Below are 141608 nucleotides of genomic sequence, written 5' to 3' on the forward strand. Positions count from 1 at the left end.
GGGCTGGAAGATAGGAAAAGGCAGAGATCCCAATGAGGGTGTAGGATAGGGCCTAAAAGTGGGGTGAAGGGGAAGTGACTGTGGTCAAAAAGCAGGGTGCCTGCATTGGGAATTTGTGGGGTGGTGCGGACTCGGGAGGATAAACCCAAGGTGAGAATCAGGCCGTGAGTGGTGAGGTGGGCACAGGAAAAGCCTCCAGCGTGGTGCCCCTAGAAGAACCAGACTTCCCAAGTCACAGTCCAATGTACTTCCCTGCTCCACCAGATGTCACCAACCCTGCAACGTCGTGACAGCATGCTGATCACTGAAAGCACAGAGCCAAACACATCCAGTGCCCTCTGCATCCGGTTCCCCTGCCTGAGGGAGTATATTTTGCACCCAAAGGTGATGATCCTAGGACTTGACACTGGAATAGTATCAGTCAGGGCTGGAGTAAACATTTAAAGCAAGCAAAGTGATACCCCTCTAATTTTAAACACAGAAAAAGAGATGGAGAAAGAGATGTTCTTTCCAGGGAGCCAAGACTACTAAGATTGGTTTTAGACCCTCCCACTCTGCCTCACCTCATCTCACTGGTGTTGGTCTCTTTAGAGCAGTCGCTCTCAAACTTAGCAGCATGTGGGGATCACCTAGGGAGCTTTGAAAATCATGCAGCCTGGGTCCCACCTCTAGCGATTCTGGTTGAGTTGGTCTGGGGTGCAGCCAGGGCATCAAGAGCTCTAAAAGCTCTCCAGGTGTTGCGTTTGTGCAAGCCAGGGCTGAGAACCACTATTTCAGGGCCGTTTCTGAGCAGGAGCAGCTGCTTCCCCCAACATTCAGTCTACACCCACTTCCCAAGGCCAAAAGGCAGTTTCAGGGGTCTCTGGGCCATTTCGGAGGAGAACAACAAAGTTCCCCTCTCCTTACAGAACTGCAAGTCTCTAGCCCAGGGCAGAAAGAAAGCCATCAAAAGCTGAGGTGGGTTAACACCTCTCGGGCCTGGGTGCTTTGGCCGTTTAGCTGGGTTTGCACACTTTGAGCAATCACGCCGCACAACATTCCCAGAAGCACTGATCAGGTGGAAGAGGGCAGGGAAGAAAGGCCAGATGACTTCAGGTGTGGTGTGAAATTGGGCATGAGGGACAGTCAATCCTATGAGGAGAAGCAACCCAGACGGCAAACAAACAGGGCAGGGTGGACTGAGACCAAGTTATGCGGACAGCTCAGCGGTCACTGAACTCCAACAGAGCCCACAGAGCTGCCGCCTCTGTACCTCCAGACACCAAAACTTTCCACTAGGGACAGGGCATCTGAAGGCAGTGTGACGTGGCTGTCCCAAGACAAAGCCAGTAAGTTCCCAACAGTAGAGACTTAACATGCAATCCTAACCTCATGCTCACAGTCCAACCAGCATGGGAGGGTAGCCAGGTCTCATGGGGATGTTTGTAGGACAAAGAGAGGCCCCCTTAGATCTACAAACTGCATCAGCCATAATGACAGCTAGGACCACAAAATTTACCCACTCTGCCCCCAAGGCTCTCCCAGCCCGCATCTGCACCCCACACCTGGGGCTGCAATGGCCGATTGTGGTATCAGCCTGTGGTATCTCAGAGCCCAACAGAAGAGTCTGTCATTATGTGTCTAATGAACACATGAATGAAAATAGGAGATGTATCCACTGTTCTTAAGCAAAGAATCACCAGCTCTTAGTCTCCTAGGAAGTTTTGTTTTTTCAAAATATACAAGTTTGCGGGCTTAGTTGGGATACTTTAAGTCAGGTGCTTTGGAGGTGGGGCCCTTGCATTGGGGTATTATTAATCATATTCTCATTAAGAGCCACAGCTCTGCAATCAGAAGTTCTCATAATTTAGCAGGCATAAAAATCACCAGAGGTACTTAGTAAAAATGCAGATCTAAGCAACAAATCATTTGGAAAAAGATTTTGGAAAAAGAAATCTCAAAAGTAATACTATCCAATAGCATAAAAAAATATGATCCTGTGAGAGATTAGACATAATTCAAAATGTGGTGAGTACATACCATGGAATATTATTAAGGAAAAAGATTCTGACACATGCTACAATACAGATGAACATGAAGTAGCTAGAGAGTCAGATTCACAGACAAAAGGTAGAATGGTGGTTGCCAGAGGCTGGAAGAATGGAGAGTTACTGTTTAATGAATACAGAGTTTCAGTTTTGCAAGAAAAAGTTCTGGAGATGGATGGTAGTGATGGTTTCACAACAATGTGAATGTACTTCCTGCCACTGGGCTGTACATTTAAAAATGCCAAAATGATAAACTTTATGTTATGTGTATTTTACCAAAATGTTTTAAAATAAATATTTTTAGGGATATATTTAACAAAAGACAGATAAGACCTGTTGTTCTGACCACCTCCTATTTACGCTGTTGGTGAGAGAAGGATCCCTTGCCCTAAAGAGTATGAGATCATTAAACACGCAACAGCCAATACTGAACAGATGAGATGACAGCAATTTTTTAGTCCTATAGACTCAGCCCAGGAGAGAAGGACACCACATGCCATGCAGGGGCATGCAGGGGTGACGCTTGGAAACAGACAGAACCAACAGGGGCTGTGGGAGGCAGGCTTTATAGCAAAGAAGATGAGATACCCACTGGTCCCCATAGGAGGATGTGATTGATTTGTTTGACTAATTCCACAGGCCGCTAGGAACTGAAGCCTGTTAGGTTGAGGATCTGGTGGGGTGCAGCTGGTCTGGCTGATCTAGCAGGGGGAGCTGGCCAGATAGGGAGTCTTTCCTACTGGGTGGGGTGGGAAGCATAGCTGGTAGAGCAAGGGAACTCATGGTTAGGACTTTGAGGCCCTGTGAGGCTCAAAGATGTCAAGGCAACATTTGAAATTTTAGGTCATACAATATGTCTACACTCTGAAAACTTCAAAACACTACTAAGAAATTGTTTTAAAAAATACCTAAACAAATAGAGAAATATACCATATTTGTTAAAATGTCCATTTTCCCAAATGTATTCGACTGAATCCCAATCAAAATCTCAGAAGGCATTTTGTAAAAATGTTAAGCTAATTTAAAAATTTATATACAAATATATGTCCGAAACAATTTTTGAAAAAGAACTTACCCTACTTATTTTGAGACAAACTATAAAATACAAAGCTACAACAGTCAAGACAGAGTGTTATTGGTGTAAGGATAGACATTAATAGAACAGAGTAGAGAGTCCAGAAATAGACCTATATCTTGATTTTCTTTTCCTTTTTTTTTTTTTTTTTTTTTTTTTTTTGAGACAGAGTCTCGCTCTGTCGCCCAGGCTAGAGCGCAGTGGCACGATCTTGGCTTACTGCAAGCTCCTCCTGGGTTCACACCATTCTCCCACCTCAGCCTCCTGAGTAGTTGGGACTACAGGCACCCGTCACTACGCCCATCTAATTTTGTTTTTTGGGTTTTTTGTTTGTTTGTTTTTCTGTGTGTGTATTTTTAGTAGAGACAGGGTTTCACCATGTTAGCCAGGATGGTCTCGATCTCCTGACCTCATAATCTGCCCACCTTGGCCTCCCAAAGTGCTGGGATTACAGGTGTGAGCCACCGCACCCAGCCTATATCTTGATTTTCAACAATGATGCCAAGGCAATTCAATGGGGGAAAGCTAAGTTTTTCCACAAATGTTGCTAGAAAATTGAATATCTGTAAGAAAAAAAAGAACCTTAACTCTTACCTCACACCAAACACACAAAGTGACTCAAAATGGGTCATAGACCTAAACACAAAGTTAAAACTATAAAACTTCTCAAAGAAAACAGAAAAAAATATTTGTGACCTTGATGTCACAAAAATAAATCTTTATGGCCTTGATTTTCAAGGTAGGAAATCAACAACCAAAAAAAACACTAATTATAAAGGGAAATAAATGAAAGTCTGAATATTATCAGAATTAAAGACTTCTCTTTAAATTTCACTATTAAGAAAATAAAAAAGGAAAACCACAGACTGAGAGAAAGTATTTGCAACACTCATAGTCAATAAAGAACTTGTATCCAAAATATATGAAGAGTTCTTCAAGATCAACAAGATAAGCAGCATACCCCTCTCCCCAACAGACACACAGCAAGCAAAAGATTTTAGCAAATATTTTACTAAGAAGATATACAAATGGCCAATAAGCACATCAAAAGATGTTCGACACCATTAGTCATTAGGAAAAGAAATTGAAACCACATAAGGGCACTTATGGTGGCATTTAGGGCCTACCTGGATAGTCTAGAATTATCTCCTCATCTCAAAATCCTGAATACATTCAGGATTGAATGTACTGAATCCTCAATACATTCAAGTAACCAAAATTTAAAAGACTGACAAAATCAAGTATCGCTGAGAATGTGAAGTAAATGCAAAATGGTACAATCACTTTGGAAAACTATTTGGTAGTTTCTTACTAAAATATTAAATTAAACATATACTTATCATATAAACCAACAATCACCCAAGATAAATACACACACACACACACACACACACTTTTTCATAACAGCTTTATTCATAATAGCCTGAATCTGAACATAATTCAAATATCCATCAACAGGTGAAATCAGTAAGTGAATTGTGATATCCATACAATGAAATAGTACCCAGTAATTTAAAAATGAACTATAGATACATATAATATGGAAGAATATTAAAATCCAGCTGAGCAAAAGAAATTAGATTCAGGAAATATAGTACATGCATACTGTATGTATTAGCTTCCTAGGGCTGCTGTAACAAATAACATACTCTTGTTGGCTCAAAACGACAGGAAATTATTCTCTCCATTCTGGAGGCCAGAAGTCCAAAATCAAAGTGTCAGCTGGGACACATTCATTCTGGAGGCTGTGGAGGAGAACCTGTTCTTTGACTCTTCCAACTTCTGGTGGCCACAGCATTCCTTGGCATTCCTTGGCTTGTGGCTGCATCACTCCAATCTCCACCTCCATCTTTACAAAGCCTATCCTTTTTCTGTATGTGGTATTGACCCTCCCTCTACCTCTCTCTTATAAGGGCACTTATGCTGGCATTTAGGGCCTACCTGGATAGTCTAGAATTATATCTCCTCATCTTAAAATCCTGAATTTAATTTCATGTGCAAAGACACTTTTTCAAAGAAGGTGGCATTTACAGATTCCAGGAATAGGACATGATATCTTTGGGGCCACCATTCAACTCACTACATTGCATAATTTCCTTTACATGAAATTCTAGAAGGAATAAGACTAATCTGCTGTAACAAAAGGCAGTGGTTGCCTGGGGCCAAGGAGGTGGAGGTGACTGACTGCAAAATGGCATGAGGGAACTTTCTGGTGGGATGGAAGTCCTCTATGTTATGATGGTGGTGATGGTTCCATGACTATGTAAGTTTATCAACACTCATCAAACCGTACCCTTACAATGGGTGTATTTTATTATACACAAATAGAATTCATTTTAAAAGAAAGCAAAAAAATGTAGATTTGGGGGACCAACCTTGGAAAGTCCCATTTGGCAAGTCTAGGGTGCATTTTAAATAAACAGTCCAGGTGTGAGAGGTGGTCCTGGAACCTCACTAGAGAAAGAGTGCTCTGGAAGTTGGAGAAAGGGCCGATCACACCCTGTTGCCTTCCCTTTGGTTCCACAAATACCCAAGTGCCAGGTGCAGAGCTGGGGATGTCCTGCAATGAAGTCCTGCTCACTGTAAGTTCAGGATGTTGAAAGACACATGCCCATAAGTCACACCAGCCCAAGGCAGCTATGACAAGAACTGACAGGTATAGAATCACAGAGGAAGGTGAATTTTGACCCAGAGACTGGCAACAGCTCTCTGGATGGGACAGCATTTGAGCTGGACCCTGATGATGGAGCAGGATTTTGACACGTGGAAAGGTCAATACCAGCTGCCTCCTGTTCACGTCCCCTTGGTCCTCCCCGAGTCCTCTGTCCTCCCCTTGTTCCTCCCCATCTGAGTCAAGCTCGTTTAGGATGGCCTCTCTCCAGGCATTCTTCCCCGCCTCCTGTCTTTCTGTCTTTTGCCCAAGCTGGGCCATGTGCCAGCCATGCCAGTCCCTTCCCTAGATTCTTCATCAGCAAAGCCCCAACAGCAAGACTTGGCCTTCAATAAGGCATCCTGGGGAGGCTCCTCCTGCAGATAACCAGCCTGGTTGTCCCCTTCTCTTGACTATTCCATCCCCGGATCCCAATCCACAGCTCCAGACAGACATACAAATTCCAAGGCTCAACCTCTTTGACCTGACTCCTTGGTCTCTCCTGTGTCTTTTCTGACTCTGGTTTCTCTTAAACTTCTATGGGCTTTCCAGGTAGTCCCTGCCCTGCACAGTAGAGGCACACTGTTGGTGGTTAGGCCTTCTACCTATGACCTGGCTCCTCAGCCCCACCTCCATTCCCCATCCCTGGCTCTTCCTAGGCCATTGCTACTCAACTCCTGTACACTCACAAGGATGGACCCAGGTCAAGGCCCCAGGGCCTCTCTGGACCAAAAATGAAGCAATTTAAACCTTCTCAGACTCTGGTCCCAGCACAAGTCCCTGGATTTAGTCCTATGTGCCTTGCATAAGACAGACAACTTAGAATCTCATAGTTTTTTTCTTCCCCAACTCCCAATAAGTAGCCCTACCCCTCCCTCCTTTGCTGAGTGAGGAAGTGCAGATTTCCCAGAGCTATTTACAAGCCATGACCATGATGCTGAGCCCTGTGTACTCCAGGAATGCCTCTGGGTTTCTTTGTTCTCACAATGAGATTCTCCATTCTTTGCCTATATCCATCCTCATGGAGTGAAGAGAGCTCCACATTGGTTAGATGGGCAGTTATGCCTGTACAGGGTCCCAAGATGTGAAGTTTGCAGCCTGCAGGCCCACAACCACCTCTTCGTGATGCCTCCGCCTTTTGGAGAGCTTGGTAGTCTCCAATATCTGGTCCCAGGAGACAAGGAATAAAGCTGGGAAGAGGAATGGGGCCTTCTGAGGAGCTAACAATCCTAGGACTGGGAGGAAACCTCACCCTGGCAAGCTCCCTGAACCCACCACCTTCACTGAAAGATTTTGAACTAGAATATGTCTTAAGCCCTGGTGTGGAACAGTCACAGGAAGGAGGCTGCCCTTCTCTCTTTGCCTAGACTGGGCACTAAATGGGGTTCCACCAAAGGTCCAGGACCCCCATCATGGTGTGGGTCAGCCAGGCCTCACAGTACACCATTGTGACCCTCACATACACTGGGAACATTCGGACCCCTAAAAAAGGGAACCCAGTGACTGAAATAGCCAAGTGGACCCCAAACCTTATTCCACCACTGGGAAACTGACTAGAGATAGTAATTGAGGCTGTTCACAATATTTCAGCTTTTCACTCACATGACACATAGGATTGCACTTTTCCTTCCACATTAGTTGGATGGAGTCATATGGCTTGTTCTAGCCAATGAGTTCTAACTGGAAGTGTCATGTGGCATCTCTGGGCTGGAGCATTTAATTGCTGATGCATGAGCATCCAGAGTTCTCTTTCCCTCTGCCATGGAAACCAGCAGTGTTCCAGATAGTGGCTGCCCCAGTCAGCCTGTGCTGGAGTGAAGATGCTGTTGACCTGGTGCAAAGCTCCCAGACTCTTCTCTTGGCCATGAGTGTGGGAAAGAATGACATCTTTGTTATTTCAAGTCACTGAGATTTGGGGGCTGTTATTACTGCAGCATAACCCAGCCTGTCCTCACTGGAATATGAGTCAAAGGCCAACCAGAGCTGCACGCATTCAGTATCACCCGATTCCAGGGACCCCCTCTAACCTTATTTCCCTATCATCTACTTCTAACTTTGGGTCCAAGCCACTGCCTCAGTCCTAACACAACAAAAGAGAAAGGTGCCTCAGAAGCTGACCCAGCATGGACTCCACATGGATGATGTTCTCTGAGCCTAAGATGCCAGCTCTTCGGGATTCAGTGGATTCCAGCGGCGGTCAGGGTGAGGGTTAGACTGCTATAGGAGGCAAAGCCCAGCTTGTCCATGGAGTCGCAGGAGTTGAGCTGTGACACAGGAACTGGTGCCTGACATCAGACTCCAAAGTACTAGTGTGTCCAGAATTGGTGGGTTCTTGGTCTCACTGACTTCAAGAATTAAGCCGTGGACCCTCGTGGTGAGTGTTACAGTTCTTAAAGATAGTATGTCCGGAGTTTGTTCCTTCAGACTTTCAGATGCGTCTGGAGCTTCTTCCTTCTGGTGGGTTCGTGGTCTCGCTGGCTTCAGAAGTGAAGCTGCAGACCTTCGCAGTGAGTGTTAGAGATCTTAAAGACAGCATGGACCCAAAGAGTGAGCAGCAGCAAGACTTATTGTAAAGAGCGAAAGAATAAAGCTTTCACAGAGTGGAACTGGGAAATAAAGCTTCCACAGTGTGGAATAAAGCTTCCACTGTGTGGAACTGGACTCTACGGGGTTGCCAGTGGCTGGCTCCGGCAGCCTGCTTTTATTCCCTTATCTGACCCTTCCCACATCCTGCTGATTGGTCCATTTTACAGAGAGTTGATTGGTCCATTTTGACAGGGTGCTGAATGGTACGTCTGCAATCCTTTAGCTAGACACAGAGTGCTAGACCTCAAAGTTCTCCAAGTCCGCACTAGGTTAGCTAGACACAGAGTGTATTTACAAACCCTGAGCTAGACACAGAGTGCTGATTGGTGTGTTTACAATCCCTTAGCTAGACATAAAAGTTCTCCAAGTCCCCACTAGACTCAGGAGCCTAGCTGGCTTCACCTAGTGGATCCCGCACTGGGGCCGCGGGCGGAGCTGCCTGCCAGTCTCGCTCCGTCCACCCATACTCCTCAGCCCCTGGGCGGCTGATGGGACCAAGCGCCGCAGAGCAGGGGGCGGTGCTCATAAGGGAGGCTCAGGCGGCGCGGGAGCGCACCAATCGGGGGTTTGGGCATGGCAGGCTGCAGGTCCGGAGCTCTGCCCCGCGGGGAGGCAGCTGAGGCCCGGCGGCCAGAACTCGAGCACAGCGCCGGCGGGCCGGCACTGCTGGGCGACCCGGCGCACCCTCCGCAGCTGCTGGCCCAGGTGCTAAGCCCCTCACTGCCCTGGGCCGGCGGCGCCGGCTGGCAGCTCCGTGTGCTGGGCCCGCCGAGCCCGCCGGAACTCGCGCTGGCCCGCGAGCGCCGCACGCAGCCCGGTTCACGCCCGCGCCTCTCCCTCCACACCTCCCCGCAAGCAGAGGGAGGCGGCTCCCGCCTCGGCCAGCCCAGAGAGGGGCTCCCACAGTGCCGTGGCGGGCTGAAGGGCTCCTCAAGTGCAGCCAGAGTGGACGCCGAGGCCGAGGAGGCGCTGAGAGCGAGGGCTGCTAGCACGCTGCCACCTCTCACTAGCACTTCTTGCCTGCTTCGACTAAAGACAGACCAACTTTGCCTCTTCTGTGGTTTCTCTTTGGCCGTGGAGAGCTCCTGCCTGTGGGTCTTCATCTGAAGTCTCCCTTGGGACACTGTCTTCAGCTTCATGTCCCAGTGAGTCCTAGTGTGACTCTAGTTCTCCCATCAGCTCTCTGACTTGCTATGTCATGAAGAATGTGGCTTCTAGCCTTCTTCATTTCTCTCAACCCTTGTGAGCTTACACCTCAGGTCATGGCCTTTGCCTATAGAATCATCCTTCTCTCCTGTCATTGAAACAGCTCCCAACCCCACCATCCCCTAATGGATAGAGGCTGCCTTATCATTACTAAGACCTCATTCATCCACCCCTGGAGTTCCCATGCATTCCCTACCCATTCCCATTTCTGATTATATACTTTACCTCATCTTTACTACATCTCAGAAAGACCAAACTTGATCTTTTCAATCAAGTGGGTAGGGAGGGGAGAAGAAATAAATGAACGTTTATGAGACCTGCAATGAGCTAGTCATTCTCCTTCACTGACTCCATGACTCATGCAGGATGGTGAGGGGTTAAAGGCACAGGCTCGAGAACCAAATTGCCTGGTGTTGAGTCTCAGCTCTGCCCCTCACTAGCAGTGTGATCTTAAGCAAGCTGCTTCACCTTTCTGAACCTCTGTTTTCTTTTGTATAAAACAGGAATGAGGCCGGGCACAGTGGCTCGCACCTGTAATCCCAGCACTTTGGGAGGCTGAGGCGGGTGGATCATGAGGTCAGGAGTTCGAGACCCAGCCTGGCCAACATGGTGAAACCTCGTCTCTACTAAAAATACAAAAATTAGCTGGGCATGGTGGCGGGCACCTGTAATCCCAGCTACTCAGGAGGCTGAGGCAGAGAATTGCTTGAACCCAGGAGGCAGAGGTTGCAGTGAGCCGAGATTGCGCCACTGCACTCCAGCCTGGGCGACAGAGGGAGACTCCTTCTCAAAACAAAACAAAACAAAACAAAACAAAAAGGAGTGATTTGTGATGGGTATTAACAAACCATCATGTTGCTATGGTTACTGAATGAGTTGCTAGACATAAAGTGAACGCTAGAACAACGACTAGCATGGTGCCCAGTGCATATGAGTTATTATGATTCACCCACAGAGTATCTAAATGTGCCAGACACAGGGCACACAAAGAGAACAAAATAGACCTATTCATTCATTCAACAAATATTCATTGAGGTACTGCATGTGTCACACACTGTGATGGCAGCTGGGCACATGTGTCTCTGCCCTCATGAAGCTCACAATCTGGTGAAGGAGGGAGGACAGTAAACCAGTGAATGGCAAACTGATCTGGGCTAGGAGGGAAGGAGGCACTGTAACAGAAGTTGACAGAGGCAGAGGAGAGGTGGGGGTGGGTCAGGGAAGGCTTCTGATATTTAAAGGACAATGTGAAGATGAGGTGGTGCTATCATGAAATGAGCAAGGGGAAGTGCAATGGAAATGGGTAGGGAGATGAAGGAGATGAGGGGAGGGAGGCAGGCAGGGCCAGATCACTCAGGCCTCATGGTGTCCTGAATGCAATCCCAACCCACAAGGTGGTTACAAGCAGAGAAGTGACAGGATCTCATCTCACATCTTTCAATGGGCATACTGCAATTTTCACTGAAGAGGAAACTGAGGCCCAAGCTCATATCCCTGGTAAATGATGTGGTTGGGACTACAACAGCTCTCAGCCCCAGCTCAGCAAACTTGCCCATTTGCTACTTCTCACTCATCCTCTCCTGTACAGCAGGAACCAACTCTCCAAAAGCCCTTCACTTGCTCATGGGGTCGTGGTGCCTGTCTTGACTTAAACTCACACCACCATGCATAATTGAGGGTCCAGCAAAGGTTTCCATGCCAATGGCTTGTGCAAACAACACTCCCCTGAGCTCCTTCCCCACCGTTTCCATCCCCCACAACTACTGGAGTTGACACCCAAGCCAATAACCACAGGTAAACGTGTTTCTCCCTGGGACACAGAGTTAAACACACAACCACAGAGATGTGTCTCGGGTCCAGAATGGAAGGGCCAAGGTGCCAGGGATGACAAATCCTCCGGGAATCCAGCTCAAAGCTCCCCCCGGAGACACCCCTCCTCAAAATAGGCAAAGAGGGTCAGGAACACTCATGCAAACAGCTGATCCACAAAACCCCCACTGTGCCCACGGCTTTCCCCACCTCAGTCCTTTCTATTTTTATCAGGAGAGTGAGAGGGGGTTGCCAGGCGGGGCCACACTGCTGTTTATGTCTGAAATTTGAAAAGATGCACAGAGTACTTGAGAGAAGGCGTTGCCGTTAAAGGAATTTCGGAGGAGAATTTCAAACCCGGCAGGGTGAATAGGTGCCTTGTGTTCTGACTTTTGACTCTGGAAAAGCCGCGTTTCCAACCTTGGCATGCAGAGGGGCCAGGGATAGGGAGAAAATGCATGCGTGTGAGATTCAGACAGGGAGTGAGACCCAGCTCACCTGGGCACAGGGAAAAACTGATTTTCAGACTGGGGTGCTTTGGGAGGAAGCCCTTCTGCCCCTCCAATGTCTTTTCTACTTATTTATCCCCCAAGTAATTCATGGACTTTTCTTGCTCCCTTAGCCTTACCTGGTTAGCCCCACTCCAATTTAACTATTCTCTACTCCATATCTGCCATCTATCTGTCTCCTCTCGATCAGTGGGTTTTGCTGGGTATTAATTTTCTTACATAGTTGATCGTTAAGGCTTTAAGAGGCAGAAAAGGTGAAGAAAAGGAGGCTATTCCACAAAAATGTCCAATATCTGTCCAGAATCTCACTCTGGACACCCAGGCCGGAGTGCAGACGCATGATCTCTGTTTACTGCAGCCTTAACCTCCTAAGTTCAAATAATTCTCCCACCTCAGCACCCTTGAATAGCTGGGACTACAGGTATGCGCCACCACGCCTGACTAATTTCTGTGTTTTTTGTAGAGATGGGGTTTTAAGAGGCTTTAAGTCACTCTGATTTGTCAATTTTTTGCTCCCTAATTACATTGTATGTGTCCCTTTGATAGCTGTATGCCTACTGTTTCTTTAACACACACACAACTTCAACCTGTGGAGGGTTTTACGCTGTAGGCAATACAGCAAGACAAATTGGTGCTCTCTCTCCAACTGTGTAAGACAGGAGGCAAGAAGGGGTAACAAGAAAGTATTTCCCTGCTGAGGGAATTTCAACACATATCTCCTCTCTTTGCCTTCATCCTTCAAAGGTTAAACTGGCTCTAACGGCCCTGTACATTCCAGACCAGACTACACAAGACGCTTATTAAGCTGGGGATCCTCAGGAAGGTTGGCATCACTTTTAGGAGGTTGGGCTTTGACTTGATATGGGACGTCAGGGTGGACCTGATCCCCAAGTTTGTAGTTGTTGATCTCATTTCCTTGTGTCTGGGAGTAAGCATCAAGGAGCTCCAGCCTCACTGATGTACAGAACTGCAAAAATGCAACTGTTTACGAAGTGCATTGGCCACAAAGTCCTAGAAGCCACAGGATGCAGTTGTCATGCAATTAAACTCTAGCTCTCTGCCCAATGAAAGTTCATGGCTTGACAACGTCTCTATTTCTTTTCCTCTAGAACCTCCTCACATGCAGAACCTTTTCTTGGGTGTGTGAGGGTCTCTGGCATTCCCTCCCTACGTTTCTAGATCTCTCTGTTTCTCTCAGCATCCTTACATTTTTGTCCAATAGCCTCCTTTTCTTCACCTTTTCTGCCGCTTCCATTTTCTCCAATTGTATGCAATTAAGATACATTTTAGCATTTGTTGAATGCAATTTAAGGCTCCTTTTTTTTTTTTTTTTTTTTTTGGCAGAATCTGACCCTGTCATCCAGGCTGGAGTGCAGCAGCATGATCTCTGCTTACTGCAGCCTTGACCTCCCAGGCTCAAGTAATTCTCCCACCTCGGCACCCTCGAATAACTGGGACTACAGGCACACACCAACATGCCTGGCTAATTTTTGTATTTTTTGTAGAGATGGGGTTTTGCCCTGTTGCCCAGGCTGGTCTCAAACTCCTGGGCTCAAGCAATCCACCCACCTCGGCCTCCCAAAGTGCTGGGATTACAGGCGAGAGCCACCACACCAGGCTTAATGCTCCATTCTTACCTCAGGTTAATAATTTCCCTGAACTCCAGACCCACGTTTATCTGCCTTTTGGCTTTTCAGACTGGGGGTGCTTTGGGAGGAAGCCCTTCTGCCCCTCCAGTGTCATTTCTACTTATATATCCCCCAAGTAATTCATGGACTTTTCTTGCTCTCTTAGCTTTACCTAGTTAGCCCCTCCTGGATGTCCCTCTACCTCTAAAAACCCAACTTGTTTACAACTAAACTCTCCGAGGTCTTTTCTCCCCAAGCCAGCCACTTCCCGCTCCGTCTTTCCTCCCCAAGCCAGCTGCTTCCCAGTTCCCCACTTCTCTGTTGCTGTTGCAGCAACTCCACCTCTCTCAATCACTCAGGTTCAGAAGTTTGAGGCCATCCTTGATTCCTGTCCCTTCCTGTCCACTCTCACTGACGTCACCATAGAATTATCTCACCATCTGCAGATGCAGTCATTGCACGTACCCTTCAATGTGTTGGCACATGCCATATTTTAAATTTTTAAATTAATCATCTGATTTTACATAAAAATCCAGATGTTTGGTTTCCCAAAGAAAAAATAATAACTACTGCTACTGCAGAAACAACATGATGTAGCAGCAGTTAGCCTGAGTTCCTGATGCCAACATTCAGTGGGAGCTGGGTAGTTAGTGCTGCCCTATGAATGGGACTTACAACCTCCAGTTCGAGTGAAAGGCAGACCCAAAGGAGTACACCTGGGAAAACAACATCCATATCAAGTTCAAAAATAGACAGAATTGATCTATCAGGTCAGAATATTGGTCTCCCTGGGGTGGTGGGATCTTCAAAGGAGCTAGAAAAGTTCTTCATATTGACCTGGGTTGTGACTACAATGTTGTTCACTGAGTTGTACACATAAGATGTACTTTATGTATATTACATATTATAAAAGAAAGGAAGACAGGAAGGGGAATGTGTGGGCAAAGTGCCTAGCTTAGTCCCTGATATGTAGTAAGTGCTCAATAAATGGTTGTTACTTAAAAAAAATTTTTTTTGAGATAGAGTCTTGCTCTTGTTGCCCAGGCTGGAGTGCAATGGCACAATCTTGGCTCACCGCAACCTCTGCCCCCAGAGGCTCAAGCGATTCTCCTGCCTCAGCCTCCCAAGTAGCTGGGATTATAGGCATGTGGCACCACACCTGGCTAATTTTGTATTTTTAGAGATGAGGTTTCTCCACGTTGGTGAGGCTGGTCTTGAACTCCCAACCTCAGGTGAACTGCCCACCTCGGCCTCCCAAAGTGCTGGGATTATAGGCTTGGGCCACCGCACCTGGCCTAAAAGTTTTAAAGTATGAAGGCTCTAGAACCAGGTGGTCTGGGTTAGATCCCTGCTCCTACTAGTTAGCAACCATTGCTAACTAGTAGGGCACTATATTAGTCCGTTTTCACACTGCTATCAAGAACTACCTGAGGCTGGGTAACTTATGAAGAAAAGAGGTTTAATTCACTCACGGTTCTGCAGGCTGTACAGGTAGCATGGCTGGGAGGCCTCAGGAAACTTACAGTCATAGTGGAAGGTGACAGGGCCGCAAGCATGGCTTACCATTGCAGAGCAGGAGACAGAGCGTGTAGGGGGAGGTGCTACCCGCTTTTAAACCATCAGATCTTCTGAGAACTCACTATCACAAGAACAGCAAGGGGGAAATCCACCCCCATGATCTAATCACATTCCACCAGGTCCCTCCCCCAACATTGGGAATTACAATTCTACATGAGTTTTGGATGGGAACACAGAGTTAAACCATATCAGGCAGCTTTCTAAACGTTCCTGTCTTCAGTTTCTTCATCTGTGAAATGGAGTTAGTGAGAGCCCCTACCTCATAGGGTGATTGTGAGGTATGTTGAAGGGCATAGCGCAAGTCCTGGTATGCAGTAGGAGCTCAATAAGTGTTACCCTAAAAGGAAGAAAATCCTGACATATGCCACAATATGGCTGAGCCTGGAAGACATGATGCTAAGTGAATAAGCCAATCACAAAAAGACAAATTTGGTGAGATTCCACTTACATGAGGTACTGACAGTAGCTAAATTCATAGAGACAGAAAGTAGATTGGTGGTGGCTAGGGGAAGAGGGTAGGGGTAATTAGGAATTATTATTAAATGGGTACATAGTTTTCACTGGGGAAGATGAAAAAAGTTTTGAAGATGAATAGTAGTGATGATTATAAAACAATGTGAATGTACTTAATGGCACTGAACTGTACTCTTAAAATGGTTTAAATGATGAATTTTATGTTACATATATTTTACTACAATAAATAAGTAAAGAAATATGGCTATAATGATGAGGCTGTGTCAGCCCAGAGAGGAACTGACATTCCATTTTTTTGAACTTGAGAATTTGAGACTAAACAGAGTACTCTCAGCATTTTGGAAATGCCTGTTGTTAATGTATTTAGTAAATGACTATTTTAAGACTGTAATGCTAACAAGTAAATGTCCTAAGCATAAAAGGTAACCCAGCTAAATGCTCATTTTTTTTCCTTACATATTCTTCATTTTCTCTCCTTAAAAGAATGCCCAGTAAAAAAAAAAAAAAAAAATACAGCAATAACAACCACTAAAAATTCAGGAAGACTATTCCCCGGCACTCTAATATCAAATGAGTGCCAAGTTTTGTGGGGAAAAGTCATGCCCATGTCTTAGCAGATGATTTTTAAGCTATGGAATTGCTGCCTATACCTCTTCTATTTCAATTCTAGCAAATGTTCATGGGATATCATTTTTGCTTATTTTATAAGTTTATATTCTGTATCTATACCATCATGTGTGGAAATCTGGGACCACAATTTTTCTGAATAATCTAATATTTACCACTGAAAGAAACTAAAAATATCAAGCCCAATGCGACAAAGATTGAGATGCCAGTCCCAAAAGACTCTGATGACTGGAATAAGGAAAAGAATAGAGAAGAGCCAGCTACGATCTGGAGTGCGGGAGCCCCTTAGGGTTCCGGTTCAGGGAGAGAAGGTGGGCAGGATCGCATAAGCCTCAGGGGCTGGAGCTGCCGGGAAGTACAAAGCCTAAATCCTCGTACCTCTCTTCTTATTCCAGACTTGCTTGGAAAAAGTTGTTGACGATGATGATGATGATGATGATGATGATGGTGGTGGTGGGACGGATGCTGATGATGATGGTGATACGTAACATTCCACTCAGCGTCACTCACTGAGTATTCTCAATGATTTAAAAAAAAAAAAAACACTAGTGAGTAAAATGCCATCATTTCCTCTTTCATAGATGGCAGGGTTTTACTAAAAATAAGAATCTGCTATGAATTCAGAAAAAAAAAAAATGAAACTGAAGCTTTAAGAGAGTTTCCTTAAACGTGCCCTTCAATTTCTATGTCTTTGGTGACACAGCACTTTCCTGTTACTGTACGTCATTATTCCACACAGACCCGTGGGGCTTGTGAGTGTTTCATTAACTTTCTCCATGTTCTTTATTATAACGTTTCCCTCCTACTTTGCCACTTGTACAGTGTTAAAGTAATAAAACAGCACTTTTCAAGTGTTCTACTAGTTCTCACTAGACTCCACTCCCTGTCCCAGTTCTGCTGTAAGAAGGCTTTTCTATATCATGTTTCTATGGCCCTTTGCTTCCAAAAAGGGTCACAATGTTCTCTACACATATTACATATAGTATTCATCATTGCCACACTTGTATGAGGTGGGTATTTTTAGCTTCTTTTACAAACACAGAAAACAGCACACAGGAGAGAATGCACTTACTCAGGCACACCAAATTGCGGGGGCTAGGAGGAGGGAAGAAAATTAACCATCCTTGCACCTTGAGCCAGATCAGGTTGCTAGGTGCTGACATTCCATATCTTATTTTAATTCTCACAACAATTCCATGAGATCGCTCCATTTTACAGATGTGAAACCAAAATCCAGAGAGGTTAAGAAACTCGCCTGAGGTTCCCATGCCGGACCTGGGATTCACATCCAATGCTCCTGATTACACAGGGAATCTCCTCATTCCACAACTCTCTTTGTTGCTTGAGGTACACAGGAATCCCTTTCATGGGGGCCAGCATGGATACAGTCTTAGTTTTAATTGCCTGCAAAATTAAATATCAAGCAAAAGTGGGTTGTAGTTCTGAAACTCAACCATCTTTGGCCACACCGGTAGGAGCAGAATGTCCAAATGGTTAGAGAAAAGAGTTATCCTGGCTCCCCTCTGATCAGTCCACACACCTGGGCTTGTGCATCTAATGCTGGGCACTGCATTTTTGAGGGGCATCCACAAAGGTTTGCAGAGAGTGAGGAATCCAGAAGCAAACGCTGGAAGAACACTCCCTTGGGAAACAGTCAAAGACCCTGTGAGGAAAGACATGAAGGGTGATGTAAGAGCCCTCCTGCACTAACTGGAGGCTGTCCTGTTGAAATGGGGGCAGACTGTGTTGCTTTAGAGAGCAGAATTGGGCCACTCGCTAGTAAAAGAGTTTGGAATGAATGCTTCAGAGGAATTCTGCAAACACCTTATATTGGGACTTAGCAAGGTACCTTCATGGCATCCCCATGTACAGGGCAGAAATAAGCACTCCGTGGTAATACAGTCAGATGGATGGGGAGACTGGCCATGCTCTACGAGTTAGTTTAATGGAGTATAGAAGCCAGCCTTCAAGATGTCCCCAGTGATCCCCATCCCCTGGTATTCACACCCTGTATGACCCTCCCACAGTAGTTCAGAACCTCCCACTGTAGTAATTGGACCCTGTGTGACCAATAGAATACAGAAGCGTATGACATCCAAAGCTATGACACAGAAGCACTACACTCACTGTCTCACTCACTGTGGTGAAAGCCAGCTGCCATGTCATGAGGACACTCAAGCAGCTCCATCGGGAGGCCCTATGGAGATGAAATGAGGCCACTGGCCAGCAACCAGCACCAACTTGCCAATCATGTGAGTGACCCACCTTGGACATGGATCCTCAAGCCCCAGTCAAGCCTTCAGTTGACTGCAGCTGTAGCTGACATCTGACTACAACTTTGTGAGCTAGTCCAAGCCAGAACTGCCTGGCGAGTTTCTCCCAAATTCCTGATCCATAGAAACCATGAGAGATATTAAATGACTATTGTTTTAAGCCACTCAGTTTTGGGGTGATCTGCTACACAGCCATTATAATTGGAATATGGAACTATGTCATTCATTCCAGGAGGCCTGTCTCTAGTGCTCTGCTCTAGAACTCAGCCCTAATCTCCATCCCAGGCAATATTTTTATGAACAGCCTGAGTGAAAACATAGAAGTGGCACACTAGTTAGCTTTGCAGAATGTCTGCTGCTAAGAGGAATGGCAAACACATAGAATAATAGAGTCAGACTCCAAGATGATCTGTAAACTGAAGAGTAAACTGAATTAGTTAATGTAATGTTTAATAGAAGCAAAAATGAAGCCCCACACTTGGATTAAAAAAACCCATCGTACCAGGATAAGCCAAAGGAGATGCTAGGTGGCAGCAGCACATGTGGAGAGGAGGTCTGAACTGACTGCAGGCTCCACATGAGTCATGATGAGGCTGTCATAAAAGCACATAAATGTTGACTGCATTACCAGAAGCATAGGACCCAGGTTATGGAGGTGAGCTCTGCTCTGGACTGAGCACTCCAACAGGGGGAGTGAGTTTGAACTCTTTATATGAGACACAGGCAGTCCAGACCTGCTTAAAGAAGATTGATGGGGCAGGGTAGAGGTCTGCTGATGGAGACAGATGAGGAAGGATAGAAGGAGAGAGGATGCCCCAATCCAAAAGGAGAAGAGCGAGAAGGGAGAGACTTGAGATCACTGATTCCAAACACAGAAAGGTTTATCACGTGGCAGGAGGTCCTGGGACAGGAATGGGGGCAGCGGTGGAAATAGGCCTGTCTTGTTTACTGCTGAATCCATAGTATTGGGCATGAGCTTCTATGAAAGCTGAAAGCTACCTAAATACTAGAACCACGTGAAAAAATTGGATGTGGCCTCAGAAGGGAGTCAAACTCATGGCCACATCCAAGCAGAGTCTGATGTCCTACTTGAGGGAAACATCATGGACAGCACTAGCATACTCTATGGAGGGTTGTCCTTAAAGTTCTCCAAGAGCTCTTCCCAGCTCTGAGATTCTCTCATTATGTGATTTTGTGATTGAATGAGTAGAATCTGCTGAATGATGTCAGCACAGTGCTTCTCAAACTTCAGCAGGCATATACAACATGGAAGGGATCTTGTTAAAATGCAGATTGTGAGTCAGTAGGTCTGGGGAACCTGGCATTCTTCATTTTTAATAAGCTCCCAGGTGACACTGCCAGTCTATAGACCATACTCTGAGCAGCAAGAGGTTAGAAACCGCCAGTTACAGCAGATTGCATCGGGCGGCCTGGAAAAGGCATTAGGCAGCTGTAAAGTATTCTAGCAGAGGAGGGATGACCAGCTTCAGAAATATTACACCAGAACAGAGCTCCTGAGTTGGACAGGAGGAGCCTGTCTATGCCACCAAGGGCCTTCTGACACTCATGTCCTTTGATTCTCTGAATACTGTCTTTAAAGTGTCCAAATGTGTTGCCATCATCCTGGGTTTTCTATATCCTTTAGGGGTAGGGAGTGTGGAGTCATACCAGCCTGCACTCCAATCCCATTCACTACCTAGGTGGCCTCTGAGTCTTGGTTTCTCAGTATGTAAATGGGAATGGCATCCATCTGAGAGGCTGCTGTACCAAGCAGCATCTGACACATAATGGGTGCCCAATATATGTTTCTTAGACTCATTACAAAACCAGATGATCAATAAACATTTGTTCCCTTCAATACAAAGATAAATCGCCTAATTAATATTTGCCTCTGACTTGTTCTTCATTAACCCTGCCTGCCCTAGGATGAACGGCGACATGACCCCATTTTATAAATGAGAGTAATTTGTTCTCCCCCAAGGCATCAGGTAAATACAGGCATGAGAATCCATGACCTCGTTGGAATTTCAGGGGTTGTTTTTTTCCCAGAAGGGTCATTTCTCCCTGGTCCAGGCATTGAGGCCAGTAACTACTAAGATTTCATCTCATTTCTTTATCTGTGAGAGAAGCCACTATCACCCCTTAAAGGGACTTCGGTCACCAGCATTTTGTCTGTGTCCTAAATGCTTGAAGACTTACAGACCTGACTCAATAGGCTCAGGTAGAAAAGGGTGAAATCAAGAATGGCCAACCACTGGAACACTTTAGTCATTGCTCTGAGCGGCGGGTGGGTAGAGTGGGCACTGCGCCCCCTTTGACGGGACTTCACTGCCCTGGACAGGGGAGAGGCAGGGGGCTCACAGAGCATGTGCCGGGCCAGGGCCAGACCCGCCCCCAAGCAGAGATGGCTAGTAAAATAACCACACAATTCCAGTGGAGTCGCCCTGGGGAAACTGAGGCACTTCAGTTCTTTTTCATCAAGGAACTGATTAAAGTGTGGTCTATTATCTCTGTAGTGGGAGCCCCCAAAGATTCCACTTCTTCCTCTTCTTGCCCAATGAGAGGGTCAGGAAGCTTCCACCACCATCCTGACTGTGGCCACCACATCCTGGTGTGAAGCACCACCAGCTTCCTCCATAAGAACTCTGAAGGTCACCAGCCAGCTTGAGTCCTCTGAAAGTGCTGTGGCTCAACCAGCAGCCTGTATAGCAGAGAGCACAAGACTCTGGACTTGAGCTCAGACCCACCTTAAAGAAGGAACTCCACCACTTTGTAAGCCTTGATTTTCACATCTTTGGTAGGGGCAGGTGGGAAGTTGCCATATTTACCTTGTTGGGCTCTTTGGAAAAATTAAATGAAATGTTAATGTATGTTACACAAGGGGCTCATAGGAGGGATTCAAAAGCTGCTAGTTCTTTTACTCCTTTTTCCCGGAAACAGTATTAAAGAGTACCGTAGAGGCACTGGAGAATTCCTGCTCCATATGACATGTCCTTGGTCTCTCCTGGGGACTTTGAAGACCCACAGGCTCGCAGCTCCCCGTGCGCCTCCCCGCTGCCGCCTCACCTCCCCTCTCCACCATCCCCTGCCATCCCGGTGTACGCCACCCCCAAAAAAACTTTCAGCCAGCTCCTCGGTGAGGGTCTTTCCAAATCGTGGCCGACAGTAGGGGGCTGCACCCTCCTTTGATCGCGTCGTGCCCAGCCTCAGCTGCAGACCCCCGCCGGGCGCCCAGGAGCCCTGTCGGGCCGCGGCAGCCTCCGAGTCCGGGCACTCGGGGATGCTCTGAGGGTGCAGCCCTCCCGGGCCCCTCCGACTGCGGAGCTGCCGACCGCAATGCAGACGCGGGCCCTCCAGCCCTTCTCGCGCCTCCTTCCTCCCGCCGGCCCCGGAGCTGCCGGGTCCGCGCTGCCGCGGGGAGCGCTCCTCTCGCGCCCTGAGCGCAGGGCGGCTTCCCAGTCCGCGCGCCGGTCGGGAGCCAGGGTCCAGCGCCCTCCAGATGCCTCCGCCTTCCCCTCCCCCTGTCGGCAGCCCCTCTGTCCCCGGGGGTGGGGTTTCCCTTTGAGCTCGCCCCCTCCCACCCCCCACCCCTCGCGGGCCCTCCCCTCCCCCGCCCGTCCCTATGTATGTGTCACAGCGCGCCATGCCCGCCCGCCCGCCCACCTACCTCCCCGCCGCTCCAGAGGGGGCTAGCAGAGCTGAGGACGCGCGCAGCGCTGCTCAAGGTCTCTCTCTCTCCGCGCCCTCGCCGGCCGGCATCTGACGCGGGTGCCAGGGTCTCCGGGCACCTTTCAGTGTCCATTCCCTCAGCCAGCCAGGACTCCGCAACCCAGCAGTTGCCGCTGCGGCCACAGCCCGAGGGGACCTGCGGACAGGACGCCGGCAGGAGGAGGGGTGCGCAGCGCCCGCGCAGAGCGTCTCCCTCGCTGCGCAGCGAGACCCGGGCCTCCCGGCCCCAGGAGCCCCCAGCTGCCTCGCCAGGTGTGTGGGACTGAAGTTCTTGGAGAAGGGAGTCCAACTCTTCAAGGTAACTGTCTCCTTCCCTCCAGAGCGAGGCTGTCTCCTAGGGCGCCCGGCGAGCCAGGAACCTGGCTGAGGCTGCACGCCCCGGGGCTGGGGGCTGCACTGCCTCGGTGTCCGCCCTGGAGCTATGTGTGCCGGGGGCTCTGGACATCCACCGGCTGCGTCCGCGGTGGAGTTGAGCAAACTTTTTGGCTGTTGCAGACTCAGTGAATGGGGCAAAGGAACACGTGAGGAGGGGCACTTGTCTCCTAGTCCGCCAGGATGAAGGAACAAGGGATCCTTTACTCCAAACCCCCATGTGATTTTAAATGGTAGGGTCTGGAAGGACCCATGGTTGACAGAGTAGCAGCTTCACAGTCAAGGGAATGTGGGTTCAAATCCCCGAGGTGCTACTTTTGAGCTGGAAGGTGTGTTTCACCTTCCTGAGCCTTGGCCTGCCCTCTGTCAGCTGAGAAGGAGAAGGCCTTCGCGAGGTCTGGAGGAATAAATGAAATCATATGGACAGTATGTCAGGGACACGGCGGGTCCTAAGCGGAGGCTAGATAGCCCATCCTTGGCCACTTGGCTTACTCCAAGGACCAGAGTGCCTGAAGTGTCTGCCCAGGGGAGAGTGGCAGAACCTGGGACAGAGCTACTGAACTGCCAGCAGGGGAGAGGAGAGCAGTGCCCTGAACACACGGGTGTCCAACCAAGAAGGGGCATTTCTCAAGGAAGAAAGGGGAGGGGAGTTGAGGACACACGCCCACGAGCGGTTTTTCCGTCTGTGGGTGCGGTTTTTCCGTCTGTGGGTTCCCCTGCAAAGGAAGTCAGTGCTGGTGGAGCAGGAGCTCTTTCCAACCCTGGGGTTGGGTTGGAGGCTGTCAGTATGTCAACTGAACCACACTCTAGGCAGAGCAAGCTGCGGGGGTGGGGGCTTGTCTCTGGTTGTGAGACAGGATCCAACCCAAACTTTTCCATCATTATCCTCCTTTCAGTCATGAGCTGGGTTCTGACAGGATCCTGCTAGGGTTTCACCATGAAGAAGCTGGAGGTCCAGCATGTTGACTGATGTGTAAATTCCGGTTGTGTGGGGGTGGCAGCCAGGAGGAAAATACAAAGCTGAATTGGGTTAGCATGGTGTTTTGGGGTCCTGGGTGCTGCAGTGGATGGGTGTCTGAGGGGACTCTGGACCTTGAAAATGCACCCACCTTGTCTGACGAGGAGGGCAAGTGGACCCAGAAAGGTGCAATGAATTTCTGAAGGTTGCACTATGATTTAGGGGCAGGGGCAGAACTAGAATCCAGGTTTTCTGAGGCCGTAGTCAGTCCCTTGTCCTGATTTAAGAGTCCAGAAGTCTTGGGTTCTAATCCTTATCTCTTTCTTGTCCTGGGTTGCCATGGACAAGGAGCAATCAGGTTGCCCATGCACCCTGGGCAAGGTGGGTTTGGAGGCTCTATGAAGATACGGTGTAGGAGTGCTGGCTTGTCAATCTCAGGATCCAGGGAGAAACTGCGGGAAATGGAACCGCAATGGGGAAGAAAACCCTGAAGCTTGTTGGGAGAGGAAGCATTGAGTGGGAGTGGGAAAGGGAGGTTCTAACCTGAAAGAAAGATTGCAGAAGAGTAGATCTCCCCAGTTTAAAAAGTTTCAGAAGAAGGAATTGTCAGAAGGAAGAAAATATCTCTTAGAGAGATACTGGAATTCCGCAGGTTACCTTGAACTGTGTTTCATTTAGATATACTTATGTGTAGTTTCTAGTGCTGTGCCTGGTATTTTCATTCATTCTCCACTATCTGCTGAGCGCCACCTAGGTGCCAGGCTTTGTGTTCAATGCTGGCCCACAGCAGATACTCAATAAATAGCAGATATGAGATGACCCAAGCAAAGGGCTTAGCATAGTGCCTGGCACTGGGCAAGGACTCAGTAACTGTTTGATATTATTAATATTACTATTATCATTCTTAATTCTAGCAGAAATTTGAATGTTTTTCTTTTCCTAGAATATTCCATGAAAATCATACTTAAATGGGAATGTTTTGTTTAATGTTTGGAAGCCCTCCTCATACCCAGGCACACCTCTTGCCCCTGTTCCCCATCACTAACACACACACACACACACACACAATCCCAGGCAGCCACTCACCCCTGTATGCTGAGGCAGAGCATTCTCCTCATCTTATGCCCCCTCCCCAATTAGAGAGGGAGCTCCACGAGAGAGTTCACTCCTGAGACGGTGGGCAAGAGCCAGGAGGGTGGACAGCCTGGCATGCAAGGAAAACTGGGGTTCAAATCCCAGCCCAGCCACTCACTGGCTACATGGCTTTGATGAGGGTACTGAGCCTCCCAGAGGCTTCATTTCATCTTCTCCAAAAAGGGGAGAAAATCCTCCAAGAAGAGATTTTTGTGAAGATTAAAAGACATAAAGTGGGTGCCTTGTCCAGCTCTCAGCAAGCACCACAAACCTTAATTCCTCTCCTCTAACAGCTCCTAAACCCCCTCGGGGGTCACAAACCCCAAGTTATGGATAGCAAAAATTTCAAATACTTTATCTTTGTAAGAGACTGTGTGTCCTAACTTTTGGTGTGATTTTTTTTTTTTTTTTTTTAAGATGGGATTCTCGCTCTGTCATCCAGGCTGGAGTGCAGTGGCCCAATCTTGGCTCACTGCAACCTCCGCCTCCCAGATTCAAGTGATTCTTGTGCCTCAGTCTCCCGAGTAGCTGGGGTTACAGGTGTGCACCCCCATGCCCAGCTAATTTTTGTATTTTTAGTGGAGACGGGGTTTCATCATGTTGGCCAGGCTGGTCTCAAACTTCTGACCTCAGGTGATCGCCTGCCTTGGCCTCCCAAAGTGCTGGGATTACAGGCGTGAGCCACCGAGCCTGGCCACTGAATTTCTTTTTAATGATGCCTTCTAGTACTGGGTTCCTCCCAAGGCCCTTCTTATCGGGCCCTTAGGAGGACCTCAGCTGAGCCAAAGGAAGCCCATGACACCCTGCCTAGAGTTCCATTTTGAGTCTGTCTTTGCTGCTGCAGGGATGTCTAGCACCAGATTTGTCCAACTGCAGGTCGTGAAATCAATTTAGCAGGGTTCTTAATAAAATAGGAAATACGAGATAATCTCATAGTGCCTCCTGTGTAGCAAAGGTAAGTATTGTTTCTGGAAACTTTTGTTTCTGTTATATATTTTGAAGCCCTCTATAAGGGTATGTGTGTTTATAAAATAAATGTATATATGCAAATATATACACTTTTGATATTTGCATATATGTATATATATGTATATTTTTTACTATATTGTTCCCAATGATGTTTCTGTCTCAGAAATTCCAGCATTGTGGCCCTAGGTGGCAGGTGCTGGGGTGTCCTTGCTGCCACTGCATCAAGTGTTGAGGAGTCAAGGCAGCTGAGGTGAAAGCTGGAGTTGGGGAAAGGCAAGTTCAAGGAAGAGGACCCAAAGTCAGAAAGGAAGCAAGGCATGGAGGACAGGTCTGCTTACAAGTAGAGGAAGGAGGGGACAGGCCAGCAGCTGCCCTGGGAAAGGGGATCTGGAGCACTTCTTGGGAACGGGAGCCTTCCTCTCCTGCTGTCAGGGCCTGGCCTCATGGCCATGCTTCGTGTCCCAATGGTAGCTACGCTGCAGCCCTGATAACTTAAAGGAAGCCCCTTCAATGAGATGAAGGGCCTGTTTCAGTGACAGCTGCTTTGGGAGCGGCTGCTCCCCTTCCGCCAGATCCAACAGGACACAGCCATCCCTGCAAGGGAGTCTGGGCCCCTGGGCACAGCTGAAGAAGGGCCACTGGGAGGCCGGCAGAACAAGGGGAGGGCTGGAGAAGGAGCAAGAGTGCAGGCGAGAGGAGAACCAGAGAGGGGGAATTTGTAGAGAAAACGGTAAAACGGTTCCTTTTTTCAAAAGTTGAATCCAGGGCAAGAACGGAAACGGCAGAGTTTACTTTTAAAAACTCAGAGCCTTCTTGTAAGCGGTGGAGTGTGTGTGTGTGTGTGTGTGTGTGTGTGTGTGTGTGCATGCGCGCTGGGAGGGCGGGCCCTGTGGGCTGGCCAGGCCTATGAGAGGTGACTTCTCTCCCTTTCAATGGCCTTACAGTGTATCCTAAAGAAGCTTTTTGTTAAGCTCATGAATAGGTGGATTTGGGGTGTGTGATGCTGGGCATCACGATTTGGATATTTGGTTACCTTTGAGGTTACATGTTTTTCCTTTTAAGATACACACTCAAAAAAGGAGCCACCTCTTCTGTGTAGGTCGCTATTTTGGTGTATGTGGGGGCAGGGGTGCCTGTCTCTCTGTAATTGATTTGACTTGAAGGGTGAGAGTAAGAAGGAGAAACACAGGACACAGCAGGTCTGCAATGCCTGACCTAGGAGACAGTCCCCCTCGGCTCCCTGGTCTCTGGCAGTCCCCAGATCACAGATGCCCAGGGCCTTCCAGGCCTGTGATGGTCCTCGTTTAAGAGATGGCAAAAGGGACCCAGGCCCAAAGAGGGAAAGGTTGCTACCCCAGAGCAGGTTGGTAAGAATCTGGACAGGGATCTAGACCTTCAGGCTCTCATCGCAGAACATGTCGTATTCCCAGAGACCATTCATTCATTCATTCATCATTCATTCTCCTTTCAGCAGCACTTGCTACATGCCAGGCACTGTGCTAGGCATGGATAACACAGCAGTGAATAAATCAACTCACTTGTTCTGCCCTCCACCTGCTTACAGTCTAATGGGGAAGACTGGGTATAACCAACCTGAACCTGACCCCTCATTTCTATACAGCAATGGCTCTCACCTGGGGGCTATTTTGCCCCCCTTCCCCAGGGAACATTTGGCCATGTCTGGAGACATGTTTTGTTGTCACCACTGGAGAGTGAGGTGCTTGCTGCTAGCGTCTCATGGATAGAGCCAGGGGTGTTGTGAAACATCTTACAGTGTATAGCACAGCCCCCGCCCACATACATGCACAATAGAGAATTATCTGGCCCACAATGTCAATAGTCCCAAGGTTGAGAAACCCTGCTGCAGACCTTCATTTAGTTCATGGGCCAGGCCATGCCCAACGGTGCACAGCAGCTGGAAGAGAGGGGATAGGACAAGAAGGAGAGTTAGGTAGGCAGTGCAGAGGAGACAACAAATGAAAAGGAAAAGAAAAGTCCGAGCCCCCGTGATAAATTAGAAAAAATGTGGGCTTTGGTAGCCCAGACTGAGGTTGGAATCCTAGCTGTATCCCCTTGGGTAAGTCAGTTATCCTCTCTGAGCCTCACTGCATTTCTACATCCATGAGATGGACTTGTGGGACAGTTGTGAAGGTTCAAGAGAAAGCAAATAAAGGACCTGGCACAAATTAGACATACAATAAAATGGCAACCGTTATTAGTATCTTTGAGGCTATTAAAGGCCCCACTGTGGAAAATTACAGAGTCAACACGTGTGATCAGGAAGCCAAAGAAGGTTGCTGTTTGGGGGCAGGGTTGCCATAGTATTCCCTCTGCTTGGGGGAGGGGCAGTGGGTGGTGTGAGCATCTCCCTCCAGTATGTGTGGTGGGAGGAGCGCTGCACCTGGAGTCACATGGACTGGGCACTGACGGCGTATGACCAAGGGGAGACTGCTTCACCCCTCAGCCTCAGATTCTTTATTTATAACACGGAGATGCTAAGCCTGCCCTCATGGGCCAAGATCCTGTGAGGACCTCCTGTCTGTGAAGGAGGCTTGTGGGGTGCCTTGAAGCCGATGCAGGCATCTTTGGTGTCTGGTGTGCCCTGTCCCTAACCCAGGGCCAGGCACATACAACAGACTAGTTGAACGAACCATAGTACTATAAATTCCTTTCAGTTCTTGACAAAGAGAGCACTAACAATACGCAGATGAGTAATCCTTCACTTTGTCACTCCTCCATCCTTTGCAAGATGCAGGGACCTCTGGTTCCAGAATGTGTTGCATCAGGTTGCGGCACCGGGCAGCTGTGTCCTCCAGAGAGCATGGCAGATACAGCAGCTGTACTGTGACAGCCCCAAAGGGGGATCCCCATGGGGAGTGGGAGGTAGAGGGGTGGGGGTCCTCCAGAGCTGAGGTGAGCCCAGCTACTGAAAAGAGGACCAAATGAGGATCAGGACCTTGGAGATTTATCTCAATTCAGGCACGTCATTGAATACCTCCACTTTCCTATCTGTAAAATGGAGTTGAAGTCATGATAAAGTAAGGCCTAAAAGCCACTAGCCGAAGGGGTGGATTTGGGTAAACTGTCAAGCTTTCCTGAGTCTCTATTTTACAGAGTCATAAAACGCTGGAGCAGAAAGGGATTTATGGGTCACCACACCATCTTCTTCATTATGCAGAGGGGGAGGCTGAGTCCCAGAGAGGGGAGGGCACTTGGATGGGGGTCACAGGCTGCTCTTGCACCCAGGCTTCTGAGTCTCCTCCCTTCACACCATGCTAGTCCCATTCAAGCCAGTAAAGGGAAGCGTCGGATCACAGCAATGCTGTGACATCCAATCAGAACCCAACTCTAAACAGACTTGGTCTTGGGTCACCCATTGTCCACCCTTGGGACACCTTCTGACTCTGTCTCTCCAAATCCTCGCTGTTTCCAGGGCTACTTTTGGGAGAAACAAACAAACAAAAAAAAAACCCTCTAGAAGAGAAATGTGTAAGGCAAGTCAGAGCTCAGCCTCCCATCTCCCTCAGAAAACCTGGCCTCACCTCAGCTGCCGTCTTGGGTCCTGTGTAGGGGATTTTTCCCAGCAACGTCTGGACCCTTGGCCTGACCCTCCCCTCACTCCTTCCCTCCACAAGCAGATGCTCCCTGTCTCCCCTCCAGCCCATCTCACTTTGACCTGCATATCCAGATGGCTCAGGGAAAGCCTGGATTCTAGGATGACTCAGGCAAGAATGTAGTAAATGTTTTTCAACGTCACAAGACACTGAAAAGGAGACCTGGAGGCTGTCATTAGAGTTAGCCTTCAGTCCCTAAAATTAGCTGCATCTGAGGAGCTTTTCAAAAATACGGGTGCCTGAAGCCCTAATGTGACCCAGGAGATTCTGCTTCAGTGGGATGGGGGTTTGGGGGCGGGGAATCTGTGGGTTTCAAAATTGCCCCAGGTGATTCCAATGTGGTCTAGTTCGTCAACTCCTAGTTTAAAGCCCAAAACAGTTCCTCAGAGTGTACTGGGCTCTAAGCTCTTCTCTCTACCCCTGCCTCTTGGGCCACGTGCTCTCTTTCTTCCCTAATGGCAGAATTACAGCCACTGCCCCCAGTTTGTCTTTTAGGAGAGTGAGAAGGTCATGGCCAGCTTCTCCTGCCTCCACTTCCCTGCCTGAGACAAGGGCTTTTCCTCCCTTGGTTCTCCAAGGTGGTTTCTACAGAACACACCTTCCAAGGCCAGCAACAGGCTTTGTAGGTGAAAAGGATCTCATTCCTCAGAGAAAGTCAAGGATGAACAAAATTAACTCTAGTTAATTTTGGGTCCCTTCCCTGCAGGGCTTCTCAATATGCTGATGGACCTTGGAAATCTCCACCAAGTTTTTCAAATTGAATTTGACCACAAAGCTTTTTTTTCCTACAGCAGATGGAGGGACTTGAGCCTAAAGAGATGCTAATCTAGGCACTGGCCCAGGTTGAGCCTGCAGCAGGAATACAGCAGCTGCACCCGGGCCAAGGGGCAACCCAGGGAAAGGGGAGACCCTACCAGGTAGGGCTTAAAATCCTAAATCTCAAATGAAGTCACTGACCCAGCAAGCGCTCTCACATCTGTAACCTTCCCTCTAATGCTGGGTACTCATTTTCTTCCCTTTTTCTCTGGATTAGAAGAAAACAATGAGGTGGAGCATTCAATGGAGTTCACTGTGGGATGGGGTGGGGCTCTGACCCCTCAGCAGATTCCTGCCTCTCCACTTGTTCTCTATCCAAACCTGGCCACCTGCCTCCCCTATGTGAGCTGAGGACCTAACCCTCTGTTGTTCCCTGACCTGTTGGGTGACTCCAGTGGGTGCCAGTTCCCTGGAAGACTTGGACTAGCACCGATGAGGGTGAACAGCGGCCCCGGGACTGAGTAAAGAGGTTTCCTGCTTGCATGCTTGTCTCTGTCTCCTGACTCCACTGCCCCATCCGTGGGCATCACCCCCACCCCAGACTCACGTGACCCAGCCAGGGGCTTTGTTTTCCCCCATCCCCAGGCTATCTATTCCCCCTAAAGCAGCCTTGTTCTGTTATTCCTACTTGTTTCCTAAATACAACCCATGTGGGTCTCTGTTGTGACTTGTTAATGTTTTGACAGAGGGTCACCTGGTGTGGGAGACCTGATTGCTTAGATTGCCTTCACACCCACTCCTGAGCAGGAGGAAGGTTAGGAGTGGGGGTGGCTTCATTGGCGAAGGAGGAGCCTCACACTGGGGTTAGTGCCTTGGCCTCCTGCAGCCCCATCTAGGCCCTCCCCATCTGCCCTTCTTTCTGGATCTGCCTTCTCAGTGACCCAGGGACTCCCGGGGTTTGCGCACAGCAGGGTCAGCAAGACTTGTACACACCAGATAAGGCTCTGATGCTTCAGTGGCTGGAAAACAGGACTCCCACCCCCTCCTAAGTCACTGCAAGTACTATGTAGAATGGCTCGCCCTTAGATGCACACAGCAATTGATCAAGGTTATTTGCATATCCCTTCTCAGCACCCTGGGGATTGCAGAGGCATTTAGAAGACCTTAGAGATGGTCCTGTCTCACTTAAAATCAAGCCCAATCCCCAGCTTTGGCCCACAGGCCCCCAAGCTGGCTGGTATCCCCTCCTCCTCCCATCACTGTCCCCTCCCCAACTGCCCTGCAGCCCCTGGCCTCCCACTTCCTTAAGGACTTTTGCCCTCTCTGTCCCCCTGCCCAGGTGCTCTTCCCACAGGGCTTTGCATGGCTGGTTTATTCTGGTCATGCAAGTTCAAATGTCACCTCCTCTTGGGGAACTTTTTTTTTTTTGGCCCACCCAATTTAAAGAAAGCAAACACCAAACACCCCCACTCCCATCCCCTGCATTTTCCTTTAACTTATTTCTAGAAATTTTAGCTGGTCAGTTTCCTCGGTGATTCTCTGCCCTCTCCTGAGCTCCACCAAGAGCACCCCTTCTCACTGCCCTTGGTGAAGTGAGAAGATCACGGCCAGCTTCTCCTGTCTCCACTTCCCTGCCTGAGACAGGGTCCCTTCCTCCCTTGGTTCTCCAAGGTGGTTTCTGTAGAACACGCCTTCCAAGGCCAGCAACAGGCTTTGTAGGTGAAAAGGATCTCATCCCTCAGAGGAAGTCAAGGATGAACAAAATTCACCCTAGTTAATGTTGGGTCCCTTCTCAATATGCTGATGGGCCTTGGAAATCTCCAGGCAGCAAAAGCTGCATGGGACATGAGCCCCATCTGTCTTGGTCACTCTGTGTCTCCAGCACCTAGGAAACGCCTGGCACACAGTAGGTGCTCAGAAAATTTTGTTGGCTGGACAAATAACTTCAGAGCTTTTCCAACCATGCTTCAGAGTCCGTGGGGGTCAGTCCATGATACCCCATGGGGGCTAGAGTGGTGGGTCAAGAAGGGCACAGCCAGATTCTATTAGAACATCTCCAGTTTTCTGTCTTTTGGAAGCCACTGATATGTTGCACTCTGCTCTTGTCATAGACAAGAAATCTGGGACTTAGAAAAGAATATGTCTTTACTCTGGCCATGGCTCAGGGACTCTGCACAGTCAGAATGGCCACCACCTGGGTCAGCTCATGTTCTGCCACCAGTGACCCAACTGAGGAGAGGAATGGCCACTTCCATATGCCAACCCCTCATCTGCCCAGCTTCTCTCAGTAGTTCATGATGACTTGAACATCATCAGGGAGGAGCTTCTTTTAGGAATAAATGTGTATTTTTAGGTGCTACCACCTTTGGGGCTTTATCACTACTGGGCTACCCAACATGTGCCAGAGCTGTCTTTCACCTCATTTCCTTTATATCTTTTGAGCCGCAGGGTCCTAGTGCCTCTGTGCCACAGTAGGAAGCAGGCCAGGCACTGGAACTAGGATGGAGAATAAGGTGTGGTCTCCCTGACTACTCAGGCTTCATGACTGTGTAGATCTCAGTGGGCACATCTTCTCAGCCATTGGGGTCCACACTGAATGTCTGTCGCCTCACCTCTGGACTTATCTGCATCTGTCCTCTCTGGCTCCATACCCCGGGGCCCTCCCCTAATCCTCCAGCTCCCTCTGGTCTTTCCTCAGTTGTGATGGTGACTCTGGCACATTGGCACCTACATTTTTATTCCCAGTTCCCTTCCTGATGACATCTAGTGCTTAGACTCACAAAAGAATCCATTCAGCCATTTTCTTCCAGGAGTGGATGGGATAGAAGGGCTCCAAGCTCACCAAAGTGACTTCATCAGTAGCCACCTCATCAGCAGTGTGACCTTGACAGAGTTGATTAGTCTTGCTGTGCCTCGTTTGCCTCATCTGTGAATTGGGTATAATGACTCCTTCCCGATAGATTTGTTGGGAGGGTAAAATGAGATAATATAGCTAAACCACAGTACCTCCCACAGAGCAAGGGCTCTCAAAACAGTAACTGCTGTAAATCATGAATATTCCCAGACCCATTCCCGGTATTTCTGAACCTGAATTTTTGTTGGATGATCATGTCTTAGCTGTGACTGCCTCCTCTTGCCCAAACTGAAGTTTCTCAGCTGCTTTTCTGCCCCCTTATGCTCTTAAGATAGTCTTACCATCCTGGAGCAGAAAGGGGCCTCAGGAATGCAATAAGAGCCACATGCTGTCTGCCACCCTGAAGCTAGCTGAGCGACAGGGCAGATGGCGAAAGCCAGGGCTGGCTCCTGATAGGCCTGCAGCAGGTTCTGTTGTACACAGAGCTCCCACAATGCATCACTCCAAAGGGCGCCATTCCATCGTGGTCCATGGGAATAGCGACTCCTCGAGTTGTGCAGTGTTCAGCCTTTGCGATTGATCATACCGGCTCCTTCAACCATTCTCTGGGACTGCACTACAGATTTCGCACTACAAAGGCTTGATCAACAAGAATTGCTCTTCAGGTGTCTAGCTGCTAACCAGCATGTCCATGCTATCAGGGGGCTTGTGGGGCAGGAGGTACTGGTGTGAGACTGGGGGCTGCCTCTGGCCCTACTGAATTCTGCCTCCATCTCCTGTCCTCCTCTCCTGGGACTAGGGAGTGGGGAACCCTAAATGTACCAGAAGAACCTTTGGTGGTTCTGAGCCAGTTAAGGTGGCTGAAGAGACTCCGTTCTATCTCCAGCTGAAACTTTGTTTTTTCTTGTCCTGTGTGGACCACAGGAAAAAAAAAAAAAAGATGCACTGAGTCCAGACAGGACAGAAATATGGAAGAAACATTCACTTCTGGGTTTTTGCTTAATAAAAGGAAGGATCTGGAATCTGGAATATGGTTCTCCCCTCTCCTGGTTCCGCTAGAAATAGAGAGCCCATGTTGTGTATCAGTGGGAATGGAAGGGGAGGTCATGTGGTAGCTTGAGGGTCAGGAAGCCAGGCCAAGAAAGCCACAAAGATTGGATTCCAAGTAGAAGGGCAAGACCAGGCGTGGTGGTTCACGTCTGTAATCCCAGCACTTTGGGAGGCCGAGGCGGGAGGATCGCTTCAGGTCAGGAGTTTGAGACCAGCTTGGGCAACATGGTGAAACCCCGTCTCTACTAAAAATATAAAAATTAGCCAGGTGAGGCAGCAGGCGCCTGTATCCCAGCTACTTGGGAGACTGAGGTACGAGAATTGCTTGAACCCAGGAGGCGGAGGTTGCAATGAACTGAGATCACACCACTGCACTCCAGCCTGGGTGACAGAGTGAGACTCCATCTCAAAAAAAATAAAAAAGTAGAAGTGCAGAAGAGAAACATCTAAAAAAAAAGAAATCAAGAACAATTTCAAGACATGTTCTGTCTCCACTGATTAAAAAAAAGAGAGAGAGATTGAGATCAGACGTAGGAAATAGTTTTCCTGAGAAATCTAAATGACCCTGAGGTTGATTACCAACTAAAACTGGGGACTCTTGTTTATAAAGAAGTTTTTAGATTAGTAGTAGTAGTATAATAAAAAGTTACCCTTTGTATTCGCTTCCTAGGCCTGCCATAACAAAGTACCACAAACTGAGTGGCTTCAAAAAACAGACATTTATTGGCTCACAGTCTTGGAGGCCAGAAGTCTGAAATCAAGGCGTTGGCAGGGCCATGCTCCCTCTGAAACCTGTGGGAAATCCCTCCTTGCACCTTCCTGGCTTCTGGTGGCGGCTGTCAATCTTTGGTGTTCCTTGGCTTGCAGCTGCATCACTCCCATCTCTGCCTCCGCTGTCACTTGGTGATCTCCCTGTGTGTCTGTGTTTCCACAAGGACATCTTCCCCTCCAGTAAGGACACCAGCTATATTGGACTAAGGGCCCAGCCTAACAACCTCATCTTAACTTGATTACATGCGCAAAGACCCTGTTTCCAAATAAGGTCACATTCACAGGCACTGGGGGTTCGGGCTTAGACATAACGTATCTTTTTTTGGTGGGAGGGACTCAGTTCAACATATAACACCCTTCATTGACTTGCTGTCAATATATTTATACCTGTGCTTCATCAAAGGGATTTAAGGGAAGTCATTCTCTTGGGGGAGATGGATTAAACAAATGATGTACTCTCCCATCGGTCAGTGCTTTTATGCTAACTAGAGACTGGGCATGTTGAGGAGAAAGGGTATAAAGGCCATTGTATGATCTGAGCTGAACTCTGGTGTGCACATACTTCACACTGAAGCAGCAGAAAGCTCTATGAAGTAGGTCTAATTATTCCCATTTTCTAGATAACAACACTGAGACATAGCTGGTAAGTGGTAGGGCCAGGACTTGAACTCATGATTATCTGATTCCAAAGTTCATGGTTGCCTGGCTATCCCATGCACTATGCTTAGAGAAAAGGCAAATTTCTCAGTCTTTACTCACATACCCTGACATCTACCATAAGAAAAAGAAGCAAAGAGGCCTGTTACCCAGAATGGGTCCCATGGATCAAGGTATGTGTGTAAGGTACTGTTTATTTCAACACACCATGCCCAAGAACTTCATATGGATTCCTTCAGCTCAGAGTCAGAGCCACCTTCAGGAGACAGAGGCCGTGAGCTAGAAAAACTTTGAGCCCCAAATCTGTTGAACACAGTAACAGAAGAAAATTCTGTTTCCCACCATCAGATTCTCAAGAGTTTTAACACACCAGGAGCCTACTTCCTCCCCAACTGAGACTTTCCTTCCCCTTCTATCCCCAGTTGGCTGCCATCTTGGTCACTGGGGAGCCCTTTGGCTTTGACATAAAACTCCTATTCTCCTAATGACCTTCCAGGGCTGGAATCTATTTTCTTCTGTGATTGTCTTGAATGTAGTTTTGTTATTGTTTTTGTTTTTGTCTTTGAGACAGAGCCTTGATTTGTCACCCAGGCTAGAGTGCAGTGGCACGATCTTGGCTCACTGCAACCTCTGCCTCCCCGGGTCAAGCAATTCTCCTGCCCCAGCCTCCCAAGTAGCTGTGACTACAGGCGTGTGCCACCACGCCAGGCTAATTTGTTGTATTTTTAGTAGAGGTAGGGTTTCACTGTGTTAGCCATGTTGGTCTCGCTCTCCTGACCTCGAGATCTGCCCACCTCAGCCTCCCAAAGTGCTGGGATTATAGGCATGAGCCACTGTGCCCAGCCAAGTGTAGATTTTTTTTAAGGATATAAAATTTCACCTTATTTTTAGAGACCATTTTCCTTTAAAAATGATAAAGGACATCATAGAAAGTTTAGGAAATATAAAGGTTCAAGATAGAAGAAAAAAATTGGCCAGGTACGGTGGCTCACACCTGTAATCCCAGCACTTTGGGAAGCCAAAGCAGGCAGATCACTCGAGCTCAGGAGTTCAAGACCAGCCTGAGCAACATGGTGAAACCCTGTCTCTACAAAAAAATAACAAAAATTAGCCGGGCATAGTGGTGCATGCTTATAGTCCCAGCTATTCAGGAGGCTGAGGTGGGAGGATTGCTTGAGCCTGGGAGGTGGAGGTTGCAGTGAGCCCAGATCATGCCACTGCACTCCAGCCTGGGCAACAGAGTGAGACTCTGTCTGAAAAAAATGAAAGGAAAGGAAAAGAGAGGGGAGGGGAGGAAAGGAAAAGAAAAGAAAAGAAAACATAAAAATCTGCTATAGACTTATCACCCAAAGATAACTAGAATTAAATTTCCATCTGTCTTTCCCATTGAATAGGTATACAGAAAAATAGAATAGAATTGTATTCTATGTGTTATTTTGCAGTTTACTTTTTGTGCTTAATGATATAGCATGAACATGTTTCCAAGTCAGTAAACAGTTTTCCTTACTTGAGTACTCTCTGTGCCAGGCTCTCTACCAGACACAGGAAGGGATAGAAGAGGAGGGATAGGCCGGGCGCGATGGCTCAAGCCTGTAATCCCAGCACTTTGGGAGGCCGAGACGGGCGGATCACGAGGTCAGGAGATCGAGACCATCCTGGCTGACACTGTGAAACCCCGTCTCTACTAAAAACTACAAAAAACTAGCCGGGCGAGGTGGCAGGCGCCTGTAGTCCCAGCTACTCGGGAGGCTGAGGCAGGAGAATGGCGTGAACCCGGGAGGCGGAGCTTGCAGTGAGCTGAGATCCGGCCACTGCACTCCAGCCTGGGCGGCAGAGCGAGACTCCGTCTCAAAAAAAAAAAAAAAAAAAAAGAAAAGGAGGGATAGAAGTTTTCTCTGCTATCAGGGAGCCCACAGTCTAGGTAGGAGAGAGGCATGTCTGCAACAAAAAGTACTTGTCAGTAGAATGCAAAGAGCCCTAATTCTTTGCCCTAGCACTGCATCTGATAACACAACTGTGAGTGCATTCTTCCATCAGGGAAAATCTGCACAGTTGCTCCCACCAAGTTTGAATGGATTTGAGGTTCAGCTGCAATGCAGTGGTGTGCCACTGAGGGAGAGAATACTTTAGTGAGAAATTCTGCAGGTTCCTCTCCTGGTAGGTATGTGTCCTCAGTGAGCCAGAGACAGGAGACACAAATTTGCCATTCCCAGATTTGGCCCCAGTTCCCTTGTTTCTCTTATGGTGGGAGCATCTTGAGGCACCAAGCATGTGTCTGGTGTTTGATGATATTTATTTCTCATATGATATGGCCCTCATAGCAAGCCAATTAATTTATTTGCCACTCGAATACATAATAGTCTGACCCAGCAGTGGAAGGCAGATGGTTGTATTGGATTCATTGGAAGATAACATGGGGGTCTCCAATATGGTGCCTTACTCCAAGATTTTCAGGGGAATTTTGATTGTACCTGGTTTCTGACTTGTGTGGAGCTTTAGGGGCCAACCCCATAAAGAGGTAGTTCCTCTGTAGAGTATGTGAATGCCTCCTAGGCTGCTGAAGGTGATGTGTACCTGGGAGGACCCAGTGCATGTGAAGGCTTTCTTGGATATAGAAAGCACTCAAGAGTAAAAAGTGGAACTTGTCCAATTGGAATAGCATCTAAAGATATCTAGATACTATATTGGATAAGACTATTGATTTCTCTCCTCAAAAGGAAAGACAGTAGTCAGATTCATAGAGGCAGAAAGTAGAATGGTGGTTGCCAGAGACTGGAAGGAGGGAGAAATGGGGAGTTACTATTTCATGTGTGCAGAGTTTCAGTTTGGCACGGTGAAAAGCATTCTGGAGATGGATGGTGATAATGGTTGCATAACAATGTAAATACGTAATGCCACTAAACTGTGCATTTTTAGAAGATTAAGATGGTAAATTTTATGTTATGTGTATTTTACCACAATTTAGGAGAAAACATAATCAATTTTTTTAAAGTAAGGAAAGGTAGCTTCCTAGGGAGGACAATATCATTGGAGAAACCCTGACTGGAAGGAACTGAGAGGCAGCAGACAGCATGAGTCCCTAGAAGGCACTTTTGTGAGAGCAGCTGCTCTGGCATCCTGTTGGGAGGCTATTAAGCACTATAATCCTGACAGCCTTGCAGAGGACAGTCACACAGCCGGTACAGGCTGGCAGAGAACTGGGGACATGCCGGAGACAGCTGGAAAGGAAGGAAACAAAGGGTCGGGGGGCAACATCATGTCAAGGTTTTGTAGCTCTTCAGTGACTGCTCTGGGACAGGTAGGCTGTTAGAGGGAGGTCTGTGAGGGGCTCAGAGAGCAAGTCTCTCCTCTTCTGGGGTTGGAGGCCTTATTCTGCAGCCCTGAGGTACCTTGGTTCTTTGAGTCAAATTTGATGCTGAACTCACTCCACGTAGAGAACCCTTCTGTAGCAGGCACTGAGCAAATATCTGTTAATTGAATCCATGATTTAAATAAATCTGGAGTTGGCTGGGTTCATTGACTCATGCCTGTAATCCCAACACTTTGGAAGGCTGAGGTGGGGGCATTGCTTGAAGCCAGAAGTTTGAGAGCAGCCTGGGCAACATAATGAGATTCTCATCTCTACCAAAAAAAAAAAAAAATAGCTTGGCATGGTGGCTCACACCTGTAGTTCCAGCTACTCAGGAGGCTGAGGCAGGACGATCACTTGAACCCAGGAATTGGCGGCTGCAATGAGCTATGATCTCGCCACTGCACTCCAGCCTGGGTGACAGAGCAAGACTCTGTCTCTTAAAAAATTTTTTTTCGTTAAAAAAAATTAATCTGGGGGCACAGTTGTCAAAGGCCCTTTGAGGACTAGAACAAACCTCCAAGGGGTACTATCTTCAGCCCCTAGCATCATTCCTGGCACACACATGGGAAGCAGGGAACTAGTTGAGAGCCCAGCTTTTGGAGTCAGACCAATCTGGGTTTGAATTCTGGCTCTACCACTCACTGGCTGAGGGAGATGAGATAAGTTATTTACCCGCTCTGAGCCTCTGTCCCCTTGCTTCTAAAATAGGACTAACCACAGTGTGCCCCTCCCAGGACTATTGTGAGCATTAAACGAGATAAGGCTTATGTTCAACATGCTGCTGGTCACCATGCCTGGCATGGACTCAAGCCTGGATACATGCAATGTTTAGAGGAAGTAGTTGTGATAGGTGCTCACAGATGAGGTATAGATCCAAGGATGAATAAAACCCAGCGCATGCTCCTCCCAGTCGGTCTCCTTGCAGAGGCAGACAGGTGCTACAGGCAGCACCTGCTCCTGCTGTGATCGAGGAGGGCAAAATGGATCATAATGGGAACATGATGGGGGACTTTGTGGAGGAGGGGCCTACCACCAAAGATCGTGAGGACTGTAGTTTCTCCCTGATACATACCTGAGTCATTCCTGGAAACCCTGAGAGCCTCTCCATCACCTACAGAATAAAGTCAATTTCTATAGCCCAATCATGGAGGCCTCTTCAGAATCTGGCCCCACTTTGTTTCTAACTTTATTTGATGCTACACCACTTGGACCTGCTCCTTTCTTCCTGCCTTGTGTGTGCAGTCTCTTACTCTTAGAAGGCCCTTTCCCCACCTCTACATATCCATATCATACCTGTCCATCAAGGCTCAACTCAAATCCTACCTCTTCTTTGAAGCTCTCCCAGATCTCCCAAATAGGATCATGCAGATTCTACATTCTGCATCCTCTCAATTCCCAGAGCCCTCTCTCTCTGCCTCTCATCGAGAGGAGCTCTCTTTGTGTCGTAGGATTTTTTTTTTTTTTTTTTTTTGAGATAAGGTTTTTCTCCATTGCCCAGGCTGGAGTGAAGTGGTTGCATTAGTTCATTCTCATGCTGCTAATAAAGACATACCCAAGACTGGGTAATTTATAAAGGAAAGAGGTTTAATTGACTCACAGCTCAGCATGGCTGGAAAGGCCTCAGGAAGCATACAATCATGGTGGAAGGGGAAGCAAACACATCCTTCTTCACATGATGGTAGGAAGGAGAAATGCCGAGCAAAGGGGGAAAAGCCCCTTATAAAACTATCAGACCTCATGAGAACTCACTCACTATCAAGAGAGCAACATGAGGGTAATCACCCCCATGATTCGATTACCTCCCACGGGGTCCCTCCCACGATATATGGGAATTATAGGAACTACAGTAGAAAATGAGATTTGGGTGGGGACACAGCCAAACTATATCAGTGGCACAACCAGGGTTCACTGCAGCCTTGACCTCCCAGGCTCATGCGATCCTCCTACCTCAGCCTCCCGAGTAGCTGGAACCACAGTTGCATACCACCATGGCTGGCTAAGGTTGTAGAGACGGAGGGGTTGGGGGATGGGGGGTGGTCTCCCTATGTTGTCGGGGATGGTCTCCAACTCTGGGGCTCAAGCAGTCCTCTGGCTTTGGCCTCCCAATATTGTAGGATTTATTCCCACATTGCATCCCTGCCTCACACAGGGAGCCCCTAGGGGTAGATTCACAGCTGGTCCATCTGTAGATCCTGTCAGCACCTGCTACAGAGTCTTCCATATGGTGGGTGTTTGACAGAGAAAAGGAAAAAAGAGGAAAGCCAAGAAGTGCTTGGAGCTTTTCTGGATGAAAGGCAATTATTCCTGCCATGTGAGGGCCAGAAAGAAGGCTATCCCAAGGAGGAAAAGCAGTGTCACTGGAGGATGCCCATGGGTTGAAGAGGTCTTGTTCACTGTCCAATCAGCCAACATTGAACCATCCTGGGCAGGATGTACTGACCTGATGGATCAGGATGGGAGGTGTCCAAGACCACCCTCTGGTTCAGTAACTTGCTAGAACAGCTCACAGAACTCAGCAAAACTGTTACACTCACAGTTACAGTTTATTACAGCAAAAGGATACAGATGAAAATCAGCAAAGAGAAGAGGCACCAAGGGCAGGGGCCAGGAGAGACCAGGCATGAGCTTCCAGTTGTCCTCTCCTAGAGGAGTCGTGCAGACAGCATTGCCTTCTCCCAGAAATAATATGTGCAACATCCACAGAGTCTTGCTAACCACAGAAGCTCACCTGAGCCTTGGTGTTCAGGGGTTTTAGGGGGTGTGGTCATATAGACATGGCTGACCTTGGTCTCCAGTCCCTCCAGAGGTCAGGTTGATACTTCATGCCCCAATGTCCCCACCATCCATCACACCATTAGCTTAGGCCATCCAGCATGGCCCAAGACTCCCACATAAACAGATTCTTATTAGACAGGACCTTCCAAGGGCTTAGAGGTTACCTCCTGGCAGCCAGGGTCAAGGCCCAACCTTTGTTTGGGCAAGGTTAATCCTTTGCTGCACAGAAGGACTGCTCTGTGAATGCCCTGAAATCACACACAAAATCCCATGAATGTGGGCAACATTTCCTAAGAACTGTGTCCATGACTTCCATCAGCTCTCAAAGAGAACCATGATCCAAGGAGCTAACTACATGTTTTCTATGAGGTGAGGTCCTTCCCAGACCCTAGAATCAGGGGACACAATTAGGGTCAAAATAATGAGGTTGGTCTACAGATAACTAATCACCTTTCTTACCTTTGACTAGATCCAAGGACTGAACTCCAAGAACCTGAGGATCTGTCCCCAAAACTGAAAGGATTGGACTGGTCACCCCTTGTTTCCCTCCAGCCACACCCCAGGCACCTGGCCCTTGCTTTGTCCAGAAATTCAGCTATAGCCCCACACATCTGATGGCCCTTTCTGGCCAACAGGCATTTCCATCAGGACCCTCAGCTACCAGGCATATTTACTGGAGCTCGCTTTTTAAACCTGGTTCAATTTCCACGCAGGGAGGCTACCAAAGCATCACACTGGGTCCCCCAGCCCCTTCTCACAGAGGAAAGATCTCTCTGTCCTGCGGGGTTGGCAGTCAGCACCAAGTAAAGGGAATTTAGCTCTTGGCCCAAGATCCCTGCTCAGGAAAGGTGCTTGCGCCTGATGGAAACTTTGGGCTGAAGTATACTCCTTTCCAAAAACTCAGGTCTGATATTTACACAAAGTCTGAAATTAATGCAGAGAAAACTTCCAAGTACTTGGGCTGAGGCAGAAGGCTGAGAACAGGAAGGGGCTGGTCCCTGGTACTAGTTTTGGTTTTTTGGTGGGTTTTTTTTTTTGTGGTTCCCCCCCCCCGCCTCCACAGAACAGGGCAAAGCTGAGTGTCCCTGGGTGAGTGAAGCAGGAGCGTTAATCATGCCCAGTGCTTCTCCACTTTAAACTGGGGAATTTGCAATTGAGAGTGGGGAGGGGTAAGAATCCGGAAAAGGCTGATGGTGTTCAGCCAAATTCATCCTTCGCATGACCACCCTTCTCCAGGCACATGCTTTGGGCCATCCACGGCTGCAGCCACCCCATCCTTAGGAAGCGCCACTAGGCTTCCTTTCTGGTGCCTGGCCTCAGCATCACTCCCAGCCCCTTGGAGATGCAGCCTTCATTCAGCACACAGCTTAGCTCTGGTTTCTATTTTGTCCCTGGATGCTATCTCTGGGGTCACCTATTACTCCCTGCTTGGTGACCCAGGCCCATCCTTCTCCACTCTTGCACCTCTTTTAGCAGAAAAGGAGTGAGAATGGATACTTCCATGGGTCATGTGCATGCTCCCAGCTACCCCTGACAGCTCTACTCAGAGCTACCCTCCCTCCTGGGGCTTCTTATGTGTTCCAAGGCTGAGGCAGGAAGGCTGTGAGATCAGGTGACACTCAACAGTTATGATCGGTCTTAAGATTAACACTCCTTCTACTTCCAAATCTAATACAAAGGGACATTGCCTAGTGATTAAGAGGCATTCATTCATTCAACAAATACTTGTTGAGCAGCTACTATGTGCCAAGCACTGTTCTAGGCACTGGGAATATAGCAGTGAGAAAAACAGATAAAACTCCCTGCCCTCATGGGGTGTATATTCGAGTAGCTGAAATAGACAATGAACAAACAAACATAAAAGGACAATAATTTCAAATAATAGTAATGCTATAGGACAAGTGTGGTGGCTCATGCCTATAATCCTAGCGTTTTAGGAAGCCAAGTCAAGTGAATCACCTGAGGTCAGGAGTTCAAGAACAGCCTGGCCAGCATGGTGAAACCATGTCTCTACTAAAAATACAAAAATTAGCTGGACGTGGTGGCACACACCTGTAATCCCAGCTACTTGGGAGGCTGATGCAGGAGAGTTGCTTGAGCCCGGGAGGTGGAGGTTGCAGTGAGCCAAGATCTGACATGCCTTCAGCACCACTGCACTCCAGCCTGGCTGACAGAGCAAGACTCTGTCTTAAAAAAAAAAAAAAAAAAAAAAAAAAGCTATAAATAGACTATAACAGGGTAACACGATAGGGAGGGAGGGATAGGGGAGCAGGGTAGTCAAGGAAAGGACATTTAAACAGGCTAGAATGACAATGGCCAACGAGGGCAAGATCCAGAAGTGTGTGCCAGAAGAAGAAAGAGCAAGCACAAAACCCTTAGGACAAAATCAGCTAGTGTGGTCAAGGCACAGCTAGAATGTGGCAGGGTTGAGGGTTTGGGGAATAGACGTATGAGACGTGGTCTGGGAAGGAGTAGGAGCGGATCATATGGGGCCTCACAGGCCCTGGGAAGGAGCTGGATTTTTCTCCAAGAACATTCATCCTTTTCTGCCATGAAATCCATCTAGGCCCATCCTTCTCCACTGTTGCACCTCTTTTAGCAGAAATGGAGTGAGAATGGATATTTCCATGGGCCATGTGCATGCTCCCGGCTACCCCTGACAGCTCTACTCAGAGCTACTCCCTCCAGCAGGATCAGACTACCCAGGGAACACGAGAACTTCTGGTGGGTGATTTGGAGGGAATAAGAGGAAGTTCCAAGTAAGTTGCCACAAGGAGTCATCACTCTATCTCTTCTCCTAACTGGAAATCAGTAATTTCCAGAGGCCTCACCCATGAAAATTCTGGCCAAAGATGCCAAGAAACTTGCCCAAATTCACCCAGATAGCACATTATAAGTCAAAGGTATGAATTCAGGTTGTGTTCTTAAGATACTCACCTTCTAGTATACCACGTTATCTCCCAAGAGGCTTGAGAAGAGGCTATTCAGGAAACTGCATAGAGACTGGGTCCAAAGTAGACCTCAGAGAGAAGATGAAGAATAGCGTATCTCTTGTCCCAACAGGTCCAAGTCAAAGAGGTATTACTAGCATGGACATATATCAGTGAGTGAAGGGAATCACAACAGAGACGCCAGAGAGGGGAGAAACCGATATCATCTTTTCAAGTATTTCTGTGCTACAAGTCCTAAACCCCAGCCCGCTCCTTCTACTTCCGATGTGCCCACCCCCACCTCCAGAAGCAGGCAGAGCCTTCACCTAAAAGCTCTCACAGGCCTTCAGCAAACCAAGGCCAGCTCTGTTTTTATTGTTTGACCAGCGTCCGCCTGGCTCCTGGTCAGGACAATGAGGTTGGCCTCGGACTGGCACTGGCAGAAACAGCTCCTTGGGCTGATTTCAGAAGCTGAAGTTTCGAAGAGGCTTCAAAACAGCCCTCTCCCTGCCCCTCTGTGATCAGCAACACAGGAAGCAGCAGGAGTTGGTCAGCTCTTCCAACTGCCAGAGGTACGCGGTCTCCGTGGTAGGGTGGGACTTTAGAAAAGGTTAGAGACTCAGCTCACGTTGGGGGCTCTGCTGACTACCCATAGGTTGACTAGTAGGAATCCAGATATTTTTGAGCAGATGATGATCACGCTTTTGTAGGTGCTGGCTGAGACATGGCCCATGTAATCAGAAATGACTTGATTAGAGCTCTAGAAAAAGCTCATCCTGAAAACCTCTGGAGGAAGTTAATAGGACTGTCTGCAGCCCTGCCATGCAGCAGGGCATGTGTATAGTGGCCTTTTTTTTTTTTTTTTTTTTTTTTTTTTTGAGCCCCTGGAAAATTTGCCTGAAGGACGCTGTGGAAGAGCCACCACGCTGGGCTGTGGAAGCCAGCTTTGCAGGGGACCTCTGGAGACATAGGGAAAGCCAGGACTCAGAGCCCCAGCAGGGCCCTGCCCTGTGGATGGAAGGTTCAAGAGTGGGTCAGGACTCCCACTTGGGAGCCCCCTCCTCCAAACTGGACCCTGTGTTACTCATTGGCAAGATCCCACCAACCCTGCCCATGTTCCAGGCACTCTGCCCATATTCCCGGGCAGAACTGGAAGAGATTTGGGTTTCCCTCTCTCATGAACTAATTAGTGATGCATTTTCCCATCTACCAACCCCTAAAACTTTCTGGATCTGAAATTCCATGAGAACATTCCCCATGTCCCCCTTGATTTATATTTGTTACCTAGTATGTTGTCTTCCCCTTAAAATGTGTTTGTTGACTGAATAATGGAATGAATGGGTAAAGCTAATGAATGTAAAGGGACTGGAAATGCTGAGAAAACCATAGCGTTGTAGCCACAGGACCTGGATTCCAAACCAAACTCAGCCACTCACTATCTGTGTGACTTTGGGCATGTTGTCTAACCTCTCTGAGCCGTTGTCTTACTACCTATGAAGATTGTTCTAAGGATAAGGAATGGTTGGCCGGGCGCGGTGGCTCAAGCCTGTAATCCCAGCACTTTGGGAGGCCGAGACGGGCGGATCACGAGGTCAGGAGATCGAGACCATCCTGGCTAACACGGTGAAACCCCGTCTCTACTAAAAAATACAAAAAAAAAAAAACTAGCCGGGCGAGGTGGCGGGCGCCTGTAGTCCCAGCTACTCGGGAGGCTGAGGCAGGAGAATGGCGTAAACCCGGGAGGCGGAGCTTGCAGTGAGCCGAGATGGCGCCACTGCACTCCAGCCTGGGTGACAGAGCCAGACTCCGTCTCAAAAAAAAAAAAAAAAAAGAAATGGCATATGTACAACTCAGAGAACAGTTCCTGACATACAGCAGGCCCTTCCTAAAGATGGCCCCTAGATTGTTCCTGAAGCCATGGCATAAGTGGATTCTGGCTATAAAATGCCCACTGTTGCCTGAAGATAGAGAGGGGATGACTGCCCTCCCTGACCACAGAGAAGCTCCGAGAGCTCTGTGGCAAGCCGTGGAGATGGCAGTGGCAGATTAGGTTCTTACTTTACAGTCCACAGTTTTATTTGAACTCACATCCTAGTCCTGGGGTGAATAGAGGAATGATCCCTAGGCTAAAATAGTTGGCGGGGTGGGGAGTCCCATTGTTTGCTATCATTGCAGAACAAATGACCATTCACCTACAGCATCATTTAAATTAGATATAGATGCAAATTGTATGTGGGTGGCACTTCTTATCAGGCTAGCACCCATTAGTTGGGCAGCTACTTTGTGCAGAGACTGACCTCAGTGCCCCATTCACTTGGACCATCATTTAAATTAGATATAGATGCAAATTGTATGTGAGTGGCACTCCTTATCAGGCTAGTACCCATTAGTTGGGTGGCTACTGTGTGCTAAGACTGGCCTCGGTGCCCATAGTAGGTGCTTAGTGTATCCATATTAGATGAAATGCAGTGAGGGGCATACACGATGCAGGTGTTCTCGCTCCTCAGTGAGGGAGGAACCAGCCAGACAAGCCTTGAGAAAGGAGGCCAACTCAGCATCTCTCATTTAAGTCCTACAGCGTCCTATGCTATGTGATAGATCCTATCTTATCAGCACTTTAGAGGTAAGGAAATTGAGCCTCTGAGAGGTTAAATAATTGAGCCAAGGTCATATGCTTACAGGAAAGTGTCAGAGCTGCGATTCAGCCACATCTGTCTGACTCAGAGTCATGCTCTTTCTGTTGCACCAGCCCTGCTCCCACCCTGGCCATTACACCCACCCATGCACACATCCCTTAAGTGGTTGGCCTGGTAGTTTAAAACAACAGTGGAAAAGAAGCCACAAGCCAGGATGAGTCTGCTAATAAGTTGGTTGTAACAACAAGAAATGACAAAGGACATAGGCAGAGAGGAGAGAGTTTCAGGCTGGGGGAGGTTTCCAGGTGGTGGCATTTGCACAGGACCTCAAGGAAGGTGGGATTAGGTCAGACATGGAGCTAAAGAGGAGGAGTGGAACTGTGTGAGCAAAAGAAGAGAGGGAAAGAACAAGGCCAACCCTAGCCCCAGATTCAAATAGGGCACTGCCAGGGTATAAGGCCCATGCCACATCGGCAGTCAAGTAACAAGTACAGCCTGCAGTTATGACACCCTCCATGGTGTCATTTCTCAGTTTCTTATTTTCTTTTCTTGCAGCTCCACTACCTGAGCCTTCTTTTGCTCCTCAGAGAGCCTCCCCTCGCTTCTGTTAGACGTGTGCACCACCCTCCCAACCTCACAGCTCTCCTTTCTGCCTTTTCCTCCCTAGCACAGTGAGGGCATGGGGGCATCTTTCTGAATAGGCTGGACCTTCCCAGAGAATGTGCTTAGCAGGCAAGCGAAACCCTTGTGCATTGCCCTGGATGTTGCAGCAGAACAGCAAGTGATGAGCAGGTCTCTGGCCACGAGGGTGGCCGAGAGGGTGGAGATGCAACTCCTTCTGTCCCCAGAAGTTAAGAAGGTGGAACTCTCCTCTGCGCTGCGTGGAGCTGGCATTTAGAATCTCAGAGAACTCCAGAGCTAATTCTCCCAACCTGCCCCCATTTCAGAGATGGAAAATCCAAGGCTCAGGCAGCCGTTTTACTCAGGGTCAAGGTTAGGACCCAGAGCCCACTCACTCATGTCTGCTATCTCTGGATACAGGTTTGTCTGCACCCATTAGGCTAGAAGCAACTCCAAGGAAAAACCTTTCTTTCCCTTCACTGGGCCCCTCTGTCTTAGCACAGAGCTACTCAAGGCCAATCCTAGACGAAAGTATGGCCTTGAAGAGTTTATCTGCAGCACTCCCCACCCCGCTGCCTACTGCCTTTTTCACAGGACCCACACACTTGCCCGGAACGGAGGAAAACACTTGTGGAATTTGACTTAAGATGCTTCGGTGATGACAGGGCAAGTAACAAATTTGGAAAAAGGAAATGAAAGATATGGAAAAAGACAAGGTGTTGAAGAAGATAGGGAGAAGAGAAAGAGCAGGAAATGCCAAAAGAGTATTAGCATCTACAAAAATTACCTTCACAATTTCCCTGGGGGTGACGTTTGCATGAGGATCCCAATTTACAGAAGGGAAAACTGTAAACTGAGGCCTTACATGAGTTTCCTGGTGAGTTAGGACAGAACTGGGACTGAAATCAGCTTCCTGGCATCCCGTTTCTACACCATTCCACCATGTCTTTAGAGTATGTGGGAAGTTGTCAGCTGCGGTTGGGGTGACTCTGACCAGATGTGCTCTTGGTGTAGGGTCCCTGGCCTTTTCCCTATACTAGGTTTGAAATCCCAGCCTCAAGTGCACGTGCTACTGCGTTTATGCACAGCTATCAGGATGATCTGGTCCATGAGCGAGTGACAAGAGAAGAGATGCCATTGGGAAATTAGGCTGCAAATAAGTGATGTGCTGGTGGCTGGTGACTGCAGGAATGGGGAACCTTGGTCCTTTGGAATCCATCTTCTAGGACTTAAGTCAGGGACACAGAGCCACTTGGTTGCAGGCAGATCTTACTGGTCCATCAGTCTGCCAAACCCCAACGTCTACTTGCTCATATAACAAGGAGGTGTCAAATACTATTTTGTGTTATTCCTGGTGAGTTAGCATAGAGGGATTTTGTTTTAATTTAAGCCTTGATTTTCAACCTCTCGGAGGTCACGGTCTGCGTGGTGAGACAAAGTTAGCACACATAAAACAACAGAAGAAAAATTAGGTGCTAAAAAGCGTGTAGAAAGTCATAGCTGGGGGAATAGAACCCAGGGCCAAGGGCTGGTGAGGCGTCAGGGAGGAGGCCTGCAGGGTCTGGGAGGGTGAGGCGGGCATTCGCATAGCCAGCAAACATTTGCTGAGTCTACACTGATGTGGACTCAGGCTGGGCCAGGGGAGGTGACATGGAGATGAACATGGCCTGACCATACTCTAGGGCCGGCAAAGTGGCCTTGGTTTTAGGGCCAGTCTCAATGTCCCCAGGGACACATGAAGGACAGCACAATGAATGGAGAATGAGACTTCATTCAAAGGAAAGAAAAGTGCTCATTATCCTTCCCCAGCCCGTTTCTTTCTTTACTATTATAGTCATGCAACATTTAACAGGGATGCATTCTGAGAAATGCATTCTTAGGCAATTTTGTCATCCAGCAACATGTGCAGTGGAGACCCCTCCACTAAAATGTACTTACACAAACCCGGATGGTACAGCCTACTACACTCCTAGGCCATATGGTATAGCCTAGTGCTCCTAGGTGACACACCCATACAGCATGTTACAATACTGTGTTTTTACTGTACCTTCTATATGTTTAGATAGGTTTAGATACACAAATACCTCCCTTTGTATATACAAGGTACAGTAAAAATCCCATATAAAAGATAAACAATGGTACACCTATAGGGCGTTTATCATGAACAGAGCTTGCAGGACTGGAAGTTGCTCTGGATGGGTGAGTGAGTGAGTGGTAAGTGAACGCTAAGGCCTAGGATATTACTATACAATGGTGTAGGCTTTATAGACACTGTACACTTAGGCTACACTAAATTTGTAAAAATAAATAAAGTAATTGCACTATGACGTTACGACGGCTACAACGTCACCAGGTAATTGGCGTTTGTCAGCCCCATTAGAATCTTACAGGACCATCATCGTATGTACAGTTCGTTGTTGACTGAAATGTTATGTGACCCATGGCTGTAGTTACTTCAGCAGTGTGCTGGTAAATCCACTCTCAAAAAGGAAAAGAAAGAAAAAGGAAAAGAAGAGGTCTTACCTTGTTGATAGTGTCTGCTGATATACATGGTGTATATACTCCCATCATAACCAGTTTCACACTACCAGTGTGATGTCACCAAACACAAAATTGGAAAGAGATGCGTAAAATGGACTCTAGCTGGCTGGTGTCAGTTGGCTGTAGCATAACACTGGTTTTCCTTGGAGCCCTGGGAAGGAGTGACCCAGATTGTTCCTCCTCTGGGCCGCAAATGGCCTATGACCTTCCCAAAGTCACATGCTGCACTGAAGTGTTATCATTAATCAATACAGCCATGCACATCACAAGCAAGCAGTGTGTCTCTAGCTGAGACTTACTGAATGTGAAGTGGTAGTGGTCTACCTCATTCAGCCGGGCACCACCTAGGTGCTCATCCCATATGAGCCTCTAGTCCCATCCTCAGCCCTCCTCCCCCCAAGGCCTTGTTGGAGGAGATTACTTCTAAGGATGTACGGGCCACCATTTGTTCATTCATTCATTCATTCATTCATTCATTCATTCATTCAGCAGACATTTCATCTCTCTGTGCCACACACTACATTGGGTGCCAGGGAGACAATGGAGAACAAGACAGACACAGCAGCTACCTTATGAAGTTCGTTAATGCTGGGAATTGTGAGGGCCAGGTCCCCTGGCGCTGGGTTCTGGTTTTGGCTCCACTTCCAACCTACCATATGGCCTTGAGCAACTCAGTCTCCTCCTTGGGCCTCAGTTTCTTCACCTGTAAAATGAGGAAGTTAGGCTTGATGTTCACTAAGGTCTATCGCAGCTTAGACCTTCTGTGGCTCCAGGGGGTAAAGAGAGGTCCAGAAGGCCACCACAGGAGGAAGGGTTGGTTGGAGGGACCAGGAATGTCTCCATGGAAGAACAGCAGACAGGAAGCAGATTGGACCTCTGAAGATTCACCACGAGTCCTGTGAAAGAGGAGGGGATGTGTTTTGTGGGGCTCCTGATGGTGGAACTCTTGGGTGGAAATTATAATGTGGGTGAGCCATTTTGACTCAATCTTGAAAGTTCTTGAGCACAATTGGAGCTACTCAGCCATGGAATGGGCCACCTTGTGAAGGAATGAGCACCTACCATGCAATCAGAGGCTAAAGCTGCATATACAGGATTCGTGGCAGGGAGGTCATAATTGTAAAGCATCATGATCATCAGTAGTGAAGGATTGAAAGAAAAGAAGTTGTGTGGTCCATTGTGTTATGTGGAAAAGGCAACTAGCATGCAAAAAGATTACAATTACAAAAAAACACAAGTAGATACCTGAAAAAAAAAAAAAAAAAGACTTGAATGACCAGGTAAGGTGGCTCACACCTATAATCCCAGCACTTTGGGAGGCCAAAGTGGGTGGATCACTTGAGGACAGGAGTTTGAGACCAGCCTGCCCAACATGGTGAAACCCTGTCTCTACCAAAAAATACAAAAATTAGCCAGGCATGGTGGCACATACCTGTGGTCCCAGCTACTCGATGGCTGAGGCAGGACAATTGCTTGAACCTGGGAGGCAGAGGTTGCAGTGAGCCAAGATCATGCCACTGTACTCCAGCCTGGGTGACTAGAAGGCAAACTATCAAAACACTAATAATGAGGATTTGGATTGTAGATGATGGTCATTTTTTTCCCATTGTCCTGTTTTCCAAATGTTTGGTAGTATGGTAATGTTGTTTTTGAAATGAACGCTGTTTTATTATTTATGGAAAGTCATCTAGTCCAACCCTCATCCTGGGACAGGAAGCCTCTCTACAACCACTAAACTCTCTTCCAATCCCCCAGTTCTGAGAGGCTCACTCAGGCCTGACAACCAGGGAGGTGGGAGGAAAGTTGCATTGATGGATGCTTGCTGAGTGCCAGAGCCTGTGCTGGGTGCAGAGCCAAAGAAACAGTGTCCAGCCTTGAAGAGGGATGATGGCTGTCACATTATCTCACTCAGTCTTTGAAACAGCCATGGGGCAGGTCCTGGATTATTAAGCAGTAGGGGTCCACGCAGCTCGAGGAGGGATCTCCACTGCACATGTTGCTGGAAGAGGCATTCAGGGAGAGTGGGTGAGCTGCCTGTTCAATCCCATAATTTGATGGAATCCAGGCCAAGACCTTGGCCAGGTCGACAACCATGGGGTAGAGTCTGGCTGATGAGGAGATGAAGGTTTCCTTGTCTCCAACCGGGACACATGCAGGCATCCTCACACAGCCTCAGCTCAAGCTAAAAGCACCTCACTTTCCCCTACCAAATCTCCACATAATTCTCTCCGAGAAAGTCAGTTCCTTGATGATGGACCCAAACCACATGGCTCTCACCTGACCTTCACCCAGCATCCCCTTCCTGCTCCCCAAGCTCCCCTCTCCACTTCATTTCAGGCTCCCTGTCCCCTTCCTCTGCCTCACCTATGCAGTCGCCCTGTCAGCACCTAATTCAGCTTCCCATGGAGAAAGGTCTCCCTGTTGACAGGGCCGTGCTGGGACTCGGGGCTGCCAAAGTCAGTCTTCTTGCATAAAAGGCTCAGTGAGTTCTGGAGACACTTGGAAACCAGACAGAATGGAATTTCTCCCTATTTTCTTTACAGCTGAGAAAACACACAAACACAAGAGCATATTTATTGCGATATTTCTATCCCAAAGTTTGTCTTTAAAAAAAAAAAAAGAAATAAAATTAGTTTCTCTACCCACTCCACCCCTATCCCCCCACCCCCACTCTCCCCCTCCCCACCCCTTTTCATTCCTTCCCATTTCCTGGTCTAGGCCAGGGAGAGAAATCAAGCCGTCCAAGCCCCACAGAGCACTCCTACAACCCCGGACAATGTCCGGCTTGTTCAGAGAGTGAGGGAAGAAACACCGCTCCGAAAACATACACACAACCTCCCAATGAAGGGTGTTCTGAGGGAAGAACAGGCGGGCCTTGTGTCTGAACACGAATCCCTGAGGCTCTGGGAAGAGAGGAGCCGGAAAGTCTAGACCCCTCCCCGGAGCGGAGAAGACACCTTGCCCTCTGCCCTCTGGGGAACTATTTCCCAGCCGCCACTGGTCACACGGAGCTTGAACGAGAGCCCCTCATGGTGCCACAGCCTGGAGCCAGAGACTTTCCTTTAAAAGGCAGCATCTAGATAGAAAAATCCCTAAGGAGACACAAGGGGCTACTTCTCAGAACCTTGGGATTTTCCAGACTTTCTCCAGTGTGAGGATGACGTGCCTCATGCATTCACCTCATACACCCAGCAGCACCCATAGACAGCCCTTTCATTTCTGGGGTGACTCGTATATGTAGCATAGGTGGTAGAAAGATGTCACGCTCAATCGACAGGCAGAAAGAGTCACTCGGAGTCCTGGGCCCATCCTGCCCCTGCCCCTGGCATTCCTGGATAGGAACACCAGTGCCCTCCCAACACCCCTCCTGAGCCTAGGGACTCCTGGGATGCTCCCCTCGTCCCCAAATCCATCCAGCCACAGCTAGCAGTGAATGAGCCAAGAGCGACACCTGCTGGGCCATTGGGCTTTGATAGAGCAAAGGTCTGGGAACGCCACGGGCGTTGCTGAAAGCTCCACTCTTCTTTAGTCCCAGATCCTCCATCTGCTCCAAGGTTCCCTCCCTCTGTGATGCAAACACTTCTTAAACCAAAAGGGCAGGGTAGGTGCTGATGCAAGTCCATCCAACAGAACAACTCGGGGAACATCACAAGGCATGCGCCATGGAGGGAAGGTCAGATGAGGTGTCTGTAATGAGACTGCACGTGTTCTAGGCAGCGGTGCTCCATCTTGGCTGCACCTTAGAACCTTCCAAGCTCTAAAAATCCTGAGGTACAGGCTGAAGCCCAGGTGATTTCAATGTGCAGCTGAGGTTGAGAGCGCTGCTCCGATGGGTCTCCTGTACATTCTGTTGGGTCCTATGCTGGAGTCAGGGTTCCAATTGTGCACGTTTACACTGTGGTTGTCACAGACCTCTGTACTTACCATGTCAGCTTTCCAGCAGATGACGCTAAGGAAGGTTTGTCTTTCTAATCCACATGAAGTCATTGAACTAGCAGGAGAGCTACAGCATCCTAGGTCTAATTTCTCTCCTAAAAAATTAATCCATTCATCCCACAGCCTCCTCAAGAGCTCTCTAGGTGAATATCTTTTCCCTGCCATGAACCAGGCCCCTAAACCTTGCCTGAAACCTTGGAGGCTGGTCCATTCTAAAACACACATGATCTCTGGATTTGAAGTTGGTGGCAGGACCAGGTTTCATTAGGGATGTTGAGCAACTCATCACTTCTCTGGGCCTGGAGGACTGTATTCGTCAGTGTTCTCCAAGGAAACAAACCAACAGGACACATGCACACAGACACACACATACCCCCCCCCCACACACACACACACGCACAAGACAGAGAGAGAGAGAATTATTATAAGGAATGGGTTCATGCAATTATAGAGGCTGGCAAGTACCAAGGTCTGCATGGTAAGTTGGTAAGCTAGACCAGGAGACCTGGCGTGTAGTTCTAGTCCAAGTTCGAAGGCTTGAGACCCACACAAACTGACTGGGGTAGTTTCAGTTTGAAAGTCAGTAAGCTTGAGATCTAGGAAGAGTTGATGCTTCAGTTCAAGTCCAAAGGGAAGAAAAAGCAATGTTGTAGCTCAACGGCCATCAAGCACGAAGAATTCTCTCTCTCTCTCAGGGGAGGTCAGTCTTTTATCTCTATTCAGTCTTCAACTGATTGGACAAGACCCTCCCACATTAGGGAGGACCATCTGCTTTATTCAGTCTACTGATTCCAATGTCAATGTCATCCAGAAACACCCTCACAGACACACCCAGAACAATGCTTGACCAAATGTCTGGGTGCCCCGGCTCAGTCAAGTTGACTCATAAAATTAACCATCACAGGAACTCATTCAGATGAGACTTCACTGGCTGAAAGATGGGAGGTTAGGTTTATTAACCTAATGCCTGGAATTAAACTGGGAAACCTGTGAAGGTTTTGTGAGGGAAGAATTCTTGAAGAAAATATTTCACAAACCATGTGCAGCCTCCTCCTCTGGAGATGATTCCAGGTCCTTGGGTGTGGAATTATCACTTCGCATCATATGTCACATGACTCTACTTGACCTCACCAAGCCTTCACTGTCTAAATAATGCCTCTGCCTCCCCTCTTCCAGGTGAACTATGACCACTTTACTCTGGGTTTTCGTGACTCTGAGGGTCATTGCTGCAGCTGTCACTGTAGAAACTTCAGGTGAGGACATTCCTATGCAAGTCTCACGTATTCAGTAGGCATGAGTACTGGGTTTGAGTACTGGGTACTGATCCTGGTGCTACTGGTCCCAGGGATATAATTTCCCCTTTCCTGGCCTTTTCCTGGCCCCACCCTTCCCCTATTGATGCATGCATAACTGTGATGGGACAGCACCCATGCGTGGGCACACGCGTCCAGGAGCCTCGCTCAGATAACACTGCTCCTGGCTGCCCTCGAGCCCCGACAGCTGGCAGGGAGAGCTCCAGGCAGGTGTCCTCCTTCCCTCCATGCATATCAGTGAGGACTGCTGCACACTGAGCTTGCAGGAGGGGCAGGACATAGACAAACCAGTGGAGAAAGGGCCATTGAGGGAGGATTGGCTGGAGCACCACAGAAGAAAAGTCACTTGAGAGACAGCCAGAGAAAAGCCCCAGGGAGTCAGACAGGTATGTGCCTTTTTTGCAAACCATCCTCGGAAGCCCCAGCCTGGTCTCTTGCATGTGGCAGGCTCTGGGTCTACTGCTAATCGAGCACTGGACCAAATGAGCAAACCTTCCACTGACCCTAGGATGGGCTTGACCCCAGAAGGGAAGTTATGTCTCCCCTAGGCCCAGACAAGAGAGGACTCTGATCTTGGCTGTGTATTTTAGAGGCCCCCACTGGCCCTCCTCCAGCCTCAACCCTCTCCAAAGGAAGGGGAGTCAGTAGGGCCAATGTGTCCACCCAAATCTGCACTTCTCCTTTACAGCACATTCTGGGGTCCCAGGATGCCCAGAATTTCCTATCCAAGTGGGCCCAGGCCACATCCAGGGCCTGCATGGGTCCATCCTCCTATGGGGACACCACACCTCTGGTGGGAGCCACCCTGGGCCCAAGGGAGGGGCTAAGGAGTGGCTGTTTGTATGGGGTGTGGGCAGAGCAGGGCTGTGGGGCTGAGACCAGCACAGCAGCACATGAGACGCCCTCACAGTGCAGTCAGTGTGGGAAAAAGAAGGGGGCCCAGCTCCCCATGCTCTCACCCAGTCACTGTATCCCAAGGCAAAACACCAAGGAATCCAAGAATTCTGAATTTAAATCTTTTCTTTCAGGTCATTTTGAAAGGTATCATTGTCAAATAGGAAGATAGGACATAGAAATTAACAATCTGTTGGCCTGATTTACAACTTTTGCATCTGTAGACATATGGGACAAGAGCCTTCATTTGTACTGTTGCTGGGAGACCCACAGCCATGCAACCCCTGGCTGTACCCAGGGGTGGTCTGCCCACATGGGGAAACCAGTTCATTAGGTTTGAGTGAGGCTTTAAAAACTGCTGAGCTGGGCACCACGGTCCCTTTCAGCTCTCCCCTGAGAACCACTACTGCTAAAACCAAGCCATGTCCAGGGTCCAAGGGCCCAGCACTCGGAGGAAGATGCCTGTGGAAGGGGCTGGTGGGACTGTCCGGGACATCAGAAGGTTAAGGGCTGGACTCCAAGCATTCCTGGCTCCCCTGCCCTTGCCCTGTGATGTATCTACCACCCACAAATATTTGAAACTTTTTTTTTTTTTTTTTTGAGACGGAGTCTTGCTCTATCGCCCAGGCTGGAGTGCAATGGCGTGATCTCGGCTCACTGCAACCTCCGCCTCCCGGGTTCATGCCATTCTCCTGCCTCAGCCTCCCCGAGCAGCTGGGACTACAGGCACCCACCACCACAGCCGGCTAATTTTTTTATATATATGTATTTTTAGTAGAGACAGGGTTTCCCCGTGTTAGCCAGCATGGTCTCAATCTCCTGACTTCATGATCCACCCGCCTCGGCCTCCCAAAGTGCTGGGATTACAGGCGTGAGACACCGCGCCCAGCCTGAAACATTTTTTATTTCAACCTGTAGGGTCTCCTGAAAGCACAGGTTTCATACATGTATGAGTCTCCATGAAAGGTGCTATTTTTTTTTTTTTTTTGAAAGCTGTTTTTTCCCCCCCCATTCCCAGCAGATCTTTTACTTCTAACAAGATTTGGTAAGCTTGTTGCACCTCCCCTATTGACACTTTCCATTATGTTAACATTTTTGGAGTCTGATCCTACCCCATCACCTCTCCTGCATCTGACTCTTTGTGCACCAAAACGTCTGATCTTCTCGGCTGCTTCTCCACCCGCGTCCCCCAACTCCCAAACAGCAGAAGAGAGTGACTTGTCCCGGCGGCAAAGTCAGGCTTGCACCCAAAGCAGACCTCCCCAAATGGGACACATCTTGGAAGTTTTCTGTCTCAGCTTTAAAATTGTGTAGATTACTTTTCTACCCCAAAATAATTTTTCCCAAAACCTTTGAGTTAAGCTGTCACTCCAAGTAGATGGGTCCTGTTTTATTCCATGCTTTGATGCCCCCTGCAGTACCCCAGTTTGAGAAACAGGGAGGTGGTCTTGACCCTGACATCTGCCCTGCCCTCCTCTGGAATCCTTTTCTGGCTCCATAGTTTCCTTCTGGAGGTGCAGAGGCCAGGGGTCTTGAGGAACGCTGCTCTGGAAAGGGCGTTGCAAGCCTTCCTGGGGATTCCCACATGGCACAGGAGCATCCTCATTGTACAGACAGACACACTCATTGGATTTCGCTCTCAGGAGAGTGCATTGCTGGAAGGATGGATGGGGAGGCGGGGTGGTCCTCTCTAGGCACTAACAAGTCTCTCTTCCACCCCACCCCTCTCACACAGACCATGACAACTCGCTGAGTGTCAGCATCCCCCAACCATCCCCTCTGAGGGTCCTCCTGGGGACCTCCCTCACCATCCCCTGCTATTTCATCGACCCCATGCACCCTGTGACCACCGCCCCCTCTACTGCCCCCCTGGCCCCAAGAATCAAGTGGAGCCGTGTGTCCAAGGAGAAGGAGGTAGTGCTGCTGGTGGCCACTGAAGGGCGCGTGAGGGTCAACAGTGCCTACCAGGACAAAGTCTCGCTGCCCAACTACCCAGCCATCCCCAGTGACGCCACCTTGGAAATCCAGAGCCTGCGCTCCAATGACTCTGGGGTCTACCGCTGCGAGGTGATGCATGGCATCGAGGACAGCGAGGCCACCCTGGAGGTCGTGGTGAAAGGTGAGAGCCTCCCACAGGGACAGACGCTGCTTCGCCCACAGAAAGACCCACAGCAGTCTCTGCAGTGCGGGCGCAGGCAGGCTGGCCTTCAAACCAGCTCCTCCACGCACCTCAGCCAAGTTACCTAATTAACTTCAGCTGCTTCCTCTGTGACATGGATCTGGTAATATCATTCTCTCTGGACTTAGGGAGCATTAAATACTTCCTGGCTATGGTCACAGGTAACTGACAGTTTGTGCTTCCCAAGAATCCTGTGATCCGGTGGGTCTTGTGATCGTGCCCATTTTACAGACAAGCAAACTGAGGTCAAGTGACTTGCCTGAGGTTACCCTGGAAATGAGTCAGAGCAGTCTCCTGACAGCTCATCCTGGTGTCTTTTCCCTCCCCTTCTCCACTCTCATTCTCAGTTCCAGAAGCCAAAGCAAGGACTGAACACTCCCTGGTCTCTTTCTCTCTATGGCCCAAGGAGAACAGTCAGGTCCTTGGTTAGCTTCAGGACTTCGGTCAACACCAGATTTTTCCCAGAGGGAGGTACAGTGGGAGGCTCTGTCAAAGACGGTTCACTCCTGGGCACATCTTAAATGGGGTTTCTGCTAGGATGACCCTGGGCTGAGGGTGCAGAGGGTTCTAAGTGTCTCTTTCCCCTAACGCAATATGGGGGTCTTGGAGTGAAAAGAAAAAATTATAAGGAGGCAGATTTTAGTTTAATTCAAAGAACTTTCTCATTATCAGGATTATCATAAGTCTTCAAAAAGGAATGCTTTGTAAGATAGTGAGCTCCCCATTACAGGGTGTTCCAGCAAATTCAGAAGCATCACATGCAAAGGTGTACAGGGGGTCATGCATCAGCCTGGACCAGCTAGTTCCCTAAGGTCCCTTTGACTATTCTGCGAGGGCCTCGGTGATCAGAGACTGTGCCTGACCAGCTCTTCCGCTTGTGGGCGTGTATGTGTCTTGCAGGCATCGTGTTCCATTACAGAGCCATCTCTACACGCTACACCCTCGACTTTGACAGGGCGCAGCGGGCCTGCCTGCAGAACAGTGCCATCATTGCCACACCCGAGCAGCTGCAGGCCGCCTACGAAGACGGCTTCCACCAGTGTGATGCCGGCTGGCTGGCTGACCAGACTGTCAGGTGAGCCCCAGCCCACCAGCGAGTGGGGGCCAGGAGTCAGGGGCCACAGGGGAGTGGAGCGGGTGCTGGGTGGAACATTGGCCAGACTGAGCTGGTGCCAGCATGACACTGTGGCCAGTCTAGGTTAGGGGCCGTGGTCATACCTTGGCCAAACAGGAGCTCAGTGACCCATCCCAAACCCTTGTTATTGTGATTCTCTCTTGCAAATGGGATGAGGGACTGCTAGCAACATTTCCCTACACGTCATTTTTTCCTACCCATTTTTTTCTTTGCCATGATTTCCCCACTTTTAAACTTTGGTGTCTTCAGTATTTTTGTAAACAACCTTCTATCCTTTTTATTTTTAATAAAGCAAGACATAAATTGAACCCTTTGGTACATCCTTCCCTGAGTGTAGTTGCTGGGGAGTGAGGTGCGGAGCAGTCCAGATAGACTCTGCCCTCAAGGGATCTCAATGCACTCTGAAGGCAAGATGATATCACCCATTCCAGGAGCACCATAGCTCCAACAGCCAGAACCACAAAGCCTGAAGGCAAGATGATATCATCACTCATTTCGGGTGCACCATAGCTCCAACAGCTAGAACCACAAAGCCTCAGGAAGAAAACAAAGGAAAATGTCTTTGCAGTCTCGGGGTAGGAAAAGAGATCTTAGGATACAAAAACTATAGCCATAAAAAAAAAAAAAGATGAGACAATAGTCTAGCACAGTGCAAGAGCCCACACCTGGGCGGCGTAAAGAACTGGACTCAGCCGGGTGCAGTGGCTTCACGCCTGTAATCCTAACACTTTGGGAGGCCAAGGCGGGCGGATCATGAGATCAGGAGATCCAGACCATCCTGGCTAACATGGTGAAACCCCATCTCTACTAAAAAAATACAAAAAATTAGCTAGGCATGGTGGTAGGCACCTGTAGTCCCAGCTACTCAGGAGGCTGAGGCAGGAGAATGGCATGAACCTGGGAGGCGGAGCTTGCAGTGAGCCGAGATCGTGCCACTGCACTCCAGTCTGGGCGACAGAGCTAGACTCCGTCTCAAAAAAAAAAAAAAACTGGACTCAAATTCCAGCTCTGGGACTTGGAAGCTGCGTGACTGTGGACAAATCGTTTAACACCTCTGAGCCCCAGTTTCTTCAAGTGTAAAGCAGATTGATGATAGCACCTACCTCATTGGGTTGACGTGAGACGCAAATGATATACAGCGAGGCCTAACAAACTATGACCCAGAGGCCAAGTCCAACCCACCCCTTGCTTCTGTAAATAAAGTTTTATTGGGACACAGTCACACCCATTTGCATATCCGTGGGTGCTTCATGGTACAGTGGCAGTTGAGTGGTCACCGCAGAGACTATGCAAAACCTAAAATATTTACTGTCTGGCCTTTTATAGAAAAAAAATACATGAGCCCCTGATAGAGAAAGTGTGTTTTGTACCACTAAATATTGGGTAGTAGGGGCTACCTTTAATCATGATTCACTGTAAAAACGGATAGGCAGTTGACATATTCAGAAGAGACATGGTCAAATGCAATATTAAGTCACTGTTTCCTCCGATGAGGGAGGAGGATTCAAGGGCAGAGGCCATGGGCTTCCCTTTGTCCCCTGAGTGTCACACCTCCATTTCGGGTTCCTGGCAGATACCCCATCCACACTCCCCGGGAAGGCTGCTATGGAGACAAGGATGAGTTTCCTGGTGTGAGGACGTATGGCATCCGAGACACCAACGAGACCTATGACGTGTACTGCTTCGCCGAGGAGATGGAGGGTGAGCTGCCCTGCCCACCGGGAGGCACCCAGCTCCCTTCCCAAGACCCCCTTCCCCTCCCCATCTCCCCACTGACACAGGGTGCCAGCTCAGGGCCTGACACACTCCATCCTCCTCTGCCATGAAGGGAGGTGGGCTGAGGCCACAGGTCTGCACCCCTCCCGCTCCACTTTGGAGAGGGTCTCAGTGGCCCCAACATCTGCAAAATGTCTGGTGTCACCACTGTACCCAAGAGCACGTGTCACAGGAGGTTTCTCACCTGGGATTGCCCCTCCCAGCCGAAACCCTGGCTGCTGTGACAAGCACATCCCTGTTCTAAGGTCCACCATGCTGTCAAAGTCCAGCCCAGCCTTACCCTCACAAGCGACACTACATCAGCAACAAAGCTCCCAGGGCAGCTGGCCATCCAGCGACCCTCTCCCAGAGTCCCTGTGGGCAACCCCAGCTCTGTTCCTGGACAGAGCCGGGGGCGGCGGAGAGAAACCTAGACTTTTTCTGTTTTGTAAAGGGCACCAATTTTGGTCACAGAGTTACCCACACACGTGTATGACACCCTTTCCCCCATCTGCACCCATATACTCCTCTGTACATTCCAGACTCTGCAATGCCTCTCTCCTCCCTCCCTGCCCCCCGCTTCCCCCACCTGAGTACAGTGCCCACAGCTCCTCCAGGCTGGGGAGAAAAGCTGACAACAGGCACTTTCTGAGTAAGGGGCCGCGGCCAGGCTTTCTCACCACCATAGCCCCCTGCCGCATTCCCACCCCAGGGGGCAGACCTGCCTATTCGGTAACAAGTTATTTGTGTGTTCCCACATTTGGCTAACCACAGACAAATAGAACGGCCAGTTAGAGCTGCCACTGAGCAGGGGTAGCCAGAACCACCCCGTGAGTGGATGCCCACCGCCCCCACCCTTACGCCTTACCCTTATCCCTGACACAACCTTGTTAGGTTTTGGGAAATTTTTTTTAAGCTCACAGTCCTCAAATGATGCCCTTACGGACTCTTCAGGGTCTAGAGACCCCAGTTTGGGAACCACTGCTCCAAGGGCTCAAGGTCTGATCCTGCTTTTCCCAGGATAATTTGAGTTTTTTAAAAGGATTTGCCTTGAGTGGGCAATGCTTAACTCCTAGGAAAGATCCCCCTAATGGTGGAATGCAAATGGGGCAAAGAGGCTTTTGAGCAGAATTTTCCTCCCAGATTTTAAGTTTGCTCCACCCTTTGCCCAATCTCTCTGCCATTCTTGCTGCTTCTCTCTTGGTCCCCTTGTTTTAGGAAATTGATGTCATCCTACACAAAAGCCCAGAAATAAGTAATGAAGGGCAAGATCTGAGATACAGACATGTGGGACCAGGACTTTGGGAAGTTAGAGGACTCCCCAGACCTCGTGGAAAAGTGTGGATCTCTCTGGGGGTGCAGAGCAGGGGGAGGGGGAGGAGACCCTTACCCAGCTGGCTGTGTCCTTCACAGGTGAGGTCTTTTATGCAACATCTCCAGAGAAGTTCACCTTCCAGGAAGCAGCCAATGAGTGCCGGCGGCTGGGTGCCCGACTGGCCACCACGGGCCAGCTCTACCTGGCCTGGCAGGCTGGCATGGACATGTGCAGTGCCGGCTGGCTGGCCGACCGCAGCGTGCGCTACCCCATCTCCAAGGCCCGGCCCAACTGCGGTGGCAACCTCCTGGGTGTGAGGACCGTCTACCTTCACGCCAACCAGACGGGCTACCCTGACCCCTCATCCCGCTACGACGCCATCTGCTACACAGGTGGGGCACGACTGGTGGTGGGAAGGGAGTTCATGCCACTAAAATGGGGTCCTAGAGAATGAGGAGATCTTGGAAAGGGAGGGTTGGTTTTTGCCCTCGAAAGGGCCACTGGGTACCTGAACCCCATGTTTTTAGGACACCCCTCCATTTTCACTGGTTTCTGGGAAGCACTAAGGTAGAGACTCTTGAGACTGCAGCATATCCAGCCCTGTCTCATCCGATCAGCACACAAGAGGCTTAAAAGCCTCCAAATTGTTTTCTCCAGTTTGAATCAAAGCTCTGTCACCTACTACTGTGCAACCCTGGCAAAGTCAAGGCCGTGAACCTCACTCTTCTCATCTGTCTAGTGGAGAGATGGGGTACCCACCTAGGAAGATGTTGGGGGTTAGACATGAGACCCTGGCACCCATGGGAGGGTGCTGCTGTCTGCCTTTTTAAATTGAATGTGTCTAAAAGGAGGGTCAAAAGGGGTTTTGTTGTGTTCTGGTTTTTTGTTTTTCTTTGAGACAGAGTCTCACTCTGTCATCCAGGCGGGAGTTCAGTGGTGCAATCATAGCTTACTGCAGCCTTAGCCTCCTGGGCTCAAGCAATCCTCCTACCTCAGCCTCCCATGCAACTGGGAATACAGGCACCACCATGCTTTGCTCATTTTTTTTCCTTTTGGTAGAGATGGGGTCTCGTCATGTTGCCCAGGCTGGGCAAAATGTTATTTTATTTTATTATTTTTATGATTTTTGAGACAGAATCTCACTCTGTTGCCCAGGCTGGAGTGCAGTGGTGCAATCTCAGCTCATTGCAACCTCCATCTCCCAGGTTCAAGCGATTCTTCTGCCTCAGCCTCCCAGGTAGACTGGGATTACAGATGTGCGCCATCATGCCCAGCTAATTTTGTATTTTTAGTAGAGATGGGGTTTCACCATGTTGAGCAGGCTAGTCTTGAACTCCTGACCTCAGGTGATCCACCCGCCTCAGCCTCCCAAAGGGAGGCTGTAACTATAATCCCAGTGGGGTTACATGCATGAGCCACTGTACCCAGCCACAAAATGTTATTGAAAAGAGTAGGGGAAAGTTTGATGGGGACTTTATTTTGAAAAATTACACCAAAATGTTCAAGTAAGTTTTTATCTTCCATTTAACACATTTTGGGTTACGTGCTATCATAATTACATGCTAATCATAATTACATGCTAATTCTTGGAGGAAAAAGCAATGCATCACATGAAAGAGGAGTTGCAAAACTTTTCTGGTGTAAGTGGTAATAACACAATGACAACTCATTACATGTTTCATTTCCACAACCTGATCTCACAGGAAGAGGGTTACTTTTGCAACAGTAGTTAGGATTTCCCCCTCGAAGCCTCTCTTAACCTTTTGGTATTCTAACTACTCTTTTGGAAGTAGTATCACTTTCATGAGACCCTCGTTTTTCCATGACTATGAGACAGGCAGTTCTCCAAAGACACCTTCATCAACTTCACAAACTGCGCTTTCTGCAAGATTTTCTGATTTCTCTTTGTAACTGCCTTACCTGGTCCTATTGGTTAGTTATAGCATCAGACGGTTGGCAAGGTGCTCATGAGACGAGTGAAGGAGCAGCTGTGTTGAGCAGGATGGGATGTTGGGGTGGGAACTGATCTTTATGAGCAGTCAGCTCATTGGTCAATATCTTGCCCTCTGATAGCTCTTGCACTCTTTTGCAATCTTGAAACTGTGGGGACTCCTACAATGAATGCCAATAGCTGAGTACCCCTGAAATGGGCTTGGCAAGGCCCCTGGCACACAGTGGTACCCTCCTGCCCCAGCCGGGAAAGAGGAGGAGCCATGCTCATCTCTAGCCCACTCCTCATCCCCCTCAAGCCGGTCCCAGGCTGAGAGGCTAACGCTTGTCTTTGCCCCTCCCCTAGGTGAAGACTTTGTGGACATCCCAGAAAATTTCTTTGGAGTGGGGGGTGAGGAGGACATCACCGTCCAGACAGTGACTTGGCCTGACATGGAGCTGCCACTGCCTCGAAACATTACTGAGGGTGAAGCCCGAGGCAGTGTGATCCTTACCGTAAAGCCCATCTTCGATGTCTCCCCCAGTCCCCTGGAACCTGAGGAGCCCTTCACGTTTGCCCCTGAAATAGGGGCCACTGCCTTCCCTGAGGTTGAGAATGAGACTGGAGAGGCCACCAGGCCCTGGGGCTTTCCCACACCTGGCCTGGGCCCTGCCACGGCATTCACCAGTGAGGACCTCGTCGTGCAGGTGACCGCTGTCCCTGGGCAGCCGCATTTGCCAGGGGGTAAGTAGCTGCCCATGGGTGCATCCAGGGGCAAGTGGAGAGAACTTGGCCTGCAGGGAAGGGATTCCCGCAGTTGAAGGCTGTACCTTCTACTTAACCTGGCACCTGGGACAATGTTCTCTCCTCTCAGACCTTGCTTTCCTCATCTGTGAAACAAAAACAATAGGCCAGACTATCAGGTCCACACTCTTGCCACCAAGGATTTATTTCAAATGAGGTCATATGTGGAATCCAGTCTCTGCATCAAGCGGACACATGTGCCACATAGATCTAAGGGAAGTAGAGTGGAGAACAACCGGGGCTCCTTCTGTCCAGGGCCCCTCCTTGCCCCATCAGACACCCCCACAAAACAGAGCCACTAGAAAACCACTGCCTTGGATGACCCCTGAGGTCTCTCACTGCTCTGACCTCCCAGGACAAAGGCCAGCAAACTGTGGCCAGTGGGCCGGGTTTAGCTGTTCTGATATGGCCCATGACTTAAGAATGACTTTTACATTCTTAAATAGGGGCAAAAAGTCAAAAGAAAAATAATATTTTGTGACACATGAAAATTATATAAAATTCAAATTTGAATGTCCACAAATAAAGTTTGATTGGAACAAAGCCATAGCTGTCTGTGGACAAGTTGTCTGTGGCTAACTGAGGACAATCACAGTGGGGTTGAATACAGTCAGTCCTTCATGTCCGGATTCAACCAACCGTGGATGGAAAATATTCCAAAAGAAAAGAAACAATAACATAACAATACAACAATAAAAGTAATACAGATTTAAAACAATACCGTATAACCACTACTTACATAGCATTGACATTGTTTCAGGTATTACAGGTAATCTAGAGATGATTTTATACAAATAGTACACTTTTATATCAGGGACTTGAGCCTCTGTGGATTTTGGTATCTGAGGACATCCTGGATCCCGAAGGATAACTGTAGTTGTTACAGAAGCCACATAGCCTACAAAGCCTAAAATATTTACCATTCGGCTCTTTCCAGAAAATGCTTCCAACTCCTATTCTAAGATGACAATGTTCTAGGTGCTTAATACATGTGTGAGAGTTGGACGTCAGGTAGCATAGAGCCCAGTGCTTCCCAGACTCAAGTCTATGAACAAGGACACTCTGGTGTGGCCTTGTTCCATAATGGCCTTGGTGGGGTTCCCACACAGGGGAGGGGCAGATGGACACTGCCATCCACCATCACACCCACATGGCTACCATGTGGGATTTCAGCTTGCATTGCCCTGATAAATCCAATATGTCAGGCAGCAGAAGTTGGCCTACCTCTGTGCCCATGGAGCCTTGGGAACTGCACACCATGGGTCCTCGAACCTGACTGCTCCCTCTTCCTCTCCCCCTCCTCCCCACCCAGGGGTCGTATTCCACTACCGCCCAGGATCCACCCGCTACTCGCTGACCTTTGAGGAGGCGCAGCAGGCCTGCCTGCGCACCGGGGCGGTCATTGCCTCACCAGAGCAGCTCCAGGCTGCCTACGAAGCAGGCTATGAGCAGTGTGACGCCGGCTGGCTGAGGGACCAGACCGTCAGGTGAAGCCATGCTCCTCACCCAGCCCAAACCCAGCTGAAGAGGTCAGGCTTAAGGAGCCACAGACTGGCACGGCCCCCAGCACACTGAGCACCCAATACCTTGTGGGTTAATGAATTAATTAGTGACTCAACTGAGGCATATCCCAAAAGGGTGATGAAGGGCACTGGGTAATGTTCAGTTCTTGGTCATTTCTCCCCATCAGACAGAGGCAGCAGCCCCCTCCTCAAGTGCCCCGTTCCCCTCCAGCCTGACCCAGTGCCCTTCCATGCAGCTGCTCTCTCCTGAAGCCAGAAATCCCCCAGGAGCCACCAGACCTTTCCCCAGGCTGCCCAGAGAACTTGCTGCATAAGGGGCTTCTTCCTAGTTTGAATCCCACCAGACAACTGAAGACATACCGAAGTCCCTGAGTGGCCTCTGGCCTCAGCCCAGGGCCCTGCATCTACCAGCCCCCGAAACAGGCCTTCATCTTCTCCTCCCACTCTCCTTTGCAGATACCCCATTGTGAGCCCACGGACCCCATGCGTGGGTGACAAGGACAGCAGCCCAGGGGTCAGGACGTACGGCGTGCGCCCATCAACAGAGACCTACGATGTCTACTGCTATGTGGACAGACTTGAGGGTACAGCCACATTCTCACATTTTGGGCCCTAGATGGGCAGGGGGGTGGGCAGGGGGCTGACAGGGTGATACAAAGAAGAGAGGGGGTTACCACACACCCACCCACCCCTGATCCCACCCAGCTTTCCAGGTGGGAAAGGGTCCTGCTGAAAAGGAAGGCCCCCAGGCCCTCCCTCAGATCCAGCCCCAGCTCTCCTACTGAATGTTTCCTGTGGTCTCCTCCGGCATTGCAGGGGAGCATCCGTTCCTTTAAAAAGCCGTGAGGTCTGTGGGTAAATCTCAGTTTATTATAAATAAATGCTATATACACCAACTCCTTCTTGGAGATTCCCAGTGCCTTGGCACAAATCAAAGGCACTGAGAAGTCCTGCAGTAAAAACAAAAACAAAAAAACCTCTTTAGGTTGGGCGGCGTGGCTCACACCTGTAATCCTAGCACTTTGGGAGGCAGAGGTGCCTCAGTGTGGGTGGATTGCTCTAGCCCAGGAGTTCGAGACTGGCCTGGGCAATGTGGCCAAACCCTGTCTCTACTTATTTAAAAAGAAAGAAAAAGAAAAACTTCCTTAACTTTCTTTAACTCAGCATTGCCCAATTTTTAACCACAGACTTTTATTTTGTTTTATTTCATTTCTTTCCATTTCCATGAAAATTACCAAATTTCCACTGAATGCAATTTTGGAAATGCTGGTATTCCAGAAAGATCTTGGCATTGCCACTCACTTGTTTCAAGACCCTGGGCAAGTCACTTAACCTCTCTAAGCCTCAGCTCCTTCATCTATAAAAATGGGAGTGATTTATATGTACATCAGAGGTTTTTTTGAGTATTAAATGAGATATGTATGAAAAGTTCTTGGCACAAGTAGGTGTTCAGTAAGTGTAAACTCTCCTAGCCCTGAACCGGATAGGTACCAGGTGCATTGCTAGGTGCTGCGACCCAGCCCTACCCTGGATGAGTTCCCAGGGTGTGGGGTGGGCAGGTCCACAGCAGTCACAGTGTTAAGTGCAGTGGTATAGGGGTGCACAGGGATTGGAGGGGGCCCAGGTGAGCCGCCTTGCTTAGCCAAGGAAGGGGATGCCTAAGTGTGACTGGAGAATCCAGAAAAGAGGGAAGGAGGAAAAGTTGTTGTGGAAACAACTCAGTCCAGTTTGACTGGAATTTTGACTTTTTTGGCACTGAAAGTCCTGTGTCCCAGGATAGCCCAGTCCAGTACAAACCAGAGCGGTGGTCACCTATTTCCCAGGGTTCCAGAAAATCTAAGGGAGACTGGTCAAAGAAGGGGTGATGGAGCTGGGCTGAGTCTTAGCCCTGGTAAGGAGGGTTGGAGGAGCTCTGTCCTGGGTGGGCAGGGATTGACCTGGCCTGAGTGTGGGGGGGTCATATCCTACCGCTCGTCTCTGCCCCCAGGGGAGGTGTTCTTCGCCACACGTCTTGAGCAGTTCACCTTCCAGGAAGCACTGGAGTTCTGTGAATCTCACAATGCCACGCTGGCCACCACGGGCCAGCTCTACGCCGCCTGGAGCCGCGGCCTGGACAAGTGCTATGCTGGCTGGCTGGCCGATGGCAGCCTCCGCTACCCCATCGTCACCCCAAGGCCTGCCTGCGGTGGGGACAAACCAGGCGTGAGAACGGTCTACCTCTACCCTAACCAGACGGGCCTTCCGGACCCACTGTCCCGGCACCATGCCTTCTGCTTCCGAGGTATGCAGCCTCGCCTCGGCTCCAGCAGCCCCTTTTGTCTGGAGACCTGGGTTCACCCCGTCCTGCCACCACCCAGTTTCCCATCCATCAGCGCAAGAAAAAGTCAGTCCCTCTGGGGCAGAACCAGCTCTGAAACCAGCACAGCGCAGGCTTTGACCCCAAGGCGAGGTCATCCTTCTAAAGTCCCCCAGAGACAAGTAGAGATAAATAAGGGCTTGAGCTGGTATGTATCTGTACTAGAAATGAGGCAGACCTGAATCTGAGTTATGGTTCTGCTACTTAATAGCTGTGTGAAAATGGAGATATAATGGTTCCTACTTCAGAGAGAGCTGCAAGAATTAATTGAGTGCACGTGGTGCCCTTGGCATAGTGCCTGGGACACAGTAAATGCTCAATAAATGTTTGCTTTATTTCGTATACTTATATATATGTAAAGCAGTAATATACAGCTTTATTTTATACAACCTGTAACTTGAACATCCTTGTCAAATTCTCTCCTGCTTGCAAATATTTTTGTGATGAGTTTAGTCAAATTATTCTATTATTCTTCACTAAGCACTGATGATTCATGTTTTTTATTGACCCATGCTATGGATATGCTACCATTTCAACCATCACTCCCCATTGGACTTCTGAGAGTGGTGTCATCAAGCAATATAATAAGCATGGCCAGACCGCAGCCAAGGAATTTCTGGGCTCTGATTAGATGAGTTCCTGCATAGTCCATGGAGGGTCCGGGTGCATGGACCAGAATGTAGATTGTAATAACAGCCTGTGCCATGTTTTAGATAGTTTACATCAAAACTGAGTGTCTTTGCAACTTCCTGCGAATCTATAATTATTCTCAAATAAACTTAAGGGGAAAAAAACTTGAGTGTCCCCAAGTTTCCCAGAAATCCAGGGTCACTTTTAAAACCCAATTCAAGGCCAGGAGCAGTGGCTCATGCCTGTAATCCCAGCACTTTGGGAGGTTGAGGCAGGTGGATCACTTGAGGTCGGGAGTTCAAGATCAGCCTGGTCAACATGGCGAAACCCTGTCTCTACTGATAAAAGTGCAAAAATTAGCTGGGCTTGGTGGTGTGCACCTGTAATCCCAGCTACTGGGGAGGCTGAGGCAGGAGAATCTCCTGAACCCGGGAGGCAGAGGTTACAGTGAGCCGAGATTGTTCTGCTGCACTCCAGCCTGGACAGCAGAGCAAGACTCTGTCTCAAAAAAAAAAAAAAAAATTCGAAATTCAGCCCCACTCAGCCAGACTCTAAAAGTCAAGTTCAATTCTCTCCCAGAAGCTTTGATGAGGCTCTTGTACCAGTGCCCGTCTCCCTGCTCTGGGAAGCAGAAGCCAAGCCAGTTAGCCTCCCAGGAAGTTCCCAGCCATGCTACCCCCAGCCGCCCACTCCTGACCCTCCGTGAACTCAGCCTTGTATATTATCCTGCACAGTTCAGCTTCCTTGCTGACCACGCCCACTGCTGGTTCCCCCACGCCAGAACACTTACCCCCAGCCCATGAATCCTACCTTCACACTTTCAAATGCCGAGACGGTTTCATGGAATTTAAGCACCATCCTCCTATTTTTAGTCCTGACACACTTGGAACATAATCCCTGTCCCTAAGATCGGCAGCGTTGTTCAGCGGTTGAGAGCATGGAGTCTGGCACCAGATGCTTGAATTCAAAGACTAGATCTGCGATTTGTAAGCCATTGACCCTGGGCAAATCATGTAACTCTGTGCCTCAGTTTCCCCATCTGTAAAATGAGATTAATCATATCTCTCTCATAAAGCTGTTGTGAGATAAAGTGATTTTATATACATAAGCCTTTATAGCAATGCCTGGCATGTATGATCGATTCTGCAGGGGAGATGACCCAGATCACCGGAACTAAACTGCTGATGGTGCGTATGGATAGTATATCACTGGTGCCGATGGCTCTTACTAAGCGAGAAGGCAAACAGCCATCCGCTGAACTAGGTGGTGGGGCCTGGCCCACCTCAGAGTCCCCTGGCTCTCTCAAGAAGGGCCAGCCACGGACGGGTCACTGGTAAAAGAGGGACTCACTCTCACTACCCACATCTCCTTTAGGGGTTTCGGCGGTTCCTTCTCCAGGAGAGGAAGAGGGTGGCACACCCACATCACCCTCTGGTGTGGAGGACTGGATCGCTACGCAAGTGGTGCCTGGTGTGGCTGCTGTCCCTGTAGAAGAGGAGACAACTGCTGTACCCTTAGGGGAGACTACTGCCATCCTAGAGTTCACCACTGAGCCAGAAAACCAGACAGAATGGGAACCAGCCTACACCCCAATGGGCACATCCCCGCTGCCAGGTTGGTATGGTTTGGGTTCTGGGGCACACCCTGAAGCTGCATGCCCCCGTCTGCCTACAGTGTGCCTGGTGGGGTGGGGGGTTTCCCTCCCTGGGATTTGTGCTGTTTCCCCAGCCCTGACACTGTCTGGGTGTGCTGCTGTGGGCAACTTTAGCCACCTCAACTGGCCTCTAGGACCTGCCGCAGAGTGACAAAAACAGCCTTGTTCATAAAATACTTCTATACACATTTACTGTTCTGGCCCTTATTTCCCTTGCATGAACCCCCAAATGCCCAGGACTGTGCTGATCAGAGGGCCCTCAGTTACCTTGTCCTCTTTCACTGACACCCTTACCCTAACGTCAACCCTCTCTTGTGGGAGAAAGAACCAGGGAGGGGGTTACTGTTGGAAGTCTGACTGTGACCTGTCTCCTTGCCTTTCTCCTCCTTCCATGTCCCTCTTCTGGGCCAGGCCTCCTCAGCCAGAACTTCCTGAGCTCCACCTGTCACAATTAAACCAGATGATACTTAATAGGATGAAAGCAGCGTCCCTAAACTTTGTTGGATAAAGTGTTTTGTGGCCACTAAGGTTTGGGAAATGCTGGCTTACAGAGATTAACAGCTTTCCTCACTGCAGACCTTCTCAGAGCTTTGACTATGCTAATACGCACTGTAAATCTCCAAGAGGAGGTGATAGATGTGGTGTGTCCCAAATGAACCTTACCATAGAGCATTGTTAATATCTAGCAGCTTCCAGTTGGGGTAAGCTTGATTTAAAACAATGTACAGTAGTATATGTGTATACCTGGTAGAGTCGGTTTCCCTGGGGGTATGTGCATCTGAAAAAAGGAGTGTATCCAAGCTCCCACTAACTCATCCAGCCATGCATCAGCATTCTGTGCATGGTTCCAGAGCAATCTGGTGGTGTCAGGCCCTCTTCTGGGCATTGGAGATGCAAAGCCTGGCCTCCCTCCATATCAGAAGGTTAGGATGCCTCTGTAGAGCAGGGGAGAGTCTGGCCAGCAGCCTCACCCAGCAGTCACACCTGCCTGTGGCCTTCCTCGCCCTCACCGGGACAAGAATGACTGAGTCCTCCTTGGCATCAGGATATGACTTTGCACAGGACTCTGGCAACCACTAGTGGGGAGGTACCAGTGAGAAAGTGGCTCCAGTAGCCCGCTAGAAATGTTTTCTAGACTTCAGTTCCTGACCACCTTGCTGATTTCAGCCATATCTGGGAACCATCTGCACTTTCATTTGCTCCATGTATTTTTCTTTAAGTTGACTTGCTTTAAAAAAAAGAAATGTAGGGCTGAGTATGGTGGCTTACACCTGTAATCCCAGCACTTTGGGAGGCCAAGGTGGGAGGACCACTTGAGGCCAGGAGTTCAAGACCAGCCTGGCCAACATGGCAAAACCCACTGTCTACTATAAATACAAAAATTATCCAGGTGTGGTGGCACACACCTGTAGTCCCAGCTACTCAGGAGGCAGAGGCATGAGAATCACTTGAACCCAGGAGGTGGAGGTTGCAGTGAGCCAAGATGGTACCACTGCACTGCAGCCTGGGCAACAGAGCGAGACCCTGTCTCCAAAAAAAAAAAAAAGAAAGAAAGAAAGAAATGTAAATTTATTTAAGAGGGAACTGTTATATTATGACTACACATGGTCATCCTGGTGTGTTTCATAGGTAGATAGACACATAGATACATAGATACATACATATATACCTATCAAAATAAAAATCATCTTTTTTGGGTCCTGCCCAGCTAACTTTTTTTTTTTTTTTTTTTTTTTGCATGGCACCACCGCTATTCTTCATGACCCACCTCCCCCTCTAAGATTCTCCTCTCAGCAAGAACAAACTAAACCTGTCCAGTGGACCCAGCACCCTCAGTGCTCAGGGGCCCCACCTGGGAAGTAGGCCCCAAAGTACGTACAAGGTTAAAATGCAGTGTGGTTATTTTTCAAATGCCAAAGGAAAGAAGAACTAAAGCAAAGAATGTAGCCTTGATTAATTAGAATTTTGGGGTTTCCTTTTTTCATTTCTCTATTTTTCAAATTGTCTATAATAGTGTTCTCAGAATTGGAAACAAGTCACTGTATGTTTACAAACATCACCACCTGGCCCTTTCTTCCTCAGAAGGATGGCTTAAAATGAACAGTTCTTACACTGAAGAGTCCCAGCATCACAGGGAGGGCTTGCTAAAACACAGCATGCCGGGCTCCTTCCCAGAGTTGCTGAATCAGTGGGGCTGGGGTGAGGTCTAGGAATTTGCTTTTCTATCAAGCTCCCAGAGGATGCTGTTGCTGCGAGTCCAAGCTTTGAAAACCATGGGACCAAATCAATAAGATGGTAATGTGGAAATACTTGCAGGATGACCTTGGTGGTCTTCAGTGGTGGCCAGGCCCCCACATCCAGTGGGTTGTGTGGATGGTAGCCCCCGCATCTCACACAACGTACAGCCTGTGTAGCCCATGTCCCTGTGGGCAGTTGGCGGGGCTTCCCGGTTCCCTACCTCCCTCCTTCCTTTCTCCCTATCCTCCTGTTTCCTTCCTTCCTTCCTTCTTTCCTTCCTTCCTTCCTTCTTTCCTTCCTTCCTTCCTTTCTTCATTTCCAAGACACTTTACACAGTTCCATTAGAAAGCATTTGGACGGGCTGGGCATGGTGGCTCACACCTGTAATCCCTGCACTTTGGGAGGCCGAGGCGGGCGGATCACAAGGTCAGGAGATCGAGACCATCCTGGCTAACACAGTGAAACCCCGTCTCTACTAAAAATACAAAAAATTAGCCGGGTGTGGTGGCGGGCACCTGTAGTCCCAGCTACTCGGGAGGCTGAGGCAGAAGAATGGCGTGAACCCGGGAGGCGGAGCTTGCAGTGAGCCGAGATCACGCCACTGCACTCCAGCCTGGGCAACAGAGCGAGACTCCACCTCAAAAAAAAAAAAAAAGAAAGAAAGCGTTTGGACATGTTGCTGAGCTCTTGAGAGAAAAATTTTACTGTGGAAAGAATGGAGTTTAGATTCTATGTATAAGCTTAAAATGGGGCAGAGTTAATAAACTCACACCTCATCTTTCTTCCTTCTTTCCTACAGGGATCCTTCCTACTTGGCCTCCCACTGGCACAGCAACAGAGGAAAGCACAGAAGGCCCTTTTGCAACTGAAGTGCTTACTGCCTCAAAGGAACCATCCCCCCCAGAGGTGCCATTCCCCTCGGAGGAGCCATCACCCTCAGAGGAACCATTCCCCTCAGTGAGGCCGTTCCCCTCAGTGGAGCCGTCCCCCTCGGAGGAGCCATTCCCCTCAGTAGAGCCGTCCCCCTCAGAGGAGCCATCAGCCTCAGAAGAGCCGTATACACCTTCACCCCCAGTGCCCAGCTGGACTGAGCTGCCAGGCTCTGGGGAGGAATCTGGGGCCCCTGATGTCAGTGGTGACTTCATAGGCAGTGGAGACGTTTCAGGACATCTTGACTTCAGTGGGCAGCTGTCAGGGGACAGGATAAGTGGACTGCCCTCTGGAGACCTTGACTCCAGTGGTCTTACTTCCACAGTGGGCTCAGGCCTGCCTGTGGACAGTGGACTAGCCTCAGGGGATGAAGAGAGAATTGAGTGGTCCAGCACTCCTACAGTTGGTGAACTGCCCTCTGGAGCTGAGATCCTAGAGGGCTCTGCCTCTGAAGTTGGGGACCTCAGTGGACTTCCTTCTGGAGACATTCTAGAGACTTCTGCCTCTGGAGTAGGAGACCTCAGTGGGCTTCCTTCTGGAGAAGTTCTAGAGACTTCTGCCTCTGGAGTAGGAGACCTCAGTGGGCTTCCTTCTGGAGAAGTTCTAGAGACTTCTACCTCTGGAGTAGGAGACCTCAGTGGACTTCCTTCTGGAGAAGTTCTAGAGACTTCTACCTCTGGAGTAGGGGACCTTAGTGGACTGCCTTCTGCAGGAGAAGTTCTAGAGACTACTGCCTCTGGAGTAGAGGACATCAGCGGGCTTCCTTCTGGAGAAGTTCTAGAGACTACTGCCTCTGGAGTAGAGGACATCAGTGGGTTTCCTTCTGGAGAAGTTCTAGAGACTACTGCCTCTGGAGTAGAGGACATCAGTGGCCTTCCTTCTGGAGAAGTTCTGGAGACTACTGCCTCTGGAGTAGAGGACATCAGTGGGCTTCCTTCTGGAGAAGTTCTAGAGACTACTGCCTCTGGAGTAGGAGACCTCGGTGGGCTTCCTTCTGGAGAAGTTCTAGAGACTTCTACCTCTGGAGTAGGAGACCTCAGTGGACTTCCTTCTGGAGAAGTTGTAGAGACTTCTACCTCTGGAGTAGAGGACCTCAGTGGACTTCCCTCTGGAGGAGAAGTTCTAGAGACTTCTACCTCTGGAGTGGAGGACATCAGCGGGCTTCCTTCTGGAGAAGTTCTAGAGACTACTGCCTCTGGAATAGAGGATGTCAGTGAACTTCCTTCAGGAGAAGGTCTAGAGACCTCTGCTTCTGGAGTAGAGGACCTCAGCAGGCTCCCTTCTGGAGAAGTTCTAGAGACTTCTGCCTCTGGAGTAGGGGACATCAGTGGACTTCCTTCTGGAGGAGAAGTTCTAGAGATTTCTGCCTCTGGAGTCGGGGACCTCAGTGGACTTCCTTCTGGAGGAGAAGGTCTAGAGACCTCTGCTTCTGGAGTAGGGACTGACCTCAGTGGACTTCCTTCTGGAAGGGAGGGTCTAGAGACTTCAGCTTCTGGAGCTGAGGACCTCAGTGGGTTGCCTTCTGGAAAAGAAGACTTGGTGGGTCCAGCTTCTGGAGACTTGGACTTGGGAAAACTGCCTTCTGGAACTCTAGGAAGTGGGCAAGCTCCAGAAACAAGTGGCCTTCCCTCTGGGTTTAGTGGCGAGTATTCTGGGGTGGACCTTGGAAGTGGCCCACCCTCTGGCCTGCCTGACTTTAGTGGACTTCCATCTGGATTCCCAACTGTTTCCCTAGTGGATTCTACATTGGTGGAAGTGGTCACAGCCTCCACTGCAAGTGAACTGGAAGGGAGGGGAACCATTGGCATCAGTGGTGCGGGAGAAATATCTGGGCTGCCCTCCAGTGAGCTGGACATTAGTGGGGAAGCTAGTGGACTCCCTTCAGGAACTGAACTCAGTGGCCAAGCATCTGGGTCTCCTGATGTCAGTAGGGAAACACCTGGACTCTTTGATGTCAGTGGACAGCCATCAGGGTTTCCTGACATCAGTGGGGGGACATCTGGAATTTCTGAGGTTAGTGGGCAGCCATCAGGGTTTCCTGACACTAGCGGGGAAACATCTGGAGTGACTGAGCTTAGTGGGCTCCCCTCTGGACAACCAGGTGTTAGTGGAGAAGCATCTGGGGTTCCTTATGGCAGTAGTCAACCCTTTGGCATAACCGACCTGAGTGGAGAAACATCCGGGGTCCCTGATCTCAGTGGGCAGCCTTCAGGGTTACCAGGGTTCAGTGGGGCAACATCAGGAGTCCCTGACCTGGTTTCTGGTGCCACGAGTGGCAGCGGTGAATCTTCTGGCATTACATTTGTGGACACCAGTTTGGTTGAAGTGACCCCTACTACATTTAAAGAAGAAGAAGGCTTAGGGTCTGTGGAACTCAGTGGCCTCCCTTCCGGAGAGGCAGATCTGTCAGGCAGATCTGGGATGGTGGATGTCAGTGGACAGTTTTCTGGAACAGTCGATTCCAGTGGGTTTACATCCCAGACTACAGAATTCAGTGGCCTGCCAATTGGCATAGCTGAGGTCAGTGGAGAATCCTCTGGAGCTGAGACTGGGAGCAGCCTGCCCTCGGGAGCATATTATGGCAGTGAACTTCCATCTGGTTTCCCCACTGTCTCTCTTGTAGATAGAACTTTGGTGGAATCTGTAACCCAGGCTCCAACAGCCCAAGAGGCAGGAGAAGGGCCTCCTGGCATTTTAGAACTCAGTGGTACTCATTCTGGAGCACCAGACATGTCTGGAGACCATTCTGGATTTCTGGACGTAAGCGGGCTGCAGTTCGGGCTGGTAGAGCCCAGTGGAGAGCCACCAAGTACCCCATATTTTAGTGGGGATTTTGCCAGCACCACCGATGTAAGTGGAGAATCCTCTGCAGCCATGGGCACCAGTGGAGAGGCCTCGGGACTTCCAGAAGTTACTTTAATCACTTCTGAGTTCATGGAGGGTGTTACTGAACCAACTGTTTCTCAGGAACTTGGCCAAAGGCCTCCTGTGACACACACACCCCAGCTTTTTGAGTCCAGTGGAGAAGCCTCCGCAGCTGGGGACATTAGTGGAGCTACCCCAGTGCTCCCTGGGTCTGGAGTAGAAGTGTCATCAGTCCCAGAATCTAGCAGTGAGACGTCCGCCTATCCTGAGGCTGGAGTTGGGGCATCTGCTGCCCCTGAGACCAGCGGAGAAGATTCTGGGTCACCTGATCTGAGTGAAACCACCTCTGCATTCCATGAAGCTGACCTTGAGAGATCCTCTGGCCTAGGAGTGAGCGGCAGCACTTTGACATTTCAAGAAGGCGAGCCGTCAGCTTCCCCAGAAGTGAGTGGAGAATCTACCACCACCGGTGATGTGGGGACAGAGGCACCAGGCTTGCCTTCAGCCACTCCCACGGCTTCTGGAGACAGGACTGAAATCAGCGGAGACTTGTCTGGTCATACCTCGGGGCTGGGCGTTGTCATCAGCACCAGCATCCCAGAGTCTGAGTGGACCCAGCAGACCCAGCGCCCTGCAGAGGCGCATCTAGAAACTGAGTCCTCAAGCCTCCTGTACTCAGGAGAAGAGACTCACACAGCCGAAACAGCCACCTCCCCAACAGATGCTTCCATCCCAGCTTCTCCAGAATGGACAGGTGAATCAGAGTCAACTGTTGCAGGTATTGTTGGAATTTTTTCCCCCTTTAAATGTGCTTGGGTAGTTCACACTGTAGGCTACTGTAGCACAGAAGGAGAGAGCGTAGCTTTAAGGTTCCAAGAATAGCTCCACCACAGGTTAGCTGTGCAGCCTCAGGCAATAGTCTTCACCTCTCTGAGCCTCATCTGTAACAAGAGTAGGATAATACTATACCAGGGAAGATTAAGCAGAACAGAAACATAGATAAAGCAAGCACTTAGCATCACACTCTGCATACAGTGCACACTTACAAAGATTAGTGATGCTATTGTTACAGCAGAGTTACAGTCCATGAGTTTTCACATGTGAATTCAACTATCTGTACTTGGCACAGGGAGAGAAGGATGACTGTTTAGCTAGTGCTAGAAATTCTGCTCATGCACCCTGTCCCGGAGTGAGTGTGAGATGAGAGAGTAAATCTGTTGATGGTGTTTGTGGCTGAATATTTATTTTGTGCAGGGTTAAAACCTGCACAATTTAAGGAACTATGAAATGTCATTTGGCTATCTGGCTTTAGATTCTGCATCCCCAACCCCATCCCTGTACAAAGGGGCTCCTGTACTGTCATGATTGTCTCACTGTGACATAACCCCGTATGCCGGGCAGTGGGCACTTATAGCTGATTTTCCTTTGTTTTTTTGCTCTGGGGTCCCTTGTACCTTCCTTTGTGCTGAGAGAGCTTTCACAGCTGGAGAGCTCCCCCCGATGCTGTGGGTCAGGTGCCCAGGAGGGACACAGGCCCCGGAAAAGTGCTGACCCAAAGCCAGCCTCGTGGACTTCAGGGACCTCATGCCCCAACTTTGAGGTCTTGGGGGCCATGGTAGCCAGGTGACTGTGTTCTTGATGCTCAACCTCTCCCCTGGGGGTTGCAGCCCCCACCAGGTCCTGTGCAGAGGAGCCCTGTGGCGCTGGGACCTGCAAGGAGACAGAGGGTCATGTCATATGCCTGTGCCCCCCTGGCTACACTGGCGAGCACTGTAACATAGGTAAGGCCCTCACTGGCCGTGGAGAGTGCGGGCGGAGGTGCTGGACAGACGCCTTCATCCCCCAAAGGGTCCCCAGGCAGAGGGAGGCAACCAAGGTCCACTGAGGCTCAGGCTTCTCGGGCTGGGAAGGAGTTGCATGATGACATATCAGGGGCAGAAACCACAGGACAGACATGGCTCAGCTTTCTCAAATGTCTAGATTTAGGAGAAAAGAGTCAAGTAATTAAGTTGGTAAGTATTTTTGTATCAAGCCAATGACTATTGTAGGAGTAGAATGAAAAATGTGCTTGAATTTTGGAGATGAGACTTCAAAGAAATATTGAGCATGGGGTGAGTATTAAATACAGAGGGTCACACCTCTCCGCTCCTGTGAGGAGTCTCTGAGTGGGACCGTCTTGTATCATGCAGAGTGAACCCCACCAACTTGCCTCCATGCTTAGGTCTGCATGGGGTTTGGGTCCCCTTCTTGCCTTGAAGGATATGACACAAACAGTGCTAATCACCCAGCACAGGGATTCGTGACTGTAGGGCAGCTGTAACCCAGCAGCGCATCTGCCCAGGCACCCACCATGAGCCTGTTTGTCCTTAGCCATGGGTGAAGCAGCCTGTGGGATGGGTGGAGACCTGGAGACCCTCTGATCTGAGGTGGACCCCGGAAGGAGATGGTTAGAATCTACCTGTTGTTCCATGGACACACGGGAGGCCCGTGGTCATGAGGACATCTCATCAACATCACCACCCTTGAGGAAAGAAATGCCCAGTTATCACCAAGCTCATATTCTTTCATTAGTTCTCCCACTGCCCCAGTGCCCTTATCCCCAGCCTCCCTCCTAAGTCAAGAATCAGAGACCTAGGGCCTTTCATAAAAGGGGTCACCCCTGGGACATGTGCAAAACTGAAAAAATGAATCCTGGGGAAAAAACAATCACTTCCAGGTAAACTTCATGTCAGGCAATTATCCTTCGATAGCCTTTACATCAAACACAGAGAAGAATTATGTGTCTATATATATTAATATACATGCAAATTAATACATCGTTATATATTATTATATATCATATAAACATGCTGTATACCTGGTACATATGCAGTAACTATATATGTACATATAAACAAGCATTAGGGTAGATATTCATTCACTCTTTCCCCAACGTGTGGGCTCCAAGGACAGAGAGGGTGGGTTATCCAGGGAAGGTCCCGGGCTTACTGCAGAAGGGGGCAGCAGTTCCACTGGGCTATAGTGACCCCAGGGACAGTAGCTGCACCCCACCATCACTCACCCCTGATGGGTAACTCCACTCTTGGCAAATCCTTCTCAACCTGATACTTGAGGCAAAAATCTGACACTAGCATCAGAAGTCAAAGCAAGGCTTATGTTCTTGACAGCCCTGAAATTAGTAGAAGTAAGTGTCAGTGGGCCGTAACTGTTCTGCTGTAAGGACAGTGTTTCTGTGATCATGTATATTTCCAAAGAGCTTTTGTTCCCACGATTTCTCCCCAGACGGCTCTGTAAGCAGCTTGGTAACTACCCCCATTTGAGACTGGAACACAGAGGAGTTAAGTAATTTGCCTAACTATACTGAGTAAGTGGATCGAATCAAGAATCAATACCTTAATTCATGTGTTTAACACACTTGGCTAAATAAGAAACTCCCTCTTGAACATAACAACCAGTTGCTGGTCTCAAAAAACTAAAGCTGGACTTCAGGGGAGCCAGACTGCGGAGGAGCTAAGGAATCCGAGGTGGTCAGATTTAAGACTTACAGCCCAGCCTTCATTTTCCTCATTTGTAAATAGGGATTGATGGTAATGGTTCTCAGCTTTGAAAAATTATGATGCTTGAGATATACCCCCACAGACTGTGATTGAAGTGGTTCTGTGGCCTTGGCATTGAGGCTTTTTAAAACTCCTAGGCTACTCCAATGTGCAGCCAGGGCTGAGAACTGCTGCTGTGAGGGTGAAGATCACCCACGTACAGCATCTGGTCAGAAGAGGCATTTAATAAAAATTGCTTCCCTTTCCCCATCTCTCATTCTACTGGCTCAGAGAAGCTTTAGCATGTCCAAAGAGTGAGTGGTGGGGATCAGACCAGCATAAAACCTTTTCCCATGACTGTACCTTGGGGTCCCAGGTCACTCCTGTTCAACTTAGCTCAAGGTTCAAGTGCTTCCAGAAGGACTGCAGATAGTGGCCAGTCTCCACGGGTGACCCACCATTGTCTTGCACCAGAACCAGGAACCACAGGTTGTTAAAAAGACCACGGATGGGCCAGGTGCAATGGCTCATGCCTATAATCCCAGCACTTTGGAAGGCCAAGGCAGGTGGATTGCCTGAGGTCAGGAGTTCGAAACCAGCCTGACCAATATGGTGAAACCCCATCTCTACTAAAAATACAAAAATTAGCTGGGTGTGGTGGTACACGCCTGTAGTCCCAGCTACTCAGGAGGCTGAGGCAGGAGAACTTCTTGAACCCAGGAGGCGGAGGTTGAGTGAGCTGAGATTGTTGCACTGCACTCCAGGCTGGGTGACAGAGTGACACTCCGTCTCAAAAAAAAAAAAAAAAAAAAAAGGATCAGTATCCTCAGGGAACCACAGGGAGTAAAATGCAGCATGATTCCTGCACTAATATTTGAATCCTCAGGGAAAACTTACACCTGGTCAAGGGGGTCAGAAGCTGTATTTAGCCCTTAAAAAAAAATTGACAATTACTGTCATCTTGTTTAGTCAGTCTTCCATAAATAAGTTATTCATAAGTTATAAGTTACTGATTGATAACTGATAAACACTTTTATCAATCAGTACTTTTGACTTCAAATTAAGATCTAGGTTGGGTGTGGTGGCTCACACCTGTAATCTGAGCACTTTGGAAGGCTGAAGTGGGCGGATCTCTTGAGCTCAGGAGTTTGAGACCAGCCTGAGCAACATAGTGAAACCCAATCTCTATTAAAAAAAAAAAAAAAAAGTCAAGATCCATTTAATGAATACTCATTATTTAGCAATTAAAAGCAAGACTATTCTATTCTGACCCACTTCAAAACAGCAGCGTCTTTCCCCACTTCCATTACTGACAGCAGCCATGGGAATTAGGCTTCAGACTCAGGTTTCTATCCTGGCTGCAGCTTAGAATCACCTAGGGTGCTTTTAAAAAGCATCAAACCTGGGCCGCCTCTGAGACAGTCTGATTCAATTGGTCTAAAGAGGAACTTCAGCACTGGTATTTTTAAAAAATCTTTAAATAAGAATATTTTTTAAAACTACTCCAGTAATTCTAATGTGCCAGCCAAGGTTGAAAAATACTGTTCTAACCAGATCTCACATCCAATTTCTAGTCAGCACTGGTGCTATCCGGACTTCTCCTATCTCCTCTGTTAGGAGGACATGACCTTAAACTTAATCAGTCTCCTTCCTATCTTGCTGCTATTTTTCACTTTCTAGGTTTGAAGCTCTGATCTATGACCTTATACTCTCTCTTCGTCTAGGAGAGATGTTTGAATTTCAGTGAAACCTTTATCCCTGGGAAAGAAATGTTTTCAAAGCAAATGAAAATACAGGGTTGCAAGTGAAAATACAAAGTATACCTTCTTGACTTAACCAAAAAGTTCCTGGGCAGATTTTAATAGGCAACTAATTGATTTAAGAAGCAGGATATTGTTGGGCACAGTGGTGCACACCTGTAATCCCAGAACTTTTGTCCCAGCTACTTGGGAAGCTAAGGTGGGAGGATCACTTGAGCCCAGGATGTCGAGACTGCAGTGAGCCATGGTCGTGCCACTGCACTCCAGCCTGGGTGACACAGTGAGACCCTTGTCTCAAAAAAAAAAAAAAAAAAGCAAGATATTAAAGTTATATTCAAGATTAACCTTTAAAATACAAAAGATTTGAAACAGTACAAATAATGATAACATACATTATAATCTTTTTTTTTTTTTTTGAGATGGAGTCTCGCTCTGTCACCCAGACTGGAGTACAGTGGCGTGATCTTGGCTCATTGCAAGCTCCGCCTCCCAGGTTCATGCCATTCTCCTGCCTCAGCCTCCCGAGTAGCTGGGACCACAGGCACCCGCCACCATGCCTGGCTAATTTTTTTTGGATTTTTAGTAGAGACGGGATCTCACCGTGTTAGCCAGGATGGTCTCCATCTCCTTACCTCGTGATCCGTCTGCCTCAGCAGACGAAGTGCTGGGATTACAGGCATGAGCCACCGCGCCTGGTCTTTTTTTTTTTTTTTTTAAAGACAGAGTCCTGCACTGTCACCCAGGCTGGAGTGCAGTGGCACGATCTCACCTCACTGCAACCTCTGCCTCCAGGGTTCAAGTGATTCTCCTGCCTCAGCCTCCTGAGTAGCTGGGATTACAGGCACCCGCCACCACGCCTGGCTAATTTTTTGAATATTTAGTAGAGACAGGGTTTCACTATGTTGGTCAGGCTGGTCTTGAACTCCTGACCTTGCGATCCACCCACCTCGGCCTCCCAAAGTGCTAGGATTACAAGTGTGAGCCACAGCAGCCGACCTATACTTTTTAATTTAATTATTTTATCTTAAAACCAAATTAGGGCTTATAAATATGCTTTTCTAATCCTTCTCTCACTTGTGTAACGGACAACCAGAAAGGCAGACTCAGGTCTGTTCATCTTGACTGATCCCAGGTCTTTGCAGCATGCAGAGCATCCATTGAATTGAGAAATTTTATCTGTGTTTCTTGAGAGGTTCCCCCATCCTTGCCCAGGAAAGTTATGTCCAGAGTCACCCCATACAGCTGCACAAGTGTGCACTAAACAACTTGAGGAGTTCTATTCATATTGTAGTCTTTATGAGTGGCAACCCTTTTAGTTGAGTATCATTTGAGTAAAAGCACCTGCATCGCTCTTCATTCAGCATTTTTTATGAGCAAATAAACTCTCACTCACTTGGAGGTCCTGGGCTCTGATCTAGGCAAAAGCTGGACAAGATCTGTTCAAGGTAGAGGCCTGAGGTCTCCAGTTCAGACAACCACGTGATGCTTTGCAACTATCTCTACTCTCCTAGGCTTTATCAGGGGTTTTCAGTTATTTTCTCTCCCAAGTTAGAGATATTGCTGGAGGGCCTTGTTCAGGAACAAACCAGCCCTTTTGGTTATAGTAGTGGGAAGAGGACCCTGAGAATCCTGATGCTCCCCAGAGTCCCTGCTCAGTGATGATGGGTGAGCCCTGGGTTGCTGTAGCAGCAGTGGTAAGGAGGTGCGGACAGTCCAGGACTCCAGTGTCTCTCTCCCTCCACGTGGGGCAGAAGCCAACTTCCAGTCTCATTTCCTGACTCCTCCATCTCTTCCGCTCTGTCTCCCCAACACCCAGATTGGGCAAGTCACCTCACTTGTTTTCTTTCTGTTCTTTCTTTTTCTGTTTTGTTTTTACATCTCAAACATGTTAAAGAATTCACGTTTTCTCACCTGTAAATGGCATGGTGATGTCTTGCCACCTGGCCATTGGAAGGATAATGAAGGAGAACATGTGTGAGTCAGCACTTGGCTCACAGGAGGTTCTTGAGAGTTACTGGTTTCCTCCCTTTCCTCTCTTTCTTTGTGAAGCCTGCCCATTGCCCAAAGCCCTTCCCTCCCTCCCCTTGCAAGCTCCTTATCTGGGATCCCTCACTGCATTCACAGCAGGGCCCAGCCCAACTCCTCTACCAGTTCCAGAAGCCACAAGACGTCCTAATTGCCCTTCTCGGAAAGAGGTGGGCCATGCAGGGCCAGAATGGCTCTTATAGCCAGAGCAAGAGGAGATGAGGCACCACAGGCCAAAATAGCTAGTAAGAAAGCCCCACGCCAGACACCTGGCCTTCTGCCCACTGCTGAAGATACTGACTCAGCCTCTCCAGACTACCCTGATGGCAAACACAGGTTTTCTGATTTTCAGGATTGTGGTCCTTCTTTCCCTCCTCATCTGTAAATCCAGGTCCCTGAAAAAAAAATTCTGAGCCCCGGAATTTGTTCCTTCAGTCCCCGCAGCCTTCTCAGATTTTGTGCCCTGGTCAAACACAAAGAAAGCAACGCTACCCCTCACCCCGACTCGGGCAGCCTGGGAGCAGGTTTTGTGCAATCAGCCTCTGGGACAACTGGATGCCCCTCCACTGGGGCATCTCTCCTTTCCCGCCCTTTCTCCCATGGGCTGCCAGAGACCCCAGTGTTGATGTTTTGCTCTTCTCCCCAGAGGCCACTCCTGTTCCCTGCTCTGTACAACTGCTTTAGCACCTACATTTGCTTAATTCCCCTTGCCCAGTGCTTCCCATCTCCCATAATGATGCTAATGGACAAAACAGAACATGCAGGAGAGCCGCCCCCAGCTTCTGCCCTGCCGACTGGCCTGACCTATTGCTGCTACTGCTGCTGCTGGGAATCCTGGGGCATGCTGGGAATCCAAGTGCATGCTGGGATTTCAGTCTGTTCCTCCATGCATTTTGGGTTTGCTTGGAACAGTTCCAACTTGGAACTGTTGGTTCTAGTCCATGGTGTGCACTCCTTGAGATGAAGTTAAAGACTTCGTGGGAAGAAAGAGATGCCTGACAACTGGAGATTAGGAGCTTTGTGGGATGAGCAAGATGCCTGAGAGCTGGGGATTTTCAGGCCACCTGTTGCACAAATCTGCCTCTGGCCTAGAAGATATCTACTATGCACCAGCGTAAGGACTCAGAGGAAAGTGCCTTTACCATCTCATCAGAAGGTTGACTTTAAGGTCTGATCTGCTCTAATGAGAGGCAAGAACTAAGTCCTGGCACATGTTTAGGACTCTGAGATCCTATTCCCACCACAGGGCTTGCCTGTCCTGCAGAGCCCACCTACAGACTTGTCGCTGGATCTGGAAGGTTGTGTGAACACAGGTGCACATACTGAGGCTCAGTATCTTCAAACAACATGTCATGGTGCCCCATAGCCAGTGGAAAAACCCACTCATTGCAGACTTTTATTGATCTCCTGGCAAGAGGAGCTTCATAATACTATTTATCATGTTCCCAGGGGAGGAAATGAAGTGGGGGGATAAAACAGCAGGAACCTTTGAAGTACAAATACAAAGAAGGCAGAAGAGATCCCCCAGGTCTCTGGTTTCTCAGAAAGATGCAGAAAGACCAGATGAGGAGATTTAGCTCTCACCTTGACTAATTCATGAAAATTTGAGGCAATGGCCAATGACTTACCAATTCAAGTACCACAAAGAAGTTTGATCAGAAAGGATATCTCAGGACCAGAAGAACAGAAGAGAAGAAGAGCCTATCTGAAAAGAGGCAGAGGATGGGGATGTGCCTGTATCCCAGACTGGTGCCAGTGCTGTTGTGCGGCCACTTGCTAACCACCTCTGTAGCTCCAAACGCTTGTCTCCCACTGGCCAGGATGGAGTCCATCTGGAAATTGTGTCTCCCTGGAGATAGCCACCATCTGGGGCCTTAAGCTGAAAGGAGATTATACGGGGAAATGTTGGACAGGGTTTCCATCCTTCTCCCGAGAGAAAGATTCAGGCTTCATTTTCACAAGACATTCTAAAATCATATCTACTGAAGACAAAGAAGATATCTGCAGCCCTAGAAGTCTGATGAGTCTCACGCGAACATCCCATGCTGCCATTTTCATGTGGATCTACACTCTTCAGACCATTTCGAGCTCATTCATTCTAGCCCCACACAGCCTTGCCCTCTTTCTCTGGGTTATAACTACAAAGGAAGCCAGGAAAAGAAAGACTTCTAACCAAACTTCAAGAACTTGACTTCAGTTTCCTTGCTCACCACCATGTTCGTAACCACTTCAGAATCCATGGTCTTTCAAAATATTCACAAGAGAAGGCATCTTGGAGGAACTCTATGTTCACTGTCACAAAAAGCAATTGGCTTTAGACATATCAGATCTCTTCAAACCACTGGGAAATTTGGCTCCAGTGCTCCAAGTTTAACAATCAAGAATCACACATGCCCAAGAAAACCCTTGTCTGGATCTTTGCTTCAGCACTCCAAGATGGCAGCAGCAGCAGCAGCAGCAGCAACAGTTCTTAGGAAAACCAGCCTGTTCCCTCCCAGGGGTCTGGAGAGCAGGAGGACTGGCCACTCAAAAGGAGGCCACAGTGCTTGTGAGGCTGGAGTTGCCAGCAGGAGTCCTAATGGTGGCCCTTGGTTTCTTGCAGACATTGATGAGTGCCTCTCAAGCCCTTGTCTGAATGGAGCCACCTGCGTGGATGCCATCGACTCTTTCACATGCTTATGCCTTCCCAGCTACGGAGGGGACCTGTGTGAGATCGGTAGGGCCGTCTCGGCTTCAGCTAATGTTACTAACTGCTGCACCCACTCCTCCTCCCTTACCTTTCCCTCCTAATGATAGGCTCCAGGCCCTGGCTGGGGCCCCCAAGGTCCATCTGGAGAGCCATTTCAGGGACAACAACTGAAAAGTCTGCCCCACTGATTCCCACTCTTTTTCTTGCTCTCCTCCTTGAAAACCCTTTTCTGGAGCACTGGCTGATCTGACTTTTTCCAGGGCTTCCAGACCTACTGATGCCACCACTGAGGTTGGTGTATGGTTCAGAGGACAGGGCTAATTCTGAGCACTTGTCTTGAAGGAAGCTATGGGGTGGGAGTAATTGGTTCTCATTCCAGATGACAGCCACGGATCTTCTCAGTGTGGTCATGGGCATGGGAGCTCTGTGGTTCCTTCATGGCTCTGGGAGCCACTGTGCCACATTGGCCAAGCTGCCTTTCTCTTCTCCTGGGGTGAGAGCTGTGGTTGGTCTGCCTGAGATCTCCCATGTCACCAGCATGCTCAAGTCATGCATGAGCAAGGACTACTGCATGTTACCTTCTTCTCATCACTATTGTGACAACTGCCATGGCAATGCCATGCCAGCCTATGCTTCCTTTTTGCCTCCCTTGTGCAAGGCAAAGGGTGGCCAGAGAGAACAGAACTGTGTTACAAGGGGAAGAAGCTGAGTTACCTCTCTTGGGCCTTGCCAACCTCTCCATTTCTGCACCTAGGCAGGGCCACCACTTCTACCAAAAGGAGCTGTGCACCAGGAACCCTCCCAGGGACAAACTGAGCCCTCAGCTCTCTCACCTTTGGTGCTTCCTAGTCTCTCCACCAGCCTTCTGGATCTCGGGGGTTTTCCACCTCAGAAAAGGGGAGATGGGACCTTTGGATGCTTGTCTCAATGGCCCAGAGAGAACTGGAAGTATGTAGGGGCTTAAAACCCTTTTCAATAAACTCTCAAGTTGGATTCCCAGAAACTTCCAGAAAGCAGCTGAAACTCCTGGGAAGTCTCCCTTTGGTCCTAAGCAGTGTGGGGAGGGGTAGTTTTGGGTTTCATACTCCTTTGAGGCACTGCCAAGGTTACAAACTGGTAGATGAATTTAAGGCTTCTGGGAAAAAAAAGCCTGGACACTTCTACTCCCTTGCAGCCTCCCACCCTCCATCCTCACCCGAAGACCCCAAGAAATTGGTATATGGGGTCTTGGCTGGGATGGAAGCAGAGACTACAAGGATTTTCTCCCCATGATACTAAAACATTTGCCACAGAGTAGAAGAGTCTGAGACTTCCATGCCGACAACAGCCATTTGGTTCCAGACTGGAGAAGTGTGCTCTGCTGGAATGAGGCAGGACCCTCATAGGGCTCTGTACCCTGATGGGGAAGAGAGAGGGTGACAGAGCCACCCAGCTTGGCCCTGGGCCTGTGGGCCCAGCTAAGCAGGGCTGCATCTCCTCTCCCATTCCAATCCTGAGTCCTCACCACTCCACAGGCTCTGTCCCTGCTGCCTCTTCCGGCCTCCCTGGAATTATTTCTGTTTCCTAAGAACCTTCAGCCTGCACAGCCCTGCCCTCCCATACCCACCTCCCAGAGCCACCTGCCCAGCTCAGCCCTCAGCCATGGAAGGGGCCAAAAACTGACCCCCTAAGTCAGCTCTAAGATGATATGTCTGGCCTCTTCAGAGTGCTGAGCTACTCTGAGGCCTCTCCACCTCTTTCCAGACGACTGCAGCCTCATCCCTTCGGGAAGACGTTCGTAGCTGAGGCACCAGAGGCCTCCACGGCCCATCCCACAGCTCTGCTCTTTCTTCTCAGGCTGCTGACCCCCCTGCTCTGCTCTCCCTCCACTGTCCCAACTGTCTCTCCCCCACTTTGCCAAGCATCCGCCCCTTTAGCCTAAGACTCCTTCGGCTCGGGTACTGGTCCTTCCATTCCAGGACAGCCAGACTATGGTGGCACCCAATCAGGGAGACCACCATGTAGCCTGAGGGGTTCGTGGCCCTCCACCTAGGAGACCCCAGGGGAAGAAGGAAGAAGGGGGGCCTTGGAATTCACTCTGTCCCACGCTGTGCTGGCAGATGTTTAACAAGCAGCTCTCATAGAGGAGAAGGGAGCCCTGATTGTAGCATCTGCCAATTCCTGAGGTATAAATGCTTCCACTAGAGCCAGTTTAAAGCTGTCAACATGATGTCACTGAAGGCGAGGTTGGGAGGAGACACTAAGAATGAGCTCTCTCAAAGTGGAGTGAACCAGCTCAGCACGGTTCTGCCTATCCCCCAGGCTCCAAGAACTCCAAGCCAGCCCCTTCTCCAGACTGAGAACCCATTACAAATTTAGGTTTGTGAGGAGAGAAGTTCCTCCCCGCCTCCCATTCACCCCCAAAATAAAAAGCCAGGGCCCCTGGATCCCAGACCCCCAGTGGGCTATCTGACTGCCCCAAGAGGCAGGCACAGTGTGCTTAACTAAAGCCACCTCTGATCAACAGCCTTAGAGCTCTGAGTCTTCTCTGGACCCCAAGCAGACTTATTTCTGCTCCTCTGTTCCCACTGAGGTTCTGCAGGGAGGAAGCTGCCAGCTCCGCTCCATGCCCCAGCGCTACCAGCTCTCATTGCCTCCACGAACTTCCCCACAGCTCCACTCCCTCTCTCCCTGGAGCCCCTCAGAGCCTCAAATCTTGCCTTAAATCTCAAGACCTCCCACCTTCCCACCTCTTTGTACCTGGCCTGCTGACCTCTGCTGGCCCACCAGAGCAGGCATCAAGAGGAGGAAAGCTTGGGAGAGGGTGAGCAGGGAGGGCGTGGCATCAGGGAAGGAAAGGGCCCCTGGCATTTTCCAGAGTGGAAGCATGTGCAGAGGCTCCCAGGGACCAGACCAGTTTCCAACCTGAACCCCCTCCAGCTGTGCCTCTCCCTTCCCTTGAGGGCACAGCATTGAAGGTGGGGTGAATGCAGGAACCTATGCCACAAGACTAGCAGCATCTGCCATCCTCTGGTGGCCTCTGCCCCTCCCTTCAAGCCTCTGACCTGTGTTGCAGACCAGGAGGTATGTGAAGAGGGCTGGACCAAGTACCAGGGCCACTGTTACCGCCACTTCCCAGACCGCGAGACCTGGGTGGATGCTGAGCGCCGGTGTCGGGAGCAGCAGTCACACCTGAGCAGCATCGTCACCCCCGAGGAGCAGGAATTTGTCAACAGTGAGTGCAGCAGGGCCTCTGGAGCCTGAGAGGAGAGTGGCGGTGTAGGCAAAGGGCCTCACCTTTCAGAAGGCAGCAGACTTGGGCCTCGTGAGACTGCAGGACAGGGACCTGGGGGAGGTCTGAGCTCTCAGAGAAGACAGCGGTCTTTGGGGCCAGTAGCTCTGGCTGCACCCAGGGCAGACCCAATGCCAGCCAGAGTCAGCCCAAAACTAAGCTGTGGCTGTCACCTGTCCATGCCAGCTTAGAGAGGTGGCCCAAAGTGCACTCCGAGCATGCACATGCTGAGCCCCTTGTGAGGACCTGAGAAGCAGGTGGCTTGCTCCTAGGAGCCCACCTACCTCCTTCCCTCCTCCATCCCCTCTGCCTCCATGAGCTCAAGTTTCTCAGACACCCCAGCGTGTCGAGTGTGAGGCCTGACACCCTCACCCTTTCCCCAGACAATGCCCAAGACTACCAGTGGATCGGCCTGAACGACAGGACCATCGAAGGGGACTTCCGCTGGTCAGATGGACACCCCATGGTGAGTTCTGCTGTAGGCACAGCTGGTGACCCAGAGGACAGGGTGTGGGATAAAGACCCCTGGAGAGAGATGCATTCAAACCCCATGCAGACACTCACTGACCGGCTGTTAGACCGGGAGCCCTTGAGGGCAGGGATTGTCTCCTTCATCTCTGCCTCTGGAACCCAGCCCGGGGCTGGACAGATTGAGCCAATGACGGCATGAGGCAAGGGAAGGAGCCGGGAAGGAGATGAAGGAATAATAGCCACCACCATGAGAAGTACACGGAAGCTTTAGAGAGGTTTCTTGCCCATATTGGACTCGAGTCTACTCAAGGAGACAGACAGAAAGCAACATAGATGCCAAGTGAATGGTACAGGCACCCAGTGATTCTCTTTGTCCTGAAGCAGAGCTGGAAGGATAAGCCTTGGGAGGACTTCCTGGTGGGCAGAGGCCAGACTTAAGAGCCATGTTCCTACCATCCATCCCTACCCAATGTGGTCAGCCCTGGTTGGCCCTTCTGGATAAGAGGAGTGGAATCAGCTCATGTACAGGCATGTGAGTCCTGGGGGTTCTGAGCTCCTGAGAAGGACCCGAGTCAGGCTGTGTGACTGATTCTCTAGGGAGCCACCGGGTTCCATGGCCCCTAGAACAGCCCTGACCAGACTCCCAGCAGCCTTTGTGCTGCTATTAGATGAGCCTGAAGTTGGGGCTAAAAGAGAAAGGAGACGATGAAGAGGCTCCATGGGGAAGACAGTCGGAGCAGGCCAACCCACACTGTCCTGCCCCCTCCTTACTCCTTCCCCACTCCCACCCACAGCAATTTGAGAACTGGCGCCCCAACCAGCCTGACAACTTCTTTGCCGCCGGAGAGGACTGTGTGGTGATGATCTGGCACGAGAAGGGCGAGTGGAATGATGTTCCCTGCAATTACCACCTCCCCTTCACGTGTAAAAAGGGCACAGGTAAGCTGGGGCCTGGGAGGGGTCTGGGGAGGATAGGATCAAGACCTCCAGCTACAGGTGAGGCTGTTGCTGTGTGGCCTGGGGTGAGTCCCTTGTCTCCTGGCTGCTGGTGTCTCCTCACCTGTCCAAAAAGCAGATTGGAGCTGACCTGGGGGTCCCTCCTAGCACCAGCATCCCAGGGCCAATGGCAAGGGCAAGCTTGCTGCCAGGGACCATTTGCAGGGACAACGAGCACATGAAGGTCACAGGCTAGAAGACAGGACCCCCACTCCACACTCCACACAGTTCCTTGGATAGCAGCAGAGTTACCCACAAGGGCAACTCTGCTTGAGGTGGGGAGCCTCCCTGTCTTTGGGTTTCCCAAGGCCATCAATCACAGAGTCATAGTTGTCAGGCCTCGATCCCTTGGCTTTCAGTCTGTGGACATTGAGGTGCTGGTAGGATGCGCCCCACTGCCCCTGCTCATCACCTTGCATCCCCCAGGCCTCCTTTTGGTCTCATTTTACCCTGAACTGGATGTTTTCATCAAGAAGCCTAAGTCTGCCTGGCTCTCGCCCTCCACACCTTTCTACCTCCCTTTCATCTTCTCTTCATCCCTTTAAAGACCACCCCGTTTGTATTCCCTTCCTGCTGTTCTAAGTTGTTGAGGAACCCAGATGTTAGAGCCAGCAGCTTCTAGATTCCTAGCGCTGTATGAAAACATCCAGGGCTCACTGTCAGGTGTTGAGGCTGTGTCCCCCACAGTGCCTCAGGTCACAGCCAGTTTAGGTCATCCCAGGAGACCCTATGAGACCCTTTATAAAGGGTGTTTGCCCCCCAGTGGCCTGTGGAGAGCCCCCTATGGTGCAGCATGCCAGGACCTTCGGGCAGAAGAAGGACCGGTATGAGATCAATTCCCTGGTGCGGTACCAGTGCACAGAGGGGTTTGTCCAGCGCCACGTGCCCACCATCCGGTGCCAACCCAGCGGGCACTGGGAGGAGCCTCGGATCACCTGCACAGATGGTAAGCATCACCCCGGCCACCCTCGCTGAGCACAGGGTTAGATTCTGCCCGCACAGCCTTCCCCCTGTCCCCGCTCCTGGGGACCCTGCACCATCCACAGGGTTGAGCAAGGGAGGGGAGGTCAGGGGGCTGCTCAGTCACAAATAGCTGATCGCTGCCCCTAGAAGGGCCACGTACTTGTCCCAGGAGAGGGCTCACTTTCACTGAGAGGATGAAGGAGAAAAAGGGAGAAAGTCCAAGAAAACTCAAAATCAGGAAAGCTGATAAAGCCTCAGGTGCCTCGCTGAGTCCCTGGTTTCCACAAGGGAGAGAGGATAGTCTGGGGAGAGCCTAGGCTCGCCCCACTTTCTTTCCAGGCCCACTGATATTTTTCCATCTCCCTTTCGCCCTAGCCACCGCCTACAAACGCAGACTACAGAAGCGGAGCTCACGGCACCCTCGGAGGAGCCGCCCCAGCACGGCCCACTGAGAAGAGCTTCCAGGACGCACCCAGGACGCTGAGCCCAGGAGCCTGCCAGGCTGACGTGCATCCCACCCAGATGGTGTCCTCTTCTTGTCGCTTTTTGTCAATAAGGAATCCCATTAAAGAAGGAAAAAAATAAATCCCACATTGTGTATGCACCCACTCACCCCTCCAAATCAGCAAAACCGCATCTAATTTGTCCGCCGAATGCCAAAGCAAAGCAAACTTATTATAACCCGTGGACTGAGTTTAGAGACATTTCTTCAATCTCCCATCGTGCCTTTCCAGGGACCAGTGCAGGGACAGGGGGAGAAGGGGAGGGGTTAAGTTAAATAAAGAAGATTATTTTTGTTTCCTGACTTTATCCAAGAGCAGTGCAATCGTTGGTTATTTCACCTCCAGGGAGAGCTAGGGAGGAGGGAGGAGGGCTCCAAAGGAGCTGGAAGGGGCAGAGGCCTGACAGCATGAAGAACTCCGAACTGCAGCTGAATGTATTGGATGAGAAGGAGCCAGGAGGGCTGCACCATCTATATGAGGGAGAAGCCTTGGGGGAGAGGGGCGGGTTCCTGCCTCCTGCCGAGGGTAAGCCGGCGGGGGAGAGCCATCTGAGGGACCTTCCACTGCCTGGGGGTTGGGTTCCCTCCAAGGGTCCCTCTTCCAGTGTCCTCTCTCTCATCTGGGTCTGCCACCCTAGCAGGTGGCAACTCGGCAGGGCTGCTGGGGGCACTTCCTGCCCAGTGGGGGTGCCACCCAACCTTCTCCCCTCCCCACCCCCACCCCCGGGACCGTGCAGGCACCAGGGTTCCGTGCACCTATTTATATTTTTGAAAACTGAAGATTATGATATTATAATAATAATAAAGACCTTGGAAGAGATCTATCTCTTTTCTTTTCCCTTTTTTAATTTAAGAAGAAGGCAATCATGACCCAGAGTCCCCCAAAGGGGCTCTTAGGAATGGTGGCAGTGGAGACAGGTTTTGATCAAATGATCTCAAATTGGTGTGACTCTGTGACTCTGGTCTGTTCAGAGCACCTGGGACAGTCACATCTGTTGTGCTTTATTTTTCCTAGGGTGCTAATGTGTTTGGTAGATGATCTGCATGTAAGCACATGTGATATGTGTGACATGTGTCAGTCAGTGGGTACCATATGGATTTACAAGTGGGCACTGCCAAAGAACAACTCAAACAAGACATCTGGTCACCTTGCGTGCTTTGGTTCTTTGTGATCACACTGCTCTGGTAGGTTGGTAGACTGAGTCCAAGAACAGAGACAAAAATCAGGATTTATAAGAAGGGAAGGGAAAAACAAACTGCAAACAGTCTGGGAACAGTGAATCTTGCTTACACATTTGCAGGGTAAACTGCTGGCCAGCTACTAGCAAAAAGGTCTGGGCATTCTGCCCTTAAGTACGCTATAGAGGCCAGGCACAGTGGCTCACGCCTGGAATCCCAGCACTATGGGAGGCCAAGGCCGGTGGATCACAAGGTCAGAAGTTCAAGACTAGCCTGGCCAACATGGTGAAACCCTGTCTCTACTAAAAAAAATACAAAAATTGGCTAGGCATGGTGGCATGCACCTGTAATCCCAGCTACTCAGGAGGCTGAGGCAGGAGAGTTGCTTGAACCTGGGAGGTGGCGGTTGCAGTGAGCCGTAAGCCAAGATTGCATCGCTGCACTCCAGCCAACCAACAGAGCAAGACTTTATCTCAGAAAAAGTACATTGTAGAAAAGCAATGAAAACAATTCCAATTGCTTATGGATTCCCCCAACAAACCTTGAGAGTTGAGCCTGCACATGCTTGCCAGGCAATGTCCTTCTACCAGTGCCACCTCCTCAGACGCCTCCCTCATCACAGTCGCTGGACATGCCATTGAGCCTTTGTGAATGTGTGTATGTGTTGGTTCATGCATGCCAGTGTGAGTTCCTGGGTCCTGGTATCTTTTCAGGTGTGGGCGTGTGTACAGTTGTTTGTTCGTAGATATATACTTGTACCTCTACCTCTAGAAAGAACAGTGGGCCAAAGTAGAGTGTACAGCACTGGTTACATAGTAGGCACTCAATCATTACTTAACTAACTATTAATGAACTGATTCGTTGGTGATGCAACTGTCAGTGGTTTTCAAACTTAAGCATGCATCAGAATCACCTAAAGGGCTTGGTGATGACAGAGGGTGTAGGTCCACACCCCAGACTTTCTGACTCAGCAGGTCTCTGGTGGGGCCCAGGAATTTGCACTTCTAACAAGATCCCAGTGATGCTGATGCTGTGAACCACATTATGAGGAGCACTGAGCTAAGGGAAGAACTGATTGAATGAATAATTGGTTGGTGAGTGGCAGAGGCATTCCTGCGCAAGGCAACAAGTTCCCTGAGGCGAGGGTGGGAGTGGGTGGCAAAGGGTGAGGCACACGGAGCACTGGCCCCTAGATCCCCGGCCTCTGAGGTCCTCTGGAGGGCCACAGCTTCCTCTGTCTTCTGAGAGGCACCTCTGACTCTTCTGCTGGGCCTCACACAGACACACTGCCAAGGGGTGGGGATGGTGAAGACACAAGCCAGGTCCTCTGCCACTAGGCCAGCACCCAGGACCGGGTGAACCATTGAGCAGGCAAGGCTAGAACCAGCCCACAGAGTTCCCTGTTCACCCCAGGGACCTGACCCAGCCAACCTACGAAGCCTGGGCTAAAACTGCCCCCGCCACACCCACCAGGCAGGGGCCTGCCCGCCCTGAGACCAAATGAGATGGAAACACAGAAAAGGACTGGGGATGGCGGAAGGCGGTCATAGCACCATTTATTGTCTAAAGAAAGTACACACACCTGAGAGCCTCTCCCCACACAGGGAACAATGAGAAACAAATGACAACAAAACAGATTCTTTGGAACCAAGAGGGGGAGGGGAATGGAGAGGGGAATTTCTCCCTTCCCTCATATTTCACCTGGAAGCCTAGAACTGGCTTCCAGCCCTAGCCCTTCAGTGGGCAGACTGGGGTCAGCAGCTTCACAGAGAAGTAGAGGTGGGCAGGAGGGGCCCAAAGCCCAGCTCTGGAGGCCCCCGAGGCCCTCTTCTTCCCCTAGGCTGAGGGGCAGGGAGAACTGTGCCCACCATGCCCTGACTCCCAGTGGCATTCTGGACAGGCCACCGCCCGCTCTGGGCACCAACCTCCTTAAGGGAGGGAGACCAGCCTGGATGGTGGGGAACCCTCCAGAGGCCCACAAAACCGCAAATGGCCCAGGGAAGCAGGCAAGATTTCTGGAGTGGGGCGTCCAAGAGCAAAGGGAGGCATTGGGTTCTGTTTGCTTTACAAAAAAAATAGTAAAAAAGTGTTTAAAGAAAATTTAAATTGAGAAGTATAAAAACAGTTAAAATGGCTCCAACCCACAAGGGAAAACGAACCACTCAATAAATACACAGCCAGTGAGAGAATTCGGCAGGGGAGGGCCCCACGTCCTAGTGCTGGCGGTAGCAGTAAACACCGTACAAGCGGCTCTGTGGGTCAGGGAAGCCAAAGCTTCGGACCCCAGGCTCCGGGGGCCCACAGTTGGGATGCGGGTGAACCACAGGGTAGCGGACGCTGCCATCTGCCAGCCAGCCAGCGTCGCAGCGGTCCAGGCCATGGAACTTCCAGGCGGCAAAGAGCTGTCCCACCTTGGCGATTGTGGCGTCATCTTCCTGGCAGGCCTCCTTTGCCTCTGTCAGTGTCAGCTTCTCAGGGTGCTCCAGGTAGTACACCCGCCCTGGGGGAAAGGGGGCATAAGTGCCAGACAGCACAGGGGGCAGCCAGAGAGCACAGCGGGGCCTGCAGAGATGCCAGCCCCAAAGACCCATCTGAGCCCAGGGAGCTACCATACTGCAGGCATCTGCAGAGAACACTTCCTAATCTTCACCCTCTCCCAGAAAGCTCCGTCCCACCTGCCATAGAACCCGTGTCCCTCCAGTCATGTCTGCACTCCCCCACCACCCTTCCCTATTTGCACCCTGGGTGGACACCCCACCTAGGCTGGACCAGTCAGGGTTTCTTGCCCATTCGGTCATTTACTGAACACCTACTATGTGTCAGACACTTTTCCAAGGGCTTGGCATATGACACTGAACCAGTTTCGGTTTTACTTGCTCATCTTCCTGTGAAATGAGCTGCTTTGTGAAGACAGGCTGTGTTTTATTTGTCTGTGATTCCCCGGAGTCTAGTCTAGGCTCTAGCGTATGGTAGGCACTCAGTAAATATTTGGTGAATGAAGAAACCAATGATCGGCATAAAGCAGCAGCAGCAGCAGCAGCAGCAGCAAAGCACTCGAAACTCAACCAGACGCTGCTTCCAAGGGTGGCTAGTGCTCTTGGCCTCCAGGTGGCAGTGCCAGCAGAGCCAGCAGAGGGGGCCAGAGCTCCCCAGAAGCTGCTCTCCCACAGGTCCTAGATGGCCACCAAACCCGCAGGCCTGGCCTTGGCCATTCCACTCACCCTTGAGGGCAGTGGCGAAGCAGAATACATCATAGCGGTGCCGGCGGCGGTGGCGGGGGCCGTAGCTTCGCACGCCAGGTGCCAGGCCCGGGCCACCGCAGGGCTGCCGGGGCAGCATGATGGGGTACTGCACCGTGGCGTCCTGCAGCCAGCCCGCGTTGCACCAGTCCAGGCCCTCCTCCCAGGCCCGGAAGAGCTGCTCAAAGGAGGCAACCACCGCGCCCTGCTCAGCACAGACCTGCTGGCCCTCATGGAAGTTGAGCTGATAGCGCCCGTTGGGGGACTGGTAAGGAAAGACCACACCTGTAGGGGGAGGAAAGAGGAGCTTAGGGGGTGGCCAGGGGCCCAGCTGGCTGGACACCCCACTCTCCTCCCACCCTCACTGGGACATGTGCTCCCTGCAACACACACACACATACACTGTCCCTCAGAAAAACTCAGCTAACCTCTGACCTCCTGTCCATTGCTGCCTCTCTCCTGGGACTCAGCTCATTCACAGCAGTACTCAGAAAACATCCATGAGTTAAGGTAATTAATTAGTCAGTTAATGCCCCAACAATAGAAGGGAAACGATACCTAATCCACAAGGCTGTTGCCAGACCCCCAGTGAGGCTGTGCCATCTTCTCCAGACAAGCCCGGACTTTGGGCTCTAGGGGCCAGGTTTGACTCCCAGCTCCCCACTCATTAGCTGGGACCTGATAGTGTGTGTTATTATTAACGTGGAAATTTCCTAGGAAACTGCAAAGAACTTTCCACGTGCGGCAGATGATTTTCAGGAGAAGGAGAGGCCCTAGAGGGCATGGGGAGAGGGGTGGGGAAGGGCCTTTCCATAAAGGAGGCTCAAGGGCAGGGAGGTCCTGGGGCAGGCGGTTTCTCACCTTGTGGCCAGGGTCTGATGGGGGCCGCAGGCTTCCCTCAAAAGATATGTTCATGTTTGAAATTTTACTCTAATAAAAAGTTTTTAAATTTCTGAGATGCAGTCTCTACCAAGTCAATGAAACCTTAAGGAGTAGAGGTGACCCTAGGAGTCTGGGAAGGATACCACTTGACTGCTGTTGTTTACCCAGAGTCTTTGGAATCTCCTCCCTGTGGCCAAGGACCTGGGAATAGCCTGAGCCCCAAACCTCCAATCTCATCAGGGCAGGAAGCCAGGCACCTGGGCAAAGCCAGGTTGGGTGGCAGAGAAGCCCATGGGCTCTGACAATCAGCTTGCAGCCTCCACATGTGTTTGCAGGGGGACTGTTTCATGCCTGGTTCCACCCCAAATTCCTAGCCCTTGCAGCCCCAGGAATGGGGTGAGGGCTCCCTGTTTCTCTAGGCTGCCCCTGCAGACCCCAGACCAATGACTCTTGCAGGTTCTCCCCAACTCCACTGCCACCCCAAGTTCAGGAATGAGGAATGTGGACCCTCTGAGCCACCATTTAAGCCATGTGGACACTTGTGGCAAAGACGGAGAATGCATTTTAAGTATGTACATTTTATCCTCATTACCTCCGAGGGAGGTAAAGGAGGAAAGATTGTGATACCCCATTTTACACCTGAGAGGCCCAGGGTTCTAAGGGGGATGAGGCATTTACCCAGATGTCACAACTGGGATGGGCTGGGGCTAGTCAGGTCACCTTCCTCTATGCCTAAACTGCCCTTAACATGTGGGAGAGAGATGAGGACACACAGCCCCATCCTAGAGACAGAGAAGGTAAATACAAATTAAAGATCAAACACGGACCTCACATACAAGATCTGGCTTGCAGGGTGTGGCTGGTTTGGACAGCATTGGGTTTTTGTTTTTTGTTTTTTGGGGGTTTTTTTGTTTGGTTGGTTTTGTTTTTTGTTTTTTGTTTTTAAAAAGAGGTTTTTACATAAAAATCAGGAGATCTCACATAAAAATATAAGCTTATCTTGTCAAGCCAGAAAATTCGGCAGAGTGGGGCCTGCATTCCGGCAGGGCATCATCAACTGGGCCTGAGTAGGGAGGGAGATCCCTGGGGACAGGACAAGGGCTCAGGAGTGTGCCCAGTCCCCACCACTCCCATTATCTTACACTGGGCTGCCTCATTCACTTGTGTTACCCGCTAACCTTGCTTAAATCTCAGTTCTATCTCTAATAAGCTGTGGGGCCAGCTCTGGTTTTCCTCTCTCTGAATGGGATGTGAATGAGAGCGGGTAGAGGGGAACAGATTTTAGAGGCTGGGTGCTTGGGTTCAGACCCCAGCTCTGTCATTTACAAGCTGTGTGACCTTAGGTAAGTTACTTGACCTCTCTGTGTCTCAGTTTCCTCACCTGTAAAATGGGGGTGATAACAATAGCTTCCCTGTGGGTTGTTTTGAGAATTAAGTACTTTTAAATGTCTAAAGCACAGAGATCTGGATGTTTTCTCTGGTCCTCTCCCCTCTGCTCTCAGGTCCCAGTGTCACCCAGTCCCCATCAGGGTCTCACCCCGCAGCTCCAGCTCTACCAGACCGCTTTCATCCTCCAGCCCATCAATGACCTCACAGCGGTAACGCCCATAGTCCTCCAGTCGCAGATCCTGGATCTCCAGCGAGACATCATGCTCCTTCTCCTGCCGCAAGTGCACGCGGCCTTGGTAGTCCCCAAAGGAGTGGTGCCTCACCCCAATGGCCACCAGCACGTCCTTCTCTGGGGCCCCGTTCTCCGACAGCTTCCACCATTTGATGCGCACGCGCCTTGGGGAGCCCAGGGCCGGCTCGTAGTGGTAGCGGCAGGGCAGGATCACACTGGCCCCTTGGTAGGTGAACAGGGTCTCCTCGGGTGTCTCCACCACCAGCTTCACTCCATTGAGGAGGTCTTGGGGGAGAGATAGGGTGCAGATGAGACCTGCTGCAGCACATCCGTACCCCTGCAAGGGCCACCTCACCCCCTCATCCGCGGCTCCTCCAGGCTCAGATTGCAAAAATGGCCACCATGCTCCACCCCTCCCTGGATCCACATGCTCTGCAGTGTGACTTTGCATATCCTTCCATCAACAGATGACATTTATTCCCCCACCCCCTTGAATCTGTGCTGGCCTTGCCACTTGCTCTGACCAACTGAATGCCTTGGAAGTGACTATTCATCATGTCTGTTCTAAGCATAGGCCCCAGAGGGCCTTGCTGCTTCCACTCTTTTTCTTAGGACTTTGCCAGCCACTATGAGCACATGGCCAGGCTTGCCTGCTAGAGGATGAGAGACTACACAAAACAGACACAGAGCGCCCCAGCTGAGGCCATCCTACAGCAACCAGCCCCCCGCTGACCTGCCCACCACGGGCAGGCACATCTGCAAGACCCAACTGCAAGACCTGAAGAAATGGAGCCCACTCCAAAATGCTGACCCACAGAATCATGAGCTAAAAAAAACGGCTGTCATCTTAAACAAGTCACTAAGTTTTGGGTGGTTTGTTATGCATCAAAATCTAACCAATGCAGCGGGCAACAAGAGCTATCCCACATGAGGTGCATGGCCAGGACAAGCGGCCCTGATAGGAATCCCTCAGAGTTTCCTTCCCCACCACACTGGCCAGAGGACAGCACAGCCCCAGCTTTACTCTCTGGTCCAGCTGTCCGCCATAACTCTTCCCAAATACCGAGCAGCCTAGTGAGCTAAGGGCAGAACTTCTAAAGGAGACTATGCTCAGGGCTCCGAGTTACAAATACACACAGAACTCAACATGCAACAAAAGAATCAAGTTCATAGGCTAAAGCTGCCTCTTCTTTAACTGGGGAGCCCCTATTGGAACCTCACTGATTCATTCTCTTGGGTCTAGACTTCAAGACATGCTTGATTTACTCAAGGTGGGGGACAGGGGCCAGGCATGGTGGTTCACGCCTGTAATCCCAACACTTTGAGAGGCCAAGACAGGAGGATCCCTTCAGCCCAGGAGTTTGAGACCAGCCTGGGCAACATAGCGAGACCCTGTCTCTACAAAAAAAAAATTTATAACTAGCTGAGTACGGTGGCATGGGCCTGTGGTCCCAGCTACTCGGGAGGCTGAGGTGGGAGTATTGCTTCAGCCCAGGGGGTCGAGGCTGCAGTGAGTCATGATCGCACCACTGCGTTCCAGACTGGGTGAGACAGCAAGACTCTGTTGCTGAAAACAAAATAAAAACAACTCAATTAATTAAAAAGGTGGAGGCAAGGGGACAGCCTCATGGGTAAGCAGGAGACGGGAGGTTCCCTGTAGAGGAATCATGCTGAAAAAGAGCTATACTTAAGGTGGCAGATTGCCATATGTAGAGGCCTCCAAGTGTGGCCCTCGGGTCAGTAGCATTAGCATCACCAGGAATTTGTCAGAAATGCACATTGTTGGGTCCCAGTGCATCAGAGACTCTGGGAATGGGGTCCAGCCTCCAGAGGACTCTCAGGCTCATTCAGGTTAGAGCTGTCCTGCTCTGCAGAGGCAGTAGGTACAGAGGTTTGGAGTCGGGCAATCCGGGCTTGCATCTTGGTTCCACCTTTTCCCAGTTGTGTAATCCAGGGAATTCAAGCCTCAGCTTCCTCATTTGTAGAATGGGTTAATTACAGTCCCTACAGAGGGCTGTGATAAGGTTGAAACTAGGTAAGGCAGGACGCCTGGCACACAGAAAGTGTCCAATAGATATGAAGCAGGGCTATCATTTAGGGGTCACTTCCTTGGTTCTTCCCAACTCTCTTGAGTAAAGCTACCTTTGAAGTTTTAACCTGAATAAAATGAAAATGTACATCCATATGATAAAATACTATACAGCCATGTAAAATAATCTGGTAGATGTACATTCATTCTTTGACTTAGAAAATTATTTATATTCTGTGAGGTGATAAGGGAGACTACAAAATCACATGTATGACATGAGCTGATTTTGTTGGAAGAAAGTTTTCTAAATCATAAAGGAAAGCCTCGGCCAGGTGTGGTGGCTCACGCCTGTAATCCTAGCACTTTGGGAGGCCGAGGCAGGCAGATCACTTGAGGCCAGGAGTTCGAGACTAGCCTGGCCAACATGGTGAAGCCCCATCTCTAGTAAAAATACAAAAATTAGCTGGGCACGGTGGTGCACGTCTGTAGCCTCAGCTAACTCAGGAGGCTAAAGTGGAAGGATCTCTTGAGCCCAGGAGGCAGAGGTTGCAGTGAGCTGAGATCACACCACTGCACTCCAGCCTGGGTGACAGAGTGAGACCCTATCTCAAAAAAAAAAAAAAAAGGAAAGGCTAGAAAGAGATACCTAAAAAGTTAGCAGTGGTTCCCCTGGGTGGGGGGATTATATATGACTTTGCTTGCATATTCAGGGACAAAAGGGAGAGAGAAAAATTAAATGTCGGCCTGGTAGTATGGTGAAACTATAGGTAGGAAGTTTAAGTTTTTTAAATTCCACAAATCTCAATAAAGTAGTGCTTGTAGGCCCGGCACGGTGGCTCACGCCTGTAATCCCAGCACTCTGGGAGGCTGAGGCGGGCGGATCACGAGGTCGGGAGATTGAGACCATCCTGGTTAACACAGTGAAACCCCATCTCTACTAAAAATAGAAAAAAATTAGCTGGGCATGGTGGTGGACGCCTGTAGTCCCAGCCACTCGGGAGGCTGAGGCAGGAGAATGGCATGAACCCAGAAGGCGGAGCTTGCAGTGAGCCGAGATCACGCCACTGCACTCCAGCCCAGGGGACAGAGCAAGACTCTGTCTCAAAAATAAATAAATAAATAAATAAACAAATACAGTCGTGCTTGTACAACAAAATAAATTCTGAAGGAAAAGGGTGTGGTCGGCTAAATAATGGCCTCCCAAAATACCCTAAATCCTAATCCCTAGAACTTGTGAACATTACCTTATGTGGCAAAATGGACTTTGCAGATGAGGTTAAACTAAGGATGTTGAGATGGGGAGGGTATCCTGAATTTTCCAGATGGGCCCTAAATGCAAATACGCAAGTACCTGTTTAGAGGGAGGCAGAGGGAGATTTCCACATAAAAGAGAAGGCCAAGTAGCCATGGAGGCGGAAATTGGAGTGAGGCAGCTACAGGCAAGGAATGCCAGCAGCCATCAGAACTGAAGGAGGCAAGGCAAGAACAGATTCTCTCCAAGAGCCCCGAGGAGGCACAGTCCTATCCACACCTCGATTTCTGCACAGTGAAACTAATGTTGGATTTCTGGTGCCTAAAGCAGTGAGAGAATACATTTCTGTTGTTTCAAGTCACCAAGTTTGTGTCAATTTGTTAGAGCTGACCTAGGAGACTAATAAAAAGGGGGAAAGTTTCTCTGCAGGCACAATCATCTACTCAAAGGCAGAGGGAAAGGTGAGAAACCCCCAGCCCTGCGCTTGCAAGTTCATGTGTCATCTCTGAACCAGGCTGTGAGCTCTTCATGGCAGGTGCTGGGTATTACTGAGACCAGCAAGCTGGTTCGTTCCTTCCACAAACAAGTGGTACAAGTTTTTTGTTGTTGTTGTTGTTGAGGCAGAGTCTCGCTCTGTCACCCAGGCTGGAGTGCAGTGGCGTGATCTCAGCTTACTGCAACCTCCTCCTCCCAGGTTCAAGCAATTCTCGTGCCTCAGCCTCCCAAGTAGTTGGGATTACAGGTGCACACCACTACACCCGGCTAAGTTTTTGGGTTTTTTGTTTTGTTTTGTTTTGTTTTGTTTTGAGATAGTCTCAGTTTGTTGTTCAGGCTGAAGTGCAGTGGCACGATCTTAGCTCACTGCAACCTCTGCCTCCTGGGTTCACGCCATTCTCCTGCCTCAGCCTCCTGAGTAGCTGAGATTAAAGGCATCTGCCACCATGCCCGGCTACTTTTGTATTTTTAGTGGAGACAGGGTTTCACCAAGTTGGTCAGAATGGTCTCAATCTCTTGATCTCATGATCCGCCCGCCTCGGCCTCCCAAAGTGCTGAGATTACAGGCATGAACCACTGCACCTGGCCAATTTTTTGTATTTTTAGTAGAGACGAGGTTTTGGTATGTTGGCCAGGCTGGCCTCGAACTCCTGACCTCAAGTGATTCGCCCACCTCTGCTTCCCAAAGTGCTGGGATTATAGGCATGAGCCACCGCACCCAGCCCTCAGCTTGTCTTTTTAATAGCTGTGTGACCTGGACAACTGGATTAACTCTCTGAGCCTCAGTTTGCTCATCTACAAGAACAGATGATAATGGAATCTACTTTCAGGCTGTGAGGGCAGGCAGCATCAATTCAGCCTGGTCAGCACCCATGCTTCACTAGTGATTACAAATGTGTATTTTCGGCAGGGCTTGTTGGCTCACGCCTGTAATCCCAGCACTTTGGGAGACTGAGGCGGGTGGATCACCTGAGGTCAAGAGTTCAGGACCAGCCTGGCCAATATGGCAAAACCCCCATCTCTACTAAAAGTACAAAAATTAGCCGGGTGTGGTGGCAGATGCCTGTAATCCCAGCTGCTCGGGAGGCTGAGGCAGAAGAATCGCTTGAACCTGGGAGGCAGAGGCTGCAGTGAGCCAAGATTGTGCCACTGCACTCCAGCCTGGATGACAAAGTGAGACTCCGTCAAAAAAAAAAAAAAAAAAAGTGTATTTTCACCTTTGCCTACGTCAGGGCTTTTGTGATTATAAAGCAAAATATCTAGAAGCGCGCCCAACCCATGATGGGTGCACAATAACTGCTACTTTAAAAAGTTCCCTGCCCAAGGCCACACAGCTAGTAAGAGGTAGAATTATAAGACTGAAACTCAGGCCAGGCATGGTGGCTCATGCCTGTAATCCCAGCAATTTGGGAGGTTGAGGTGGGTGGATCATCTGAGGTCAGGAATTCAAGACCAGCCTGGACAACATGGCGAAACCCCGTCTCTACTAAAAATATAAAAATTAGCCGGGGTGGTGGCACATGCCTGTAATCCCAGTTACTTGGGAGGCTGAGACAGGAGAATCGCTTGAACCTGGGAGGCGGAAGTTGCTGTGAGCTGAGATCGCGCCGTTGTACTCCAGCCTCGGCAACAGAGTGAGACTCTATCTCAAAAACAAAACAAAGAAAGATTCAAACTCACATCTATTTGACCCGACGTCCCCTTTCCACTGGGGGGACCAGGGGAGGACACATTTAAGCTGGACCCTGAACAACTGGCAAGACTTTTAGGGAAAGTAAAAAGCCTAAGTGAATTGGGCCCCATGCTTAAGGGGCTGGCAAACACAGGGAAACTAAATCACCCCTTCCTCTGTCTGCAAAGCAAGCTGGTCCACTACAAGGGCCCTGCTGGAATGTCCCTGTCCCAGCCTGGAACCCACAGATCACAGCAAGAGCCAAGGAGGTCTAGGTCACCCAGGGGAGCAAAGAGCTAGGTGGAGGATGTCGCCTACCTTTGCCATGACCGTTGCCTGGGTTCTGGTCGTTGGCGCTGTTGGAGTAGTAGAAGCCATTGTAGAAGGGCAGTCCGTAGGAGCCTGGCAGCAGGAGCAATGGGACCAGGAGCAGCAGGCCCATCTCCTCATGCCAGGGTGACCCGGGCCAGGCTGGGGCCCCAGGGCAAGCTGGGAAGGGGAGGAAAACAAGGCAATTAGAAAAGCCCAGCTTCGAGAGCCGGCATCCCCTCTACTCCAACACCATTCACTCGTTTGCTCAACAGCTCACTGCGGGACACCTGCCACCTGTGTGCCAGATGCTGTTCCCAGAGCTGAGAAGACAGCAGTGACAAGCTAGATGAAGTTCCTGCTTTCAGGGAACTGCACCCCGAAGGCAAGATGGGAGATCAGCAAAGAGACAAATTATAAGAAGGAAGTAACAGGCAGCTAAAAGACAACAGAGAAAATTAAGCAGGACGATATGACAGGCTCAATGTTTTTCAAGCCAGAGGTTTGAATTTGAAAGGTTATGAGCAGGCCGGGCATGGTGGCTCAGGCCTGTAATCCTAGCACTTTGGGAGGCTGAGGCAGGCAGATCACCTGAGGTCGGGAGTTCGAGACCAGCCTGGCCAATAGAGAAACCCCATCTCTACTAAAAATACAAAATTAGCCGGGTGTGGTGGCGCATGCCTGTAATCCCCAGCTACTTGGGAGGCTGAGACAGGAGAATCGCTTGAACCCAGAAGGCAGAGATTGCGGTGAGCCAACATCACACCATTGCACTCCAGACTGGGCAACAAGAGTGAAACTCTGTCTCAAAAAAAAAGAAAGAAACAAAGAAAGGTTATGAGCAGCATTTTTAAATGACACCAAATAAGCTAAACTAGAACAGAAAATATCAGGGTGCATAGATGGTATGTTAAGCAAAGATGAGTCCTGCATTTTTTTTTTTTTTTTTTTTTTGAGATAGAGTCTTGCTCTGTCGCCCAGGCTGGAGTACAGTGGTATGATCTCAGCTCACTGCAACCTCCGCCTCCTGGGTTCCAGAGATTCTCCTGCCTCAGCCTCCTGAGTAGCTGGGACTACAGGCGCCCATCACCACGACCGGCTAACTTTTTGTATTTTTAGTAGAGGCAGGGTTTCACTGCCTTAGCCAGGATAGTCTCCATCTCCTAATGCACCTGCCTTGGCCTCCCAAAGTGCTGGGATTACATGCGTGAGCCACTGCGCCCAGCCTGTTTTTTGTTTTTCTGAGAAAGGGTCTCACTCTGTCGCCAGAGTGGAGTGCAATGGTGCGATCTCAGCTCACTGCAAGCTCTGCCTCCCGGGTTCAAGTGATTCTTGTGCCTCAGCCTCCCACGTACCTGGGATCACAGGTGTAAGCCACCATGCCCAGCTAATTTTTTTTTTTTTTTGAGATGGAGTCTCGCTCTGTCGCCCAGGCTTGAGTGCAGGGGGAGCTCCGCCTTCCAGGTTCACCCTATTCTCTTGCCTCAGCCCTCCGAGTAGCTGGGACTACAGGCACCCACCACCACACCCGGCTAATTTTTTGAATTTTTTAGTAGAGACAGGGTTTCACCGTGTTAGCCAGGCTGTTCTCAAATTCCTGGCCTCAAGAGATCCACCCACCTCAGCTCCTAAAGTGCTGGGATTACAGGTGTGAGCCACTGCACCGAGTAAGGTCAAAAATTTTTTTTTTTTTTTTTTTTTTTTTTTTTGAGAAAGAGTCTTGCTCTGTCACCCAGGCTGGAGTGCAGTGACACAATCTCAGCTCACTGCAACCTCCACCTCCTGGGTTCAAGTGACTCTCATGCCTCAGCCTCCTGAGTAGCTGGGATTACAGGCGCGTGCTAACATGCCCGGCTAATTTTTGTATTTTTAGTAGAGACAGGGTTTCGCCATGTTGGCCAGGCTGATCTCGAACTCCTGACCTCAGGTGATCCACCCTCCTCAGCCTCCCAAAGTGCTGGGATTACAGGCGTGAGCCACTGAGCCCAACTCAAAAATAATTTTTGAACACCATGCTAGAGGTCTTGGGAGCTATTCCAGTTTGGGTGAGCACTCAAATGAAAGAGGTAGCCCACCCATGGGCTGTAGTTTGATGATTTGATTTTTTTAAATATTGCATTAAAATATTATGTCTTGATTACTAAGATTTTTAGCAAACCCCCTTCCTCCCCGGCTTAAACCTCACACTGAGGGCTACTGCCTCACTCATGTCACCCTAGCCCCGCTCACCTACCATTTACTGCACACTGAACAATTAAAAGATGGGGTCACTCCTTGAAGGAGCTTGGTCCAGGGAGGGGGCAGAGGCGTGGGCAGGCAGTCTCGATTGCTGTGTGGTAAGTACCAAGATGGAGGTACAGAAACAGGAATGTCCAAATGAGACTGAAGGTACAGGAGTTTGCCAGGTGAAGAACTGACAGGTTTATCCAATAGGGCACTGCCACTACAAAGGTGCAGATGCCAGCAAGAGTCCCGATCCTGGGGGTGCTGGGGGTGTACAGGGGTTCCTTCATTTGTCCCACACACCCACCAGATCCATCGTCTGTCCTTCTCTGACATGTATTGGTCCCTGTGGGTCACTTGTCTCGGTTCCTCGGCCCTCTGGCTTCTAGTGGGATAGAGCCAATGGGAGGCACTCAGAGAAGATGGCAGAGAGGGAAGAGAAGGAAGACCGGGCATTGCTTCCCGGCTCCCTTGCCACCCCAGGGCCTCTGCCACACAGTGTCTGCTGCTGCTGGTCTCTGAGTCCCCAGCTTCCTTGTTGAGTCCCTTCACCCTGCTCTCTAGAAGTCATTCCTCCATTAAAGTTTCTTCATTGGAATCATCTGGGCTGGATTCTGCTTCCTGCAAATACCCTGGCTGCCATGGGGGAGAGGAGGTAAGGGGGTCACCAGGGCCAGTGTCTGGACGCCTTGGGTGTCAGGCCCAGAAGCATATCCTCTTTTTATTTTTTTTTTTTAAGATAGAATCGCACTCTGTCGTCCAAGCTGGAGTGCAGTGGCAAGATCTCAGCTCACTGCAACCTCCGTCTCCTGGGTTCAAATGATTCTCGTGCCTCAGCCTCCCGAGTAGCTGGGATTACAGGTACGCACCAACACGCCCCACTAATTTTTATATTTTTTGTAGAAACGGGGTTTCGCCATGTTGGCCAGGCTGGTCTCAAACTCCTAGCCTCAAGTGATCCACCCACCTCGGCCTCCCAAAGTGCTGGGATTATAGGCATGAGCCACCACACCTGGCCAGAAGCCTATCCTTTGTCCTGGGGGCCAGTGATGGCTTTAAGCAGAGAAGTCACAGGATCAGACTCACATGTTAAGATACTTCCCTGCAGGGACTGAGTGGAAGGTGGACCTGGGGGCAGCAAGACAGCAGGCAGCTGCAAACATAACTATGATTATCATGTAGCAACGTGGAAGAATGCTTAGGGTGTGAGTTAAAATAGACAAAGCAGAACATACAATTGCCTCTGCTATGATTGCAACCATGTGGTCTTGTGAATGCCTGTGTACAGGACCCAGAAGATGAGGAAACACTTAAAAGAAAGAGGAAGGGAGGAAGGGAGGACGGAAGGGAGAAGAGAAGGAAGGAAAGAAGGAAGGGAGGGAAGGAGGGAGGGAGGGAGGGAGGAAGGGAGGAAGGAAGGAAGGAAGGAAGGAAGGAAGGAAGGAAGGAAGGAAGGAAGGAAGGAAGGAAGGAAGGAAGGAAGGAAGGCAGGCAGGCAGGCAGGCAGGCAGACAGGCAAAGCATTGGCTTGTTAGAGCGATGGGATTGTGAAGTAAACATTCTTGTTTCCAGAACAGTCAGGAGCGTTTGCTGGAGAGAATGGATGTAAAGAAAGTTGAGAGGCAGAATCCACCATTCTCTTAGACATCTTCACAGAAATCCCGAGGCCCAGACGTGCCATCTATGCTGTGCACTGCAGCCAGGGCACCAACAACTCTGAGGCCCCGCTTCTTGTCCAAGAGGAATTCATTCCCCTGTTGACACCTGTAAGGCCCCTTGGCGATAGAGAACTGGGAGGCCTAAGCACAATGGGGCAGCCTGGTACAGAGTTTGGGAACTGGAAGATCGGAGTTCAAATCCCACCTCTACTACTTATTCACTGCGAGATTCTGGGCAAGTTTCCTCGGTTACAAAATGGAGATCATAAAACTCACCCTGGTATATTTCTCACCAGTGCATTCTAGTTTTCTCCTAAAGTAACAGGTATAGATGGGTGTATGGCCGCTCAGCTGAAGACTGCATTTCCAGCCTCTCTCGCAGCTAGGAGAGCTATGTGACTCAGTTCTGGTCAATGGCAGCAAGCAGAAATAACATGTGCCACATCCGGGTCTGGCAGTTAAAACAATTACAGATGCCTTTCCCTGGTATTCTTTCCCTCAACCTTCTGGAAACCACAGTAGCCAGCTAAGAGTCAGAGATGGAAACCACAGATTAAATGGCAGAGCTGCCCATCAGTCCTGGACCTCCTCCACTTGCACTGTCCCATGAGAGAGAAACAGAGTCCTATCGTATTTAAGCCACCACTTTTTGCGTCCTTTATTTTTTTTTTATTTTTTTATTTTTTTTGAGACAAAGTCTCACTCTGTCACCCAGGCTGGAGTACAATGGCACAATCTTGGCTCACTGCAACCTCCGCTCCCAGATTCAAGCAATTCTCCCTGCCTCAGCCTCCTGAGTAGCTGGGATTACAGGCACCTGCCACCACACCTGGCTAATTTTTGTAATTTTTTTTTTAGTAGAAATGGGGTTCGCCATGTTGGCCAAGCTGGTCTTAAACTCCTGACCTCAGGTGATCTGCCCACCTCAGTCTCCCAAAGTGCTGGGATTACAGGCGTGAGCCACCACGCCCGGCCTGCATCTCTTTGTCAACATAGCTTAACCTCACTTGTCCTAACAAATACACACGCCACAGCATTACTATGATCAGCATAAAAGTATTAACAGCTGAGCACTTACTCTCTCATTTATTTTATCTTTGTTTTTGTTTTGAGGCCAAGTCTCACTCTGTTGCCCAGGATGGAGTGCAGTGGTGCGATCTCGGCTCACTGCAACCTCCACCTCCTGGGTTCAAATGATTCTCCTGCCTCAGTCTCCCATGTAGCTGGGATTACAGGTGTGCGCCACCACACCCAGCTAATTCTTTGTATTTCTAGTAGAGATGGGATTTCACCATGTTGCCCTGGCTGGTCTCGAACTCCTGGGCTTAATCGTTCTGCCCGCCTCCACCTCCCAAAGTGCTGGTATTACAGGTATAAGCCACTATACCTGGTCTCTCTCATTTAATCCTTACCACTACCCCGAGATGTGGGCTTATAAGTGTTCCCATTTTGCAGATGGAAAAACCAAGGCGCAGAGAGACTAAGTCATACGCCCAAGGTCATCCAGCTAGGAAGTGGCAGAGCTAGGATTCGAACCCACTCCAGCCCCAAAGCCTGGAACCACAATGCCAAATTCAGGGAGGTGATTGTGTGGCACACACAGCCCAGTGGCCCAAAGCAAACCCTTGTAAGAGTTCATTTCCTCTCCCTTTCTTCAGGCTCCACACCTGGAACCAGGAGGGAAGTAGGGCCTAGACTTGATGTTTAGCTTGATGTCCCGGGCTCCCCGCTGTCCCTGCGCACCTAGAGTCTCCTTGAGCAGAGGGGATCCCAGCTGCTGCTTATGTTTCCAGCCTCTTACAGCAGCTCATCTAGCACAAATGCTCCCCAGTGAGAAAGGGCTTCCTCAGGGTAAACAAATGCAGGGGTTTCTGCCACTAAGTGACATCAGTAGCTCTGGGGGAAAAAAAAAAGTGCATTTTTGCAAAATCATGCATTAAAAAATAAAGTTACAGGGAAATAAAGTCAGGACAGACTGCTCAAAACATGTAACTTTGTAATCAGAGAGCTAACAAAATAAGAACAATCTGAATTTTAAAAAAAAAAACTAGCACCGTTAACACTCCACTGACATCTGCACCCCACTGATGCCTCCATCAGCCCCTTGCAGCTTTCACCACTGGGACAAGTGCTTCCTCCTTCAAGATGTAAGTCCTCAGAGGCTTTGGTTTTGATGGAAACCAGATTTACCAAAATTCAAAGTCTGACCCAAGGTGAAGTCATCTTCTTCCATTTTTTTTAACATAGGGATATCTTTTTGCAATTTCTTCATCATATTCCTAGTTTTATCAGTAAACTTTTAGTTCTGTTAAGCAGCTAAGCCAACCATGCAAGCATTCCTCCTTCACCATAGCTACTGCATCCTTAGGTTGGGATGGTGAGAGTTTGGATATTGAGATTTTGGAAATGTGGGGTAGGAAGGGATGCTGTGTTATCCAAATCTATTTGGTTCCTGAGTTTGGAGCGTGAACAGCAAGAATTAGGATTGCGGCTGGGTGTGGTGGCTCATGCCTATAATCCCAGCACTTTAGGAGGCCGAAGCGGGTGGATCACCTGAAGTCAGGAGTTCAAGAACAGCCTGGCCAACATGGCGAAACCCTGCCTCTACTAAAAATACAAAAATTAGCTGGGCATGGTGGCAGGCACCTGTAATCCCAGCTACTCAGGAAGCTGAGGCAGGAGAACGGCTTGAACAGGGGAGGTGGAGGTTGCAGTGAGCTGAGATTGCGCCACTGCACTTCTAGCCTGAGTGACAGAGCAAGACTCTGTCTCAAAATAAACAAATAAACAAACAAAAAAAAAAGAGTTAGGATGGCGAGAGACTTCTGGATGCATACTAAAGAATGGCACTTTCTGCAAGACTGTCAGTATTTATGTTAAGGAACTCACACATTGCTAAGGCTTCATATTTAATTACGAAAAATCTCCAGACATTCACGGGTTGGGAAAAATCACTACTGAACCAATGCAATTCCGTGTTAAACTGACATTGTTCCTCCATCATTCTCACCAATCATGGATGAGAACCAACGCAATTCCATGTTATACTGACATTGTTCCTCCACCATTCTCACCAATCATGGATGAGATGAGTCTCGGTTCAGAAACATGCACGGAGGCAGAACACGCTGTAGCACCTTCTGCTGTCCTCTGGTGAGCTCAGCACTTGAGCCTCTGAGGCACCCCTTCCCAGCCTCAGAAACCCCAGCACACCCTCACAACCTTCAGCCTGGCACCACACTTGCTCCCTGGGTTTTAAAGGGCTTCTACATCCAGCAGCTCCCATGATCCTCCTAAGAGCTCCCCATGGATGGCAAGGATAATTTTTTTCTCCCCATTTAATCCACAAGTGAATAGAGCCACAGAGACATGAAGCAACTATCCAAAGATCACAGGGCCAGGAGGTGGGACAGGCAGAACTCTGTTCAATCCTTGTCAGCCAATCCCATAACAGTCTGTCATAAATTTTTATTTATTTATTTATTTATTTATTTAAATACATATTTTTTTGAGATGGACTCTCAGTCACCCAGGCTGGAGGGCAGTGGTGTTATCTCAGCTCACTGCAACCTCAGTCTCCCAGATGCAAGTGATTCTCCTGCCTCAGCCTCCTGGGTAGCTGGGATTACAGGTGCCCACCACCACGCTCAGCTAATTTTTTTTTTTTTTTTTTTTTGTATTTTTAGTAGAGATGGGGTTTCGCCATGTTGGCCAGGCTGGTCTCGAACTCCTGACCTCGGGTGAGTCACATGTCTTAGTCTCCCAAAGTGCTGGGATTACAGGTGTGAGCCACTATGCCCAGCCCAATCTGTCGTATTTAAAGACTGCCTTCTACTTGTCAGTGTGCTTCCATGGACACGAGTCTCTGTGGGCCTCCCAGTGTCAGAATTATTATCCCCATTGTACAGACAAGGAAACTGAGGTTCCGAAATGCTAAGATGCTTGCCTAAGGTTACCCAGGTAGATAAAGAAGCTGGGACTTGGTCTCATTCATTCAACACGTATTTATCATGCATCTATCGTGTGCCAGCCACCATTCTAGGCAAAAGAGACGTCCTCATGGAGTTTACATTCTAACGGAAGACAATAAGCACAATGCGCAGGCTCTTGAGCTGCATGGTGGGGCCCATTCCCACTCTGCGGGGTGTACTTTCGTTTCAGTAAATCTGTGCTTCTGTTGCTTCATTCTTTTGTTGCTTTGTTTGTGCGTTTTGTCCAGTTCTTTGTTCAAAACACCAAGAACCTGGATGACTTGTAGTCAAGACCCTCCACTGGGAACATATGTTGACGAGCCAGCCAGGAGGTAAGCCCAAAGTTTGGCATTTATGTTTTCTCTTTTTCCCTTTTCCTCTCTGCTCCATACAAGGCAACCCTGTTTTGTTTTTGTTTTTGTTTTTTTTCAATCTCTCTCTCTCTCTTTTTCCCTTTCCAATTCAGGACTGTCAGTGGACAGTGCCTATGCACAGAGGCAGCTGTAGGTTTCTGGCCGGGGCCACTCTCTGGTGAAATTGAAAGGTTTCCCTGTGGAAGTGCCTGGTCACCACCGCCCAGTTGGGGTGAGGGACCTGAGTCCTTTTCCTTTTTTTCTTTTTCAATCTTGGAGTGGCCATTTCCTAGTAGGTCCTTAGGAACGGAAGCCAACTGGCCAGGGCCACTCTCTGGTGTTACCTGAAGGCCAAGGAGTGAATGGGGGCAGCTGCCTGCGTGGAAGCGGGAAGGGCTCTTTTCCATCTTTTCTGGTTACAGTCCCCAATCCCTCCATGTGATGCAATTGGCAGTGGCAGCTCTTCCAGGGTGACTCACACACATTTCCAGTGACTTAAACCCTCTTTTCTTATGCTAAATTCTCCTATGGAGTTAGCCCATAAAATCAAAAGATAATGTCTCTAAGGTATTTTGACCTCCCTTCTCCTATTCGATCTATTCAACTGGCTGAGGACCTTTGGGACTCAGAAGCTTTAGAACACATTCTACATCTTGGACCTCCACTGAGGGGATCCCATAGCTTGATGGTCATTGCTTCAGCATCAATTTGCTTGCCCCGAACCCCATAGAAATTCTCAAGCCCAATTCTATCACCCCCAGACCCTGGAACACCCTGCCAACCTTGGTACTGTTAACTCCACAATGTTTGGGAACCTCCTTAGTCCTGCAAGGAGTGCAGGAAGATATGGCCCATCTAAATTGGTGCGATGCTAAAAGTCGGGGATTATACCCAGGAACAAAGGGAAAGTTCACGGTAGGCCATCACCTCTGGAGGGTAAACAAACAAAAGAGAAAAAAACAAACCCACAATGTGTGATATATGTAATGTGAGAGTGATGCAGGTGATAGAGAAAAGAGGAAGTAGGAGAAAGGGTACCTTTTGGACAGGGAGGGTCAGGAGGGCCCCGGATATACAATGAAGACGCAAACCTGGAAAATCCTGGGAGAATGGGCATTCCAGGGAGAGGGAACAGCAAATGCAAAGGCCTGTGGCAGGAATGGCTCAGAGGTCAGTAGGACTAGAGCCCGAGGGACAAGAGGGAGGGTGGCAGGACATGATGTCTAAGTCATGGCCAGAGGCCCCATGATGTAGTGCCTTGGCATTTATTTATCCTAAGAAAGAAAGACATTGCAGAGTCTCAGCAGAGGAGTGGCATGAATCTGCTTTACACTCTCAAAGGATCATTCTGGATGTTTTCTGACTGCCAATCAACTGCATGTCCCCCTCCTGGCTCCTCCTTTCCAAGCTAAAAGGAACCTGGGTTATCTCCATCACTTCTGGCCTCTCTCCTATGGGGCACCCAGCTTTGCTTGCTCTCTGGTTTATCACTTCAAGTGGAGGGTTATGATCTGGTCAACACCTCTCTTTGTTGGATGCTAACTCAGCAGTAATGTAATCTCACATTGAGGGGATGTCAAGAAAATTAAAAGGAATTGGCCAGGTGCAGTGGCTCACGCCTGTTATCCCAGCACTTTGGAGGCCAAGGAGGGTAGATCACCTGAGGTCAGGAGTTTGAGACCAGCCTGGCCAACATGGCGAAACCCTGTCTCTACTAAAAATACAAAAAATAGCTGGGTGTGGTGGCGGGTGCCTGGAATCCCAGCTACTCTGGAGGCTGAGGCAGGAGAATTGCTTGAACCTGGGAGGCGGAGGTTGTAGTGAGCCGACATCATGCCATTGCACTCCAGCCTGGACGACAGAGTGAAACCGCATCTCAAAAAAAAAAAAAGAAAAGAAAAACAAAAGGAATTTTAAGAAAAGATTAGCCGTGTGCCCAAGAACGACAGGCCAGGAGGAAGCTGGCCATTTTCCAGTCCTCTCTGAGAGACAAGCAGCACACACGCCCAAGGTTTCAAGTTAAACTCATTGAGTTTGGGTCTTCGCTCTGCCACCTGCTAGCTGGGTGACCCTAGGAAAGTCATTTGACCTCTCTGAACAGAAAATTTCCTCTCTCCAGAGAAGACTAAAGGGGAACTCAGGGGCTGAGGACAAGCACAGCCTTGAATGCTAAGGTCAGTGCACGGGACAGAGTCCTGGGTGGGAGTCGGGAGTGGCAATTGCCACTTGGTTGCTGCCTTGCCCCAGGGCCATCTCTGACCATCCCTGACCACTACCACTGAGGGGAGGGATGGACAACCTCCGCTCCCCCACCATGGCTATCCAGCCACCAGCTCCTCAGGACCACCACAGAGGTGCCACCAGCTGTAAGGCCCAAGACCGAGTCCAGCCCAGTCACCTTGGCAGTGAACAGCTCCCCAAATCTTCTGGAGTCCTGTCTGGGCACTCAGACCTGGGCTCGGTATTGAAGCTGGACACACTGCATCCTGCTAAGTGACTTCAGGCAAGTTCACCTCTCTGTGCCTCTATTTCCTCATCTGTAAAAAAAGGAACTTAAGGCCGGGCACGGTGGCTCACACCTGTAATCCTAGAGCATTTTGGGAAGCTGAGGGGGTGGATCACCTGAGGTCAGGAGTTCAAGAGTGGCCTGGCCAACACAGTGAAACCCCTGTCTCTACTAAAAATACAAAACTCAGCTGGGTGTGGTGGCAGATGCCTGTAATCCCAGCTACTGGGGTGGCTAAGGCAGGAGAATTGTTCAAACCCCGGAGGCGGAAGTTGGAAGTTGCAGTGAGCTGAGACCACACCACTGCACTCCAGCCTGGCTGACAGAGTAAGACTCCATCTCAAAAAAAAGAAAAAAAAAAAAGGAACATAATGGGCTGTGTGGTGACAATTATAGATGATGTAAGATGTATGATAGCAGTCGCTGGCATGTAGCAGGTGCTCAACAAATGAATACGGCAAAGACTTCAGGCTCTAGAAGCAGATTGGCTGCCTGCATTCAGTTCTGGCTCCACCCACTTACTAACCCTGTCATTGGACAAGTCGCTGCACCTCTCTGAGCCTCAGTTTCTTCATCTTTAAAATGGGGGTCACAAGCCAGGCACAGTGGATCACGCCTGTAATCCCTGCACTTTGGGAGGCCGAGGTGGGTGGATCACTTGAGGTCAAGAGTTCAAGACTAGCCTGGCCAACACGTGAAACCCCATCTCTACTAAAAACACAAAAATTAGCCGAGCGTGGTGGTGGGCGCTTGTAGTCCCAGCTACTCGGGAGGCTGAGGCAGGAGAATCGCTTGAACCCAGGAGGCGGAGTTTGCAGTGAGCAGAGATTGAGCCATTGCACTCCAGCCTGGGCAACAAGAGCAAAACTCCATCTCAAAAAAAAGTGGGGAGGGGTCATGACAATACCAACCAGAAAACACTTTCGTGAAGATTAAGGGAGAGAATAGCTGCAGAGCACTGAAAATACTGCTTCATGCTTGAGGATAAGGAGCAAGCACTGGGAAAATATGACCTATTACTACACTTGTGAGCAGTTCACACAGTGAAGGCTTACACCATCTCAGTGGCTCTTTCTCCTCTCTCACTGCCTATGAGACAAAGTGGTCACCACTGCCTCCTCTTCACAGTTGAGGAAACTGAGGCCAAGAGTGTGAAGGTCAGTGAACTACCCAAGGCATTATCTTTGTCAAATATCTCGAACTTAGAGAAAATTCAGGTTTCCTGATGGCCAGCCCGTTGCTTTTCCCAGGCGCCTCTAGCCTAGGGACCCCTCCACCAAGAACAATAAGCCCGGGCTTGGAGGGAGGGTGGGTGGCACCTCCCTGCCAGGGGCATGTCCGCACTGGGCCGTCCGTGAGTACAAGTCCCCCAGGTACCAGAAGGGGGCAGCATCGCCCGCAAGGTCTGCACGAGCGCTGCTCCCAGTGAGAAATTTGACATCCTTGTCCCTGTTTGCATAAGGCTTGATCCGCGCCTTTGAAACCTGCAGCCCCCAGGAGAATGAAAGCCGGAGGTGTTTCCTACCAGCATTCCCAACCCGTTGGCCCAGGTGGCGTCGCGGGAGAGAAGCCAGGGCCTCTCTCAATCGCCGCCCCCTGCTGCAGGGAGGACAGGCACTCCCGCGGGTCAGCGCTGGACACCGAGGTCGGAATAGGTTCACAGGCTGCCTGTGGCCACCCAGCGAGCTGGTGGCAGGACTGGGTCCAAGTGCCGTGCTGTTTCCATCCTGGCTGCGCACGAGCCTACGTTCCTTCCTGAGGGTCGCCATCTCCCACCCAGGGCTCTGCCCTCCACCCTCCCTACCCTTCTGGCCTCGCTGTCCCTGGGGCAGGAACCCCGGTGAGCGAAGTCTGGAACCCATAGGCATCCGTTACGTTTGCCCCAGGGCGCCCAGAGCCGGCCAGCCGCGGTCCAGAGACTCAGATCCGCCAGCCGCCTCGCAGGTTGCCCCCAGCCCCTCCCAGGGCTCCCGGGGCCCCCGGAGCATCCAACAGATACCCAGGGGCAGGACCTGGGGCGCCGCGGACGGCGCTGGAGGCAGCCGACCCTGGACAGACGACAGGGGAGAAAGCCAAGCGGCCCCTGGCAGGAAGGGGGCTGGAGGCGGACGGTGGTCTCGGAGGCCAGGGGGTCCGCTCGGGCTCTGCTCCCTCACGGTGGGCACGAGGGTCCGGCGTGAGTCTGCCTGCGCCCCCGCGCGGCTCCCTCCCCACTTGTGCCCCGGGCGCCCCTCGCCCGGGATCACAGCCCATCTCAGCCCGGGCCTCCGCAGTGCCCGGCCCACGCCTCCTGCCACTTCCCCCGACCCTGCCCGGGAGGTGTGGGAACCCGCAGGGCACCCAAAGCGGGGAGGGAGGAACCCGGCCCGCACGCAGCCCCAGAAGCTCAGCGACCCCTGAGCCACGTACCGTCCCCAGGCAGCTCCTCGACTGCTAGAGCTCTCGGGGCCGCGAGCTGCCCCGGTCCAAGGCGGCAGTCGGATTTCGGGGAACTTAAAAGGCTAGAAAGGAAGCGGCAGCAGAAAAACCCCCGCGCTCCCGCCAGACCAGCCCCTTAAAGGAACACGCGCACCTTTCCCTCCCAAGGGCTGGGCCCGAAGGGAGGAGTTACTGCAGACTTGAGCGGTCTCCAGACTTGCTGGGAACCACCGCAAAGGGAGTGTGCAAGAATTGAGGCCCTCACGTCTTGGGAAAGGAGAGTAGGGGTGGAATAGGAGAGTCTGGGGAGGGGGTATCCCCTGAGAAAGCCTGGTATACCAAAAACAGTGGGAGTAAGCAGGGGAAGCCCCTGTCCAGCATTCTGCTAAGGGCTCATGCTGCTCCCCACCTTTGGTTGTGGAAGGGGTGAGACTTCTGTATTACTTTCTTTACCCAATAGAAAGCAAGGGGGTGAGGCCGAGTGCAGTTAATGACTCATGCCTGTAACCCCAGCACTTTGGGAAGCGGAGGCGGGTGGATCACCTGAGGTCAGGAGTTCAAGACCAGCCTGGGCAACATGGTGAAACCGCATCTCTACTAAAAATACAAAATTAGCTGGGCGTGGTGGAGCATGCCTGTAATCCCAGCTACTTGGGAGGCTTAGGCAGGAGAATTGCTTGAACCCAGGAGGCAGAGGTTGCAGTAAGCCAAGTTCATGCCATTGTGCTCCAGCCTGGGCAACAAGAGTTAAACTCTGTCTCAAAAAAAAAAAAAAAAAAAAAAAAAAGCAAGGGGGTGCTGACATCCTCCTGCCCCTGAGTTTGGCCATCATGAAACGCTGGCCAAATTCCTAACTCACTGTCAGGCACATAGCAGGTGCTATCCCCAGGACATGGGGCTTGAATGAGTGGCCCTGGCTGGGAGGGGAGACACAGGGTGGGATGCCTCTGCAGCCTACAGGGGCAATCAGGCTTCTGAGTGGTCCTCCAACAGAGGTGGACCTCCCTTCGGAATCCTGCTAATCAGCACAGCCATCCAGGCAGCCACTCAGGATGCCTCTGTTTGGACAGGGTGTTTTCTTTCCTGTCCAGACCAATGGGGGCCCTGGCCTGGACAGCCCGATGTTTCCTCAGCAGAAAAGACTGAGGTCCTTCAGTTTTGGCTGGGGGAAGGGTCGAAGGGTCACAGGGTCACAGAGCCCAGAGCCTCTTCCTAAACACAGCTCAAGTTGGCCCGTGTGTGTGTGTGTGTGTGTGTGTGTGTGTATGTGCGCGTGCGCGCGTGCGCATATGTGTGTGTTACACATAGCCAGGGGCAAATTGGAGCACAAAGAACTGTGATCAACAGGTAAACGGCACCTAAAAGGAATGCCAGACTTGATAGGCAAAGGGGAGCCAAGGTAGGTTCCTCTGCAGGTTCCGGACAGGGGAGAGGATGGACAGCAGGGAGAGCACATTTTGTTACAGGAAGTCGAGTTGAACATGCCAGCCAGGGGTAGGGATAGCCAGCAGATGGAATCTGAACACTCACCCTCTGCCTTGCAGTGGGGCAGAAAAAAGTCAATGTGTAAGGGTGATGGTAAAAGCTGGGCAAATGGAAGACACTGCTGAGGGAGAGAAGACAAGAAAGGAAGGAGGGGGTCAGGAGTGAGGGAACTCCGCTCCAGGGTCCCAGGAGGGGGACTTTTAGAAGGCTGTGGCCAACCCATCCCAGAGCAGTGATGCTTCTCCCACTGTCTGCTCATCCCAGGGGCAGGCTGGAACAGGGGTTCAGGGCAGGAAACTCCCCCGGGAGTCCTGAGGCTCAAAAGCACCCGGAAAGACTTGGCTCTAAACCCAATCCACACCACTCCACAGAAGAGAGCTCTGAAACAGGAAGCAGTAGGCCAAGGGAACCCCAGGGGAAGGGAGTCCCCCATCCTCAATTCCTATGAAGACCACTGCCTGGGCCTTTTATTCAGACCCTGCTAGGCCCAGGAGCCCAGCAACGGCAGGTCTCAGAAAGGAACCACTTCCAGACGCATTTCCCTGATGTGGTTCCAGCAAAGCCACGCCCTCCCTTTGGCAGCCCTGCGGCCTCACCTCCTGCTGCTCAGAGGCACCCCCTGCCTGCAGAGCACAGCTCGGCTCCCAAAGTTTGGAAAAGTTCACCTTAATGAAGAGGGTGGTTTTTCCTACACCCCTTCCCAAGCTAGCCAAGCCTCTGCCTGCAAGTCAACCTCCCAGATCGCCAGGACACTGGCCTGCAAGGCCCGCCCCCACTTCTTGATGACCCCACACAGGAGAGGGCAGCGAGGGTAACCCTGGAGCACACACACCAGTGGCCTACCAGGAACCAGTGTGTTCAGGCAGGAGGCCTCATGCCCACTTGGCAGAGCCCTGGTCCCCTCCTCTAGTCCCACGCTGCACCCACCCCAGGAACTCCAGTTCTGAAGGCGCCCAGGTTCACTGGTCTAATAGTTCCACCAGCCCACCACTCCAGCTGCAGAGACAACGGAAACTGCTGAAGGGGAAAACCAGCTGCCCCAGCCGGTCTTCCTGGCAGGAAGGGAGCAAAAGCATTCAGGAGACAGCGTCTGCCAGGCGCTCACTGGGCCCCTGACCAGGCAGCAGCTGTGGGGCCCAGGGCCAAATGGGCATGGAGATATAAAGCAGAGGGAAGAGGGGAAGTCAGGTTTTGAGGACCCGGAAGTCCTGACTCCCTCCGCCTGCTGTGAAGCTATGTGTAGTCAGGCAGGTGACATAAAGAAAGATGGGGCCGGGTACGGCGGCTCACGCCTGTCATCCCAGCACTTTGGGAGGCTGAGGCAGGTGGATCACGAGGTCGAGAGATTGAGACCATCCTGGCCAACATGGTGAAACCCCGTCTCTACTAAAAATACAAAAATTAGCTGGGCATGGTGGTATGCACCTATAGTCCCAGCTATTTGGGAGGCTGAGGCAGGAGAAACGCTTGAACCGGGAGGCAGAGGTTGCAGTGAGCCAAGATCACATTATTGCACTCCAGCCTGGCAACAGAGCAAGACTGTCTCAAAAAAGAAAAAAAAAAAAAGCAAGCAAGCAAGCAAGCTGGGGCTCAGAGAGGACCACAGGTGGAGGATGGGGAAACCAGCGCAATTGAAATCCCATTCCCATGAAACAATAATGAACCACACCAAGAGTTCCCGTGAAGAAGATAAATATATTTTGGAAGCTGCCTGTGTCCTCTGGGGTGAAAAGCCAGCACAGAGGGCCCCAAACACCCACCCTGCCAACCCATGCCCTCCTCTGACCTCACTCCCTTATCTCCCCATAGACCCACCCCGCCCCCTGCTGTCTCACTGGGCTTCAGGACAAGGGGCAAGAGAGGTATCCAGGGAGACAAGGGGAAGTGTGTTGGTGACAGGGGGCAACAGAAGTTGTGGCCACATGGTACCCCAGGGCCGACGCAGGGCTGATGGGCAAGAGGCTGTTATCTCCAGCCTGGCGCTTCTGGGCCTTTCTTGAGGACACCACGGGAATGCGGTGTGTGAGAGAGGGGCTAGGAGAGACAGAGACACACGCGTCTGGGATTGGGGGTCTGGACAGGGGCAGGGAAACCACACGCCCTACTTTGCCCTTTCCTGTCCATCCCAGACCTACTCAGATCTCTCAGTGCCTAAGAAAACAGGACAGTGAGGGCCGGGGGTTAGGGGATGGGGCTTAGGGGTTGGGGCAGGGCCCGTGAGAGGTGGAGGGTGAGGAAGAGGGAGGGAGGGGTGACTGTGTGATGGTGACTGTGTGATGGTGCTGCCTCTGAACACCCTCCCCTTCCCCAGTCCCCAGTCCCATGGTGATTTAAAGGGGCTGAGAAGCCAGGAGGTGGTGGGCCCATGGAAAGCAGGAGGACCTGGGGATGGCAAGTGGTCACTAACAGCCCAGCAGCTCCAGGCGCAGGGCGATGCGGTTGTGCCAGGCTACAGGCAGGACACGCACATAGCGAGCCAGGATGGGCGTCTCAAACAAGTTCTTCTTGTGGGAATGGTTGTCCCAGTTGCCAGGGAAGATCTAGAGGCAGAGCGGGTGTCAGGAGGACCCCAAGCCAGCCCCCCTCCCCTCAGAGCCCCAGGCCAGACTCCCAGGGAAGTAATGAAGGAATGGCAAAGGGTGGGCAGCTGGTCAGACACCCACCTTGCTGCTGCCAGTCCTGGGGTCCTGGTACTCAGTCCAGTTCGCACTGTCATTACTGTAGGCCACCTTGTAGGATGCCACAAACTGGACGGAGCCAAAGTTACGGGCCCCCTGGGTGATGATGCCTGTCACCTCCTTCGGGGAGCCCAGGTCCACCTACAGAAGAAATCAACCACATTTTCTCTGCTTGGACCATCTCCAGTAAGGTGAAAAGAGGCAGACACACTGAAGCATGAATTCTAGTTTTGAAAAAAAACTACTTGGTTGAGCCTCAGTTTTTTTGGCTATAAAATGGGCATAAGGCCGGACGTGGTGTCTCACACCTATAATCCCAACACTTTGGGAGACCGAGGCGGGTGGATCACCTGAAGTCAGGAGTTTGAGACCAGCCTGGCCAACATGGTGAAACCCTGTCTCTACTAAAAATACAAAAAATTAGCTGGGCATGATGGCGGGTGCCTGTAATCCCAGCTACTAGGGAGGCTGAGTCAGAAGAACCACTTGAAATTCCAGCTACTAGGGAGGCCAAGTCAGAAGAACCACTTGAACCCGGGAGGCGGAGGTTGCAGTGAGCCGAGATGGCGCCACTGCACTCCAGCCTGGCTTTGTCTCAGAAAAAAAAAAAAAAAAAAAAAAGCCTTGGGGGGCATAAATAATACCACCTACTTGGCCACACATGGTGTTCGGTACCTCACTGCTGTACGGCTCGTAGAGTCTGGGCCCTGGCCAACTCAACACCAACCACCCCTGCCTGAGACCTGCACTATGCTGTGATGGGAAGAAGGACAGGAGAGGCCACAGCCTGGAGGGGCATGAACTGCTCTAGAGGCTCCCTGCAGCGCTGCCCACAGTCGACACTGGTCCTGAGGGTGTCCACAGGCAGGCAGCAACTCACGGAACCCAGCTCCACAGTGTGCTCCATGGGGCCCTGAGACAGACCTCCTGTCCCCAGTCCCTGATCTCCCTGGAGAACCTGCCAGCTGCACCTGGACACACAGTTCCCCAACATCCAGGTGTAAACCCAACTCACTGCCAGCCAGCAAGTGGGTCCTAGGCAGATCGTCGTCCTGCCAGCTCTCAGCTTCCTCATCTATAAAACAAGCTCTGGCTTTCCATGACTCTCTTTTGTTTCCCAGTTTCAATGACAGACAAGGGCTGTCACATGGTGGCTTCTTAGACACTGAGTCAGAGAATATGTACGCTGTGCTCAGGGGAGAGGTCCCAAGATGCCTGGGTCATGTCTCCCTCTTCCGCCTCTGCCCTGCTGTCCACAGGCTGAGCCTTGTCAACCCTGTGGCAGCCCATGGAGCAGCTCTCCTCCTGTGTATAAACACACACACACACACACGCACACGCACACACACACACGCGCGCATGCGCACACGCACACGCGCAGACACACACACGCACACGCACACGCACACACACATCCTTTTTCCACCTTAGTGGAAGCAGGATCAGGAGAAGGGAGTACAGGTGTGAAGAAGAAAGAAAAGCCAAAGGAAAATAAGGCTTTTCCAGAACTCTCTTGGGAAGCAGAAGCCTGGGCTGGGGAGAGGTCAAAGATCTGGCAGTCCCACCTCATCCCACCCAACCCCAGCCCTGAATCCCAAGAAGGGGCTGGCCCACCTGCAGCCACTGATCGTTACTGTAGCTCCCTGCAACCCAGGCGTTGAAGTTGCCCTGCTTGTCCAGCCGTGCGTAGGAGGGGTTCCAGCTGAAGAGATGCAAGCCCCAGGTCTTGTAGCTGCTGGAGGCTGTGATCTGCTTGTCAGGGATGCTGTTATTCTTCAGGCCCAGGGGATTGAAGCATCCTGCCAGCAAGGTGGGCTGTCATCTGGATCTGGGATCCACAGCTCCCAGGGGCGGGAGCACAAGGCGATGAAGCGGAAAGAACTCTGTGGATCCTGACCAGCCCCTGGCATGCTCTTCAGCAACAGAAAGCAGCTCCATCCACCTTGCAGGGCCAACTGTGCAACCTTCTCACTGCCGGCCCCACCAGTTCCTCACCACAACCAGCCGGGCTCAGCTCCTCACAGATCACCCAAGACCTCCCACTCACCACCCTTCTCCCTCTGCACCAGGGAAGCCCCTGCTCCACCACCTCCTGCCCTCCTTCAATGCCTGACTTTGGAGACACCTCCTCCAAGAAGCCTGCTCTACTTCACTTGGGCAGGATTTCTTCCTCTTCTGGACTCACAGCACTGCCCCCATCGCCTCGGCCTCCCATCCATCCCATGGCACAGCCACTGACAACTTTAATAACAACCACCTCATTTATTCAGTGCTTACTTCAGTCATTTTTTTCTGCCACCAAAAAAAAAAAAAGAAAAAAAACCTCCCGAGTAGCTGGGACTACAGGCGCCCGCCACCGCGCCCGGCTAGTTTTTTTTTTTTTGTATTTTTTTTTTAGTAGAGACGGGGTTTCACCATGTTAGCCAGGATGGTCTCTATCTCCTGACCTCGTGATCTGCCCGTCTCGGCCTCCCAAAGTGCCCGGATTACAGGCTTGAGCCACCGCGCCCGGCCACATACAAACGCTTAAAGTCACAAGCCCCCTGACTTAGTGTCTCCCAGAGGGCCTTCGCACACTCAGATGTTCTGGGCATGCTGTCACACAGGCCTGTGAGGGCTGGCCCGGGAAGCTGGCCTTTGTTTCACTTAGCCCTGCCTCAAACACTCAGGAATGTGCTGGGCTGTCTTGCATTCGTATCTGCACGTGGCATATGGATAGAACAGTTGGGGATGGGCAGGAGATACAACTCCCAAGAGAATGATGGGGGTGTCTCCTCACTCCACAAGTGTCTATCCCTCTGGGGAGTTGAGGGAGGCAGGAGTGGACGGTGGGACTGGAGCACCCCCTGCAATCTGGGAGCCAACTAAGTTATGTCACTGGCCTCCAGACACCTGCACCCTCACCACTCAAGACATTTGCCTCCAGGGTGTGTTGACAATGCCTGCCGATGGGACCATCGCCTCCTGATGGTGGTGCACCAGGGAACCACCACCTTCCCCCTCAAAGAGAGGCTACTGGGCTGGGAACTGGTTGTCCCTTGGTCCCAGAAGAGGAGAGGCCTGAGTCAGGCTAAAACCTGGGCAGCTTTGCAGAGGACACCAATTCTGCACAATGTGCTCAATGCAGACCTCTCTACAGATCATCTGCTTCTAGCGGTTCATACCCTCCTCACTCAGCCTCCCCAGGAAGTCAGACAGCCTTCCTGGTAAAATACAGTTGGAAGGGGCACCAGGGAAGGGGCAGAACTGTCAGCTCCATCACTCTAGGAAGTCCCTTCCTCTCTCTGGGTGTCAGTCTCCCCATCTATAAAATAAGATACTGGGGGAGTAATTTTCCCAGATCACCTGGGGATCTTGTTTAAAAAAGATTCTGTTTCAGCAAATGTAGTCTGGGGCTTTTAGTCTGTAATTTTTTTTTTTTTTTTTTTTTTTTTTTTTGAGACACAGTCTCGCTCTGTCACCCAGGCTGGAGTGCAGTGGCATGATCTCAGCTCACTACAACCTCTGCCTCCTGACTGGGTTCAGGCAATTATCCTGCCTCCGCCTCCCTAGTAGCTGGAATTACAGGTGCCCGCCATCATGCCCGGCTAATTTTTGTATTTTTTTAGTAGAGACAGGGTTTTGCCATGTTGGCCAGGCTAGTCTTGATCTCCTGACCTCAGATGATCCACTCGCCTCGGCCTCCCAAAGTGCTGGGATTATAGGTGTCAGCCACCGCACCCAGCCTCAGTCTGCATATCTAAGAAGCTCCTAGGTGATGACACTGTGGGTCCCTGGGGCTCTTCACCCACCAAGCTGCCCCTCAGTCTCTAGGATCCAGCTCCACTGGCCTTCCTTCCATCCTTCAACATGCCCCAGGGCCTTTGCACTTACCAATTCCTTGCCTGCAGTGCTCTTTTTAAGTTTTTCATGTGGCTGGCTCTCCATCATTCAGGCCCCCAGTCAAAGGCCTTCCCAACAGAGCAGTCTTTGTCTTGCTCTCTCCCCTCACCTCAAGTCATGGTCATCTCATCACCCTCTAGCTTTTCTTCAGAGCTGTTACTGCTCTCTGTCATCTGTTCCTTGCCTCAAGTCTGCCTCCCTTGCTACAATGCAAATTCCATGAGGTCAGGCAATCATTCCCTAGAGCCAAGTACCCAGGAGGGGCTTAATCAATATCTTAATAAACATCCATTGAATTAAATAATTAATTCACCAAAGGCACCATGCCTGCAAAGAGGAATCCCGTGTGGAATCCCAGGTACCCCCAGACCTCAGCCCCACCCACATATATGCACGCATGCACCAACACTCTCCAGCTGACTGGAAAGCCTATAGGGAGAGGAGTGGTCCAGACCCTGAAGGAAGCAGACAGGGTACCTGGGCTTCCTTGGTTTGCAAGGCTCACCCTCTTTTGGCCCTGAGCAGGGGCCAGCCATGCCTGGATCCAGGCAACTTTAATGGCCAAAGGCTTCAAGCCAAAACAGCAAGTGGCAGGGACTCCAGGGAGAGGTACACAGACCTGGCTCTGTCCTTTCCCAGTAGGCTACATTTCCTTCTAGCAGAAGGCAGTCTTAGACGCCCCACTGAAACAGTAAGGCTCAAAAGGCCCCCTGGTGGAGGAAGCATACCTACTCAAGTTCACACTAAAAACACTAAACCCAGCCAGGCACTGAACTCAGCTCTGAGGGGTATTTGGGTGGTGTCTGAAATGAGACAACAGGAAGAGGTGTCACAGAGGGGAAAGAGGGGGCGCAGGAGGGCAGGTCTGGGTAAGATAAAAATGCCAGTGGGTAAGATAAGAACCTCCACTCTGCAGCTCCGCTTAGCGAGTCTTACAGTTCCACTGACGGCCAGCAGGTGGCACTGTGGCTGCAAAGAGAGAGAAATACCCAGCCCTCAAAAAGGAAAGCTGAATTGAGCTGCGCTGAGGCAATCAACGTCTGTCAGCCCAAACCCTGCACCCTAACCTCGCCAAGGCTGTCTCCTGGGTCTGCAGAAAGCTGTCCCTTTCTGGTCCCCCCCCCAGCTCTCCATCTGGGGAATTTCTTTGGAAACCTCTTTGGGAATCTCTGGAAAAGGCAGCAGGAAGCACCAGCTCCAAGCCCCATGGTCCGAGAAGCCCCTGTGTTTCTCTGGAGTGCAGACTCTAAGAGTTTGGCAAGGAAAGCTCTGGATGGGTGGGGCCGGGAGCCCAGAGATCTAGACCAAGTCTTAATACCTACCAGATGTGTACCCTTAATAAATCATTCATCGGGGCCCCACGCCCCTCATTCATTCATTCACTCATTCATCAAGTGTTTATTGAGTGCCTATAAACCAGACACCATTCTAGGCACTGGGAATACCGAAGCAACCAAAACAGACAAATTATCTGCCCTCGTAAAGCTGACATCTGCCAAACACACCTAACGCTACATGTTCTAGAAGCTACAGGACAGGAGCCAACCAGAAGAAGTGAAAATACTTTGAAAATCGAAGTCTTTTTCTCTATCAACCAGAACGCCCTGGGTCATGGGTTGGCCGACAGCAAACACCTGGGTGGGACTGCTATGACCAGGTGAGTCCCTAGAGTGCGTTTCCTGAGTGAAGCCTGGTCCCCGGGCCTTGTTGCTGCCCTACCCAGCTCAGTTTGGCTGAGAAAAGAGGCAGCAGGGAGGGCCACCTCCTAGGACTGGCCCACGGTGCCCCCCTACCGGCACCCCCCTACCAGCACCCCCAGCACTCACCGTCCAACTCACAGCCCAGTAGCTCAAAGCGCAGAGTACAGGCCGTGTGGCAGCTCGTGGGGTACAACCTCACATACTGAGCCTCCACAGGGGTCTCAAACAGGTTGACATGCACCGCATTTTTGTTCCAGTTACCCGCAAACTCCTAGGAGGGAAGGGACAAGACTGGGGGAGGGAGGTCCATCTGGGCAGTCCCCCTCCCTGGGGTTACATCATCTTCCTTTTCAGACCTGGGAGGCAGAGGTGGGGCTGGAAGGGTGAAGAGGACTTGGAAGAGCCAGCAGGGGCTCACATAGCAGCCTCTCCTTTGGTCACTCCGTACCCCTCCACACAGATTCTCCTCTCACTTTCCTTAATCATCATGGAGCCTGGGCATAAACCCCTATAGTTGACACAGGGTCACCTGTAACCTACAGGGTGCCTCTTTGCAAATTAGGAAAAGGCACTCCTTTCTCAAATAGTTTATTATGACAATTTTCTGACAGAGTTCCACAAATGTATAATGCCTGTACTGTGAATGGTGCCTGCTTAGTAATGATGTCCTTGAGCAGTGTACAACCTACACAACTGTACATGTACCCCTAAAGGCTCAGAATGAAACCCAGCTCCACCACCACTACCACCCTCAACAGGTCACTGTACCATTTTGGGTCTCACTAGTCTCATCTCTAAAGTGGGACTATTGCTTATAAACCACAGAACATGGACACAGTCTGGGTTTCCCAATTTCTAGAAGCCAAGATGCACCCGAAGACCCATGTCATGGCCAATCACCCAGGGTTCTCTGGACTCACTGGGGGTCCTCAGTCAATGCTAGAACCTTAGGGGGTATGGACCACAGCCCCTCTTTCAGGCCCCAACAAGACCTACCTTGTGTTTTTCATTAACATCATGGATGAAATTGAATTCATGTCCATTAAGGCTGTAGGCCACCTTGAAGGCCTTCAGGTACTCATGACTAGCCAAGCGGCTAGCACCCTGCGTCACCACACCTGTTACCCACATCCTCCGCAGCAGGTTCACCTGGACACAGGGCAGGGGAGATGGCACCCTTATCTCCTGGGTTCTTTCCACTCAAGATCCAAGCAGACCCGTCCCTTCACTCTCCGCACTGGATGGGGGAACAACCCAACAACGGCAGCAAAGAAGGGGCAGCTGAGCACACCACCCGCACAAAGCGCCTGCTTCTTCTGCCCCGGCCTCTAGAGGCCTCATCGAGTACCCACAGCCCTCCACAGCCTGGGGCCCGCTCCCCCTTCACCCTAACCCCATACCGGGTTCCCCCAGGGATGCCATCCACTTACAGACACTTCACCTGTGGGAACTTGCTACCTTGCCACCTGAACTCCAGTGACGAACCCTCCCATGGTAACCCCCAAATGCAGGAACATTCATCGAGCCTTCTCTCCATCACTCCGCCCCAGGGCCATCCCCAGGCATACCTGGATCCAGGGGTTATCATCATTGCTGCTGGGTGTCCAGGCATTGACCATGCCTGCGCGGTTCAGGCGGGCCAGCTCCGGGACCCAATGCTGCAAACCCAAGAAGGTCACACGCACAGATGAGGCGGTGATCTGTGAGTTGGCAATGTTCCCATTCTCCATGCCCAGCGGCTCGACACACTCTGAGGGGAGGGAGGTGGCAGTCAGGTGGCTATCCCAGCAGGTTCCTGGGCCCAGCTGGGACCCAACGGACAAGAAAATAAGACTCAGTGTCCTCTGCCTAGGCCCCAGGGCCGGGGAGAACCTCAGAGCCTCTCTCAGAACAAAGACCACAAAGAGACAATGAAGGCAATGCCCAGGACAAGCTGCCAAGAAAAGGTGTGTGGCTGGGAGTGGTGAGGGCAAGGGGGTTGGGCAGAGTCATGGGAGGCCAGGACCCAGGGCTGCCAGAGGATCCCAGCCAGGGTAGCACTCTGGGGATGGCCGTGATTGGCACTCATGGAAAATAGAGTCCCCCTCCAGGCTGTGGGAGGTGGCCACGTTCATATAGGGCATCTGGAAGCAATTAGTCTGGTGCACAGAATACCAGTGTGGCCCCCTCTTCCTCAGTGCCCCCCCCCACCAGGAAGGGACGCCATCCTCAGCCAGCCCCTGGCTTCCTCAGAAGGGTGGCTTTGGGAGAAGGGTTACCTTGGTTGGCAATGAACAGGACCAGCACTGCACACAAAGAAAGAAGCCAGGCCGGGCGCAGTGGCTCAAGCCTGTAATCCCAGCACTTTGGGAGACCGAGACGGGCAGATCATGAGGTCAGGAGATCGAGACCATCCTGGTTAACCCGGTGAAACCCCGTCTCTACTAAAAAAAATACAAAAAACTAGCCGGGCGAGGTGGCAGGCGCCTGTAGTCCCAGCTACTCGGGAGGCTGAGGCAGGAGAATGGCGTGAACCCGGGAGGCGGAGCTTGCAGTCAGCTGAGATCCGGCCACTGCACTACAGCCTGGGTGACAGAGCGAGACTCCGTCTCAAAAAAAAACAAAAAACAAAAAACAAAGAAAGAAGCTAATCTGCCTGGAGTTTTCTAGAACTCCCACTAGTAGGAGTTCTCCAGGTGGGGCACAAATGCCATTCTGCTTTCCCTCTTTGTGCCTTCCACCTGTGGGCCCTCACCTAGCCATCTGTGAACATGCCCTTGGCCGAGGCCCCATCCCCCTCACCATCACTCCAGCAGTGCGGTCCCAGGAACCCAGGACAGCTACGAGGCCCACCTACAGGCCAAGCTTCTCTCATCACCTGGGGATCCCCCAGCGTATCCCTGGGCCTTCCAGCTGCCAAGCAGAGAACCCACAGACAGTTCTATTCTTCCTCCAGCATCACAGGCTCAGACGAGCTCGGTGTTAGCGCACTCTGGCAGGGAGGGGAACGCGCAAAGTGAGGCCAGAGCCCCAAGACCAGAGCTCGGCCAGTGGCTGAGATTTGACCCCAGTCTGCCTCCAGGACAATCCCTATACCCCACCATACTCACACCCTGAAGGAGTCCAATGTGCATTCTTTGGGCCCACAGGGCCCTTGTTGGCTCTAAGGAAACATACCACATAAAAGGCAAGGAAGAGCTACGAAGGGCCCTCTGAGGGCTTCCTCCGCTGTGTGGTCACCCCTGCCTTCTTCCTGGGTGCAGCCATGTCCAGCCTGGGGCAGATCTCAGGCCCAGAAGCTAGAAGTCAGGGTGGGTAATTCCAACTCAGGCATACCCACAGTTACCTCAGCTCCCAGGACACTCGTTAGTGGCCCCACCCGGCCCCACCAGGGCTCTGATTGCCTTAGCAACCCATCCCCCAAACCATATATACACCCTTCCACCCAGATCTCAAACACATCTGGCCTCAGGCCAGGGCCCAAGGCACAGGCCCCAGGGCCACTTGGGAGGTAAAAGGCATCCTACACACTTGACCTGCTCTCTCCCAGGGCTCCTGCTCACACCCAGCTGGCTCAAGGCACCTGCCCCCTCCTTCTGGAGGCCAGCAAACCTCAGAACCCATCCCCACATCTCCCTGAAGGAGGGCAAGATGTCCCTCGCCCCCTACCCAAGATGCTCAGCGACTGACCTGCTAGATTCAGAAACCTAGGACTCCCACTCCACCCATCCCCAGGCCCGCATGTGGGCGACCCGCCTACCCCATGAGGAGTCCTGGTGGGGCGGGAGCACTAAATGGAAGGGACTCCAGCTGGGCCTGGAGGGAGGACAGCAGGGGAACTGCTGTTGGCACCCCACCTAGGGCCATTCTGTGGCCAAGTGGATAACCAGGCAGGTCACACAAGGCCCCTCTCGGCACGCAGGGCCTCTGACCACCTGACCTCGAGGGGATGGCTCAGCTGGCCCAGACGTCTCCCTCCTCCCCCCGAGCTCTGTGATGAGGCCGCAGGTCAAACTTGGGCCAGGAACTGTCAGACTCTGAAACCAAGCCTGATTTACTGAGTTCCTGGGCCCCAAAAGACTAAGAATGTGTTTGTTTTCCCCTCTTAGGTAGAAAAATCCTCACAACTTAACCCTAATGCTGTGTATCTAGCTCATGGTGACTCAAGAAACAGCACTCCCACAACCTCCAGGGTGACCACAAGCCCTCACTCCTCTGCAGCAGCGTCAGGCCTGGCCAGCAGTCTCAGGACAGAGGGCCAGGCAGAGAGAAGGAAGAAACAACAGGACCCTTTTACCCCCTTGGTCTAACTGAGGCTCTGTCTCTCTCTCTTCATCTCCCCAGAGGAGGCCTTGACACCTCCACTGGGGTGGGGACGGCAGGGAGGGACTAAGGCCAGCACATGGCCTATGCCACCAGGGCTGTGGCTCAGGGTCTACTGCCAGAAACAGGCAACAAGCACCCCCAGATACTCACTCATCTCACAGTGGCTGCCCGCGTAGCCCTCAAGGCACGTACAGGTGTATGAGGGGAAGACGTCCCCTCGCACTTCTTGGGAAATCTCCTTGCATAAACCACCATTGTGGCAGGGGTTTTTGGAACAGATATCTGGGGACAGAGACAGGTAAGATGAGCAGGTGATCAGGAAGGAGCTGGGGACAGAGATGAGAAGTAGCAGATGGGCCCAGCCCAAAAGGACCCTCCACTCAAACTCAGCCCATTATCTCTTCCTCTCCCTCTTCCCCAGTCTGCTGCTGGATGGAGCCTGAGTCAGCCTAGAGCCAAGGAAGTCCACGTCTAGGCGAATCAGCCCACGTAAGGGAAGTGCCCAGCTTTCCAAGTGGACTGGGAGTGTCGAGAAAAGTGCTGGCTGACAATGGGAATGGTGCTGGGGACCACTGCCCACTGGCAGAAGAGCTGGCAGCTGGGGTCTGGAGAGGCAGGCAAGGTCCAGGGCAGGTCTCTTGGCAGCAGTCTGATTGCAAAGGAGGCCTATGAGGACTTTAAGGCAGGGGCAGTGGAAGGAAGCATTGTTCTGGCCCACCGAGCAGGTTCTGCCCACCAATTCAGGCATAGGTCGGAGTCACAGATGTCACCTCCAGCGGCAGCCCTGACTCAGGAACAGCACAATGATCATCCAGGAAACACTGAGAGGGCCAATGACCATGCTGGGCCCCTGAGACAGAGAAATCAGATGCAGCTCAGGCCTCAAGAAGCCAACGGGAAAGAGGCCAGCAAGTCCACAGATGAGGAACATTGCCCAACGCTCCAGAAGCCTGCATGAACCGTCACTGGAGGCAGGATTTCTGCTGGGGAGATGGAAGTTTCCCAGAGGAGGGAATATTCGAGCTGGGTCTAGAAGACAAAGTAAGGGGGGTGCCAGACTGGGCAAAGAGGAAAGAACGTTCCAAGAAAAGCAGGCGCACAGAGGGTGTGGTATGTTGGAGCACAGTTAGATGCAGCTGGAAGGGTAGGCTGGGGCCAGACTGGGAGGGATCTGAAGAATGACAAGTTTAGTTTTTCATCCTGCAGAGCAGTGGCTTTTAACCTTCCTTCACCCTCCTCACCATTGTCCACCAGGGGGGAACAACAAAAAAACAAAAAACAAGAAACAAGAAACAGAGATTCTCAAGTGTGAGATGGGCATGGGAAAGTCAGTTCCAATTGTGGGAGGAAGAAGGTTGAAAAGGTCCAAGTGCAGACATGCCGCTGAGCTCCCCTAGGGTGGGGAGCATCTGGTAGCTGCAGACAGGACCCTCTGGCTGAAATGCAGAAATCCCACCGAAGAGGGTGAAGGTGGAGAGCGTGGTGAGAGAGGAAGTCAGGGCAGAGGAGTGAAAAGGGTGATTTCAGAACCACCAGGGGGGCAAGGGCTGCAGAGGCCACCAGGGCTTCTGAATGGGAACCTATATGACAGATGTGCACCATCAGCCTCAGTGGTGGAGAACACAGGAGGAGGAACAGGAGGGCCTGTCCTCAATCCCTTGACTCTGGAGGGTTGGCTGGGCCCAACAAGGGTCCTCTAGCCGACCTCAGCATCCCAGAAGGGCTGCCTGAGACCCTACACCCAAATCTGTCATTTGGAGCAAGACATGAGAAATCTTTTCGCCTTGGCCAGGCGCGGTGGCTCTCGCTTGTAATCCCAACACTTTGGGAGGCTGAGGCGGGCGGATCATGAGGTCAGGAGATTGAGACCATCCTGGCTAACACGGTGAAACCCTGTCTCTACTAAAAATACAAAAACTTAGCCGGGCGTGGTAGCACGGGCCTGTAGTCCCAGCTACTTGGGAGGCTGAGGCAGGGGAATGGCATGAACCCAGGGAACGAAGCTTGTAGTGAGCCGACATCGTGCCACTGCACTCCAGGCTGGGCGTCACAGCAAGACTCCGTCTCAAAAAAAAAAAAAACACACAGAAATCTTTTTGCCTCCCCTTCAGAGTCACCTATCCAAGGCTGGAGAGTCCTCCTGGAATCCCAAAGCCCCCAGAGAGTTCATCCCACTCCAGCAACACCATTAATGAGCGATCTGCCCTCAGAGCTCCGCCTCCAAGGGCCTGGGGAGCTTAAAGTGGCTCCCAAGGAGCTATTAGTCATTGGCTTTAAATAGCAGGTAATCCTTCCTCTGACCTGGCAGGCGGGGGTGAGCACTGACACAGACAGAGGCTTGGGTTGGGAATGGACTCTTACCTCCCAACTGCACCGGCCCTCTTCCTACACTGCTCCAGGGCAAAACGGTCCAGTGGGAAAAAGGGAAAGTGAAAGATGTACCCTACCCAGCCAGGTTACCTGTATGTAAGGTAGGTATGGTGTTGCCTCCTTCTGGAAAAGGCCAGATCACCCTGTATAAAAACATCTTTGGGACTTCAGAGTCCTGCTCTTTCGGGGACTTTCCAGTAACATTTGGCCAGGGTTCAGGTTGGGGGGTACAGAGAAGAGTAGAAAGGGGCTATGAAGATCCAGCTGTCTTTCACGGTGGCTGGGGAGGGCCAGGAGCTCCCAAGATCCTGGGAGCTTGGAGCACTCTGGAAGTTCTAGCCCTAAGGGTCAGGCAGATCACAGGACGTAGGGCTGGGGCTCAGCTGTTACCTGCCTTGCTTCAGTCAATCCCATGAGAAAACGATAGAGGGGCCGCCTAAAGAGTCCTGGCCCTGACCTCTCCCAGCGCTCCACGGTGAATGGCTCGGGGCATCCGCAAGTCCAGCCTGCGAGGGGCCCAGCTGGGCGCCGGAGGCCTCCTGGGAGGCGGAGGAGGACCAGGGAAGATACAGCAGCCGGCCAAGGCCGCGGGAGGGAGGGAGTCAGGAGACTCCCATCAGCAAGCAGCCCTCTTCCAAGTTCCTCGCAGCCTCTGGGTCCCCTCCCGGGCCCCACTTACGGCCCGCGTCCACTGCACCGACTCCCCAGCCCTTCCCTTATGTGACCAGGCACGGACAATTGGGAGCGCAAAAATCCAATGAACTGTCCAGCCAATTGGAGTTGGCGGGGAGTTGCCAGGACAAAGTTATCCAGAGAAGACTTATGCATACTAGAGTCCTTGAATCTCCCAGGTGGAAGGGGTTCGAAAGTCAAACGCAGTTCCCTGGCCTGATTTTTCACAAGGGAAAAGAGAGGCCCGACACAGCGAATTCCTTTGTCATTATCTGTAAGCCGCATCCTGGGGGCGGCAGGGCTGTCACCCGATGTCCCGAGTCCCAGCCCAAAAACCTCAGCGCAGAGACGGCAGGGGCGCGTCCCCCTGTCCCGCCAGGGAGCAGCGGGAGAAGCCGCCCCTCTGCCCGGCCCGGTCCCCGGGGCTTTGTCTAAGTTTGTCAACAGTGGAGGTGGAGGGAGGGCGCTGGGCAAACTTGCGAGCGGCGCGGGGAGGAGGGGCGAGGGCCAGAGGGCGGCGCGCTCCACTCACCCAGGGCGACGAGGAGGCTGGGGGCGCAGAGCAGGGCTCCGCACAGCGCGGCCAGCAGGCAGGGGCGCGGCATGCTGCAGGACGCGGGCGCTGGACTGGGAACGCTGGGCTGCTCAGACCCCGCGGGGTTCTGGCGCCTTCTCCTCTGGGACCGGAATAAATCAGGCGGCTCAGCACCTCCCACTGGCCTTGCGCTCCGCCCAAGCCGGCCAGAGGCGGACTCGAGGCGGGGCTCAGCGGCTGGGAGGGAATTGTTTGAAAGGAATTGGGGGGCAGGGGGGTGGTCCGCGATATCTGCCTCTTCCGCCACTGCCACACCGGCGTCCCGCGTCGTGCCAACGGCCGGGTCACGAGTCTTGAGTCTGCTGGGCGGGTAGAGTTCAGGAGGAGTTTTGTTTTTGTTTTTGTTTTTAAGATTTTTAGACTTGAAAAGATGCTAACTCTTTATTCATAATCAGATAAATGCAAATTAAAACTACCATGAGCGTCGTGTTTCCCTTCTCGGATCGGCAAGTATCAAGATGTTAACAAGGTTAGTGGAGGCTGTGGGGAACAGGTCCAAGCATGCTTCGCTGAAGACAGTATAAATTAGTTCAACTTCCTCAGAGGGCTATTTGGTAACACCTATCAAAACGGCAAATGCTGACACCTTAAGACCTAGCATTTCCACATAGAGAGATTCATTCTACAGAAACTCTCATGTGCAAAATGACATATATACAAAGATAGCATAGCAACATTGTTTGAAATGGTAAAATACTTAAAAAAAAAAAAATCAGCGAACGTTTCTGTAAAGGACTAATAGAAAATGTTTTCTGATACGTAGGCCCTAAGTCTCTGTAGCAACTATTCATCTCTGCCTTTGTTGCAAGAAAGTCACCATAGACAAAATGCGAGGAAATGGGCACCTGTTTGTGGAAAGGGAATAAAACAGAGCAAGCCTGTCACCGTTGACTTTTTACTAAATGATTTGTACTTATCATGTGCAAATATTACCTGTTTACAAATAAGTGATTTTTAATAATAGTGTTTTGGCCAGGCGCGGTGGCTCACGCCTGTAATCCCAGCACTTTGCGAGGCCAAGGCTTGTGGATCACCTGAGGTCAGGAGTTCAAGACCAGTCTGGCCAAGATGGTGAAACCCCGTCTCCACTAAAAACACAAAAATTAGCCAGGCACAGTGGCAGGCACCTGTAATCTCAGCTATTTGGGAGGCTGAGGCAGGAGAATGGCTTGAACCCAGGCGGCAGAGGTCCTAGTGAGCCGAGATTGCGCCACTGCACTCCAGCCTGGGTGACAGAGTGAGACTCCGTCTCAAAATAATAATAATAATAATAATAATAATAATAATAATTAATAGTGCTTCAGACCGGGAGCGGCGGCTCACGCCTGTAATGCCAACACTTTGGGAGGCCGAGGCAGGCAGATCACTTAAGCTCAAGAATTCAAGACCTGCCTGGGCAACATGGCAAAACCCTGTTTCTACAAAAAAAGAAATAGAAAAATATTCCAGGCGCATGCCTGTAGTCCCAGCTACTCAGGAGGCTGAGGTGGGAAGATCACTTGAACCCAAGAGGTCGAGGCTGCAGTGAGCCAAGATGACACCATTGCATTCCAGCCTGGGCGACAGAGCGAGACGCTGACTCAAAAAATAATAACAATAGTAATAGTAATAAGTGTTTAAGTCAGACTAGCCAACAAACAAAAAAGAACAGTCACATATCTCCCCTACTAGCTGTGTTGAGACCTAAGTTGGGACTAGAGTCCACTGGCAAGATGCCTTTCTTAAAATATTCAGAAGCGGGGGGGAGGGCGCGGTGGCTCAAGCCTGTAATCCCAGCACTTTGGGAGGCTGAGGCGGGCAGATCACAAGGTCAGGAGATTGAGAGCATCCTGGCTAACACGGTGAAACCCTGTCTCTACTAAAAGTACAAAAAAAATTAGCTGGGCATGGTGGTGGGTGCCTGTAGTCCCAGCTACTTGGGAGGCCGAGGCAGGAGAATGGCGTGAACCCAGAGGCGGAACTTGCAGTGAGCTGAGATCGTGCCGCTGAGCTCCAGCCTGGGCAGCAGAACAAGACTCCATCTCAAAAAAAAAAAAAAAAATTCGGAAGGGGAAAAGACATATAGGATCGACTGAATAATCACAGAAAAAGCATTTAATAACATCCAACACCTCTTTGTGATAAAACACTCAACACACTAGAAGTAAAAGGGAGCTTCCTCAACCTGATTTTTAAAAATCTATGAAAAACTGCCAGGCACAGTGGCTCACACCTGCAATCCCAACACTCTGAGAGGCGTAGGCGGGCAGATCACCTGAGATCAGCAGTTCAAGACCAGCCTGACCAACATGGTGTAACCTGGTCCCTACTGAAAATACAAAAAGTAACCAGGCATGGTGGTGCACACCTGCAATCCCAGCTACTTGGGAGGCTGAGGCATGAAAATCACTTGAATCTGGGAGGTGGCAGTTGCTATGAGCCAAGATTGCACCCCTGCTCTCTAGCCTGGGTGACAGAGTAAGACTCTGTCTCAAAAAAAAAAAAAAAAAAAAAATATATATATATATATATATATATGAAAAACCCATAGCTACTATCATGCTTACTAGTGAAAAACTGAATGTTACCCCTAAGCTCAGGAATGGGACATGGTGGTCTGCTCTCATCACTTCTATTTCATCACTGTGCTGTAGATTCCAGCCAGGACAATTAGGCAAGAAACAAAAAACACATTCTCATTGGAAAGGAGGAGGTAAAACTATCTCTATCTCTATTTGCAGATGGCATGATCTTGTGTATAAAAAGCCCTAAAGAATCCACATACACACACACACAAACACAAACACTCAACTATTAAAGATAACAAATGAGCTAAGCAAGGTTGCAGGATACACAATTAATATACAAAAATCAGTTGTATTTCTTACACTAGAAATAATTCAAAAATGTAATTTTTAAAAAGCCCATTTACAATAGGATTAAAAAGAATAAAATAGGAATAAATTTAACAAAAGAAATACAAGACCTGGCCGGGCATGGTGGCTCATGCCTGTTATCCCAGCACTTTGGGAGGCTGATGTGGGTGGATCACCTGAGGTCAGGAGTTCAGGACCAGCCTGACCAACATGGTGAAACCCTGTCTCTACTAAAAATACACAGAGTTGCCGGACGTGGTGGCTGGCACATGTAATCGCATCTACTCAGCAGGCTAAGGCAGGACAATCGCTTGAACCCGGAAGACGGAGGTTGCAGTGAGCTGAGATCATGCCACTGCACTCCTGCCTGGGCAACAGAGAGAGAGATTTGTCTCAAAAAAGAAAAAGAAAAAAGAAAAAAAAAAGAAATACAAGAGCTGTACATTGAATACTACAAAACATCATCAAAAAAATTAAAGATTTAAATAGATGGAAAATTATCCCCTGTTCATAGGTTGGAAGACTTGTATCGTTAAGATGCCAGTACACCACAAATTGATGTACAGATTCAATACAATCTCTGTCGAAATTCCAGCTGCACTTTTCGCAGAAATTGACAAGTTGATACTAAAATTCATACGGAGGCCCAGCGCAGTGGCTCACGCTTGTATTCCCAGCACTTTGGGAGGCCGAGGCAGGCAGATCACGAGGTCAGGAGATTGAGTCCATCCTGGCCAACATGGTGAAACCCCGTCTCTACTAAAAATACAAAAAATTAGCCGGGCGTGGTGGCGGTGCCTGTAGTCCCAGCTACTCAGGAGGCTGAGGCAGAAGAATGGCATGAACCCAGGAGGCAGAGCTTGCAGCGAGCCGAGATCACGCCACTGCACTCCAGCCTAGGCGACAGAACAAGACTCCATCTCAAAAAAAAAAAAAAAAAAAAAATCATACGGAAATGCAAGGGACCCAGAATAGCCAAAACAATCTCGAGGGAAAAAAAAAAAAGCTGCAAGACTAACATTTCTCAATTCCAAAACTTACTACAAAGCTATAGTAATCAAGTCTTCTAATTAGAATTTACTGTTCCTAATCTGTCTCTCTTAAATTTGCAGTCTCTCCTATAGTTCTTATCAAACTTTGCCTCATATTGGAATGATGGTCGTAATACCTGTCACTCGATTGTAAGTCCTGATATATGGAATAATGTCATATCTATTCCTGTCATCCTAGCCCAGCACCTTTTATATAGAAAGATATCCACCAACAATGTTACTTTCAGTCGCCTCCCTGTGACCAAGCTTCTCCCAGAGAAGGAAGCTGCCCTGCTCAGGGACATATGACCCATCCCCAAACCACAGGCTCCCTCATGGTCTTCAGGGTTGGGCCAAGAGGGCTCACCAGAAACCCTCTGGGGTTAAATTAATGATA

The 141608-nt window shown here is 50.3% G+C and overlaps 3 protein-coding genes across 14 annotated transcripts; 1 reads left to right on the plus strand and 2 right to left on the minus strand.

Annotated features, from left to right (window-relative positions):
• Positions 1 to 21133: 21133 nt before the first annotated feature.
• Positions 21134 to 94647, plus strand: ACAN (aggrecan). Its single transcript, XM_077940243.1, has 21 exons — positions 21134 to 21214; positions 22257 to 22423; positions 55274 to 55350; positions 58040 to 58423; positions 59384 to 59558; positions 61192 to 61319; positions 62787 to 63080; positions 64985 to 65362; positions 66735 to 66909; positions 67402 to 67529; positions 68933 to 69226; positions 71306 to 71545; positions 74623 to 76706; positions 76767 to 78396; positions 79286 to 79399; positions 87542 to 87655; positions 90684 to 90842; positions 91283 to 91365; positions 92165 to 92309; positions 93130 to 93312; positions 93705 to 94647. The coding sequence occupies exons 3-21, from the start codon at positions 55281 to 55283 to the stop codon at positions 93779 to 93781; spliced, it is 6855 nt and encodes a 2284-aa protein (XP_077796369.1). The 5' UTR covers positions 21134 to 21214; positions 22257 to 22423; positions 55274 to 55280; the 3' UTR covers positions 93782 to 94647.
• Positions 94648 to 96549: 1902 nt separating this feature from the next.
• Positions 96550 to 121239, minus strand: HAPLN3 (hyaluronan and proteoglycan link protein 3). 4 transcript variants are annotated; one of them, XM_077940247.1, is made up of 6 exons: positions 119630 to 119755; positions 106519 to 106689; positions 100669 to 101037; positions 98232 to 98534; positions 97221 to 97510; positions 96550 to 97171 (listed from the first exon to the last, which is right to left on the minus strand). In XM_077940247.1, the coding sequence occupies exons 2-5, from the start codon at positions 106640 to 106642 to the stop codon at positions 97224 to 97226; spliced, it is 1083 nt and encodes a 360-aa protein (XP_077796373.1). In that variant the 5' UTR covers positions 106643 to 106689; positions 119630 to 119755; the 3' UTR covers positions 96550 to 97171; positions 97221 to 97223. The 4 variants fall into 4 exon arrangements, with proteins under 4 accessions (XP_077796373.1, XP_077796370.1, XP_001090704.2 ...); XM_077940244.1 differs by lacking the exon at positions 119630 to 119755 and adding an exon at positions 121169 to 121239 and having other exon boundaries at positions 96550 to 97510; XM_001090704.4 differs by having other exon boundaries at positions 96550 to 97510; positions 119630 to 119769.
• A 1559-nt stretch (positions 121240 to 122798) lies between these two features.
• Positions 122799 to 137394, minus strand: MFGE8 (milk fat globule EGF and factor V/VIII domain containing). 9 transcript variants are annotated; one of them, XM_077940254.1, is made up of 9 exons: positions 137263 to 137394; positions 136149 to 136201; positions 133839 to 133970; positions 130952 to 131133; positions 130380 to 130532; positions 129510 to 129654; positions 125416 to 125600; positions 123787 to 123942; positions 122799 to 123663 (listed from the first exon to the last, which is right to left on the minus strand). In XM_077940254.1, exons 3-9 carry the CDS (start codon positions 133840 to 133842, stop codon positions 123526 to 123528), a joined length of 963 nt encoding a protein of 320 aa, XP_077796380.1. In that variant the 5' UTR covers positions 133843 to 133970; positions 136149 to 136201; positions 137263 to 137394; the 3' UTR covers positions 122799 to 123525. The 9 variants fall into 9 exon arrangements, with proteins under 9 accessions (XP_077796380.1, XP_014998457.3, XP_077796382.1 ...); XM_015142971.3 differs by lacking the exon at positions 136149 to 136201; XM_077940256.1 differs by lacking the exon at positions 136149 to 136201 and having other exon boundaries at positions 130952 to 131162; positions 133728 to 133970.
• Positions 137395 to 141608: the final 4214 nt, after the last annotated feature.

Source organism: Macaca mulatta, chromosome 7 (genome assembly GCF_049350105.2).
Source record: "Macaca mulatta isolate MMU2019108-1 chromosome 7, T2T-MMU8v2.0, whole genome shotgun sequence".
Classification (NCBI taxonomy): domain Eukaryota; kingdom Metazoa; phylum Chordata; class Mammalia; order Primates; family Cercopithecidae; genus Macaca; species Macaca mulatta.

Excerpts from the sequence above, each read along its gene's own strand:
- ACAN (XM_077940243.1), top strand. The coding sequence starts at position 55,281 with ATGACCACTTTACTCTGGGTTTTCGTGACTCTGAGGGTCATTGCTGCA. Across the intron at positions 55,351-58,039 it reads TGTCACTGTAGAAACTTCAG|ACCATGACAACTCGCTGAGT; the intron begins GTGAGGACATTC and ends CCTCTCACACAG. Across the intron at positions 92,310-93,129 it reads CACGTGTAAAAAGGGCACAG|TGGCCTGTGGAGAGCCCCCT; the intron begins GTAAGCTGGGGC and ends TTTGCCCCCCAG.
- HAPLN3 (XM_077940244.1), bottom strand. The coding sequence starts at position 106,642 with ATGGGCCTGCTGCTCCTGGTCCCATTGCTCCTGCTGCCAGGCTCCTAC. Across the intron at positions 98,535-100,668 it reads GGTAGAGCTGGAGCTGCGGG|GTGTGGTCTTTCCTTACCAG; the intron begins GTGAGACCCTGA and ends CTCCCCCTACAG. Across the intron at positions 97,511-98,231 it reads CTTCGCCACTGCCCTCAAGG|GGCGGGTGTACTACCTGGAG; the intron begins GTGAGTGGAATG and ends CCTTTCCCCCAG.
- MFGE8 (XM_015142971.3), bottom strand. The coding sequence starts at position 137,335 with ATGCCGCGCCCCTGCCTGCTGGCCGCGCTGTGCGGAGCCCTGCTCTGC. Across the intron at positions 130,533-130,951 it reads ATGATAACCCCTGGATCCAG|GTGAACCTGCTGCGGAGGAT; the intron begins GTATGCCTGGGG and ends CCCTGTGTCCAG. Across the intron at positions 123,664-123,786 it reads CCAGGACTGGCAGCAGCAAG|ATCTTCCCTGGCAACTGGGA; the intron begins GTGGGTGTCTGA and ends CTCTGCCTCTAG.